Source organism: Lepidochelys olivacea (assembly GCF_965140295.1).
Source record: "Lepidochelys olivacea isolate rLepOli2 genome assembly, chromosome: 1".
In the NCBI taxonomy this organism is placed as follows: domain Eukaryota; kingdom Metazoa; phylum Chordata; order Testudines; family Cheloniidae; genus Lepidochelys; species Lepidochelys olivacea.
Window position 1 is genome coordinate 154,214,606 of NC_140411.1, and position 144,179 is coordinate 154,358,784.

The 144,179-nt window shown below is 45.8% G+C and overlaps 1 long non-coding RNA gene across 1 annotated transcript; it reads left to right on the plus strand.

Annotated features, from left to right (window-relative positions):
* The first annotated feature begins 1,714 nt into the window (after window positions 1–1,714).
* LOC311514685 lies at window positions 1,715–116,121 on the plus strand. The gene is made up of 3 exons (XR_014709913.1): window positions 1,715–1,776; window positions 45,640–45,791; window positions 113,870–116,121. It is a non-coding gene; the product is annotated as an uncharacterized lncRNA (long non-coding RNA).
* The last annotated feature ends 28,058 nt before the right edge of the window (window positions 116,122–144,179 follow it).

Below are 144,179 nucleotides of genomic sequence, written 5' to 3' on the forward strand. Positions count from 1 at the left end.
CTCCAGCTTTGAAAGTATCTTGTCTCCTCATTAGTCATTTTGGTCAGGTGCCAGCGAGGTTATCCTAGCTTCTTAACCCTTTACAGGTGAAAGGGTTTTTCCTCTGGCCAGGAGGGATTTTGAAGGTGTTTACCATTCCCTTTATATTTATGACAAGGGTAAAGCGGTGGGAGGTTGAAAGACATCCAACTTCCATTCAGGTTAATGGAAAGGTTCTTGTTGACTTCACTGGGAATTGGGTCAGACCCATGGGGAGAAGAGAACAAGGAGAAATAGGACATGGGGAGGAGAAAACAAGGAGCAGTTGAACTGGGACATGGGAAGGAAAGGGAGAAACTGAAAAAGGACACAGGGAAAAGGAAAAGAAAAAAAAAGGGGAGGAGGAAGACATTGAAAGTGGATATGGAGAAGAGAGAGTGAGACAGAGAGAAGAAAATTAACCTGGGGGAACAGGGAAGAAAGAGTTCTTATAGAGCAGAGTCAGCCTTGAAAAAGGGAAGGGAGATTACAATCAGAGCAAAGTAATATCCAACAGGAGAGAGAAAATGACAGAAAAATAGAGAGCTAGATAGAAAGCGGGACTGAAAGAGAAAAAAAATCTCCTGGAGGAAGGAGATGAATGGAGTATGGTGGGAGAGAAAAAGCACAATATTAAAAAAAATCATTAAACACTGAAAAATTAGGTTTCAGAGTAACAGCCGTGTTAGTCTGTATTCGCAAAAAGAAAAGGAGTACTTGTGGCACTTAGAGACTAACCAATTTATTTGAGCGTAAGCTTTCGTGAGCTCATGAAAGCTTATGCTCAAATAAATTGGTTAGTCTCTAAGGTGCCACAAGTACTCCTTTTCTTTTTACTGAAAAATTAGACTCAGGCAATGCCAACAATGACAGAGCCAGAGCACAAGGGGCACCAAGGTATACAGAAGAAGGAGAGAAAAACTGGAGGGAAGGAAGGGAAAAGGAAAGGAGAAAAAGTTTTAAAAAGTGTATTACTTTATGGGAAGGTTGAGGCCTTTATAATGCTGTAAAATACCACACATTTATGATCTCATCTTATATGATACATAAGGTGCCTGACTGTGGAGAAGGGGTTTTGGAAAACCCAGTGGTGTATGGGAGAAGGCCACATAAGATTATTGTTCTTATGCATGGGAGAAGAAAATAAGTTTCTTTTCCAAGGCACAGAATAAGATGTTTTTACCTATGTTTCTCTTGTGGTGTTGCTGGAATTTTGCATGCTTTTCTATGTAATTTTGCAACATTAGTACTGGGAGATTTGATTGTTTTTAAATACTTTTTCCATGTTGTGTCCAGCTTCCATGGCACCGGGGATGGTTCTTGTAGCTTCTCACTCCAAGATCTTTTTGTTCAACACAGAGTTTAAACAGAACACTAACATCCCCAATAGGGAAAAGGAGGCTGTCACAAAAGCACAGTGCAAACCTTTAACAGGTTTAGTAAGTGTGTGACTAGATTCTGAAGAAAAAAATACAAGCAGATGACATATTCCATAATATGTGCTTCCTAAGAACTTGGTATACTGCTGAAATCATCTCTGAGCACACTCTGTGACTACAGAACTTTCTGTTCCTTCGTTTGCAAACTTCCCTCAGCAGAGTCTCTCTCCTTTTTTCTTTTTTTTTTTTTTAACATACAGTTCCACCCCTATCAGGGTGCACACCTGGGCTTTCCAAGTGCATCCCACAAGAGGCAGCAAACAGCCATTCTGGCTTTTAGAGACTCAATCCCAGTCATGGAGGGTGAATACAACCTGAGGTAAGATTTCTGGAAAAGTTCCTAAAATGTCTAAAGTAGAGTGTGTATCATGTAATTGCTTGTTAGGAAGTGTGTGAGTATTTGCGGTCTTGTGATTCTGGTGAACTAATTGAGTTCAGCCCCCTGCCTTTGTGGATACACCACAAATTGTACTGGTTCCTCCTCCCCTTTTTGTTTGCTGTCCTTCAGTCTCTTTACTGAAGTCATAGTTGGTCCATGACACTGAATGTCTCACGTTTTGGACTATATCCCTGGTGCACTAGCTTGCATTTGCCTCTCATTTTATTCCCTGCCTATATTTCTAACTTCTAGGAACAAAACTTTTCCAGGCGGCGCCCTGCTGATTTAGTGGCTTGCATCCATTTCAGCATGAAGATAGTCGCTTCCAGTCCCTAGCAAGGGATTTGCTCTCTCTTCTTACTACAGCTGGTACTGGTCTGGGCACATAGGGTGGAGTCCATGAAGCTACTTAAGCACCTAAACCTAGATTTAGGTGCCTAAATTTCCCACTTTGAGCCACTGAACTCCTGCCAAACGCTGTAGGTGCCAATCAGTGAGTGCCTATGTGTTTTTTTTTTTTCTTCTTCTTGTAAAGGGGCTAGGCCGGGGCTCGACCCTCTCCGAGGCAGCGCGGAGCCACACCAGCTCGCTACAGCCAGCTGACTTTAGGGAACTTGTTCGGCCACCGGAGTCTCCCTCGGCAGTCCTTGCGGTAACTGGAACGAGCACCGTAGGCCCGGGCCCTGAGTCAGGGAGGGGCCCCAAATAGTCAGTAGCTCAGGCCCTCGGGCGGGGCTGAGCAACACAGCATGTGTGAATTAGCCCAGACCTACAAGGACCTGGAAGAGGGGGAGACTACCACCCACAAGCTGGGTGGCAGGGACGAAGCAGGCCCACCCACTTCACTGCGTCCCAGCCCGGGGCCCTCGCAGCAGCAAACAACCACTGCTGGGTCAGTGGGAATCCTGACCGCAACACACTGACATGGGTTCTGGCAGAGTTACAGCCAGACTAGGGTCGGCTGCCCCCGGCCTGCTTCCTACCTCCCCTCCTTCTGGTACCTGGGTCACGGTGGTGTTCCCCGGGTGGCCCAGCACCATGGGCTCCTCGGGGCAGCGGACAAGTGGCAGGCCTGGTAACTCCCCCGGATAGCTGGCGCAGGGCAGGTCCGACCAGTCTTGGCATGGACCTGGGGCCGCAGGGTTTTCCCAGTCGCAGGTTAGGCTGAATACATCTGGACCCCCCTGCGGCAGGTCCTCTAGTGAGCTCTGAGCGCCTGCCTTTCTACTTCTGGGTCACCGCCTGTCCCTCTGGTGCCTGGAGGCTCCGCCCACTCTGGTGTCCCTCCGAGGCGGCGGGGAGCCACACCGCCTCGCTACACTTCTTCGAAGTAAAAGTTTCTCAGGAGCCTACGTTTTTTAGAACCTAGGGCATGTGTGCTGCTGCCTGACTCTAGGCATCTGGGTGCCTGTCTCCTGCCTAAGCCCCAGGGTGATGCGTGAACCAAGGGACGATAAGTGTTCTGCTGCCTAACTCTCTCAAGGGGCCTGCTGAGCATGCTTACCAGGTTGGGCTACTTTCAAATGCCAGCTGGTGGTAGTAGTGCCTATCTCTTAGCCCAGTGGTTAGCGCACTTGCCAAGGATGTAGGAGACCCAGCTTCAAGCCCTCCTAGCACAGGGGGAGAAAGGAGAGAACAGGGGGCTCGGAAGCAACTACAGAGCACTGAAGAATGTTGTGAATTGCTAGCAGAGTAAAGTGCTTCTCTAAAGCCTGGCCTATCTCTGAAAAAGGGCAGGGTGGGAGAATTAGCACATCAGCATCTATCTCCCCTGGGCTAGCCTAAGCAGGAGCTACCTGCCATGCTGGCTTCTGTGGATAGCATTCTAAGGCACCTATCTCTTCACATTCATTGTACAGGGAGCCTCGGTTCCCAGTTTGCCTTGTGGTCATAGTGTTGTTCCCTATTTCCAAGTCTCTGTCCCAGGCCATACTGGAATGAATGAAGGTTACATCGTGTACAAAAGATTGGAGATAGGTTTTAATACAAACTTCCCATGTGAACACCCTTCAATTTTGGGAAGGTTCCGATCCAGATTAGAAAGTCATTATTATCTCCTGTCTCTATAATAAGTTAAGTGAAGCCCCCCAGCTGGGTCTGAACACCCCCTCCCACCCCTCCATATTACTGTCCAGCTTCTGGAAGCAGTCAGATAGGGATCCAGGTGCAGTTCTGAAGGTAGATCCCTCCACAGTGGTGGAGTAAATGATATGCAACTCCCCCAGAAGTGAAGTCGTTGTTGGATGGACAAACATATTCCAGTCTTCCAAATTGTCTTTAAAATATAGGTGACCAGGGCATAACATCTACTTGCTTGTCCCTTACCTTGATGATAATGATAAAACTGATGATATTTTATTTGTTCATCAAACAAAAAATATCCACGGCAAGTAGAATTTTGCAGGTCTGGTCTATTCGCACACTTCTGGCATTGGAAAGGTTGAAAAACCAATAACATCTACTGACATTGAACTTCCTTGCCAGACAGGTACCATGAATTCAACACGTACTTATTTTCCTACTTCTAGAGTCATCTGCAAGTCTTACTGACATGCTGTTATCCCTAGATGGCTAATGAAAATGTTACATGGATTGTTCCAGCAGCAATCGCTGTGGTATATACACACACACTCCACCGCCCCATAAACAACTCAGTGCTTTGGTGCTAACCATTAACTATTTATTTATGGTCCTTCAGCCACTTTTAAATCCAGGTAGCAACTCCCAGCTAATCTGAAGTTTTCAAGTACTATGGGCCCAATGCTGTTCCCACTGAAGTCAGGGCAAAACTTGCCATATGGGTGTTTCCTGTGTGAGGGCTCTGGTGGGAGGGGCCTTGTGTGTCCTCTCTCTCACTTGCGCAGACCACCTATCGTTTAGCTTGACCTATGTAATATTAAATGTAGTTAATTTGTTTTACAGTACCTTGTCAGGCACTATTTCCTCCTCACTGCTGTTCACTATCAAAGTATGCATGTATAAATAGAAGCAATTGGAGGGGTGTTCCTCCCTGAGGACATAATTCATTGCCAGAGATAACATAATTCACTGTTTGAGAAGTGATCACACTGGATTAAGATGCCACTATATAAACAAATCAGGAAGAATGAGATGGCTGTAAATGAAGTAGTTTCTATGCACCCAGCAGTATCTTGAGTCAGCTGTGATGGAAAAGAAATATGGAAAAGTTTCATAAGAGTTAGGAGAGGCTCATGGGCGGCGAGTGAAGCTTCCCCTGCGGGAGGCTCGCTCCCTGTCCTGCTTCTTCTGCCTGCAGCCCTACCCACGCTCCACCCATGCTCCTCCCCAGGCCCTGCTCCCTCCCCCGCAACCTTCGCCACCAGCCACATCCCTTCTTTCTTCCACCCTTCCTCCCCCGTGAGTCTGCTCCCTGCTCACCGTGTCTCTCCTCTCCTCCATCAGGCTCCCTGCAAGAACCCCCTGCCTGCCACTCACTGTGTCCCTCCTCGCCGCTCGCCATGCCCTGTCCGCGGGGGTGCGGGTGAGGAGGTGAGCAGCAAGTTTGGGTGGAGGGAGGTCTCGTGGGGAGGGGGCAGGGGGAGAGGAGGGACACGGCGAGCAGCAGGGACCTCAGGATGCGGGGGGTGGAGTGAGGAGAGGAGGCATTCACTCACCAGGCAGCGGTAGGCAGTGGGGTCCTTGGGAAAGGGGTAGAGTGGGGAAGGGAAGAGGCAGAGCGCAGGCAGGGCCACCATGGCCCAGGTGTCTGGCAGCGCGTTGGCTGTGGGCAGCTGTGCAAGGGGAGGCTTAGCCTCCCCTGGCCTCTTATACCTACCACCCATGGAGAAGCTCAAGAAAAAATATACAGTATGTTTTAAAGTTTGCTTGAGTGTGATCAGTGGTCTCAAAAACATGAGAATATGCTGTTTGACCTGGGGTTGCCCATACACCACCTACACAGATTACTCATGTCAGGAGCACCTGCAATCCCTGCAGGTGCAGCTATACAGAGGATTGGGTCTATGTGCTGACATGCGTGGCTCATACTGTTCATTCCCAGACTCTGGGCTGGAATGAGCTGTTTACTGTTCATTCTGCAGGTGACCTGTTTATGGAGGAGATGGTATGATGGGATAACATGATTTTGGTAATTAATTGATCTTTAAATATTAATGGTAAATAGGCCTAATGGCCTGTGATGGGATGTTAGATGGGGTGGGATCTGAGTTACCCAGGAAAGAATTTTCTGTAGTATCTGGCTGGTGAATCTTGCCCATATGCTCAGGGTTTAGCTGATCGCCATATTTGGGGTCGGGAAGGAATTTTCCTCCAGGGCAGATTGGAAGAGGCCCTGGAGGTTTTTCGCCTTCCTCTGTAGCATGGGGCACGGGTCACTTGCTGGAGGATTCTCTGCTCCTTGAAGTCTTAAAACCACGATTTGAGGACTTCAATAGCTCAGACGTAGGTGAGGTTTTTCACAAGAGTGGGTGGGTGAGATTCTATGGCCTGCGTTGTGCAGGACGTCAGACTAGATGATCATAATGGTCCCTCCTGACCTTAGTATCTATGAATATAAGGGTTTAGGGTACCAAAGTTACATCCTATTTGGTGCCCTCCCCTTTTCAGCATATGTGTATACATAAGAGCTGGTTTACTGACCTTTAATGGAATTTATTACACAAAGTTAGCTATTTGTTCCATGCTGATCTAAAATACTGAGATTTCTTAAAGGGTGTCTGGTACCCAAATTTAACTCCACCCAAATGGAATTTAGTGTTTCCAAAATTTAAAAAACTGAATATAAGAATAGCTTAAAAACAGCTATGCAAAGTCACTGCTGGAGTAAGGTGTTGAGGTGGAGATGTTAACTGATTTAGACCAAGCCTTTGGATTGCACATCAAACAAGGATGTGAAATGCTTTTTTCATCTATTGACCTAAGGCACAGTTTAGTCATGAAACAAAATATAGGTGTGTCAACCACTGCAATTCGTTAACTCTTTACTTTAATCAGTCTAAATTATGATGGGGTGATTCAGCGTCCCTTACACTAAATTGTAACTTGCTTCATCTGTAGTTCATGAGTACTACTTGTAAAGAAAGTTTGTATCTCAATGGAAGAGTAATAGAATTGGTCCCCAGAGTATTTTTCTCAGACACCTGAGTTGCTTTTTTTTCTGGCTTTGCCTCTTAAACGAGCTCAACCACTTCATTGAGAACAGCACTGCTAAAAGTGGATGTTCTATCCAAAATCCATAGGCTGAGTGAGAAAACGTTTACAGGCTAAAAGCTTTGGCAATGGTGCTGAAATTGCAACAGCCGAGTTTTCTTCAGCGTGTGCATAAGCTCAAAATGAGAAACTTCTAAGAATACAGTTGGCCAACATGCTTTCTCAGTAGGGAAGTTCTTGTTCGGTATTAGTCTTCTTTGTGACGTTTGTTGGGGGAATTTATGAAGAAAGGAGAACCTTTTGTACTGTAATCTGACTATGTGTGGGCTAGAAAGGAAAATGGCCGTATATTGCTTAGCGACAAGGTGGGTGAGGTAATATCTTTTATTGGTCCAACTTCTAAAATAAAAGATAAAAGACCTCACCAACTTTGTCTCTCTCATATTCTGAGACCTACATGGCTACAACACCACAAACAAGTATATTGTTTCCCAGTTTAAAAAGATAGCCTCGTAAAAGGTCTGTATCAAAACTTCAAAAACTTTTGTTAACCTACCTGTCAAGGGTTGTTAGGGGAAAAACGTGTGGAGCAGGAATTTGGATGGAATTTGTTCCTTGCTGTGTTGCTGTCAACTTTTGAATGACATTAGAAGTAGTGGTGCCATGGGTTTACAGGTTTTTCTGAGTGACCACAGAGTTCTTTTGTTACTACAACCTTGAGTAGCATAGCTACAAATGTATTAGGTATATACAAGAACATGAAAAACATAGCCCTCATGCTCTCAGTGGAGATGGAGAGCGAAAAGTTTTGTATTAGGCAGGTGAGAAAACAGTTAGACCTGTGGGTCCAAATTCAAGCTTGATGTAAACAGATGCAACTCCATAACCAATGCACGTTCGCATACTTATACCAGGTCTGAATTTTGTCCAAGGAAGTGAACTTTGAAAAAACATGAAACAATGGAAAACTTTGAGGAAAAAATCTATTTAGCAACAATTGAACTTATACAGCATGCCAGGTTTTTCTATATTACTCTCCACTTATTAAGTGTTATAAGGAACACTTGCAAAAAACCCCAACCTCTGCTGCTTAATGTGTAGTTCTACCCTGAAAATGTCTATGTAATAATGGCACTTTTGTACTCAATTGGTTGACTCCCTGAGTGTGTTCAGAGTCAGATCAAATGGCTTTAGTGACATAAATAAGTTTTTGTTACTGTTTCATTCTTTTACTAACCAGAACCAACACTGCTTTCTGACTATTGAGCTGGATAGTTTTCTGGCTTTTGCGTCATCAGCAGAATTGTTACCTGAGTTCCAGTTGCAGAACCGTGCTGGGGGGAGGGGTGGAGTTTGCAAGTGCTTTGGAGGATAGGATTAAAATTCAAAATGATCTGGACAAACTGGGGAAATGGTCTGAAGTAAATAGGATGAAATTCAATAAGGACAAGTGGAAAGTACTCCACTTAGGAAGGCACAATCAGTTGCACACACATAAAGTGGGAAATGACTGCCTAGGAAGGAATACTGCGGAAAGGGATCTGGGGGTCATAGTGGGTTACAAGCTAAATATGAGTCAACAGTGTAACGCTGTTGCAAAAAAAGCGAACGTCATTCTGGGATGTGTTAGCAGGAGTGTTGTAAGCAAGACACGAGAAGTAATTCTTCCACTCTACTCCGCGCTGATTAGGCCTCAGCTGGAGTATTGTGTCCAGTTCTGGGTGCCACATTTCAGGAAAGATGTGGACAAATTGGAGAAACTCCAGAGAAGAGCAACAAAAATGATGAAAGGTCTAGAAAACATGACCTATGGGGGAACATTGAAAAAATAGGGTTTGTTTAGTTTGTAGTAGAGAAGACTGAGAGGAGACATGATAACAGTTTTCAAGTACATCAAAGATTGTTACAAGGAGGAGGGAGAAAAATTGTTCTCCTTAACCACTGAGGATAGGACAAGAAGCAATGGGCTTAAATTGCAGAAAGGATGGGTTAGGTTAGACATTAGGAAAAGCTTCTTAACTGTCAGGATGGTTAAACCTGGAATAAATTGCTTAGGGAGGTGCGGAATCTTCATCACTGGAGATTTTGAAGAGCAGGTTAGACAAACACCTGTCAGGGATGGTCTTCTAGATAATACTTAGTCCTGCCATGAGTGCAGGAGACTGGGCAGGATGACCTCTCGAGGACCCTTCCAGTCCTATGATTCTATGAAACTTTTTTATTGGATATATGTTAGACAGAACTAACCCCACTTGACTCTTAGATCCAATAGTAAATTTGCAGGGCTGAGAGATATGGGGGGCGAGGGAAGCCTTTCTTTTTAAATTGAGCTAATTGCTTCTTGAAATCGTTGTTGCAGAATAAACACAGAGCCTCATTGTGTTACTTTCAGAATAAAACTGCACTTTAAACATTCAGCAGCTCCTTCTGCCCACTTTCCACCCAAAGTTGTATGTCTCAGTTTGTGTGTGTGGTATGATCTTTTTCAACAGCAAACAGTTGTACTGCCACAAGTGAAAGATGGTGACTTCAAGGGGAGGCAGATCCATTGCAAAAGGGTACTTTCATTCCTTCAAGCATCTTCCAGAAAAACAGTGTATTGCACTGATTTCTATATATTCCGGCATAAATTGCCAGAAACATGTGCCTTCTCATAAGTTATGCTATAGCATAGTAGGTTGCGCTTATTTTCCTCTAGATGAAGTAGTGCTTTAAAATAGTTTTCACATGGGGGAGGGACTTTTAAATTCATCAGTATCAGAGAAAAATCCATCCTGAATATTTTTGCTTGCAAATCAGTCTTCAGGATGTACAGTGATTTGTTTCTCAGGGCATGTGTGGAAACGAAGCACAAGTAGCTTTTGTAACTTGTGAATCAAATCAGGTTTCTTGACTCTGGTCATGCTGCAGTTAAATAGTCTTGTGAGTTTCTGTATGGCACAGCCCCCACAGGACATCTTTTTGAAAGGACTGGTTCTGTTAACATAAGACTCCTTTTCTCAACGGGAATGTCAGAGTTATTCCCAGCAGTGACATCATGGTCTTCTACATTCCCACACTCACAAGGGCATTTATTGATGGGCATGACATTTTCCTTTTAATGCTTTCATTGTTTCCAGCACTTCATTTGCATCTTTGTTTGAACCCAAAGCTAGAGGCAAACTATATTATGAAAGAGCAAGAGAGAGAGAATGCAAAATATGTAGCAAGAAAGTAGAATCCAAGACCTCTAGTTATTTACAGGGACATAATTTTCTGTGGGAGTTCTCCCAAGTGGTTTATGATGATGTCACCTTCACAAGGCTCTGGTATCTGCTCATTATCATAACCCACTGCACCTTGATGGCTGATTACGTAATGTTACCAGGATCCAGTGCAGGTTTTTATTATATACAACAATGGCTCTTTTTAACAAAGGTAGGGGAGTTGCTATCATGCCTGCCTGTAAGAGCAAACTTGGGGGATACTGGGGCCCACAGAAAATTCTCCCCCTCAGCATTGGGGCTCTGCAGGATTCCAAGGTGTCTGTGTTCGGCATGGAAAAGGGAGGAGCTGGGGAGAAGCTACTGTCTGCAACATGCTCCTTTTAAAAATGGCAGAGACCAAAGTGCTTATCGCTGTTCCTTAACACCACCATCCCTGGGAGGAGTACTGAGCGGCAGGGGTGTGCCTGTGTGAGGAGTGGGGGTGTTTGAGGGCAATGGGGGTCTGGCTCCTAAATGAGCTGTACTGCTATGGGGAGGAGGAGAAATGACCAGAAGAGTAGTGGGAAGTGAGCAGAGGTTCTTCATCCTGTTGAGTGGGAGTGTCCTTGAAAAATAAGATACTCAAGGTTTGGGGACTGTGCCCCCTCCGTGGTGGGATAAATCTTTCCCACACACGAGGAACACAGATCAGGAACTCTGCAGGTGAATGGTGTGGAGATTCCTGAACCCTCTATACGCTTCCTGTTGTTTTATTGCCCTGTATGTGGTATAGCCCTTCCTCTACAGGGGATTGAATTTTTCTGAGGAATACCTATAACTCTGTCAGGGACATGACTTCCAGAAAGCTATGTTATTTACAAAAAAAAATCTCTGTTACACACCTTATTAAATAGATCCTAACGAACACATTGCATTTAATGGAATATGCAGACATTTGTGTCCCCCTCTTAAGACTTCATTTGGCTGGCAGTAGTGGCGGATTAACACATAGGCCCATGAGGCCCGTGAGCAGGGTCCCTGGCCAATTTGGGGGCCCTCAGCAGGAGAGCTGGAACCTGGGTAGAAGGGGTAGGCATGAGGCCCTGCCACTCTCACTGGCCTCGCCCCTGCTTCTCCTCTTTTCCTGAGGCCCCACACCTTGGCAAGGTTGTAAGCTGGATGGGCCCCAAGCTATGCTGGCAAAAATTCGAAGTGCAGACCTGGCTTTACTCTGATGCAACTCCATTGACTTCAGTTGAGTTACTCCTGATTTGCACCTGGGTAAATGAGATCAGATTGAGGCCCATAACTTACAAATAATTTAAGGTGTTACAAAGTTTCTCTTTAAATTTTCCAGGAGTTAAGATACTTAGAACCAAATGTTGTAAGATCCTGGGTGCTGCCTGTTAGGTGCAAAGCACGCCCGCTCCCACTGATGTGAATGAAAAGAAAGGAAGGTGCTGAACATCTTTCAGGATTGGGCTCATAGTCCTCAAAAAAATTGTTGGAATGGGTCCAGAATTTAATGTAGCTAGGGAAAAAGGAATAAATGCAAAATAAACACTGTCAAATATTTTCCTATCATTTTATTTACTTAAAAAAAAAATCTTTCCATTGACGTTAATGATCCAGCTTTGCGGAAGTCTGCAATGATGGCCAGAATATTCCAACCTGGGTACCCAAAGGACACATTTAGGCACCTACATATAAGTGATCTGATTTTTTTCTTTTTCTTTAAGAGCAGCTAAGCATCCACATTTGAGAGCTCTGACTAGTATTTCTTTCCTAATTAGTGTTAACCACGTATGTTTGACCAACATCTTTTCCCCGCTAAAGAGCTGAAATATCAATGGAACTGAAATGAACGTGGCTTTTTTGTTGTTGTTTTTGCTTCTGTTTTGTATACTGCTTTGTATGTAGGTGGCATTGAGAATATCACCAAAAGGTCACCTCAGATCTGTAAATAAGGATTATTAATTAGTTTGAGCTTGCTTTGTGTGGTTGACAGGCTCTGAAGCAGCAGAGATCAAATCACTGTACACAATCCTACACGAACAGTGTGTATTTGTTAATTTTTATTTATTTCTTGGTGGCGGAATGGTAACCTGTTTAAAAGAGAGATTTGTAATGTGAAGGGCATTCCCCATCAGAGTATCAATTTTCAGGTAGGTCTGATTTTGGGGCCTACAGATAGTTATTGTACTTTACATTGACAATTTAATTGATGAGAACTATATTTTTTGTATAAAGGGAATGAATAAAGTGCTTAATTTTACTTTGTCTCTAATAAACATACACAATCCATGTGAATGGTTTGGTATTGGTGTGTATATTACAGCAGACAGATCACAGGCATGCAACAAATCTGCTTGTTTTGGATTTGTCAGGTGGACAGATAACATGGATCAGGATGCATGGATACTGAATACAAGAGCAGGCTGCTGGGAGGAATGGTTGGGAAGAAGATCATGGGAGCACCATGCTTGGAGGAGGGATGATAGTAAGGAAGATGTGGGAGCAAGGCCCTACTTAAATGGCCTCTGTCATGTGACACCAGCCATTTTAAATATTAGTTTTCCATACTTAAAAAAAAGATTGCATTTGTACAAATACGAATCCATTGAAGTGGTCAGATTCTATTACAAATGGATTCTGGTTCAGTGAATTATCACATCCCTAACAAACAATGAAGACAGCAGGTGCTGTTAGACCACACACCCTTTCTCCAACTAGAGGAAGGAAAGAAAGCTTCCCCGTCTTTCCAGAGTATGTCCTCTATGGCAGTGGTTCCCAAACTTGTTCCACTGCTTGTTCAGGGAAAGCCCCTGGTGGGCCGGGTCGGTTTGTTTACCTGCCGCATCCGCAGGTTCGGCCAATCTCGGCTCCCAGTGGCCTCGGTTCGCTGCTCCAGGCCACGTACTGGCCTCCGCTTCCAGCAGCTCCTATTGGCCTGGAGCAGCGAACTGCGGCCACTGGGAGCCACGATCAGCTGAACCTGCAGACGCGGCAGGTAAACAAACCGGCCCGGGCCGCCAGGGGCTTTCCCTACACAAGCGGCAGAACAAGTTTGGGAACCACTGTTCTATGGGCCTTTGTGAGTAAGCATTTCTTGGACTGAGCTCTTTATAAAGCCTTTAGCAGTAGGTTGGGCTTTTAATATTGAAGTTACAGGTGTGTTCTGTCTCTGCTCTGACTCTCTCTCTCTGGCCTTGAGCAAGTCACTTTTTTTTTATTAGCTATCTGTACAATGCCATACATATATAGGTGGTGCACAGTGTGGCATTTAGAGACATGCAGACACAGTTCTTGCAGGACAGGGAGACAGCATGACCTAATGGAAAGAGCACTGGGCTGGGACTCAGGTAATCTAGGTTTGTTCCCAGTTCTACCATTGAATTGCTGGGTGACCTTGGGCAAGTCATGTCACTACTCCGTGCCTCAGTTCCCCATCTTGGGATAATAATATTGACCTCCTACATAAAGCACTTTAAGATCTACTGATTAAAAGTATTATATAAGAGCTGCTTGGTATTATTCAGTATATCAGGAACTTACAATCCAAAGTTACCTCTGCTTCTGTTTCCCTGAATGTGAAAATGAGGCTTTTGGCAATTACCACCTTACAGAAGCTTTGTGAAAATTAGTAATTTTTGAAAAGCACTTTGAAAAGAAAAAAATAAAAGTGCTAAATATTATTTGTTAGTATTTCATGCTCAGAAAGCCAGGCTAGCTATTTATGTTTTCTCCTAACATGCATATTTTACTTTATTTATTTGATCCTGACATCTGGGACAGTATTTTAATTTCTCTGTAAATTCAAGAAAAAGCTGTACAAGGTAATATACAGGACCTGCTTAAACATCATTTTTACTGCACATATCCAGTCTCATTTCATGCTGAACTTGTCAAGACCAAACATCTGGCTTTTGCTTTGCCATGTGATGCCTATAGACTTGCCAACACACTACCGATAGAAATGCTTTCAAAGAAGTGAGCTGGGTGGAGGAAGGGAAAGGAAATCAAATCTGTTTCCTGTCATTTCATTATCAGTAGCAAGAAGGACAAAAGTGTTTCACATTAATAAGCCATTTTTGTATGGGAATGTCCCCATGAAGCTTTCAGAATTAGAACATAAAAGTAGCCTTACTGGGTCAGACCACTGGTCTATCTAGCCCACTATGCTGGTGCCAGATGCTTCAGAGGGAGTGAACAGAATGAGGCAATTATCAAGTGATCCATCACTTGTTGTCTAGTCCCAGATTTTGGCAGTTGAAGGTTTAGGGACGCCTGGAGCAAGAGGATTGTATCCCTGACTATCTTGGCTAATACCCATCAATGGACCCCTCCTCCATGAACTTACCTAAAATCTTTTTTGAACCCAGTTATACCTTTAGCCTTCTCAACATCCCCTAGCAGCAAGTTCTGCCGGTGGACTGTACGTTGTGTGATGAGGTACTCCCTTAATATATGAGAGCCCTCCAAATCATGGAAATTTAGGGCTGGAAGGAATCTCTAAGGGATCCATAGAAGTCATCTAGTCCATTCACTGGCACTGAGGCAGGACCAAGTACCCCTAGACCATTCTTTACAGATGTTTGCTTAACCCATTCTTAAATATCACCAATGACGGGTTCTCTGACCACCCTAGGTACTTGTTCCAGTGCTTTACTATCACTGTAGAGAATATTTTGTAATATCTAACCTAAATCTCCCTTGCTGCAAACTAAGCTGATTACTTCTTGTCCTACCCTCAGTGGACACGGAGAAGAATTTGTCACAGTTCTTTTTATAACTACCTTTTACATATTTGAAGACTTATTGTGCCCCCCCCCTTCTCTTCTCATAACTAAGCCCAAATCTCTCAACCTTCCCTCACAGGTTGTTTTTTGAACCCCTGATCATTTTTGTTCTCCTCTGGACTCTCTCCAATTTGTTTACGTCTTTCTCAAAGTGTGGTGCCCCAAACTGGACCCAGTACTCCAGCTGAGGCTGCACCTGTGCCAAGTAGAATGGAACAGCTACCTCCTCTGTCTTACATATGACTCCTGTAAATTCACACTGTTAATTCACCTCAGAAAGATGCTGGCCTCTTTCATGGCAGCATCACACTGTTGGCTCATTCAGTTTGTGATCCACTGTAACCTCTGGATCCTTTTCAGCAGTACTACTGCCTAGCCAGCTATTCCTCATTTTGTAGTTGTGCGTTTGATTCCCCTCCCGCCTTTCCTAAGTGTAGTACTTTGCGCTTGTCTTTATTGAATTTCGTCTTATTGATCTCAAACCAATTCTCCAGTTTATGTATATGGGGAACACAAATAGGCTAGAGATTTCTGGATAAATTCATTTGTACTGCATGGATTTGCTGATGCTTTAATGGACTGTATGGCTGCTGTTCCTTAATCAGCTGAAATGGTGGGGAAAGGGTCTCTGTGGCTTCAGTGACGCAAGGCACTTCATTCCCCTCCATCCTCGAGAGAACGGATCCTGGGCCTCCCACACAGGAATGAGGAGGATTACCTGTGAGATGGCCCTAGAAATAGCATTACATGGTTGTTTTCACCCCAGAACAATACTGGGTGTATTTATATCTTGATTTACATTCAAGCAAATTGCTGCATGCAGTTTCCAAAAAGTGCTTAGCATTTTTTTATGCTCTAGGTAGATTAAAACACACAATACACATTTTTACCACAGTTGGCAAATTCAAAATAGTTTCCAAAATCTAAATGCTAATTTGGTGACCCCTTCTATATTAGCAAGCCTTATGACATTGCTGTTTCTCCGGAACCACCGAAAGCCTGGCAATTACCAAGAATTTTGAGCAGAAATAGTAGCTGTCACATGAGAGGCAACAATTCCCTGTTGTGTTACTATTGAACTTGGAACAGACTAGCTGCATCTCTCTGCTAGCATTGCAGAAACACTTATTATCAAATGTCTTCAGTAGATCCCAGCCCCGCCTGGCCTAGAGGGCTGCCAGCAGGTCTCAGGCTCCGGCTGTGTCTGTAAATGTAGTTTTGTGTTACCAGGTCACAGTCTAAAATACAGTGCTCAGGCTCATGGAATTAAACTGCTGGTCACACCTTTTTGACTGCCACTCAGTTCAATGCAGGAGCACCACTAGTGCCTGTTGAGGGGGACGGAGCACAAGCTACATGCCAAGCTCTATTTGTTTCTTCTTTTTGCTTCTTTTCTTTGGACTCAGATCAGACAGTAAATGTTTCTTGCATTCTCATGGAACAGAATCCGAGTAAGAGAAATACATTGCTGTGTTCTAGATCTAATTTCTAAGCATCATGGTTTCCCCTAGAGAAGGGACTGTACCAATACCCCAGGCACATCTCTTTTGAAAAGTGTGGATCCAGATCTGGACTCTGTGTCCAGCACCTATTGCCAACACTGCACATAGACTCAAAGCCCAGCTGAGAAAAATTGGGTCTGGTTTTGACTCAGATCCATCTCACATTTCTGTTCAGCTTTTCACTTTATGGGATGTCCAGTTGATAAAGTGGAAAATATTTCATTCATGGCCAGGTTAATGTTTTAACTTGTCAGTGTTGCTTAAGAAAAACAAAATCCCATTTGTGCACACTAAAGTGACCTCTTCCCCCTCCCTCCCCACCCCACCCCCATTCTGATTTTTCGAACTAGGAACCTTTGAGTCCGCTCCTGCCCTGACCCTTGGGAGCCTCTTCAGTAATAGACATTTGCTGGAGCTGTAGAAGGGTCCTCTCTCCTAACTGAAATGATAGGAAAAAGGGGAAAGAATTGATCTCTTGCACTTAAATCCTTTGAGTAAGTTCTCATGACACTCGTAGGAGTAAAATGAAGTGGAAGGGGCAATATCCGTTTTAGGAGGCCAGAGGGGAGATGTTGAGGGTTAGGATGAGAGTTTTGGCAGCTGTGATGGAGGAGAAGAGTACAGATCTTAGAGAGATTGAGGTGGAAGATGTGGCAGGATATGGACATGTGTGAGGTGAGAGGGAGAGAGGAGTTAAAGATAACCCCAAAGTCAGATTTTACAAATGTCCAGGAAGCTTTGTGAGTTCTTCCCCATCGAAGTGCAATAAAGGCCATCTTGGCCAATACACCAAAGATTGGATTGGAGATTTCAGGTGGTAAAAATATGGGTCTCTGCAGTTTGAGCTAAAGAACCAGGCTTTGAAGGTAGTGGCAGTAACAGACTCATGTCCAACATGAACTAGGCAAATAGGGCCCCACATGACACACACACAGTGACCAGTCGGTTATAGAAGCACCTGGCTCATTATCTGCACTTGTTCTCTGTATTTTTATCAATAGTAGAGTTCTTTAATACACAATCGCGTCATAGACTGTTGCTAACCTTGCATGTCTTGTTACAAAAAAAAAGAAGGTGGATTTTTGGACATTGCACCTGATGTGAAATGGTCCTACATGACCTCTCCTGACTTGCCCTGTGTGAGGCAATTTGTCCTAGCTTATTTCTTTCAGAAAAGTGATTCAACAAATATAGGTGAAAGGTTGCTGCTTTGCATGAAGTCAATGAGTGCAGTTCAACACGCTTTCCCTTTTCCCCTAGTTTCTGGTCTTTTGCAAGTGTTGCATCATTCCTCAGCCAGTCATCAGTCTGCCTCTGAAGGGCTATTGGGAAAATTGTCCATTTCTGTCTACGGTGTAGCTTTTCCCCCCAAAACTTTAAACATATTCTCATTAAGGAAAAATCGTAATGAAAAGTAAATCGATTTTACATCTAGACGATCCCAGCTGTTTTAGCTTTGATATTACTGAGGAGATGAACATTTGGCCTGTTTTCTCCAACTCTTTAACAAAATAGTAAAAAATGCACTTAGATTAGAATTTCCAAATTTGGATTGTTGACATTAACCCCCTATCTAGGTCACTAAATATGAATCACCTAATTTTCCAAGGTGCTGTGATGAGCACTTGCAGCTTCCATTAACTTCAAGGGGATTTGTGGGTATATTGCACTTCTGAAATCCAATAAATCAGGCCACTTAGGTCCTAAGTGTGGGGCTAAGGTAGAAGGTGTAACTCATAGTACTTCTATCATAGCCATAACCCCCACCACCACTTGTGATTAAAAATAAGCACCTCTAGATTGGGCTTCTTTTTCTTGCTTTCCTTTCTGAATTGGATAGATAATCTACTATCATCAGTTTTTGCAGAGGAAAGTCTACCCTGATTTGCACCCAGGGAATCCCAATGAATTTGTAAGCTGACCAGTTTGGGAGGAGTGGTTGTAATGAGTCCACGTCACATCCATGTCATAAATGTCTGTCTATGGTACTTCCTTTTTCTACATCAATTTATTTCATGACATTCTCTCTTGGGCTCCTCAAGCCCTTACTCATGACTCCTCATTAAAGTATGCAGAAAAAGAATTCCAAATGCAGCATTTCTAGTAGCTGCAGGAGGAACTGACCACATCCGTTTTGCAGTAATATCTAATATTCTGCTGTAGCTGGCTGTTAGTTTGACCCAAAGAAAAGATGATCTAGAGAGGTTCTGTTACTGGGGGTTGCGAGACTAAAGCTCATTTCCATGCTCCACCACAGACTTTTATGGGAACTTAGACAAGTTGCTTTTAGAGCTTATCTACACTTTAAACACTGCAGCGCTTCAGCGTAGCCACTCCATATGCCAACGGAAAGGGTTCTCCAGTCAGCATAGTTAATCCGCTTCCATCAACCTAGTGTGGTCTACACCAGAGGTTAGGTTGGCTTAACTACGTCACTGAAGGGTGTATATTTTTCACACCACTGAGCGTGTAGCTGTGTCGACCCAACTCTTTAGTGTAGACTAGGCCTTGGTCTCTCTGTGCCTCAATTCCCCATCTGTGAAATGGGGATAATAGCACTTCTCTGCCTTCAGGGGAGTTAGAATAAATACATTCAAAATTGTGAGGTGCTCAGATACTACAGTAGTACGGGTCATATAAGTACCATAGATAGATAATAAAACATTTCTTATTTATCCTGAGTATGGGGAGATCAAGGTGTGAAAAGGACCCCATGTTTCAGGTATTGAAAAATCAGGTTTCTAAATCTTGGTCATTTTTTTTCATGTTGTGTAATTTGGTGTTTGAAATTTTTGCAAGCCCTTATTAGTTGGAGGGAAAATAAAATGAAAAATAGTTCTACAATAGAAATGTTTTTTTCAAGTATTTTTTGTAAACTTTTTTTAAACAAACTATAAATATGTGACTAGACTGGATTAATATTGAGGAATGCTAGAAGTAAATTATTACAATTAGAAAATGAAATATTTTAGCGTCCTTGCTTGTATTACAACTACAAATATTCATACAGCCCAGTCCCAGAACGCAGAGTACTTGCATGATGTGGTGGTTAGCTTTTTATATAAGTAATTGTTCTTCTGTTGTCTTCTCTCACACCAGGGTATTTTGAAACATACATAGAAGTCTAAAGAACTTTTAATTCTAATAAATAGTACTAAATTTTACTTATAAAATGAAGAATACAATAGAATATTAAAATGAAGATTATTCAGATTATAGCTCTAACCTGGTCCAAATATGTAACTACCTCTTTTGTTTTAGTTTTGTACAGAGATGGGAGCAGCCGAGGCTGCCATTTCTCTTTGTCAGGGGTCCTGGATAACTGATGCAAGGATGGAGTTGGATTGTTGCCTCACAAATGCCATGCTGTAAGTTTGAGCTGCTGCTCAGGTCTATTGAAACTGACAAGGCAGACTGCTCTAAATTGCAAGAGATATCTGATTTAAGAACAAAGGAGAAAAGCAATTGCTCAGGCAAAGAATGAAAAGAAGAAAGCAATAGGGAAAAACATATAGAAAGCAGATAAGAAAAAGTATGAGTTTGAACATGTAATCCAAAGACAGAGTTCAAGAACACAAAAGTGAGGATGGTGGGGGAAGCAAATATCTGATTATTAGTAATGCAGCATTGCCAACCACAAACATTCAAAAATCGTGAGTAAGGCCCCCGAATCATGAGATTTAAAAAATAATTAGTTGCGGTGGCAGGTATGTTCCTGTGCCTTCTCACGTTGGAGCCTTTATGGTGCATTTAGATCGTGTTGTCAAGCTTTTCTCTACCACTGAGGGCTTGAAACTTTTTTTGAAAGCTGAACTGCTTCTTCAGTCACATGTCTCCGGGAGCTGGGGCTTTCAGTAAAACACCAAACAGCAAAAGACTTGCGATTTAAAATCATCAGAGTTGACAACAGTGGTAGTAACAAATTGAAAAGTGTATACATTAAGTCAAGGATTGACTTGAAGGTGAAATAAACAGATAAGAACCAAGACCAAAGATTAAAGTTGTGAGCTAGATTGTAACATTGTGCTTCCACTGGGCAAATCCTAATCTTCCCACTGCTCCAGGGAGGGAATGATCTGTGACAGGTCTGACTCCGTACCCAGCATAGTGTATGTTCCCTGGCATATTGATTCAGCTATGCTGGCTGGGATGTTTGGGGGGGGGGTTGGAACTAAAGCTACTCCCACTCCCTTCAGGCCCCTGATGCCCAGCTGCACAAGGGAGTGATATAATTGCTCTGCAGTGTCTGCTTGCTCACCAACACTGCTGTCCAAGATTCAGGCACTGCACTGACCGCCTTGGAGATAGACATTCTCTTATGTAACCTCGTAGCTGGTAGATCAGAAGCAGCAAAGCTTCCCCCACGTTGCTTTGCCATTGTGCCTCAAACCTGCCCTGAGGGGGTTACCTCTAGTGAGTGGGTGTGGGAGTGTAGATTAGTCTCCATTCTCATTAAATCCTTGGCCTATCTATTGAGGCAGTTAGTATCAATTGGGACGCTGACTTCTGTGATGTGGATGCTTGTCCACAGCCAAATCCTCCCCCATAGACGAGTGAACAGCTCTTTGATGGAATAGTTACGTCATTGTACAGTTAGGATGCTGGCGCCACAGGTAAAGTTGCAAAAGATCTTGTTAAAAGCCTCCTTCAGTGGGAGCAGGATCGGACCCTGAGGGGCCGTACTTTGAGAGGAAAGCAACACATTTCACTCAGCTGAGGAACTGACTCCAAGGGCAAGTGTTAAAATAAAAATCTAGGCACTCCATGAACTGTCCTGCAGCCACCGAGAGCATGACCAGAGGCAGCGCTGCATTCCAGAGCTCAATTTTTTATGATGTAGGCCTGTGAGAATTTTCAGTTCTTGGGGGGAATGGGAGGGTGAGTATCCATCCTCCTTTGAAGATTTTTCTGTCTTTTCAGAGAGGGAGGATTATGCATTTAAACAGTACCATCTGCCTGGAGCTATGCTATTTCCTCTTCCTTATATGCCTAGGCACAGAAAAGGCCAGGCAGGCTCAGCAAACACAGGAGACAAGGGAGCAGTCAGGTGAAGACCTTCCCAGAGGCCCCTAAGAAGGAGACTGTGTAATTCACCATGCTAAGCGCTTTCACTAATCTGTATATGGCTGTGTTTATTTTTTTAAAGGGGGGGTGTAATTGTAATGCCCACAATGAACTCACCATTAGTTGGATTGATAAACTGTATGAATGAAGCATTAAACCATTGCCTTGGGCAGGTAAACTACTTCAGCTTTGGGATGAGTAACAGTGTGCATGCTGGATTTCCAGCATTCTGTATGGGACAGTGTGAATTGGGAGTCTTCCTTGAATTTTCTGAAAGGCATATTTGGACTAATGGAGGCTTCCTGGTTTTTATCAATTTATACTTTACCAGATTAAATGCAGTGATTATTGGCTGATTTTAAAAAAAATCTTCCCTGTTGGTAAACAGAACACTAATTTTTGCACCTACAAGTTAAGCAAGTAGCTTTATATCCATGATAGAGATGGTGAAACTGAAGTCCAAAAAGGTCTATTTACTTGACCAAGGCCATCAAGCAAGTCAGTGGTAGACATGAGGATAGAACCCAGGAGCCCTAACTTCCTGTTGTCTCTACTAGCTATTTAACAATAGGGAGTAGAGCAGAGAGTGTCTAATGGTTAGATCCGAGGACAGTGAATCCGATCAAATGGGTTCTGTTCCCAGTTCTATTACTGACTTGCTGCATAGCTTTGGATCAAGTCAGCTAATTCTGGTGCCTCAGTTTTCCAGTCTCTCTATATAATACTACTTATTTAACTACTTCACAAGAGTGATGGGAGAAGTAATTAATGTTCCTAAAGTGGTTTGAGATCTTGGATGACGAATGGTATATAAGTGGAAAACATTTATTTTGTTTGATTATATTAAGACAGGAAAAATGGCTAGGAAAGCTGGCACACTTAAAACGCTGAGAAAATCCAACAGAGTTAATGATCAACATGTTGAGAACCAAAATAAGACAAAACTATTTTTCTTCTTGGGGGAGCTGGATTTGAGTGTGGTGTGTTTTTGTTTGTTTGTGTGAGGAGATTTTTTTGTAATGCTTCCCGAGTTGTTAATATAAATGTATATTTAAAAAAAAAAAACAGAAAGAAACTACCCCATTCACGCATCAGATGATTATAGGATTCTTGATCCTATAGGGTGATATTCACCCCTGAACAGAGGGCCAGTACAAGACCTAACCACCACATAAATCCTACTTAAACCCACTGAAGTCAGAGGCTCTACAGTATTAAGGGACCACATATGTAGATTCAGTTACAAGATTGGGCCTTAGTTTTCATGTTGTTCTCACTCAAACTTTTTTGTTAATATTGACCATTTATTAACCCTTTTTGTATTCTTTCCTGGGAATGTAAAACTCAGGATAACTTGCATTAATGAATGCTTACGCAACCCATTTTTGTCGGACCTTTAACCCATTATCTATATGACTTAATGTGAAAATGCAAAAAAGATTTAAACATACCCTAGGAAGTTTGTGTCTAAGTGTTGTTTACTCCCCCCCTCCCTCATTTAAGGAAAGTTTCTCAAGGTGCAAGATTGTTGATTTCAGGGTTCTCTGGAAGCAGTCAGCAATCAAGCTTCAAACTCTTTTTCTAACATTGTCTTCAGAGCTGAGCAGTGTATTGGACTAACCGAGTGCTGATCTCACATGTCAGACTAAGTCTTAGGCTTTGTCTACACTGGCAATTGAACGACAAAACTTTTAAAAACACCCTCCTGAAAGACAAAAGTTTTGCTGACGACAAGTGCTGGTATGAACTGTGCTTTGTCGGCAGGAGCGTTCTCTTGTGACAAAGCTAGCCCTCCTTGTTGGGGGTGGAAGCTACACTGTGCGACTTTTAGCTGCACGGCTGTAGTGACGCAGCCGTGCATTGAAGCCCATGTCTACTCTCATTCTCTCCTTGGCATTTCACATGTAGGTGGAACATGATGCAGAGGGGAATGGAAGTGAGTCATGTGGGAGCCCACAGGTAACACACATTGAGACAGAGATGCACTTGCCCATCGCATCTCTCTGGGATCCAGCTGAGAGGCAAGATGGAGCCAGCTTAGTGCAGTTCCACCCACTCCTGCTAGGTCACTCGGACAAATCAGCAGCACCTCCTGATCTACAGTGACAAACCTGCTTTCGGGCTGCGTAGAGGAGACTGCCCAGTGGGGCAATTAGCAACATCTCTATGCTGCAACCAGGCCTGAAGCCAGAATGTGAGGAGCCCAGCATTACCTGCTGAGTTTCTTCAAGGTGGCCTGTAATAAAGTCAGTCTTTTTAAGGTCCAAACAGAAAAGAAAAGTACCCATGGAACTTGGCTGAGGAATTGTTCAAGAAAGTGCATTGACCTATATTTAGGTTTCCCACTCATTCCTCTCAAGACTCGATTATTTAATTTCAGAAGATTGGTGGTATTTAGAAAAATATACTTTGTATTTTAGTAATGATTTCTCAGGGACTTCATTTAACAATGGCCTTTCTGTGCACAAAACAGCTGCATTCCAAATTTGCAACACTACTACAGTACGAAGCTGATAATGTAATCTTAATATATTTTCTTTTGCTTCTCTGCTAGGTCCTCCCCACATAGTCAGTGGTCAATGCACTGAATGAGAAAAGTGTTAAAGGATCCCATGAAATAGCTCACGGCTCCAGTGACATTTAGAGAGGCCAAAAGAGAACAAACACAAATCCCCTTAGCAAATTGAAGAAGGTAATGTCAAGGGTTGAAATATTCCCACCAGGAGAGGAGGAGGGAGTCATAGTTGTTGCTGTCATGAGGAAGAGAGACACAAAAGAGGTGGCAGGGGCAGTTGCAAGAGAGATTAGAGCTGAGGGGAGAAACTGAAGCTTCATATGCAGAAAGAGAACCAGAGAGATGACATAAAGTATGAGATCTGCTTACAGTAGATGGACATGGACAGCCCAGCTTAGTTTATCAGGCAGATCATGCATGAGATCTTTCATCCTGCCATTAAAAAATGGATGCCGGGACTTTGACAAGAACAGTGACTTAGCATTACCTTCCATCAGCAACTGACAAGCTCTTTCCAATCTAACAACTAACTGATACTTTTCACACCCTCCTGGCTGTCCTAATCTCCGCAACCGTCCCTTGTACCTTTTTTCCCTCTCCTCTTCCAAGCAGCTATGATACTCTGACAACTAACATCTGACCGATTATGGGGATATCAGAATATGGTAGACTCTTTTCTTCCTGAGTCCCAGTTTGTGTTTTGCATGATTGTTTACTAAATCACTTGTTCTTAAACATGAGCCAATTTATTGATTGATGCTCTAAAGGAAACTGCATCATGTTTTAAATGAATCCAACAGAAGTACAACCCAATAAATTATGATAATTCTAGTGTCATGAAAGCATTCCCACGCCCACACCCCTTCCACAACTAACTATGGAGCAATGATCAAGCATAATCAGGAAGCTGATGACTAAAATAAGTGAATACACTTCATAACTGGCTGCCCACAGCAGCTGTTATAGACAGTTGATGCCAGAAAGTATGCTCTACCCCTTTGGTGGCTACAGGCAGCAGGCACCATTCTTGACACTTCCAGCTGCATTGGACTCTTGGTTTCCAGCTGCTAAAACATAGTATTCCATTCCTCTGGGCAATTTCTCCTCCTTGGAGAGCAAGCACAACAACCAGTGGAGACACTGGCAACATCATTATGACTGAGCTATCAGAGGGCTTCTCCACCTCACCTTTTACCTCCCATAGGTGTAATTTAGCCATCATTGGACCCTGGCTAAAACTGAAGCAGAAGCAATCCCTTTCTCTATTGGTGTAATCTGGATTTGATTTCATTAGCCAATGGATCAAAGAATAGGCAAGATCACCAACGATCGTCATAGCAACAGAGACACGGGTATTATGGTGTATGTTAGGGAAGAGTGTCCTTACTTTTACAGGTCAGAGTTCTGAAAAATCCTATGCATCATGCTCTTAATGTGGCCACTTGATGTAAATAACCAGCAAATGGCCCCTGTGAAGTACCAGGTCTTGCAACACAATCGAGTAGTTGTCTGGTTGGCATGTGCCTGTGTCTCTTGTAATGGGCAAGGGTTTTTCACTCCCATTTGCACTCACATTTTCCTATGACTTAAGGGACACTTTTCATAGCAATCACGTGCTGATAGAGCTTTGTTTTTGTTGTAAATTTCTCTCACACAATGGCCCTGGCTGCAGACTTGCCTATCGCAAATGTGTGCCAGCAAATGGCTCTCTTTGCACCCAGCCTCCACAAAGTAATATCAACTTTCAATAGCTATGGGCACTGAAGAGGTAACCCTGTGACAGAATGGACCCTTGCATTCATTCCTTGCACACTATTATAATAATTGTTGTACAAGTATGCCTTGTGAGGTATCATTTGAAAATTCATAATTCAGTGGGGATTATTGTCCTGGGAAATGTGTATCAACATTGTATGTAAAGTATAAGATTCCACTGAATGGTGTTACTAAAACCTGTTCCATGTCTGGGGCGTGACCAAACCAGTTCCTCAGAGATAAAAGGCAAGCTGATGCCTCTGCCAGGTGTAAACAAGGCCAATGGGCCATCACCTGCTAAATGGCCATTCTTTGGCAGGAAAGGGGCATGGGCAAAACGTCTAGATTTTAGCAAAGAAACAGCACGGAATTCCCATCCACACAGACTTATTGTCTCCTGAATGTCAACTGGAAGTGTTTTGCAAGGGAGGGACTGACACTTTAAAAAGGGGGACAAACACCTCCAAGGTACCCCACTCTACCTCCTCAATCACTCCAGTCGATTCACTGCACCAAAAGGAACAAAGGAAGCAGCCATTGTGTGGAAGAAGAGTTCCTGGCCTAGAAACTTGGCCAGTAAGAATATTGAGAGTGTGTGGTGAGAAAAATTCTGATTTGAATTTAGCATCATTTGTTAAATTAGGCGTCTTATCTTTATTTTGCTTGTAACCATTTCTGACTTTTATGCCTCATTACTTGTATTAAATTAAAATCTATCTCTCTGTAGTTAGTGAAGTTGTTTTATCTAAACCAGTATGTTTGAATTGAAGTGATTGGACAACCCTGTTTGGGATAACAGGATTTGTGCATATCATGTCTGTTAATAAAATTATGGACTTTATATGAGTTTGTATTGTCCAGGAGAGGGCTGGGCAGTACAAAACCTACATTTCTGGCAAAAAATCTGGGATGCGGAGTTTGCTGGGGTCACCCTGCAGTACAATTCAGGCTGGTAAAAGCCTGGGTGAGACTGGCAGGACTGGGAGTGACTTACATGCTGGAGGCTGTTTGTGAGCAGTCCAGGAGTTGAGGCAAGAACAGCAAATCAATGTAAAGAGCACCCCAGGTTACAGGGCAAGGGTAACACAGCTACTCATGAGTCTAGATTGTACCCTGGGTATGTGTCATACCTGCTTCCTGATTAAGCTTGATTATTGGACCCCACTTGGATGTGGAGGGGGTAGAGGCATCAGAATGCCTTTAAGACACTAACATTCATATATACTGCAATGTTGGGCCCACTTCCAGGCAGAGATAATAAAAGGTGTCCTATCCGATTGGGAATTCTTTAGTGGCTTACTGTTGTGTCACCCAGCACTACACCAAGACCAAGTCCACAACTGGCTTTCCACTTGGGCAAGGTTCATGGCCAGAAATCAGTTAAGGTTGACATTAATGTCAAGCAACTTGGCCCACTGCATGTCCTGGGGCAGTGTTTTCGGTAGTGTCCCATATGCAAGTGCTGTCTCAAAGACTTTAGACTTCAACCTGCTGCTGTTTACAACCCTCAGTGGCCAGGTGACTTTCATATTACAGCTATTGTGAGATTGGCTGCTAGCATAAAGAATTGGCTTTGCTCCTTCACACTATAGTGCAGTGGGTCTCAACCAGGGGTAAGCAGAGATCTTCCAGGGGGCACATCAGCTCATCTAGATATTTGTCTAGTTTTACACCAGGCTACATAAAAAGCACTAGTGAAGTCAGTACAAACTAAAATTTCATACAGAGAATGACTTGTTTATACTGGTCTATATACCATACCTTGACATGTAAGTACAATATTTATATTCCAATTGATTTATTTTATAATTATATGGTAAAAATGAGAAAGCAATTTTTCAGTAATAGGGTGCTGGACACTTTTTTTTTTAATTTTTATGTCTGATTTTGTAAGTAGTTTTTAAGTGAGGTGAAACTTGGGGGTACACAGGACAAATCAGCCTCCTGAAAGGGGTACAGCAGTCTGGAAACATTGGGAACCACTGCTGTAGTGCACACTGGCGCTCATGCGATCAATAGCAGCAATACTAGTGGGGCCAGAGCCATTCAGAATGCTACATGAGGCGGGGTAGGCATTTTGTAAACTACCTCTAGTCCCATTCGCAGCAACGGTGCTGGGCGCTCTGGGATCGGTGCTTTGGGAGTCCGAGAAGGCAGTAAGTACTGTTACGGCCAGGAAAAATCTGGGGAGCCCTGAAGCTGCTCTAAACTTCTGCAGAGACAAAGGAGACAACAAAGGATTTCATGCAGTTGAAGAGTCAGGCCAGCTGGAGTCTATGCTGGAAAGTTGGGCCAGTAGAACTATGTTGGTTAGGGGTGTGATGTTTTTTTCTTAACCAATATAGTTATACTAATACAAGCCCTAGTATGGTGTCTTATACCAATAGTTATTTCCCCTTCCATCTGGGAATAGCTATGCCTGCTTAAAGCACCTTTATACCGGCATAACTGCATCCACGCTACGTGGGTTGTACTGTTGTAACTATACTGGTATAGTTAAAGCCGTGCAACTTACTAGTTTTCTTACATAGTGTACATGCACCCTCCTGGTCTGGGGTATGGTGGGGACAGCAAGTCTGCACTGCAGATTTTTGTGGTTCTGTCAAGCTGGTGCATTTCCTGAGCACTGAATTCATTACTAAAGAATAAACAGGTGACGTGAGGCAGCCCACATACGTAAGGAAAATTATCCATGGGAAATGAAAACACACAACCAAGAATCCTCACTTCAGAATCCTCTATTCTGGTCTGGAGTAACCATGAAGCCTTCAGATGCCATAATTCAGCTGGGTTGTAATGTGGTTAGATCAGGACTCCCGAGCCCTGTCAACAATAATTCAAATGAACATACAAATTGTAACAGTTTGCTGCCTTATGGAACGGACTGCAGGTTTCACAGAGACATTCAGGGTATCAATTACATGACCTTCCTAATGCTACACATTATGCAGTGAATCCAAATGACTCAGTGCAGAGCCTTTGTAGCCCAGCTGGGAATGAAGGAGGAGAATTTGTCTGCTTCTTCACACTCTGAGAGATTCTTTTCCTCACCCAGCCCATATAGTCTGTTCTAGCAGTGTGCAGGGGCTGGGAGAAGTGACAGAAGGGGCTGGCGGAGAATGCCTCCTGTGCAGGCACAGTGGAGGGCTGTCACAATCAGACCTCTGTTGCTCCCTCGCGATAGAGGGGACAAGTCTGGAGCAGGATTGACCTCTCTGTAGCAGTAGCTGCTATGGGGATTCTGGGCTGAGGAGCATCTGCGGGCAGGAACTGCTTTTATGCCAGGGTTCACAATGGTTCCATACAGAAAGTGGCTGAAAGCCCTCTTTGACGCCTGCCCCCTGGGCTGTGCTTCCATTTCTGTTCCTTCCAGAGGCAAAGCTTCACTCTTAACCTTAGGGACCACCACCAACCTAATTTACCTTAGTGTGATCTTTTTTAACAGGTTGTCACTAAGATTGCTCAAAGCTCTGCTGTTCTGAGCAGTCTCGATAGTCAGGATGTTGTCGATACATTCCATCAATAAATCTTCATTAGTCTTCTTTGCCTTTGTACAACTTTCACTGAGAATCGAGTGGCTACTCGTACAGAGAGAGGCCATTGTGGTCTGGATTATATCAAGCAATGTATCAAAATCCTGCAGATTATTTTCAAGCGGATCTAACCCTTATTCTAGCCTGGTGTTGCTGATTACTTCCGCTGTTTTATCATGATGCTAATGGCCTACTTTCATCTCACCATTGTGATGATGTATTCTGCCGGAAAGAAAGGTTTGGTTTACTGGCTTATGTAGTGAAAACCTCTTCTTGATTTATGGCTGGTTTGCTGAATGTTTTTCATTGGTTGCCATGTCACCTACTGATAAGGGGAAGAATTGTTCCTCTAGGGATTCCTCTGTTACAGAATAAGGTGAAAACACTGCTTGAAACTGCATGAGGGGACCCTGTGCAGACAGGACTGCTATGATTGGTTGGGACCAAAACCTGTTTATTATTATTTATTTATAATGTGACAGAGCCCCAGAAATGCCATATGCTTTCCACACAGAGGAAGACATAGTCTAAGCTCTGCAGAGCTACTCTCCATTCTTTGGGCATCCAAAAGCCACCCCAGTACGCGTTTAGGATGCTTGAAGAATGAGATCCTAGGTGCTACCGCTGTCAGTGGGAATTGCTAATGAGGAGTTAAACATGACATGGTGAATAATAGCAGATCACTAATTGCGTTTTCCCTATAGTGACTTTGCAATTAGAAATGGAAAAAGAAAATCATAATTAAGCATCAGTGGCATAGCTTTTAACATACCTGCTTTGTTTGTTTGGAATCCTCTCCTTTCCTGGTTAATCCCTTCCGCAATATATTGCTCTCTGGCTCTGCATGCTACTGTATTATATTTGTGATGCTCTGTCGTACACATCATGTCTGCAAGCTGTCTTCTTCAGACATGAACCTATTTAGACAAGTTGTCAGAGTGAATGGGAAAAATCTTAAATCAATGTATTTCAGCATGCAATCAGATAGGCTAATTTATCCACTGCCCTCTTCAGCCTGCCAGTTTAAAATGCAGCTCTTCAGGCATGGTGACTGAAAGTTGTCTGATTAGCAGAGCAGTTTTTATTGGTAGGATGACATCACAATTGTTTTATGGCAATTGTTCTTGTCTGGGCCTGTGTATATGCAAACTGGGAAGATTAAAGCAAAAGTAAGGTAAAGATGATGAATATGCTGCACACAATCAAGATGGCAGAATGACAGAAATGTTTAGGATATTAATGTTCTTGGCTGATGCTAAGGCCAGGAGGTGGTTTTGTACCTTTAAATTCTAGCTCCTTTTGTTACATGGCCTGGACTAAATGTCTATTAGTGAGATAGTGGCTAAGGCCCAAGCATGGGATTCTGTGGAGTTGGGTTCTAGTTCAAACTCTGCCCCTCATTTGCTCTGTAACCCGGGGCAATTCTCCTTTTTTCTGAGACTCATTTTCCCCACCTGTAAAATGGTGATAACAATACTTACCTGTCTTTTTAAAGTGCTTTGTGATCTATGAATGAAGAGCACTATAAGCTTTTGCCTTAATTATTTATCAATGTATGACTTTTTAAGGTAGAATTTTAAAAAAGGGGAGTTAGACACCTACTTGACAGTCAATGGGAGTTTGGCACTTAATCCACCTCCCCTACCTTGGGTGGGCTGTTGTTGTTTTTTTTTTACTCCTCCAAAACTGTCATGGGGCCTTGTATAAAATATTAAAAAACATTAAAATATTCACCTTTGGCAAAAATGCCACTCTTTTTGTTTTTTTGTTTCTCTGTCTTGTCTGGTGTCCTTGTTTAGCACCTCGCCTTCCCCACTCTCTCCTGAGGTGCTGTTGTCAGAGTTAATGATGGCTCTGGAAGAGAGGTTGGACAAGAGGGTGGATGTGACACAACAAAAGAGTGGCGCCATTAGAGAGTATCTGTACAAGTAAGGAAATCTGACATGTTGGGATTTCCAGCTGTTTCTAAAGGCATAGCACCTTTTTAATATATACATTGCTTTAAATGTATTTTAATTATTCTTTAACTTTTAAAAAATTGCATTTCTTCCCTGTTGCCTCGCTCATTGTGCTGCACAAGTAAGAGGGCAGGTAGAGGAGGAAAAGTGGAAGCTTTGATTCCTTGTTCACAACTTCAAATGCTGCCCCTAGTGACCCAGAGATGAAACTTCAGGGGAATAGCTAGCTCCCTTCCTGAAGCTCCACTAATGTGTGACCATGGTCTGAAAATTGAAGGGAGAGTGTAAGGTCCAAATGAGTGCTGCTCTCCTCTCCCTCCAAATCACTCATAAAGAAACATGGGCAGCCTTTATGCTTAATGATATTTAGAGATCACTTCCCCAAGTACATGGGAAATGTGGCTTTGTATTCTCCCTGTCTCTCACTGGAGTTCTGAATATGGAATTTTGCTTCTCATTCTGAATATGTGAGTTACGAGTTAAGAGTTTCCTCAGGTCTCCCTAGAGCCGTGCAAGGTCTCAGGGATAGAAAAACTACCTTGGTGATCCACATAGCCAATACATAGGGGAGTATGGAGAAAGGGGAGAGGATAAACCTTGTGGATGGGGGAAAGTGGTAGATGTGGTATATCTTGACTTTACTAAGGCTTTTGATACTGTCTCTCATGACCTTCTCATAAACAAACTAGGGAAATATAGCCTAGATGGAGCTACTATAAGGTGCGTGCATAACTGGTTGGAAAACCATTCCCAGAGAGTACTTATCGGTGGCTGACAGTCATGCTGGAAGGGCATATCAAATGTGGTCCCACAGGGTCTGGTTCTGTTCAATATCTTAATCAGTGATTTAGGTAATGGCGTAGAGAGCACACTTAAAAAATCTGCAGATAATACTAAGCTTGGAGGGGTTGCAAGTGCTTTGAAAGGCAGGATTAAAATTCAAAATGATCTGGGCAAACTGGAGAAATGATCTGAAGTAAATAGGATGAAATTCAATAAGGACAAATGCAAAGTACTCCACTTAGGAAAGAACAATCAACTGCACACATACAAAATAGGAAATGACTGCCTAGGAAGGAGTACTGCAGAAAGGGATCTGGGAGTCATAGTGGATCACAAGCTAAATATGAGTCAACAGTGTAACACTGTTGCAAAAAAGGTTAACATCATTCTGGGATGTAGTAGCAGAAAAGTGTTGTAAGCAAGACGCAAGAAATAATTCTTCTACTCTACTCCACGCTGATTAGGCCTCAAATGTGGGCACCACATTTCACGAAAAGTGTGAACAAATTGGAGAAAGTCCAGAGAAGAGCGACAAAAATGATTAAAGGTCTAGAAAACATGACCTATGAGGGAAGATTGAGAAAACTGTGTTTGTTTAGTCGGAGAAGAGAAGACTGAGGGGAGACATGACAGTTTTCAAGTACATGAAAGGTTGTTACAAGGAAGAGGGTGAAAAAAATGTTCTTCTTAGTCTCTGAGGATATGACAAGAAGTAATGGGCTTAAATTGCAGCAAGGGCAGTTTAAGTTGGACATTAGGAAAAACTTCCTGTCACGGTGGTTAAGTACTGGAATAAATTGCCTAAGAGTTTGTGGAATCTCTGTCATTGGAGGTTTTTAATAACAGGTTAGACAGACACCTGTCAGGGATGGTCTACATCAGTGGTTCTCAACCAGGGTTCCAGGCACCCTTGGGGGACCGTGAGCAGGTTTCAGGGGGTCCGCCAAGCAGGGCTGGCATTAGACTTGTTGGGGCCAAAGGCAGAAAGCCGAAGCCCCATTGCATGGGGCTTAAGGCCGGTAACCCAAGCCCCTCCACCTGGGGCTGAAGCTGAAGCCTGAGCAACTTAGCTTCTTGGGGTCCCCTGGGGCATGGGGCCCTTGGCAACTGCCCTGCTTGCTACTTCCTGATGCTGGCCCTTACTCTTATAAAGAGAAAAACAGTAGTTGTTGGCTGTGGAGTTATTATAGCATGTTGGTGGGGGTACTCAGAAAGAAAAGGATTGAGAACCCCTGGTCTAGATATTACTTATCCCTGCTTTGAATGCAGGGGACTGGACTAGATCAGCGGTTTTCAAGCTTTTTTTATCGTGCCCCAGTTGAACAAAATTGCTGATGCCCGTGACCCAACGGAGCTGGGGATGAGAAATTTGGGGTGCAGGAGGGGTCAGGGCTGGGGCACAGGGTTGGGGTGCAGGGGTGAGCGCTGCAGGGTGGGGCTGAGGATAAGGGGTTCAGGGTGTGGGAGGGGGCTCTAGGCTGGGGCAGGAAGTTGAGGTGCAGGAGGGGGTCAGGGCTCTGGGCTGGGCGTGCAGGTTCTAGGGTGGGGCAGGGGATGAAGGGTTTGGGCTGCAGGAGCGGGCTCCGGGTTTGGGGGGGCTCAGGGCTGGGGCGGAGGATTGGGGCATGGGGTTGGGGCACAGGCTTACTTTGGGTGGCTCCCGGTCAGCGTCACAGCTGGGGTGCAGAGGCAGGCTTCCTGCCTGTCCTGGCACTGTGGACTACTCTGTGCCCCAGAAGCAGCCAGCAGTAGGTCCGGCTCCTAGGCGGAGGTGCACAAGCAGCTCCGTGCGGCTCTTGCCTGCAGCCACCGCCCACCTTCAGTTCCCAGCCAATGGGAGTGCGGAGCCGGTGCTTGGGGCGGGGGCAGCATGTGGAGCCCCATGGCCCCCTATCCCACCCCCCGGCTTAGGAGCCAGACCTGCCGGTGGTGTTGGAACAGGTGGGGACTAACCTGCCTTAGCCAGGCAGCACCGCTGATGGGCCTTTAAATGGCCCGGTCGGCTGTGCTGACCAGAGCTGCTGCAACCCAGTGCTGTATTAAAACATCTTTCTTTTCTTTTTAATGGGCCCAGCTTATCAAGAGATCCAGACAGCTCTGTCCTGACCTCATAATTATTTATATGTATAAAGCTGGTCTTCTCCTTGAAACTTTGGGACTGAGGCAAGAGCTAATTTTGTGTCTGATGCTTGTAAACCTGGGAGAAACCTGTTCAGACTTGCTCACTGCTATCACAGCACATCCATTCTTGTTCTTTGCTCTAAAAATGAAAAAATAAAAACATTAATTTGAGTACAAAATTGCCTTTGACTTTATTTTGTTTCCAGAACTATTGACATTTCCACATTACTTCCCCTGACAAATAGCCATGATAAAAACATAGGTGTATTCATACAATCAATTCCTTTTTAAAGAATGTTAACTGAATTTGTGTGGGTTCTGAAGGGGAACAGATACTGTGGACTGCAAGAGACATTTCATCCTATAAAACAGATGCTGAAACCGCAACAGCAGAGCAAGCTGCCCCATGCCATGCATCAGCTGCAGGGATCACTGATAGCAGTGAGGTGGCAGTTCAGTTCATCTCCATTCAATCAGTGGCCTCTCAGATGAGTCTACAGACAACATGAAAAAAATGACTACAAAAAACAAAGACCCCTAGCATCAGAACCGGGAAAACCTGTTTGTTAGGAACTACGCTGAGAAAGAGAGTGATCACGTCTCATTCTGCATCAGAACTGCCATCAGATAGGTAATGACTTTCCATGACTAATAATCTGGGTCATATTTGAATTGTTGACCTAGAGATGAGCGGTTTCCTATTCCATTTCCAAATCCCTGAGCCATCCGGTCCCTAATAACGTCTTTCAAAACAAATAGAATGGAACTTCCGAATTGCGCAATGACACCCTGACACCCTCCCCTTAGATGGAAAATAAATGTTGCTTCACCGTGGCAAACGTGATCAATGCCACGTGTCACGCACCCACATACCCCTCCTGCATATTTCTCAGAATGCACTGGGGAGAAAAAAGGTCTCCATGTACGCGCAAGTGGGTGTTGCCTCTTATAGGGGCATCGAGACACGAACGTATAAAATAATGTCACTGTGAACTAATTATTAATTGCTATTAGTAGCAGTAACAATATTGCGGCAGTGCTGTATCCACTGTGCTAGGTACTGTCTGTAGGCCCACAACAAAACTATGGTCTCGCCTCAAAGAGCTTACAATTTAGGAAAACTAATAACCAAACTTTATTTTAAAATGCGTTTTTTATTCAAAACCTTCTGCCTGGGTTTTTTTCCTCTCACATGTATTTCAGGTTGTCCTGACTTAGGTCTATAGTACTTTCCATCAATGTTTTAGGTGTCTTTGGTTTCTGAGTAGTTTTCTCCCTAGACAGATCATTCTCTGCCACGGCAAGAGGTAGCACAGATGCAAAAGGAGACGTATGTATTCATGCCATGTCCTTTTCAATTAGTTCTCACTGTCTCTGTAATATTGGGGGGGGGGAGAAACAAAGGAGAGAACATAAAATAGGAATGTTTATTGTAATTGAACAGGCTTATATGATACACCTGAATTAGTGTATCATAATATTCATTAATGAGACACTACCTGGAGTTACGTACGCTTATTATAAGATGCAGTATTTATTGGATAGTGTAGCATTCTTTCATGATGTGTTTACCTATGACTAAATACATAGCTATGTCCTTTACAGTATGCGTTGTTTACACACCTTACTTCTGTTACATGTGTGATTAGTCTTATGTGTTGCATACTGTATTATTCACTTATGATATGCTACCTGTAATTGTATATGCTTATGGGATATGCCTTATTCATTGCATACTGCAATATTAATGGTGCCACTATGAAGATGGATCCTGGCGTTACGCTTTCTCATTTTTACTTATTTAATTTCTTTTTATTATTTAACCATCCCTTTTATGCTTTGGGTGCTCTGCCACAGATTTCTTCAAACACAGAGCTTTATTACAGACCTGATTCATATCATATGTGAAATTCTGGCCCCACTGAAGTCAATGGCAAAGCTCCCATTGACTTCAATGGACATTGACTTCAATGGACACAGGATTTTGTCCAATGTGGTTTGCATTATGTGATATCTTGTATTTATATGTGCTTATCTGACATGGTTTATTTACAAATTCCTCACATCCACATAGAGACCCATTATTTGGGATCTGTGCAGTTGGGAGTGCAGGGCAGCTGAAGTGAACCCCACCCCAAATGCAGAGCTAGGGCGAGGGGCTGCCAGGAAATCCATGGACTGTACACAGCCCCTCTGTGTCACTTGTACAGGGTATTGGGACTTGCGAATCTGCAAAAAACATGGATCTACTGCCCCTCCATTGGTCCATTCCCAAATGTCTATCAAAATGTTGATCTCTTTGTAATCTGTAATTTAGATCTGATTGAATGCAGAATTTATTCAATTTAAAAATACATCTGTAGACGCCCACCTGTGCTCTGGGTGCCTATCCCATAAATTAAAAACACATCAGAAATGCAGACAAAAGACTTTCCCTAAATACCTTCCCCTCCATTCATACCCTGCTCAACATCCTAAACAAAGATGTGTTTTGCAGTGTGCTGAGACACTTATAAAATCTCTGCTCTGGTGGACCAAGAGGGGGAGTGAGTTTCAAAATTGAGATCTGCTCACAGAGACCACCTTGCTAGCAGTTCCCTCCTGTTAACACTGAGGGAGATCCAGCTCCAGCGCCTCTGCTGATCTCACCTGTGACCGTATGTTATGGGGAGTGAGATGATTATCTCAGGTAACTAGGTCGCAAACCATGTAGGGCTTCCCAGCTTAAAGCCAAGGTCTTGAATTCCACCTCAAAGCTTATTGGGGGCCCGTGCAGGTCCCAGAATACTGATCTAATGCACTCCTAATGTGTAACTCCACTTGACAAGTGGGCTGCAGCATTCCGCACTAGCTGCAGCTTTCAAACTGTCCCAAGGTGTAGAGAGCATGACTGCAATCTAGGCACAGATCATTGTGGTAAGGTTTGCATTGGAGAGAAAAGCTTGTGCTTCTCTTGTCGGGCACAGATGGAAAAGTGCTTTTGGCGACAGCCCCCACCTGGGTGTGCAGAAGCAGCCCAGGATTTAACACCTGTGGAAAGCATACCTGTTTTCGAAAAGATAGTCACCCTCCATCAGAAGGACACTGATATGAGTTCTTCCAACTCTTCCAGCTCCTTCCCTAAGCCCACTAACATTATCTGTGTTGTCTGGATTGAGTCACCCACAGCTAGCTCTCATGAAAGACCCAGGTTCAGCTCGGGGTTGAGTGGTTTGCTCTGACTGAGCCAAATGTGAAGAAGAGATGGAGCTGAGTGTCATCAGCATACTCAGCGCACTGCAGGCCATACCGCCTCACCAAACTCTTCTAGCAGCTTCAGACACACATCGAACAAAAAAGACACAACAGTATTGACCCCGGCAGCGCCCCCCCCAAAGAGAGCCATTGGGGCAGAGGAACAGTTCTTCACAGCTGCTCTTCAAGTTCTCTCCGAAACATAAGAATGAAGCTAGACGAGAGCAGTTCCAGCCACCCCTGCTAGTCCTCAAGTGAACCAACAAAATCCCACGGCTAGCTGTATGGAAGACTGCTGGAAAAGCAGTGGGAACAAAGAACTATTGTTTCTAGCTTTTGCAAATGTTTCAGAGAGTTTTAGATCTAGCTGAAAGGATAATGTCATTCCTGCTTCCAATTGGCTGGAGCATGTGTAAGGTCCATCCTTTGCGATACACTTTCACTCTTGAGCAATCACAGCTCATAGAGCTCTCAGTGGAAGACTAGAACCTTCTAGCAATACTCCCTTTAGAGTCCATAAGACTAAAACCTTCAATTTGCAAGGATGTTTTGCTTTAATATAAAGCAGAACACTAAATGACTGATTAATGTTATATGCATTTCATCACAGTGTAAGAATATTTAAGAACTTTTGACCTAAATGTTCCAAAGTGACTCATGATTTAATTTGGCTTAATTCTGGGTTCCCAACTTGAGACAACTTAAAGGGCCTGATTGTTAGGCTCCTTTAAGATGCTTCAAGTTGTGCATCCAGAATCACTCGTCACTTCTGAAAAATGTCAGCCTTTGTGTTTAAGAGTAAAAGGGAATGGCAGGTAGGGGGAAAGAGCCCCTTCAGAAAGAATCTGGAGCAAAACAAGTTTTTGGCCTTAAATTCCATTAAGGTAATTGTTAGCTCTTTAGGGCAAGGACAGTCTTTTTGTTCTGTTTGTACAGTGTCTAGCATGGCAGGGTCCCTGGTACATGACTGGAGTGCGTAGGTGCTATGATAATTCAAATAATCTTACTTTAGTAGTAAGAGGCATCTGATGTTGTTGTTTTGTAGTGATTTCCTTCGGAATAGAACAAATGAGTCACACTGCCAGTCAGTAATAAAGGGCAAGCTTGTACATTTTGCACCATGCCCTGTGGGGCAGTGGGGAGTCACACAGCCCCAGGAGAAGAAACACAGCATGACCCTGCTCTGACTGCAGTCAATGGCAAAATCCCCATTGACTTCAGTGGTGCAGGATCAATGCTGAGGGGTCCCTTAGAAGGCACTTTCTCTCCTGGGGCTGGTCAGTGCACACAGGTGGTAGCAATCTGCCCTACCCATTAGGAAAAAAACCCAGTATAGAGCTCTGGCCTCATGGCTCCTGTTTTAATCATTTAGATGGAATAAATGGGCCAAAGGTATTAATGTAACCCAGTCAATGTCTAACATTAAACAGTATTAAATAAGATCTGGGACTTGGCATACAGAGACCTCAGCCTGCTTAGTACCATGTAAAAAACACCATTAACAATCCTTTTAACCTTTTCTTAAAGATGCAGAAAAGAAGGAAAACCAGTTAACGCACTGGAAATGTAAAGTAAGGCTTTTGTTTTAACAACATTTCTTATTGTCTTTCCTTTAGCTGGAGAGAGTCTTACAAGGGGGAAAAAAACAACCCCTTGTCTGACAGTACCTTAGCTGGTGTTAGGGAGATGGTAATAACTGTCCTTTTGGGAAAGAGAAAGTTAGCTGAGACAAGCTGGAGCTGTTGTTGTTGAAGTCTGATTCATCTCAGGTGGAGTGTGGGATTCCTCTGGAGCTGGGAGGGGTGATGATGTCATCTGGATCCCTCTCTCTGGCCTGAGTTGGTCAGAATACCCCTCAGGATTAGGACAAAGAAGATCTGGGTCCCAGGAGATGGTGGGGTTGGCAGTCATGATGAAGCTCACTCCAGTAGCCTTCCTCTGTTCTTCTTCCTTTGTTCTTTCCCCTCCAAAGTCTCTTTCTTCAGGTACCCAAAAGGGGAGTGATGAGTGGAATTGCCCATCCCCTCATTATTTGTTCACCGATTAGGTCTGATATCTGACTATGACATACCAGGGCACAATCCAGACTAATGAGTAGCTGGGTCACCACAGCCCTCTAGCCTGGGCTGCCCTTTACAATGCTTTGCTGCTGTAGCCTCCAGCCTGGACTGCTCACAAACATCCTCCACTATGTAAATCACTCCCAGCTATGTCTGTGTGTGTGCTGCAGCCAGTCAACCACACCTTGGCCCTTACCAGCCTCGGTTATACTGCAGGATGACCCCAGCACACTCCCAGTCTTAGATTTCCCCCCAAAAATGTATGTAGTGTGCTGCCCAGCCCTCTCCTGGACAATACAAGTTTATACAAAGTCCATTATTGCTTTAATAGAAATAATATGCACATAATTTGCCATCCCAAGTGGAGTTTCCCAGACACTTCACACTGGATTAGATAAAACAAGGTGATTAACTATAAAGAGGGAGATTTTAAGTAAGTACAAGTAATGAGGCATAAAAGTCAGAAATGGTTACGGAAAAAAAAAGATAAAACACAACTGGTGTCTAACTTAACAAACTGTGTTAAATTCAAGCAAAGTTTTCTTACCACATGCTTTCAGCAGTTTTACTGACCAGACTTCTTTGATCAGGACCCCTTCTCAGTCCAACAAACACTTCCTTTGTTGCTTCTGGTGCCATGAATGCGATGGGCAGGGAGAGAGATGGGGTGTGTCTTGGGGTGTTTGTCCTTCCTTTTTATAGTGTCAGTCCCCCTCTTGAAAAACATTTCCAGCTGAGATTCAGGGTACAAAGAGTCTATGGGGAAGGCTGCTCCCTGCTGCTTTTTTCTCACCTGTTTGAGCACCCTTTGTTTCCCTTCCTGCTAGATTACTCTGTTTACTGCTTAAATGCAAATTAAGCTGTTTACACATTCCTTTGTTTGAGACAGATCAGTTTACCAACCTCAGTTTGGAACATGTGTTAATAACACCATACAGTTGAATCGTATAACTTCACATACGATGTTGCCACACACATTTTATCAGGACAATACTGACCAGCAAATTATGAGTTTTCAAATGACACCTCACAAGGCATACTTTGTACAAAGATTATTACAACAGCCATTATTACAATAGTGAACACAGGGGCACATACTGTCACACTGACAGACCAATTTTAGTTCATTAATTTCCCATTCCACATCTTCTGTTTTACCAAGCATAATTTTAACAGTCCTTAAATTATATCAGTGTAGCCAAGTATGTCTGGACTAATTTAGTCCCTTTGGCTGGTGCTCTTGCACCGGTTTATAACATTCTTTATTGAAAGTAACTTGACCTACTTTCCATGCTAAATTCCTAAGCAGGCAAAAGTTACAGGCTCATCTTCACAACACTCCCCATCCCTTTTCAGGTGATTTGTTCCCTGGGGTGGGCATGGGAGCAGAAGGCAAGCAGTTCTTGACCACAGGGTTTGCTGGTATGCTCAGCTCCTTGCATACCTCTCCCCTGTGCAACAACACTTCACAGTATAGCCCACTGCATATAGGCTAGAATCCACAATGGCATGTAGGCTCCTAACTTCCACTGAAATCAGTGAATGTAAGGAGTCTAAATACCTTTGAGGATCTGGGCCATAGGATCTGGGCCTTTTGAAGTCAATGAGAAAACTCTCTCTGATTTCACTGTACTTAGAATTCTATTCATAGTGCCTTTCAACGAAGGATCTCCAAGCTGTTTACATCATTGGGCCTATCACTTTATGGGAGCTTTGCCCAGGTATGGGCTGCAGGATGTGCTGATTTATTCATTAAGACTTACTACACCATTGTCAAACTTCCACTGATTTCAGGGAGTGCAGGCTTGGGCCCTAACAGAGATTCATTAAAACTCCATCAAACTCATTGGAGAATGCTGTTTTCTCTGGCGTTAAGAATATTTTCAAACTGGTGGATGGGGAGCTATGTGTCATTGGAATTAATCTGAGTTTATATATAAGGCCCGATCCGAACCCCACTGAAGTCAGAAGAAAGACTCCCACTGACTTCAATGAACACTCACTTTCACCTATAAATCCCTGCAAAACATTGGTTTGGATTGGTCAATAAATAAGACCAGATGCTGGAGAAGTTAGTCGGAAACTACAATGGCAGGTGATTCTATAGATAGATAAATGCTATGATATATGCGGTGTCCCTAGGGCTAAGATGTCTTCAACACATTGTGGTATAGCCTCTCTCACTGCACACGCATGAATGTAAATGAAAATTACACGTGTTCATCAGCAGAACAATAGGCCCCTTGGAATGAACAATTCATATTAAAAATAGTTCCTTTCAGAGTAGAAAGCGCTTTTTGTCTAGTTTTTAGAAGTACAGCAGGAAAACTCGATTTATTTATGCTTGCTTTCTTTTAACAATGGTTTCTTTGTTCCCCTCTTCCTTTTCCTTCTCTGTGCTAGTTAGCAGCAATGTCTGATGATGGCAGGCTAGGGAGAGAAAAAAGAGACAGAATAATTGTCAGGCGGAAGAAATAATTATGCACCCTTCAGAAAATATAATTCAAGCAACATTTTTTAAACAAACAAGCCAAGGAAATGTGTTTCAGCCAGACATTCAGGACTTTCCCTTAAATACACATTTACATTCCCCAATCATTCTGAGTTGCTGTTTCCCATTACTGCTCTCATTTCTCCCTCCCAGCAGTGCCCACAAAGCCAGGGGGATCATCAGTATGTTAACTCATCCCGGTCAGGCAGGTGCCTTCCAAAAGTATGATTATTGCTGCTTTATAGATGTTGCATGGTCAGGGATGACAAGGATAGTCGAATAACTCCTAACTTTACATTTAACATCTTTGTAAAACTGTGATGCTTTAGGATTCAACCTAGACCAGTTAGGGGTTGTGTCACTGTCTACCTGTAACCCCAGGTGATCTGTGCTGTGTAGCCTTGGTTCAGAGCCCTGACAGTAGTATCATGCTCAGACCACAACAGCCTCCCACTGGCTTCCATCAGCCTTGGTTACTCCTTGCAGGGTGAGCCTAACACCCGCCACGTCCTGAATTGCCCCCAAACTGTCTGCGGTGTAGTATCCAGCCCCCTGGCTGAACTCTTGCAGAAGTTAAGTTTGCTGCTCCTTTAAAGAAACAGTACCCAGCAGCTTATTACCCTAACTGGGGTTAGCAAACCCTCTATTTTAATCAAAGTATTGAATTGGTTTATAATAAAAATAAAAGAAGTTTATTAAACAAAAAGCCATAGGTCTAAGAGATACCATGTATAAGGACTAAAGATGGAAAGGGTTACAAGGAAACAAAAGTAAAAATAGGTTTCTAAGACTAAAACCTGATTTAACAAACTAGAGCCTTTTGTTGAAAAGAAGCGTTTCTCATCTAGTCTCTTTTCTAGCATGGATGACCAGACTCATCCATCATAGAACTCAGAGCGCTCAGTTTCTCTGTCTCTTTATGTGAAGGATGCCAAAATGGCTTTTTCTCTCTCCTTATATCTTCCCAAAGTTCATTAACTCCACTTCAAGAGGCAGGAAGGCTTCCTTGAGTGAAGTCTCCCTCCTCTGTTGAGATTGTTAAGTGGCCATCCTCCCCCACTTGCTTGCCTGATGGCTCTCTGTACCTTGCTTTCTTTGTCTTTGGTCTCACCTTCCTTAATTTACGTTGGAGACACAGTCAAGCAGGCGGAATCACATTCTTTGTGGCTTAGGCACAGCTTGCCAAATACATTTTCTGAACTCATTTCCAGCACATATCTATATTGTCCTTTGTGGGTTTGTTGTACGTACAGCATGCAAGAATATTCATGATCAGTGAGTTATTAGGTTTCTAGTGATATCACGTCACCTTTTGGGTATCTATCATAACGACAGCGTACCAGCTGGCATTGGGGTGCTCTTCAGGCCACAATAACATATAGCCATAACCCGCTAATCTCCATCAACTTCTGTCTTAATGTTGCTCTTCGCCTGCCTCCTGCTCCTCCATGAAAACACATTGTGCACCTATCACCTGTAATTAAACTCTGTTTTCCACCACTTTATGCCTTGTGATACATAGGAGTGTGAGTGTAAAACACTTGAGCCCTGTCTACACCAGTCCTTATGCCACTGCTACAGCTGCCATTTGCAAGTGGATGCACTAGGGATGCTAATTTTTCTTGTGTAAGACAAGGCCTGTCTGCGTTCACTAGAAGAGGGGTCCGATTTATACTGTATACTGGGCATACACTTGTTCACGCTGATCTTTTGGGTGGTGGTCTTTTATACCTAATACATAGCACAGGTTTTCTTTTAGCTAGGAAAAAGGGGGGTGTTTTATAAGTTACAAGGAAAGAAGGCTAACTGAGACTAGCCCAAAAGTAGTCTGCATGGCTTGTTGCAATCCCTTGAACTCCATAGGTTCATCTGTCCTTTTGGGGCATATGTATGCATTGCACACGTTCCATTTGTTTGTTCAACTGGTAAATTTCAGATTAACTTTTTATTCATTTTCAACACATAGCATGTGTCCCTTTCTGTATGTGGTCTGTGAGGAAAATCTAATAATGTCAGAATCACTTGTATTCAAAAATTATCTACCTTCCCTCCAGCAAGCTATTTATCCCAGGAGCTTTATTTTTAAACATTCAAACAGATAAGTTGCCTGTTTCTAAGCATTACTTTCAGACTTTAGATGTGTCTAGGATATTGGCTGAGCAAGAGCTGTGGGAGAGAGCTGAAACTACTGGACAGGCAGAATGGGGCAGGGAGTGTGTCTGTGTATTGAATGCTTTGTACAAGAAATCCACAAAAGGGCAGGGAGAATCATCTTAAGTAGATGGATGGGCTAGGATGAAGGCATCTGTAGCAATGGAATACATTACAGAAGGCATCAGAGAAAAATGGACAAACATTGACTTGTTAAATAACGTTTCAGTGAGGAAGTTTCTAAGGTGGCTTTATGCAAATAAAAAGAGCATTGTATTGCAAAGAAAAGATAGGAAGAAGAATAGGCACATGGAAGGGATCAGACATGCTATAGTTTTCAAATATGTAATTCACTGATGATTCAAAGGGACAATAGGCATAAATAAAGAATGATGGTGATGCAAAAATCAATTTGGGTAAATATTGAAGGATAGAGACTGTTTAGAAGAGATCAGAGAGGAAAGAAGGTAATTGCCATTTTATACAACAGGCAAAGGCATATTTACAGGTAATTGAGATAAGAGACTTTAGAGGAATTGCAGGCTGTGTTGAATCCTGCTGCCTCAAATTAAAGGCAGATGCCTACTCTCAGATCCTTGTGGTGGATCTCTCTTGTGAATTTTGAAACTGAACCCACTGTGGAGCTTCCTTTGACATCAGTGGGAGTTTTGTGTGGCAATTAGGCCTATCTCTCATTTGCTACTGCAAAACTCTGTTTTTATGCCTCTGTAATTCCACTAAAGTCAATGGAATTACACCGATGTAAAACTGAAGTTGAATCTAGGCTCTTAATAAGCCATAAAGTTCTATAGCCTCACTAAGGGCTTGTCCTCACTGCCCCACCTTTTGGACGATGTGGGGAGTGAATAGCAGTATGCACAAAGTGCTGCAGTGTAACTCCCCTGTGTGGATGCTGTTGGTGTGAACTGAAAGGTTCCTAGTGCTTACTAACGTAGTCCTCTTCAAACAGGTCTACCTTCATGCAAGCTAGGAACCTTTTGTTCGTGCCAACAGGGTCCACCTGGGCGAGTTACAGCACGGCGCTTTGGTGCACACTAATATTCACATCCCTGTAGTCGGACAGCAGGGCAGTGCAGATGTGCCCTAAGATCTGAAGTGTGGATCTAAGCGTAGGATTTTGGCCCTAAATCAAGAAACTGATCTGAATAACTTAAATTGTTGTTCAGCTTATTTCATCTATGTAACTCAAATGTCATTACCATGAACTGGTTCTTTTTAGCACACATTTTTATTTCAATGAACTTTCTGTGATACTGATCTGACTCCACAGTATCTCATAACACCCCTAGTGTGGTAGGGCAGTGTTATCATCCCCATTTTACAGGTAGGGAACTGATGCAAAGAGCATGTGATACAGTAGAGACTGGAACCCCCATCTTTGAAGTCTCAGGCTAGCACCATAGCCACTGGGAAATCCTTCCTCTCCTTTAACTCTGCTTCATTTTGGTCCTTCCCATCAGTTAACCTTCAGTTAACTTCTACTTTCATCTGACATCTCCAGGAAAGGACTTCATGATTTGTATTTTGTGGAAGGAAAGAAGCTGCATACTATCCTTGACTTCAGCGGGAGTTGGCACAGGTTCAAATGGATGCCCAGAGGTGTTCTGCATTTGGAGCAAGGGAACACTGTGGTCCAGGTCTGGAGACGAAGAGGTGAGTAGTCCCGGTTTTGCTAAGCCCTGAGTTAAGAGGAACACAATTCCCAAATGTTGAGAAATAAAGATGTTGAATTCCTAGTGCCACAGTTTAGAAGAATGAAACAAGTGTTGGGTGAATTTGAATGACATAAAGCAGGGGGAGAAAAGACATGAGGTGGGCTGGGAGGAGATGGGAAGTGTTGACAGATAAATCACTGTCTATCCAAGGGTTATATATGCCACCTAGCAATAAATACCCTACTAGTTAAAGTAGGGCAGTGTGGATGAGCATGGAAAAGCAGAAAGTAATCAAGGACAAGGCAGAGACATATGCAAGGTATAAAATGTCAGGCACTGTGAAGGACTGGGGAGATTACAGAATGGAGTTAAAGGAATGTAAAAAAAAAAGCAAAAGTAAAGAATGAAAGAAATATTGTGCAAGAGGTTAAGGTAAATTATAAGAAATTCTTCAGATATGCAAGGGACAAGAGATCAGTGGAGGAGACAGTAAGAGTTCTAAAGAGATGCAAGGATAATTTATTGACAGAAGGGTTGGACATTGCTAAAAGAAAATGTAATTAATTATTTGCTTTAGTGCTCACAAAGGAGGGTAACAGAAGAAAGGCTAGGAGACAGAAGACATAAATTTAGGAAGAAAAATATTGAAGGAAACCAGGGGAAAGTGTGATCAGAATAGAGAACATTTAAATAACGACAAAACTGCAGGCCCCATGAGGTCCGAGAGGAGAGCCCAGTATTCTGAGGAAAGTAACAGGAAAAGGAGGGAGTGAGGAATGGAAGGGGAGTGGGGAGACAGAGTGACTCCTTTAGCCGAACTATTAAAAACCTTCTTGGGCAATGGGAGAGGTACATGCCAGAAAGAAGCTCGAGAGGGATCTGAGAAAGATTAAGGAAGTCACAGAATTGTACATAAACAAGAACATAAAACAAGCCACTGTACTAGAAAACCAATGGGAAAAAACTCTTAGAGAGTGGGAATACTTAGATAAGTACAACGGATTAAAAATAGTTTAGATGAACCCACGTTTTGGTGAAGCTAGCCCATCAAATTTGGTATAACTTTTGCAGACAAGGTAAAATGTTGCCAGCAGGAAGTTTCAGACTTAATGTAACTGGCATTCAGGTGAGTTTTTGATTCAATACTACGTACAAGGGTACAGTGTTATCTACACTATTGAGGCCTTGCCATGACTAGGAAAGGTGATCATTCTTAGTTTGCATGCACCAATAAACCCAATTTAAACTCAGCCTTTTTCCTGAGTGCCAAAGCAGGATGACACCTTTAGGTTCCTGCTTAGACTATAACCTGACCAGCTGAAATGGAGCTAAATGTGTTACTCTGAATCAACATTAGGGCATTGGTCAAGTTTACTTTGGGTTTAATAGCATGAGCTAGCTAAATCTGAACGAAACTCAACCACTTTTGCTAGACAAGACAAGACCTAGATGTGAATGAGACATTTGAGACCATAAAGAATTGGCATAAAAACGTAGGAAACCTAGTACATGAGTGAAAGATGTTAGAGCATGAATAGCTGGGCTCATTTACTCTTCATCTATTGCAGGAGGCAGCTGTATTTATTTATTTATTTTTCTTAAACTTTGCTTTTCTCAAGGTGCATTTTAGTGGTTGTGAAAGGTATTGGACTGATAGTGATGGAAATTGAAGCCATCTGCTTGGGCAAGGAATAGGTTCAGCATTGCCAAGGTAGTACAGGCTATCTCACTCTCCTCCAATAACATTCTTCAACCCTATTCTGAAGGGACCACTTTAGGGGCTAGATGGTATTTCAGTCTTTGGCTTCTTGACTGGGTGTGCCAATAAGGTACCAGCTGCTGCGGTGGGTTTTGTGATGCAAATGGAACTGGGCAATTATTTTCAACTGAAACTTTTTTCCAGCAATAAACGAAGAGTCAGGTCAACTGACACATTTCACAAATTCATGTTGATTTTGGCAAATTGTGTTTGGTCCAAAAAACGTGAAGCATTTTGTTCTGATATTTTCAAAACGAAATGTTTTGACCTTTTGATTCAAAATGACTTTGCTTCAAAACTACCTTTAATTTTATTTTAATTTTTTTTTAAGAAGGGCGGAAGCTCAAAATGAATTTTTGTTTGGCTTTTCAGTTGTCCAAAAATTCAAAATAATTTGGGTTTTGGTTGACTGTAGACTTTTTTTTTTTCTGAATTGCTAGAAAACTAACAAATTCATTATACACACATCTGCAAATGCAAATAAGTCCTCGCTAGGGTGTGGACTGGACGGATGGTTACAACTTTTGGTCACTGATTTTCAGACCAGTGACTATCTACCTATCTTAGGAACTCACGTGGCCCTTGGTACTATAGTATCTGAGTACCTCACAATCTTTAATGTATTTATCCACACAACACCCCTGTGAGATAAAAATGTACTGTTATTGGGAACTGAGACACAGAGAGATTAAGGGCCAGATTTTTAAAGGTATTTAGGCAATTAAGTGCTTTTGACAATCCCGCTAGGCATCTATGTGCATCTTTAGGTGCCTAAATACCATTAAAAATCTGGCCCTAACTCACATAGAGAGTCTGTAGCACAGCAGAGCATTGAACCCAAGTCTCCTAACTCTCAGGCTACTACCCCATCCACCGAACAACTCTTGACATGATCTGTGTGGCTTTTATTAGTGACTTACTGGTTTTGGAGCACCTTGAGAGCTCCCTGTAGAATAGATACTACCTTAAAACAACTGGTTAGTTTCATCAGGATTCCCTGGCTCAGCTGGCCTGTTGATGATACCCCTGCACTGGCAATTCCTTAGGTGGCATAGAGCATATGGAACAAATGCTACTTCTACCTACAGCTGGTCCAAACTTGGAAATTTTGACATTCCAAAACTTGTGTTCTGAATTGGAACAAAACCAAAAAAATTCGTACATTTTCCATGAACTGAAATTTTCAAAAAGATTTAATTTTGTGTTCCATTTTGATAAAATTGAAACATTTCATTCCAATGTCAATTTTTTATTTTATTGACTGTTCTATTATGGTTTATAATACAAAATAAAATTTCTAAAGGAAAAGCATTTTGAAATGAAAAATTGAATGTCGAGCTCTGATAAGACTGAAACGCTTTGTTTCAATATTTTTTAAACAATATTTGATGGAAATATCATGTTCCCACAGAAAGTTTTGATTTAGATGAAACAGCATTTTCTGATGGAAAAATGTTCTGTTGGAAATTTTTCAGCTCTACTCCAATCTCTAAAGGTTCCCTGGTATAGGGTATGGGACAAGGGGGCATAGTGGCATCATCCCTGCATCCACATGATCCCCAGCTGCCTTAATGCCCCTTTGGGGCCATAATCAGCCAGCAGAAGTAAGGCTGCTTGAACGAGCACCAGCAAGAAAACCAGCACCAGGTTGGCCCCAGGATTGGGGCAACATAAAAGTTGGTTGAAAACGATCTTTGGCTACTTCCCCAGTCTTGTACCAAATGCAGCTCAGCCAGACTGGAGAAATGTGGGCAAGTGAGAGTATGCACTTATGTGTGCATGTGCATATGCCATTTATAAATTCAAATAATTGGTAGCATTTCTGGTTTTACCAACAAAAGGTTTCATGGAATCCCAGAACAGGAGATCTAGTCAGAGTGACAGGCAGGGTGAGATTACTTAAGTAAATGGAGTCAAGCGGCCAATAGATGGATAGTTGAGACAAGTTTAGCTAAATGAAAGTGTCCCGTGTTTGGATGAATTGATTTGGAATGACAATAACCACATTACGTGCGGGTTTAAGAATTAATGGGATCCAATATATGTGGGCTTCGGGACTGATTTGATGAACCAGTTTGTCAGGCTTACTTAACCTTGTGCTCAAATCAGTGCTATCAGCCTGTCAGCATTGGCATGCTTCTTCCCCTCCCCCTTTTTGCTTGTTTAAGCTCCAAAGTTTTTGTTGCTGCAGAAGAATTATACCCAGGAAACTGTTAAATGTACAGGCTGTAAAAAGCAGACTCTCAGTCAGTTACGAGGAAGAGTTTGAATTTTCAACTGTATTTGTGGCTTGACGCATGGAATGTTTACTTTTAAAAGAAAATATACACCACTAAAACCCGTCACTGAAAGATTGATTCCCTTGCCCAGGCCTCCCAGCCATAGACTCATAGACCAGCGGTTCTCAAACGTTAACAACTTGAGGACTCCCATTTTGATTTAAAATTTTTCACAGAGCCCCAAGCCTCTTGCTCAGCCCCAGGCTCCGCCCCAACTCCACCCTGTCACCCAAGGCTCCACCCCACCTCTTCCTGTTCCTGCTCCACCCCTGCCCCTCCTCTTCCCCGCCTCTTTCTGCCCCCTTCCCTGAGCACACCCTGCCCCTGCTCCTCCCCCCTCCCTCCTATCACCTCCTGCACGCTGCTGAACAGCTGTTCCCTGGGGTACAGGAGGCAGTGCGAGGAGTTGATCAGTGGGGCTGGTGGCTCCGGACATGATTCTGCCCGTCCCCAGAGTGCGCCCCATCCCCGCTCCTCCCCCTCCCTCCCAGTGCCTCCTGTACACTGCGGAATAGTTGTTTCCCAGCATGCAGGAGGCACTGAGAAGGGTGGGAAGAAGTTGAGGGAGGGAGGGGGAGGAGTTGATCAGCAGGGCCCGTGGACCCCCTGGAACCCCAGTTTGAGAGATGCTGTCATAGACTTTAAGGTCAGAAGAGACCACCATGATCATCTAGTCTGACCTCCTGCATGTTGCAGGCCACAGAACCTCGCCCACCCACTCATGTAGTAAACCCATCACCTCTGGCTGAGTTACTGAAGTCCTCAAATCATGGTTCGAAGATTTCAAGTTACAGAGAATCCACCATTTACACTAATTTAAACCTGCAAGTGACTCGTGCCCCATGCTGCAGAGGAAGGTGAAACCCCCTGCAAGGTCTCTGCCAATCTGACCGGAAGTAAAATTCCTTCCCAACCTGAACTATGGCGATCAATTAGTCCCTGGGCACGTGGGCAAGACCCACCAGCTAGATACCTGGGAAAGAATTCTCTAGAACAACTCAGAGGCCTGCCGATATAGTGCCCCATCACCAGCCATTGGAGATATTTGCTGCTAGCAGTCGCAGATTGGCCAAATGCCATTGTAGGCAATCTCATCAAACCATCCCCTCCATAAACTTATCAAGCTCAGTCTTGAAACCAGTTATGCTTTTTCCCCCAGAGCCAAGGGGACGTAGACAGGGGCACCATTTTTTCCCATGTCCCCTAGCACACATCAGCACAATACCACCATGGTATTGCACCCTCTCCAGCCTTGTAGAAGTGGAGCTTCAAAGCTCCCAATTGCTCTGTGGGCAGCGGTGACAGCAATGGTATGGCAGCAGATCCCCTGTTGTTTGTCGGGGGTGGGGGGCCCTCTCACATCCCACCATGGGGGAGAGAAACATTTTTAAAATAAGAAAAGTTTTTGTGAAACTGCACAGTCTGGAAGCGGGCCTCAGGGACAGGTGTGGTACACAAAGCTTCTTTAGCTCTTCACCTACCAGCCCACACTGCAGAGCCTGTCTCTAGTTAGCTGTTCGCACCTCCTGTATAACCTGCCCTGCATTCATGAGTCTCCTGTCTCATCATGAGTCAGCAGAACCCTTTCCCAGCTTTTCAGCGCCTGCTCAGGCAAGTCAGGACATTTCACTCACTGGCATATTTGAAAGGCTAGCATGATGGAAAATTTCCTGTAGAAATAACTAGAGAATGAGATCCTATCAGTTTATTTTTAACCATCGAAACATAATAGAGACTTATATCCCTGCTATAGAATGCCATAGGATAGTTCCAAAATACTGTCATTCTCCAGTAAACCCTGTAGGGTCTCGGAAGTAATTTCTAGAGAACCCTGTTGGTTTCATTCCTGTTAAATTGAATTGAACTTTTCTGTAAGGGTAATTCACTTTTTTCTTATGTATGAAATTATCAGTTTTAACTATGTAGGCTGGGATAGGGTGTGTATTTTTTTGTTTGTTTTGCCTTTCCCCTCAGCTTTGAGTGAGGCTTCACGTTGCTGTGTGTCTCATATAAACATACATTCTGGTGCACCTTTGTGTTGGAGGACAGGACCAAGCTCTCTAGGCCAGTGGTTCTCAACCAATGGATATGCAGAGGTTTTCCTGGGGGTACATCAACTTATCCAGATATTTGCCTAGTTTTACAACAGGCTACATAGAAAGCACTAGTGAAGTCAGTACAAACTAAAATTTCATACACAGAATGGCTTGTTTACACTGCTCTACATACTCTACACTGACATGTAAGTACAATATGTATACTCCAGTTGATGTATTTTATAATTATATGGTTAAAAATGAGAAAGTAAACAATTTTTCAGTAACAGTGCGCTGTGACACTTTTGTGTTTTTATGTCAGATTTTGTAAGCAAGTGAGGTGAAACGTGGGGATACTTGCAAGAGAAAAGGGTACAAAAGACCTGAAAGGGGTACAATAGTCTGGGAAGGTTGAGAGCCACAGCTCTGGGCCACATTCTGCCCTTCAGCCACACACACCACTCCCATTGGTGGTAATGGGTGTTATGCATGTGGACGGAGGGTGGCGTATAGTCCTTTACATGTTTAGTTATGCTGCTAATTAGAACTGATGGCAGTGGAAAGTGCCACAGCTGATTTTATCAATTACCAGTGAACATGGGGGGCTGGTGACCTGGCCATTGTGGGAGGCTATCCCCCAGCCCCTCTCTTTGTGCCAAAGGCACCGCCCCTCCCCATCTGTCTCCCCTCCCCCCGCAGGAGCCCAGAGCACCCCCACCACGGCCAACAGCCCCAGCGCCGGGCAGCCAGGGGGCGAGGCCCCAGCCCCAGTGCTCTGAGCGGTGCGGCCAGCCCTGGTGCGCCAGGTGCTCCGTGCGGCACAGCCAGCCCCAGTGTGCCAGGCAGGCCAGCCAGCCCCAGCCAGCCTGGGCCAGCCAAGGTAGAGCACTGGGAACTGCAGGAAGGGGCCTGGCTTGTGGGCAGGGCCACGGTAGGCTGTTTGGGAAGGCACAGCCTACCCCTGACTGTGATACCCACCACCCATGCCAGTGAACTCTTCGTGTTCACCTCTCTCATGGTAACAGCCTTCCCTTTCCAGGGTCTTAGTGGCCTTCAGGCTTTAGAAGACATAAAACAGGAAACTGCTATCAGTGAAAATATGGTTAGGAACTCACAATCTGCAGACCATTCTGCATGACCATATGGTTAGAAGCATAAGAAACTCTAAGCTAGAAGAAAGTACTTAGAAGAAGGAATGGGACTTGATTTTTTTCCCCTGTATGAGGGTGGAAATATACGTGCACTGAATAATATGCTTCCTCTAAATCAAAAGCAGGGTGACATCGAAGGAATCCAGTTCTGTTTTAGTGTCTTTATCTTAGAAGGATGCAGGGATTTAAGATTATTGTGCCACAGTGGTTTGCTGCTCAGAAAATGACATCAAGTACAAATACTAAAATTGGTTGAAAAGGGTCACTGCAGTAATAAAAGCAGGGATGACTTTCATGTCCCAGATGAAATTAGTGTAATTGTGTCAATTCAGTCCCCTGAGGACTGAGTTGCCACTGGGAGGTCTGTTTTGTTTTTCTTAGACAGATGATGTGGTTTTGGAATAATTCTCCCAGTCCCAGTCATCATTTCCCCTTAATCATATCTTCATTTCTCAGGCAAAAGCAGCTGCAAACAACTGAATTATTGGCAGTCACTTGCATTCATGATCCCGGCAACCAATGAAACTGAGAGTGTAATCACTATTTTCTGACTGCACTGTTCTTTTCCTTCACATTCATTTGTAATGCTTGCATGATAGGATCTTCTTGAGACACAAGGGACTAAGGGGCAGGCTTCAAATATTAACTGCAATTGCAAGGGAGCCACCATGGTATTGCACCCTCTCCAACGCTAAAATATTTTTCAATGGTACAGTGATCAGCAGTGCACACAGAATTTCAGGTGGCACCTTACAAGTGCCCTGTAAAGTAACGGTTCCCCTTTTTATTATCATTTGGCACCTCGACCTTCCATTAATACAATGCATTGCCCTGACTGCCTCAACAGACACAGCTAATAATAGTAATTTAATTTCACAATCACTAAACAAGCACTGTATATGTATAAACTTGGGTGCCGTAGCCTGCAAAGCTATTAGCTATTTGCTTTTGTTGTGCATTCTACTATTTGAGAGATTACTTTAATTTTTGCTGTATTACTAAGTGAGAAATATTTAACGTGTATTTAATTAGTTTAGCTACAATGTAGACATTTAATGAATATAAAGCAAAGTAAGTAAAAGACTGATGTGAATGGTTACTCTTCTGTACATTGAAAATTAAAAATTAGTTACACTATGATTATGGGATGGTTTCTGGATGGTTTCTTTTGAATAATTACATTCAAAAACTATCAAATCTCACTGTATTACTAGTATTCCAACTGCAGGTGCATAGACTGTATAAACCAAATGTCTTATGAAATAATGATTCTTTTGTAAGAATGAAATGCTGATTGTTTATTATCTGATTTTAATTTCTTGTAGTTAAGTCTGAGTGGTTTGATTTAGTGCTGCCTTTTTGAATAAATTTTAAAAATATTTGAAGTTATAAATGTATGTAGTAATTTATGTGCAGAATAACATGTGTCCAAATTCAACTCTCTTAATCCATTTAAGTCATTGAGTTTAATTCACCCCTCCTGGTGAAATGCACCTCCCTGGTCTGCTGTGCACCGCTTACCCAAGGGAAGGCCAGTGATGGTGGTACCACTGTCCATGAGATATTGGTGGCCGAATTAATCTATCCATAATAGCCCTGCCAGTGTGGGCTGGATCAATGCAGCCAAGCCACACCCGCCCCCCTGTCAGTGCCACACACTTTTGGGCTTTGCTGTCTGGTTGTGTGGTGAATGCCTTGCTCCACCACACCCCCCTAGCAGACTTTGCACTGTCTGGGACCCTCCCCTAGAGTCTGAGCTGGCTGAGGCTGGCACAGACTGTGAGTGTATTTAGCCCACAATGGAACTACTCCAGATTTACGTTGGTGCAACAGAAAGCAGAATTAGGCCCATTTGAGGGTGCCTAAAGTCTGAGGTCTTCTGTTCCATTTGATATGCTTTAGGCAGACACTATATTGTGCTTGGCACAATAATTCTAGTTTGAGGTTTATGAATATTACTGCTTTCTAGGCCATGCTTGCATATGGGCATCAAGCAGAACTAACTAACTTTACATATGAAAACCTTTTGTGAAGACCCTGCATCTAAGAGCTGGTTGACATATCCTTGCAATTACAGTATATTGTGGAACCAAATACTTGGGGAAAAGCCATTTGTAAAAGCGACTTTCAAACTGTTGGTTGAACCTGAAAAGTAAAAGCAGTAAAGATGAAATTATGGCCAACCGTTTGCACAGGGAGACTCTCTGTGTAGGAGGCAGATGTCAGATGTGACCTGTGCTCCTTGAGTGCTGGGGTGGAAGAGTATGGAGGGTCACATTACTGCTGCTGAATGGTCCAGAGGGGCGTGGGGGGTGGTAGCCTCTCTCTTGCATATAACACAAAGCCCAGGAAGAGACACGGGGAAGATTGCATACCTGTTTTGAATGTGCTCTCTCTCCCTCTCTCTGCAGCATCCCTAGAGCCATTGGTGCCTGTTCCTGCAGTGAGGTCTTGTGAATAAGGCCCTTGTCTGGGACTCAGAAGACCTGGGATCTTAGCTTTGCCAAAACAAAAAACCTTCCCCCAAACACTTCGCTGAGCAAGTGTCTCCCCCTGGGAGAGCTGAGGGGTGCAATATAATAACAAATATGTGACAGCTGTGAGCACACTGCTTTGTGGAGCATGCTCAGATACAGTGGAGATGAACACAGGTAGCATAAGAACCCATATTGAACAGACTAGCAGGTTATTCTGTGTGATCTTGTGCAAAGTCACTTCACCTTTCTGTCTCCCCTTCTAACCTTTTTCCGTCTTGTCTGTTTAGAGGGTAAGCCCTTCGGAGCACAGACTCACTCTCTTTATGTGTACAGCACCTAGTGCCATGGGTTCCCAGTCTTGATTTAGGTGTGACTGTAATACAAATGATAATAATACAGTCATTATATCACGAGTAGGGCCCTACTAATTTCATGGCCATGAAAAATGTGTCAGAGACCACGAAATAAATCCTTCCCCATGAAATCTGATCTCCCCCTTGCTGCGGGGAGTGCCCCAGCCAGGGGGCTTCCAGCTGCAAGTCCTTCTGGGGCTGGGGAGGGACAGGATTTGTCCTTCCCACGCACAGCTACTCTCAGGGGTAGAGGTCAGACCCACCTCCGGGTGCCTCCCCCTGCTGCAGGAAGCGCTGGGGCTTGGCAGCAGCTCCGGAAGTTTCAGCAGCCAGAGGAAGCTTCCAGAGGTGGAGATGAGTCCGATCTCCCACTGCTGCTAGGAGCAGCCCGGGGCTCCTAGCTGTGACTCCGGCCAGGCTGGGGCGGGACAGGACTTGTCCTTCCCCTGCATGGCTGCTCAGGGGCAATCAAACCCATCTCCAAGTGCCTCCCCCTGCTGCAGGAAGAGCTCTGGGGCTGGGCAGCAGCCCTGGAGGTTGCTGCAGCCGGAGGAGGCTTGTGGAGGTGGGTCCAATCTCTCCCGTGCTGCTGGGAGCGCCCCAACCCAGGGCTCCTAGCTGTGAGTCTGGCCAGGCTGGGGGAGGTACAGGACTTGTCCTTCCCCTGCATGGCGGCTCGGTCGGGGGTAGATCAGACCCACCTCCAAGTACCTTTTGGGTTGGGACCCCCACGGTTACAACATTGTGAAAGTTCAGATGTAAACATCTTAAAACATGAAATTGATCAATATAAAAACCCTCTTGCTGTGAAATTGATCAAAATGGACTGTGAATTTGGTAGGGCCCTACTCATGAGCTAGCACTGCTCGGGTGGTGAACCTCTTTCACACCACCAGCTCTGCCTCTAGGAGTCTTTATTTGGGGTCTTAGTTTTTAATTTGTGGCCACCTGCTTACTCTGTGTTTTTTCCAAGAATATGATCTGCTGCTTAAACATTCTTTGGGGGAATTGACTTGAAGGAAGAGCAGCTGTGTGTCTTTGGTATAGATTCTTAAAACTGATATAAGATCACTTCTTTACATATCATACAACTACAGGGCCCAGTATAGATTTTAAAGTAAAGACGTTGGGTTACTGGTGTAAAATTTTGGAATGAGCTTAGCTGAATATTATTTTATTATAGCACTTGTATGCCCAAATTGTATTTATCAAGATATTGCTGGGCGTTCAATGTCACAAAAGCATCTTTAAATCATCTGCCCTACCAATATAGACAAACCCAATTCTGCTGTCTGATACCTGGAGGCAATTCCCAATGGAGTCAATGAAAGCTGTTCCTATTGAGCTGAAGATAGAATTGGGCCTGTCATTTGCATTATTTCAAAGTTCTCCACATTCAGTTGCAATTTATGGGCAGTCATAGGGGCCTTTTTTCTGTTGCAAAATGACCCCTTCACAGTGCTGTGGTGGCCATAAAGGGGGTGAACACAGCCCAAATGGAGCACCCTCAATATTAAGGAAATAACCTGGGTGGCCAAAAAGCTACCATAGTGGCCTGACACCTCCTCCCCACTGCAGCCCCTGTGCTGGAGTATGCTGGAGTAGGAAGGCACCGTGGCCAGAGCATGTTGCAATGGAACAATTCTGGGCTGGTGGATGGCCTAGAGAGGGCCATTGCAATCAGAGTATAAATTAGAGCAGCCATAAGGCTGCTCTAAGTTATACCAGGAACCAAGTAGGTGCCCAGACAGTGCTAAGGTGTTTTAAGCCACCTTTGATTCCCCACCTCCTTCTCAGGAGAAAGTGATGCAATGGAGAATTGGCCCTCTCTTCCCCAAGCGTTGTTACAATAGCAGCTGTAACATTCAGGGGGTCTATGGCCCATGCTGAAGAATATAGTCTAGTGGTCAATTCATATCATTATGATTGTGTATGTAGAGCTAAATGGTTAGGAGTTAGGACCCTGAAAGAAAGAAGACCCAGAAAGTGGAGAAAAAGTCTCTTCAGGATTTCTTCGTTGTATGTAGACATGGGTGGCAGGTATCATAGGCCGGCGGAGGCTGTGACTCTCCACCCCCAGACCCTCTCCTGCCACTTCCCCTTTTCCTGTGTTGTGGCCCGAGCTTGAGCTGGGGCTAGGGCTGCACCGCCCACCCGGCGGCAGCAGTGCTCTGAGCAGTACCGGATTTACCATGGCGCCAGGTCCACCGTCCAAAGGGGCCCCAGCCTGGCCTGCTCTTCTCTGCCCCCCGCTCTCTCCTGTGGGGGCAGAAGCTTGATGCTGCCAGCTCCTGCTGCAGCAAGGCAGGCTCTGCTGGCAGCCAAGCTCCTCCCCGGCCTCTTCTCCTAGCGTACTGCATTCCTGCCCCTCCCTCTCTCCCTGCTGCCGATCAGCTGTTTGCCGGCAGGAGGGAGGGGGAAGAGCGGAGTCTCAGTATGCTCACGGCTCCAGGGAGGAGGAGAAGAGGCGGGGGTGGGACCTTGGGGAAGGGGCTGGAATTGGGGCTACCCACTCCAGCCCCTTGCCGTGAGCACCCCCACAACCCCAGCCCACATCCCCAGCCCCCTGCCCCGACTCCTGCATCCCCCCACATACCCAGCCCCCTGCTCTGACCCCTGCACCCCTTCACACCTCCCCAGCTCCCTGTCCTGACTTCTGCACCCCCCACACATACCCAGCCCCCCCACACCCCATGCCCTGACTCCTACACCCCGCCACATCCGCACCCCCACCCCCACCCTGAGCACCAAACGGAAGCTCCTGCACACACCCCCATTCCCACCTGCACCCCTCGCACCAAACAAGAGCTTCCCCAGGTAAGCATCCAGACTCCAACCTCCTGCCCCAACCCTGAGCCCCCTCCCTCAATAGGTCCTGGCCAGACCCCGCACCCCAATGTTTTTTTACATTGTTTTTATCAAGCGCTCTTATCAAAAGCACTTTACAATCGTTAGCAAACGGTACAAACAATATTGGGAAAGATCATTAAGTGATCCATCGAGACCCTCCATGATTTTCAAGTGGTAGGTGGAAAAATAAGTTAGACTACAAGAACAATCGAGGTACCTCACTTTATTTTCATTTACTTCCTATTACTTATAGGAGGAGGATGAAGAAAAAGAGAATGAAAAAAGGGAGCGGGGGGAGATAAGGGAGAATGTTCTTTTTCTTGGCTGGGTCCCTGGGAGGGGCCCCAAAAATGAAGCTGAGCACAGGGCCAGGGGCCCCCACTAACTCTAAATCCATCACTGGCTGTCGCGTCACTTGGGCTGGGGATACTGTGTCGACTGATCCCCCACAGTCTCCAATCTACCTGGGTAGCAGTACAGCAGACATGGCCCTGCCCACTAGCTCCTCTCCACTCGCTAACCCACCCACCACTTGCTTCCCCCTCCTGCTTAAAAATGATTGCTTGCTCCCCCTCCCCCACCCCCGGCTTTTCTGGCAGCCCTGTTGCCACGTGTCCCGTTTTAGACTGGAAACTCCAGTAAAAAACGGGACCTGTGTGTCTGGTTAGCAGTGCTGTCTGGAAACTAAGTCCAGTTATAGGAGTAACCACATTAGCCTCCACTCCTCCCACTCCCAGAGGGCTGGAAGAGAACCTGTCCTGCTGCTGCGGGAGGAGGGGAAGCACAGGGCGGAGAGAGATGAAGAAAATGGGCTAGAACCAGGTAGGTACCTGCTCTTTGTGGACGGGGGGGATCCTGTTAACCCCCCTCCCCAGCCCTGCTGTGCTTGCAGTTTACCCATGGCCCCTCCCTTGCTCCAGGGACCAACCCTAGCTCCCGCCCTACTGGGATTTTGCCCCCGGCCCCTTTTACAATCATTCCCCAGGTTTGGCGCTGGGCCCACAAATACGTTTGGCGCCGGGCCCACAAAAAGTTAATCCGGCCCTGACTCTGAGGCTGGGGTGGCTGGGGCCATGCCGCCCGCCCTCCCGGCACTCTGGGGCCGGGGGCACTAGCATGGGGCTGGGGCCGACTGCCATGGTGGGGGGGGGTGCTGGCGGGGGTGGAGGGTGTGGAAGGGGCGGGGCCTCAGGCAGAAGAGGCAGGGCGGGGGCTAGTCTCCCCCAGCCAGCAGTTCACGCACCGCCCATGTATGTAGACAGAGGGTTACTGTGCTATGCTGCCAGGCTTCATAAATAACCTTGGTCTGCTCTGACCAGTTGACTACTCTGATATCATTTCATCTAAAAATGGTTGTCTCCCATGCAGCTGCTAGCTCAGTCAGTGCTGACATGGCGCAGGCTTCGTAAGGGAGAAGAAACATGGTCTCGCTCTCTTCTGTTGTGGTTGTTTGTATCATTACACGGTATGTGATTAAAGCACAGGACTGAGAGTAAGGTGATCTGGGTTCAGTACTTGGCTCTTCTACAAGCTTGCTATGTGACCTCCAGCCAGTTACTTAACGTCTTTGTGCCTCAGTGTACCCACTGGTAAAATGGGGATGTTGCTTACCTTACAAGAGGGTTGTGTGGCTCAAGTCATTACAATGCTGGAAGGGGCAGTGCCTCAGGATATGATGGAGAGACTGGGACAGAGAAGGAATAAAGGGGATAGGGAAAGAAAAATACGAAAGGTCAAAGTCACTGCTTTGCTCTGGCTCCTTTGTGCTACTCAAAGCAGCCATACACTCCACTTAACGCAGCTGGAGCTCCTTTATGCCCAACCGTGGCGGAGGGAACAGCTCCCTTGGGGCCAATGGCAGCCAGTGTAAATTAGAACAACCTTTCAGCTATTCTAATATATGCTGGGAGACCAGACTGGTGCCTGGAACAGAGAAACACAGAGGTAGCTTAAAGCCACCTATTCACCCTCCATCCTTAGCTACTCTGAGCACTTGTTGGCCACAAGCCCTGTCAATGCAGTGGACCCTGGCAGGCAGCTAGTGCTATTGAAAACCATGCCTAGAGGAGTCCCCTTTGAGTAGAGAGTGCTCTTGAAGATCTTCCATGGAATGGTCTCTGCAAGCTGTCTACAGCCTCTGAAGATGATATGGAGAGAAATTTCTTGTAGAGGAGCCAGTATTGCTCTGTATCATTTACCGTGGGGCAAAACATGTCAGGCAACTAGCTAGTTCATCAATTAGTGTGACCAGCATCACAATTTTTGAGCTTTCCTCATGGCATTTATCATTCATTCTATGTTAAAGAGGAAGCACAGGAATTATGACAGCCTTGTCAACATTCTTGTATTCTGTTAGCCTTTGGTACATTGGATGTTTTGCTCCTCTTGTGTATATCAGACAGTAGCTAGTATGATGTTTATGACAAAGATCTGACTCCTTTCTAGAGTAAAATCCTCTCACATTTCATATCTGGTTTCATTTCACTTCTATTCAGTTTGCTTAGTTCTACAGCATTGCTGTTATAATCAGATCCTTTTATTTTATATGGACAGCCTTTTATTTTATTTTATTTTATTTTAACCTGCTCCTATTGTTTATACTGTAAATCATAAGGAAAATGACCTATAAGACTATTTTAAACATATGTGTAATTTGCAGATATATGTGTAGTTTGCAAGGCCTTGTAGGCCCCAATCTTAAAGTCCTTACTCAGTTAAGAAAATGGCAGATTTGCTTGAGTAATGACTGTTCAAAACTCAGTAAGTATTTCAGGACCCAAGTAAGGACCCTTAATTAATAATAATAAATAATAATAATGTATACTGACTGTCAATTAATCGCAGTTAACTCACACGATTAACTCAAAATAAAGCGATTAACTCAAAATATTAATCATGATTTAAAAAAAATAATTGCGATTAATCACAGTTTTAATCACATTGTTAAACAATAGAATACCAATTGAAATTTATTAACTATTTTTGGATGTTTTTCTACATTTTCAAATATATTGACTTAAATTACAACACAGAATACAAAAGTGTAGTGCTCACTTTATATTATTATTTTTATTACAAATATTTGAACTGCAAAAATGATAAACAAAAGAAATTGTAATTTCCAATTCATCTTATACAAGTACTGTAATGCAATCTCTTTATTGTAAAAGTATACTTACAAATGTAGATTTTTTTTTGTTTCATAACTGCGCCCAAAACCAAAACAATGTAAAATTTTACAGCATACATGTCCACTCAGTCCTACTTCTTATTCAGCCACTCGCTAAGACAAACAAGTTTGTTTATATTTACGGGAGATAATGCTGCCAGCTTCTTATTTACAATGTCACCTGAAAGTGAGAACAGGCATTCGAATGGCACTTTTGTAGCCGGCATTTTAAGGTATTTACGTGCCACATATGCTAAACATTCGTATGCCCCTTCATGCTGCAGCCACCATTCCAGAGGACATGCTTCCATGATGATGATGCTTGTTAAAAAAAATAATGCATTAATTAAATTTGGGACTGAACTCTTTGAGGGAGAATTGTATGTCTCCTGCTCTGTTTTACCCCCATTCTGCCATATATTTCAAGTTATAGCAGTCTTGGATGATGACCTAGCATGTTGTTTGTTTTAAGACCACTTTCGCTGCAGATTTGACGGAATGTAAAGAAGGTATCAATGTGAGCTTTCTAAAGATAGCTACAGCACCTGACCCAAGATTTAAGAAACTGAAGTACCTTCCAAAATTGGAGAGGGACGAGCTGTGGAGCTTACTTTCAGAAGTCTTAAAAAAGCAACACTGTGATGTGGAAACTACAGAACCCAAACTTCCAGAAAGGAAAATCAACCTTCTGCTGGTGGCATCTGACTCAGATAATGAAAAGGAAAATGCGTCGGTCTGCACTGCTTTGGATTGTTATCAAGCAGAATCCATCATAGACACATGTCCCCTGGAATGGTGGTTGAAGCATCAAGGGACATATGAATCTTTAGTGCATCTGGCACGTAAATATCTTGCGATGCCGGCTACAACAGTGCCATACCTATGCCTGTTTTCACTTTCAGGTGATGTTGTAAACAAGAAATGGGCAGCATTATCTTCTGCAAATGTAAACAAACTTGTTTGTGTGTGCAATTGGCTGAGCAAGAAGTACGACTGAGTGGACTTGTGGGCTCTAAAGTTTTACATTGTTTTATTTTTGAATGCAGTTATTTTTTTGTACATAATTCTACATTTGTAAGTTCAACTTTCATGAGAAAGAGATTCCACTACAGTACTTGTATTAGGTGAATTTAAAAATACTATTTCTTTTATTTTTTACAGCACAAATATTTGTAATAAAAATAAATATAAGGTGAGCACTGTACACTTTGTGTTCTGTGTTGTAACTGAAATCAATATATTTGAAAATGTAGAAAACATCCAAAAATATTTAAATAAATGGTATTCTATTATTGTTTAACAGTGTGATTAATCCCGCTTAATTTTTTTAATCGCCTGACAGCCCTACTTATAAGGCATGCAAACCGGAGTCTGTTCCTGGCTCTGCCAGACCTTGGGAAAGTTGCTGAGGGCTCAAATGTGAACCCCTTCCTCACACTACTGAGCAGTTACTCATGCCATTATCTTCCCCACATGAGTAGTGAGAAGTTAAATTAATGAACGAACGTTATAAAGTGCTTTGAGATCCTCAGATGGAAGATGCTACAAAAGTGTGAAACTCCATTATGTGGGTTGCTATTTGGATGTGGGACTGATGTGTATAACGATGAAGAGGAAGAACAGCAGGCTTGATTTAGAAGATAGTAGTAGTGCTGAGACCATAGAGGTGTTGCATGTTTCCCTGTCCGTGGTCCACTGGAACCAAGCAATTCACATGATTTGGTGAAGCAGAAGCTTTCCAGCTGCCTCCTTTTATCCTCCTTATCTTTGGGAGCTTCTATATTGTCTAAAGGTCCTGCTGAATTAGCACCTTTAAAACGCACTCCTGTGTTGTTTACTATAATTGAGAGGGGGGAGGAGGGAGATTGGAGGGAGAGGCACAGAAGGATGTTTTGTAGATTTTTCATGTATCAGAGGCCTAATGGTAGATTGGTTAGGAAATTTCCTACTCTTTTGACTCCATGCATGCCAAAAGCTGAACGCTACTGCCTTCTGCCTCTGGAAGGTCATGCTTTCTGGAGTGGTATTTTAGTATTACAAGTAGCAACTGGACAAATGGCATTGAATTGCCATTTGTCCAGAGTACTTATGGATGTGGTCAGTAATATATTTTGGCCTGTTGTAAGCACTTACACTTGAAATTTCCATTTCAACTATGGAATTAAATTTTGACCTGATCAGCACAATTGACTCAAGGAGCAAAAGACTGAAAAGTACGGCCAAGTTTACTAACCTTTTATTTAATGTACTGCTCTACAGTTTTCTTTCAAGCAATTTCGCAAACCTTTTTCTTCAGTCAGTTCTAGGTGCCTGGTTAAACAAACTTCAGACATTGCTTTGAATTAAGCACACTTCTATCCAGTTTGAATGTGCTAAGTATTTTCAAAGGTTTTCCGTACCACTTCTGGCACCAGTATATGCTGTGCTGATATCAGACCAAATGCATCTTATTGACACTAATCTTGGGGTCCAACAGCACAAAGAGTTCCATTGTAGCTGGCCGCAGAAGTGTTTGACTTTCACATTTCTTTTTACACTCCTAGGTAAGAGCGCTAACTTATCAGCATAAAAAACATCAACCCCAGCTTTTTCTCTTCCTCTTGCATTCTTTCATGCCTCCTTCTGTTTCTTTTTCTCATTGCCATTTCACCAAATATTTCTTAATAGGATTTACAAGTGTCATTGCTGGCTCTGCTGCTTTGCTTCTGAGCACCTCACATCCTGTAATTATTTTATCTTCACAACACCCCTGTGAGCAAGAAAATATTCTTGTGAGGTAGGGAGGTGATAAATGGAGTGACTAAGGGTATGTCTACACTTCAAGCTAGCGGTGTGATTCCCAGCTTGAGGGCACCTACCCGCACTAGTTCAGATTGAGCTTGCATGCTAAAAATAGAACACAGCTGCAGCAGCACGAGTGGCAGAAGGGGCCAGCTGCCCTGAGCCCTAACCACCCAAGCATCTACATACATACTCAGAGTGGCCAGCCCTCCTGTTTTTAGCAAGTTAACTCAATCAGCACTAGTGCAAGCATGTCTCCTTGAGTGGGAATTGCACCCCCAGCTGCAAGTGTAGACATACCCTAAATGACTTGATTGAGCTCACATTGGAAGTCAGTAGCACAGCCAGGAGGTTAGAGCCGAGATCACCTGAGTTCCAGTCCAGTGCCTTAACTGCAAGGCCAACCTTCTCTATAGCTCTCACAGCAGATCTGCCTCACTCCCTTTGGGCTTAAGGCATACTGTGTGGGTAGCAATATGTCACATTGCCTAGTGTTGGGTTATGGAATGAAGGATCAGATTGTGATGCATAAATGCAAAGACGCAGAGTTAAGATTACTCTGAGAACCATAGCTTAGAATCTACTGTTATTTTGTCCACACTTCAGATGCTTGCAGTGGGATTCAGAGGAACACACATATTTTTGAACTGGTGGAGACTGCTGCTAGGCAACAGTTTGACTTGACCAGTAATAATAGAGTAAGCTTTGGCTTGAGCTAGGCCCAGTGTTTACAAACCAGGAGTGGTTTGGCTTGAATTGGGTTTGTGTGTGCAAATTGTCCACAGAAGCTTTTTACAAATGTTTTTGTGGATACCCGCATATGTTTTCAGACTACAGTTTGTGTGTATTTCAACTTTGAACCTGATTCATCACAATATGTCACATCAGGAAAATTGCATGGTATTTCTCCTATATTCCTGACTGGTTGAGCCTACCCCCATATGAAAAAGAGTGTCAGGACAGCTCAGATGAAACCATCTTCAGCTGGTTCCTCAGAGACAGCAGCTGCATTTCAGCTCACCTCTCTGATCCACCTGGAAAGGTAGGGAAAAAAATCCCCTACCTAGCCCCATCTAGTCCTAGCCCCTGGGTCTATGACTTTGGCTAGCATTTATTACCTTCTGTAATGCCTCTGGGAACTGACTTGATTTTATTTTATATTTGAATGGGCACAAGTACCTTCTAATTTCACACAAGGCAATGTATTAGCTTCACCATTCATATCCAAGTTCTTGTATGTCATCAGCCTGAGGCCTACAGTGAATATAGGATTTTTGCAATGGGGGTGGATGGGAGTGGTAAGCAAATAAGCAAACTATGCTCACGAGTGGCATGAAAATTAACTGATTCTTTATGAGCAGCAGTGAACAATATGTAATGCTTTACGCAAATAATAATCCTCCAGGATCTGGCTCTCATAAACCAATCGTATGTTTTGAGTTTGTTGGTGTCTCGGTCCAATTCTCAATGAATAAACAGAAAAATTTGTTCATTGAGATGGTCCTCAAACATTGTGATGCATTGACAGTTTTTCAGGTGTGGCCTCTCCCCTGAGGTGTGGCCCAAGCCTCTTACCTGGTGCTCGCTCCTTGGAGTGACTTCTCCCCTCTCCTCATATGGGTTGGATCTGGGCGCCTCCAACTGAGGTGACTCCTCCCTATGCCCTGGGATACAGGTTGCTGTCCCTTGGGAACCTGATCAAGGCTACCACTGCTGGGAAGGAGCATAAAACCCAGTACCCAGGCAACAAAGTACAACAGCATGCAGAAACCCCAGCAAAGAAATGACACCCCCCAAAATACCAATATAGCAAAGGGGGGACTTTCCTGGGAGCAGAAAAATAGGGTCTGAGGAAGGTAAGGGTTAGGGTTAACTAACAAGTACTAAAACATCAGTTCTCCACTTCCCAACACTCCTTACTTTTCCCAAACCAGAGCTCACTCCCTGGCACCTTCCCAGGCGGGCGATACGCTGAGGATGAGTCTGGAGGTGAGGGCTGCAGCAGCACTGTGAATGTTGGCCGCCTTAAACAAACTAAAGGAAAGGGTTCCTCTTTCTGGGCGTTTGTCCCATTTGTCTTGCCGACTGATCACCAGCTGGCAAGAGCAAACGTTACAAATGCCCAGATTTGCTAAAAAGGAGCTGTGCGGGGGTAAGCAGTGGGGCTCGGGCCAGCCCTGCATGTGGGCAGGCATGGGCTTCGTGAGTGGCTCAAGCCAGGCCTGCACAGGGGAGGGGAGAGGACCAGCTCTGCAAGGGGGGAAGGGAGAAGGGCTGGGACCAGCTCCACACCTGGGAGGGGAGGGAGAGAGAGGAGCTCATGAGCGAGCTCTGTGCTGTGCGGGAGTGAGGGCAAGTGCGGGGCTTGGCCCAGCGTGGGGGGCGAGTGCTCGGGCCAGCTCCATGCTGCGTGTGGTAGTGGGACCCTCTTGGTCTGGTGAGGTGCAGGGCGGGGGGGTTGGGTGAGCCGGCAGCTCAGCCAGCTCTGCCTGGGTGTGGGGGGAATATTGCTGCTCATCTGGTGCTTCCACAGACCTCAGGGGGAAGAGGAAGAGGTGAGGGAGAGGAGGCGCAGGGTGGCATGGCCAGAGTTCCAACTGCTTCTGCACGGGCCCTCAAATTGGTTGGGACCTTTGGGCACAGCCCCCGTCGGCCTATGTGGTAATCTGCCCCTGGTCTTGACTGGCTCTCAGTAGTTGGTGCCAGGTCAGATCTCTACTAGTCTCTACCAGATCTCTCCTGAGGGCTGGAACTGCCTGACCCAGGCACTAGATCCCACAGCGGTTCAAAAACACCCTTTGTGGGAAAGGGAGTTAATCAGAGACCTCCCTGAGCTGTTCTGCTTCCCCCTCAGCTCCCAAACTCAAAGCTCAAAACTGAAACTAACCCTAGTCTCCCTTTGGCTCTGATTCAGGCTGACCCTCAGCAGCACTGGCTCATCCTTGGCCCAGCAAACTGCTTGTCTATATCAGACCCTATTGGCTTCAGCAGGGAATTCTAATCCATTATGTCCCCACGTCTGACACCAAGCGTGCTGGGAAATGGTGTTAAGAAGTTCTGGTAGCCTTTTTTATTGTAGTCCATAGGGAAGGGCCCTTAGAGGCTCAGTCCTAAGTTCCAGGAGCTGGCAAACTCCAAATAGGGGTTGTACAAGTAACCAAGAGTGGGGAAGAACAAGAATGTTCCCCTGTAGCCACAGTCACAGAGAAAAGAGCAAATAACTTTTGCAATGTGACATATTGCAAAAGAATTTGGGTCACATTGAGCATGAATTTCAGTATAGTATTGGATACAGCCTCTTTTTCTCTTCAGTAACTCAACAGAGGTGGGTCTTCGGAATGGTCTGACACAGCACTGGAGGTAGCCTCACAGATAGGTCTGGGGAAAGCATTCCTTCTTCATTGCTGGTTCCACTTACAGTAGTTTACTTTGGAATTTAGGTTCCACATGGTAGTAAAAAAAATGGGAAGGACTAAGAAAAAATATGGGATTCACAGTTAACGTATTCTCTGTCATCCAAACTGGAGTAGCTTGCAGTGAAGGTGGCCACCAAGAGCGAAAAACCACAGACCTCTGTTGGGATATCTTGTGGGGGGGAAATACACTGCTATTTACATGGCTGCATATGTAGCAGGGAGGAGTGGTGCTCACATCCATGGAGTGAGCTTTCCCGAGCCCTTTGAAGACTGAGCTGAAGTCTGCTCATGCAACCTCACCACCATTTGCACATGGCTGTCTGTAAATGCAGGCATTGACTGCTATGCTTACAGGCTCCCACACTGCCAATAGTAAGCTATTGCTGCTTACAGTTATGACAGCTTAGTATTTCTGGGCCAGATCCTCCGCTGGTGTAAATCAACATACCTCTATTGAAGACAACACAAACGCATGAGAGTCCTGTTGAAATCGATTGAGCTATGCTGATTACATCAGCTGAGAGGTTGGTCCAGTGTCTTTACTGGAGTTGTTTTTCCAAGGCTTTGTGCGATGTAATTTGACTGTTTCCTGACTCTTCCCACTTTATAAGTGGTCATCCCCCACATCCACACTTTGGATCAAATCATGACATTGATATTTAAAACATCTCCCTATTAGCATTAATGAAGAATTCTGTTTAAAGGTCAGTGGCCTGATATGACTCATTATAAGGATCTTGCGGATGAGAACCTTTTTGTATTACAAGTCTGAATGACATTAGATCTAGTCAGAGATTTTTTGGCTTGTACTCAGGACTGGAGGAAGTTTCAGCAGGATGTTGCTATGTTTGTCAGTGCATAAGCCCTGGGAATATATTGCACTTTGTTTCTTCCAATTTTCCTTCTGCATTTCAATTCCACTGACCAGCTGCCAATTACTACTGTACCTCTGGCCTGCTGGTTGGAAAGGCCAGCAATAGATGCCTCCAGTTTTCCTCTCAGAGACTGAGCTGCCCACTACCTCCCTGACTTACTGTGCTTCTTTTAGCTCCAGGCCTGGGAATCTGAGTCTGTTGCTAAAGTTGTGCTTTGATTCTAGAAGTGTACGATCATGCCTGTGTAATCAAGCAACTGCAGAAAACAGGAGCTAAGTAGAGATTAGAGATCAATATTTTAGTCCGCAGACATCTTAAAAACTTCACCTGAATGGCTAGGCTTAAAATAAATAACCAGATTTAAACTGTGTTTTTTTTTGTGACATATAAACCACTGGCAATAAGGGGGCTAGTTAGCAAATCTTTCACAAAGTCATGAGTTGCAATGAAATTATACTGTGGTGCAGAAACTGCCATTTAAAACTCTTTCTGTTAACAAAGTGACCTTTTTTCATTTACATGGCACACAAGCAGCTGGTTTTGTTTTGCTGGTGATAGTCCAGATGGCTATGAAACTGTTTCCACAAGATGAGGAAAAACAGCCCAATTCTAGCCCCATTGAAATCAGTGAAGCCTTTTCATTGACTTTAGTGGACTTTGGATCAGGCCAGAAACACAGCTGGTGATAAAATTGTCCATGGGCTTAAATAACTTGCTAAAATCCCTTTTGACAAATGACATTAATTCTAATGCTGGAATTATGCCAGGCCATGATGATCCCTCCTGGCTAAGCCTCAGTAGTTCAAGAAGGCATCCTTGTAGATCTCCTGTCTCAGGAAAAGTGGGTCTCTTTTAATTTTAGCATCTAAATCTCAGCAGTATTTAGTTCAAAGCTAATACTCTTTTTTTTTCCTTTCATGTGATGCTACATTCCACTGCTCTCTTACTCTCTGCAGAGTGTCTCTTTACTGTTCAGCTGTGATTTTTGTTGCTTACTCTTAAACCACATTAAAAACAATGAGGAGTCGTTGTGGCACCTTAGAGACTAACAAATTTACTTGGGCATAAGCTTTCGTGGGCTAAAACCCACTTCATCAGATGCATGGAGTGAAAAATACAGTAAGTAGTATATATATACCGCACTTTAGTCTCTAAGGTGCCACAAGAACTCCTCGTTGTTTTTGCTGATACAGACTAACGCGGCTCCCACTCTGAAACCTTAAACCACACTGGTTCACAAGGTGTAGGATTTTAAAGCATTCAAGAACATCTTGACATCTTGATTGTCAACAGAAATCCATTTGCAATGTGATGAAGTCTCACTTATTATTGTGCATTATCACAATGCATGACAAATTCAGCCACATCTTTGGAGTTCTGAAAAGAGCAACCTGTGCTGAAAATCTTCCACATCAATGTTACTGAGAGGAAATTTCCAGAGCTGTTGTGACTTGTAGGCTCTCTCTTCAGATAAAACTCACCCAATGAAGATTAGGGGGCAGTCTATTTTTTGTTCATGTTATGTAGCATCTGAGTTTTGGGAAAGTGCCTTCTGAAGGCTTTTTTATGTCAATGATGGTTGCTGTAAATCTGAAAAAAACATTCTCTCAAATTCAGCCCTTATGTTGCGTCAACATCTTTTCCTTTGTTCTATCAGTCTCATATTTTATGAGTCAGCATTCCCTCCTTGCATGTGCTTTTTGATTTGTAGGTGAGAGCTCAGATAGTTTCTGTATATATTCAGCAAAAAGAACAAGGAGTCCTTGTGGCACCTTAGAGACTAACAAATTTATTTGAGCATAAGCTTTTGTGGGCTAGAACCCATTTCATCGGATGCATGCAGTGGAAAATACAGTAGGAAGATATATATAGATACACAGAGAACATGAAAAAATGGGTGTTGCTATACACACTATAATGAAAGTGATCAGTTAAGGTGAGCTATTATCAGCAGGAGAAAAAAACTTTTGTAGTGGTAATCAGGATGGCCCATTTCCAACAGTTGACAAGAAGGCGAGAGTAACAGTGGGGGGGGGGGGAGGAGGAGGCAAAATAAGTATGGGGAAATAGTTTTACTTTGTGTAATGACCCATCCACTCCCAGTCTTTATTCAAGCCTTATTTAATGGTGTCCAGTTTGCAAATTAATTCCAATTCAGCAGTCTCTCCTTGGAGTCTGTTTTTGAAGTTTTTTTGTTGTAATATTGCAACTTTTAGGTCTATATTCAGTATGTGTGCCCAGACTCCAATAGATTTTTTTTAAATGTAACTTGTGGATAACCTCTTAAAAAATCCAGCAAGTCCACCCTTTGGTTGATTTCTATATCACCTTTGTTGTATGGAGGTAATGGAAAGCTTTGGCTGATCCTTGTCGAGGTATTTATATAGCCTCCATCACTCTAGTATCTGAACATATCACAAACATTGCTGTGTTTATCCTCACAACACCCTTGTGAGATAGTGGAAGTAGTATCATCCTGAATTTAACCATGCTTCTGCTCCTACTGAAGTCAATAGGATGTTTTCCATTGGCTTCAATGGGAACAGAATCAAACTCTAAGGCCTTGTTTACACTGGCAAGTTTCTGTGCAGTAAAGCAGCTTTCTGTGCTGTAACTCCCGAGGTGTACATGCTGCCAAGCCACATAGTGTGCAGAAACGGTGCAGTTGCAGTGCTATAAAAAAAGCCCCTGACAAGAGGCGTACAGCTTTCTGTGCCAGGGGTACAATGCCGAGGTGCCAGTGTAGACACCTTGGTTGATTACAGCACTGTGATTGGCCTCCAGGAGGTGTCCTACAGTGTCTGTTCTCGCCTCTCTGGTCATCAGTTTGAACTCTACTGCCCTGCCCTCAGGTGACCAACCGTGAGCCCCACCCTTAAATTCCTGGGAATTTTGAGCTTCTGGACCTCATCAGAATTTGGGGAGAGGAGGCTGTCCAGCCTCAGCTGCGCTCCAGCTGTAGGAATTATGATACCTACGGACAGATTTCACGATGCATGACAGAAAGGACCATGACCGGGACACACTGCAGTGCAGGGTCAAAGTGAAGGAGCTGTGGAACGTCTACCACAAGTCGCGGGAGGCAAACCGCCGCTCTGGTGCTGCGCCCACGAGCTGCCGGTTCTACAAAGAGCTGGACGTGATTCTCGGTGGTGACCCCACCTCCACTGCGAAGGCCACTGTGGATACTTCAGTAGCTCACGTGCCAGTCGAGAGTGGACCAAGCCAGGAGGAGAGAATCTTGGACGAGGATGTGGAAAGGGAGGGGGACCCAGAGGCAGAGGATGGCTCGGAGGCCAGACATTCATGCAGCCAGTAGCTCTTTTCCACCCCAGAGGAGGCTAGCCAGTCACAATGTTGGAGCCTGGCGATACGCAAACAGGAGAGGAGGCCCCTGGTAAGTGGCTTTGATTTTGGGAATCGCTGAAGTGAGTTGCTGGGGGCAGGAGGGTTGCAGAAAGGAGGCTTGTGTCTCTATGGTGTGCTACCACCACATGCCTAGTCTGAGCGGCAGAACAGGGTGTTGATTGACTCCCTCACTTCACGGGAATCTGCCTCAGAGATCTCCAGGAAATTCTCATGGAGATAAGGGCAATCCACTGCTGCAGGTTCTCTGGTAGAGCTGCTTTGTTTCTTGCCCCATTAAGGGTAGCTTTTCCGCACCACACTGCTGCCACTGGGGGGGGGAGCCATTGCTGCACACAGGTGAGCTGCATAAGGGCCAGGGCGGAAGCCACAGTCTTGGAGAAGACCCTCCCTTGATTCCCTGCTCACCCTCAGTAGCAAGATATCTTCCATAATGAACACAGCCTGTGGAAAATGTGGGGACATGAATGATTATAAGGCCCCCCTATAGTGCTGGCTCTCCCCAAGAGCCATGTGCCCAGTGTACAGTATGGTCCTGGAAACTGATTTCCCCTGCCCTGCGGTTACTCACCACTTTGGGGGTCTTGCGGCTCATGTGTGCTTGCCTGGGGTCAGCCAGTTAGTGACAGGTATGTGAAGAGTGGCTGTGTGTTAAATCACTGAATCAGTGGTCTGTGTGTTGCAAACAATACTGCTTCTGTAAAATGTTGCATTTTGGCTTCACGGATGTGACCTTGGGAGCCCAGCCTCCCTCTTCGTTATCGCCGGCTGAACGGCTGCACAGAATTAGAAAGCGACCAGGAAGAACTAAAGAAGACTTTCTGTGTGATGTCATGATGCACGTCGCAGCTGAAAAACAAGAACTGAAGGAGTGGCGGGACAGTGAGAAGAGAGACCGAAAGGAGAACACGGCGCTCCAGGGTGAAACCACGGAGTGGCTCTTAAACACTATGGAGCACCAAAGACACATTCCAGGCGCTACTAGCACTGTAAGTGAGCAGCTCTGCGCCCGCCCTCCCCTGCAGCCGCTGTCGCAAAACTCTTTCCCATGCGCCCCCCAGACCCTGGCAACACACTCTTATCAACCTCCTGGCTCCAGTCTGTACCTGCTGCATTCCACTCCTCCCCCATCACAGGCCAGCCCTGCCGACTCCCAGTACCCACTGCACTCAACACCCATCCCCCTGCTGAAGTACAGTACCCGCTGCCCTGTACTCTAAAGGAGAAGGTTGTATATGATACCTGGACATACACAAATCTTTAATTGTCCCTGGACCCCACCTCCTCCTGGACCCTCCCTTCTCCCATCCCCCACAGTGTTGATGTGTTTTTTTGTTTGCCTCTCTCCTCCGGTTGTTGTTTTTTTATAAAAGAATTGTGTTGGTTCCAAAGCACTCTTTATTCTATTCATTGAAAGCAAACAGAGCCCAGCAAAGCAACAGGCAATTTTCTTAAACCTTCACAGTGCATCGTCTGCACCAATCACAATCACCTCCCAGCATTACAAGCACTGCACTCCCAAGCATAGCAACAAATAGTAGTGGCTTTCAGCTTCAAATTGCTGCCTGAAGGCATCCATGATCCTTATGGCTCCATGTTGCACTCCTTAAATAGCCCTGGTCTCTGGCTGTTCAAATTCAGCCTCCAGGCACTGAGCCTCAGCGGTCCAGCCCTGAGTGAAGCTTTCACCCTTCCCTTCCCAAATATTTTGGAGTGTAGAGCACACGGCTATAAGCATAGGAATATTGTCAGTGGCCAGGTTCAGCCTCCCATATAGGCAGCGCCAGCAGGCCTTTAAACGGCTAAAAGCACACTCAACAGTCATTCTGCACTTGCTCAGCCTGTTGTGGAACTACTCCTTGCTGTTGTCAAGGTGCCCTGTGTATGGCATCATAAGCAACAGCATTAAGGGATAGGCAGGATCTCCCAGGCTCACCGTGGGCATTTCCATTCCCCCTATGGTGATCTTCTGGTCTGGGAAGAAAGTCCCTGCTTGCAATTTCCTGAACCAGGCCAGTGTTCTGAAAGATGCGAGTGTCATGCACCTTTCCGGACCAGCCCACGTTAATGTCTGTGAAACGCCCACGGTGATCCATAAGTTTCCCACTCCGAACTGGTTAGCAACTTATCAGTAGCAGTCTGGAGTAGCCAGCTTCTACAGTGCAATCGCCATGCGCTTCTCCAACGGCAGGGCAGCTCTCATTCTCGTGTCCTTGCACTGCAGGGCTGGGCCGAGCTCATCACACAGTCCCATGAATGTGGCTTTCCTCATCCGAAAGTTCTGCAGCCACTGCTCATCATCCCAGATGTGCATGACTTTGTGATCACACCACTCAGTGCTTGTTTCCTGAGCCCAAAAGTGGCGTTCCACTGTGGTCAGCACCTCCGTGAATGCCACAAGCAATCTCATGTCGTAGCTACTACGCGTGGTGAGACCAATGTCGAACTGCTCTTGCCTTTGTAGTTTAAGGAATAATTCCACTGCCACTCGTGATGTGTTGGTCAGAGTGAGCTTTTTTCCACAGTATGCATCCGATGAAGTGAGCTGTAGCTCACGAAAGCTTATGCTCAAATAAATTGGTTAGTCTCTAAGGTGCCACAAGTACTCCTTTTCTTTTTCCAAAGTACTTTGAAAGACAATGAGAATATATTTATATATTGTGTGTAAACAGACCCATCAAACTAACAAGGGGTGGAAGCAAATCTCATACTAACAATTGGGGGAGGAGACAACTTGGGTCTACACTGTGCAGGAGAGAGAAGCTTTTGGTCTGGGTTTTACTTTTCAAAGAATACATTGCAGAGGTTTGCTGGGCTATAAAGACAAGGGCATCTGAACCTAGAATGATAAGCAATTAAATCAACTGATTGTATTACAAAAGTGTATAGAGTGAAGTCTGAAAGCTGTTGATTTGTATCATTGTGAAATGTATGCTAGGAATTATGGATATTCATTGATATTAGGCTGTATGGTCTGCCAAGATGGGAGGGAATGTCACAGCCATCTATCGAGCCTTGCACAGATAAATTTATACCCGCGGATGCAGATATCCACATATATAAATCCATATCTGTGGAACTGCAGGGCTCTCCCGGGAACCACAGTGGCAAAAGGAGCAGAACGTGGGGCTGCTGCTCCCAGGAGCCAGCACCCCGCACCGGCAGCTCCTCGCGACTGTACCGCCCCTGGCCTCGCCCACTGACAAGAGATGCAGACAGCTGTATGGAAGGGAAGGGGGCAGGACTGGGGCAGGCTGGGGGCAGTACAGCCACGCCAGAGGAGCTGCCGGCGTGGGGCGCTGGCTCCTGGGAGCAGCAGCCCCATGTTCTGCTCCTTTTGCTGCTGCGGTTCCCGGAAGAGCCCTGCAGTTCTGCGGATATGGATTTATATCTGTGGATATCCGCATCTGCTGGTATAAATTTGTATCCACTCAGGGCTCTAGCCATCTACCTGTCTCCTATGTAAATTAAGCATGGTGGAATCAGAAACAATGGAAGCCCCATTTACAGAGAAATCATACACGGGGGTGGGAAGCCCACAGGATTAGTTTTCACTAATTCTTCCACAGAAAGATGGCAGTTGGCAATTAAGCCAGCTCTCTTAAGAGAATGTATGTGATGAAGCCGTTCTTCATTTTGCCGAGATGTACAAGACAGCACAGCAAGCAGTCTAGTGGTTAGCGCACTGGAGTGGGACGCAGGATACCTAGAGTCTATTCCTGAGTCTGTGACTGGTTTTCTGGGTGATCCTGGGCAAATCACTTTACCTCCTACTGCCTCAGTTTCCCCACATGCAAAATTAGATAATGATAGTGACCTCCTTTGTAAAGCCCTTTCAGCTCTACAGATGATGAGTGCTGTATAAAAGCTAGGTATTAGTGTTATTATTAGAAAGGTTACTTCAGATTCTTGATATTGTGAGCTTATGTTTGAGATAACATGTCCCAAGCCACAGACAAAAGGGCAGAGCTCCACTGTTTAGTAAATATAGATATGGGAGGAGAAAAATAAATGATTTCAACACAACGAATCCATTGAAAAACTCAGACTCTTTATTCCCTCAGAGGATTCTTGACTAGGTAAGTCCATTTTTAAGCACAGCTTGACATATTTGGTGAAACAAATTTGGGAAGGAGGGGATTTTGTTTTGTGGGGACTATTGATTTATTTTGTTTTTCCTTCCATTTCAGAAAGGAAGAAGTTTTGGAATAGTGGAATTCCCCATTAAATGGAAAATCCAGTTCCATCCCATTTCTACCTAAAGGAGCTCTTTTCCTCCCTCTGCCCATAAGGCTGCCATTCCATGGCTACAATGAGCTGTGAAAAAAAGAAAGGGAGAAGTTTTGCCTTGAAATTCATAAGCCAGTTTGATGGCATTTAGATAAAATCAAAACATTTCACTCCAATTTTGACCTTTTCTAACTTTTTCAAGTGTTTTTATATTTTAAAAAAAGTGTTTTGTTTGAAAAGTCAAAACAATTTCAAAACAAAATTTCAAAACAAAAAATCAAACTGTTCCTGTCAAAAAATGTCTAAACAGGATGCTTCCATGTTAAAATGCTTCATTTCATTTTTTTCCAAAATAACATTTCACTGAAATCAAGACATTTCAATTTTGATGAAAATGGCATTTTTCATCAAAAAATTGTTTTGATAAAACATTTCCAACCAGGTCTTCTTCGGGTCATTTATAATGCTGCATTTTGGGATTGCTGTAGCACACTGAGAGTTGTCTACATGGGAAGATTAATACAAATTAACTAAAGGTGTGAATTTGAAATGGATTAGTTAAATTGTAATAAAATCTTGAACCCCCTCATTCAGAATTACAGAGGTCTTAATTCAATTGAGCTTAATTCACTTCCAAAGTGACACCTGTGCAAACTGAGTGTAAAACACTAATCACCTGATATGCACTCCTTTTGCACAAATGACAATGATTAACAGTACAAAGATGGAAGGCAGTGAAGAATCAGGCCCGACTTATTTTAAAGGAAAATTAAATTTTCTTGCGGAGGCCTTGATTCAATATATCTATTCAGGATTCAAGTCTATGGGTCTTAAACATATGCTTAAAATTAAACATGTACTTAAGTACTTTGCTGAATTGGGGCCTTATGTTAAAAATAACACCTTAGATAATTTAACAGAATTTTAAACAACTCATTTTCTTTCCAGTGTATTAATTCTGTTTGCCCCCACTCCCCTCTCTTAGTTTGGACAAGGAAAGTAGATTAGCCGGTTTCACTTTTGTAGTCCTGAATCTTGTCAATTTCACCTTAGAGTCCTGATGTACTGGGATAAGGCCACATGTAGCAGGGGAAATATTCATTTGTTAATTATTTAAAAAAACAAACAAACAAAAAACTATTTTACTGGATTTTTAAAAAGGCAAAATGCTTTAAATGGAAAAATTTCTTGTCATTTTAGATTCCGTAAAATCTTATTTTTACACAAACTGAAGGTGGTAATAAATTTGACAAGAATTAGGAATAGTCATCTGTCCAAAGCTGTGGAAGAGTTCTAGTCCATCTTCTTCTCCCCCACCCTCCCCGCATGGAGAAAGTGCAGCATTTCCTCTGCTCCTTTTAAAAATCACTCTCCAAAGAACCAAGGGATGAGAGGATGGGTGGTTGGGGGGGGGACAAAGTTGTCAATGGAGAGTGCATAAAGTTTGGATAGCTTGTAAGGGTCCAGACACTTGTCAATACAGCATTTCTCTCCCTGTTTGCTTCCCTGGGAGAGTTACAAGACACTTTCTTAGCCAACCAAAGAGTGGGAAAGACCATCTCTCTCATGCTCCCCTTCATCAAGTGGAGAGTGCTGCTGGGATTCCTGCTCTGCAGAGCAGAGAGGGGAGTGCAGTACAGTACAAACATTTGGCAATGTTTGGGCTGCTGATTTCTCTGGGCCCTTAGGCAGCAAAATGGAATTTTTGCAGGGAAACATCAGGAGCCACATGTAAAGTGTACATCATGCTGCCTTGAGAGTGTGTACGGCAGGAGTGCATGCACTTGGGTCTGCTATAAGCCAGAGGTAGAGAGGCTACTGATTTTTCTCCAGTAATCAGGAACTGCCACTCGCATTGTGCTGAAGGGAGAAAAAAGTGCCTTCTCTGGGGTAAGGAACTTGACCGTTTCAGGCAGCATAAATTGAACAACCTGCACTGGCAGGGAGAGTGTCTGAATGACCACATGGTTCATTTCCATCTCTTTTCTGATTCAGTGATAGTGAACTTTCTTACGTGTTGTTACCAGGCTTAATTCGCCCCTCCAAGCCGTGTATTATTAATTGATAAAGAAAACAAGACCTGCCACGCTGCTGTTTGCTAGCTCCCTCTCTCCTGATCACCGTCTCTCCCTGAACGCTGTATTTGTTCTTTTTTTTCAAGGAGCCTGAATTGTTGTGTGTTCAACATTTTAGACGGTAAGCTCCTCAGGGCAGGGACATTGTCTGCTCTGGGTTCTGTATAGCACCAAGCACATTATCCATGATCATAAATCATCATTGTAATCACTAGCAATTAATGATTTAATAGAGAGTCTCTGGGGACTAAACCATCAAGGAAATTCCAGTGGCATCTATGATCTGTTGTTCCTGAACTCTTTTCATGTGTCTGTTATTTGTGTTCCTCTCCCTTGCTCCTCACCCCTGACGTCAGAGTGCCACTGCTCCAGGAAGAGCTGTGAAAGGAGTGATTTTCCTCTGAGTCGATGGCTACACTACAGCTTAAGTTGACATACGTTATGTCGCTCGGGGGGTGTGAATGAGCCACCCCCGGAGTGACATAACTTACGCTGATTTAAGCGCTGGTGTGGTCAGCACCATGTTGGCAGGAGAGCTTCCCCGCCAACATAGCTACTGCTGCTCACAGGGGCTGGAGTAATTAAGCCGATGGAGAGCTCTTTCCCGTCGGCTTAGAGCACCTCCACTAGACAGCTTACAGGGGCACAGCTGCATCATAATCCCACCATTCAGGAGGTAGAGAGAGAAGGAAGGGAGGGAAACCAGAGAAGAGGAAGCAAAGGGGTGGATGGAGGAGAAATGAAGAGTGGAATTTGGGAGAAGAGAATCACATCGGGAGTGTTAGTACATTTTGTAATAGCCGAAGTAGAGCTGCATCGTGCAATCGCTATTGCCACTACTTGAGCCTGTCGACTCATGGCTTTATCCTCCAGAGTGCAGGGGCTGAGTGCATAAGCACAAGGCAAAAAGTAATGAGCAGGACGGGGAGCACTGGAACTCAATTCTGCATTACTGAGCGCTCTCTTGTGTAGCCACCTAGTTACTTCTGCTTTGAAGAAGGAGGAAAGTCTAAGAGGAACACGTAGCTAAGTGTCGCATTTACATGCTGAGGATCTCAAACATCCCCATTCTCCATCCATGCTTACCAGTAAGCACGTGCTTAAAATTAAGCATGTGCTTAAGTGCTTTGCTGGGTCAGGGCAGTAGTGTTTATGTCTATGGGTAGCCTCTGCTCGTACTTGCGTGGGAACACAACAGCCTTGCTCTCCTCCACACTGCCCAAGGACTTGCAAGATCAAGGCCTCAGTAGGTGAAGACCTCTTCCAAAGGAGCTGCCTTATTTAATGTTTCATCCTGGAGACCAGAAAGAGTTCATCGAGAGACTCATGAATCTTTGTGGATGTCACCGTGGGCACTGGATGAAATATTTTGGCAAGTCTATTAGGCCTGGGTCCATAAAGGGACTGAGGCACCCTGAAAATCACTGGAATCCACAAAGCCTGGATTAGACACCTACGCTCCCTGTACAAAGCATGGGGGGAGGGAGGCACCAAAAAATGGGGAGCTGCCTAAGTCAGCCAGTGGGAGATGCTGAGGAGCGGGGTTTGTGTCCTATGTCCCCTCCTCACATGGTCTTAGGTATGTATTTCTGCTAGGAACCATTTCCTGAAGGCAGGGGCCTTAGGGGCTTATTTTTGTAAGAAACACCAGAAGAGGAGGTGGTGGGTGGCATTGTTCCAGTGTGGATCAATAAAGTCCATTTCTGCACTGTGAGCTCAGGGGGTGATTCCCTGGCCTGCGCTATCTCTCACTGAGCTAGAGGGAGTTTAAATAGCTGAGTAGTCACAGTAGCATGGGTAGCAGCAGTGAGCTTAACTATGCCGAGCACTGATTTGCCTGAAACCAGAGGGTACCATCGCTGTAACAAGCGGCCTCATAACATGTTGTCTGCAATTTAAAATCCACAAACTGATCAAAGCACCCTTGAGATCTATTACTAAGAGAGAAAAGAGCTCTTTCACTTTATTGGCTGATTCAGCTTCTGTAGGTTCCCTGTAGTTGTATCGACCTGTGTATTGACCTGACTGTACCATCTTTAGTCCATATTCCAGATCACTATATGATGGGGATAAATTGCATCAGGGCAGCCAGAAAGTGCAACCTTCCTCCATGAACAATAATTCTTGTAAACCAGTGGCAGAGGCAGGAATAGAATCCAAGTCTTTTGAGACCTAGGCCAGCGCTCTGTCCATTGGGCAACACTACCTCTCTCATGAACAATGTAAGTTGTTAGGTTGTCAGAAAATAAGAATCTATTCTACCTCCAAAGTAAGGTAAGACTTGAAGAGGAAAAATAAAAATGATGACAGTTTATGTATTTAGGATTTTTTGATCAAGGCAATAGCACTTGACTAAGGACTAGGTTTGCAGTGGTCACATAAGCTGATGAACTTTAGGCAGAATAGACAAAAAAAGTTTTGACCTTTTCTTTAAAATTCTTTTGGGGCTTTAGCTCAGCCTTCAGCTAACACAAGCACAACCTGACTGCAAAACCCAGCATGTTTGTTTCAGGCAAACATCAACATGCTTTTCTGCTAGTTGTCGACAGGTATGTGTAGCGAGTCACGCCAGTACTGTCTCAGGTACAGATTCAGTTTGTCACCTCCACAATGCATGAAGTTGTCATTAGAGTAGGGTCACACTAAGGATCTCAGTTCATAATCTGGCTCGAGTCTTCAATCTTTACCACAATACAGTAAGTGTTATCAGATCCCTCCTTCACTTTGCACTCCACCCACCCACGAGCTCGGGATGTGTCCATTTTACAGCTTTTCAAAGGGAGGCATATTGGGTACAGTGATCTAGAATTCCAGATTCCGTGGATTGTTTTTCAAACTGTAATCACCTCTCTGGTGTTTTAAAATACTGAGCACACTGCCGTCCCCTGGGATCAACCAAATTTTAACCAGGCAACAGTAATTGTAGCTGACCATTTATGAGCACAGTTTTGAAGAGGAAAACCAACTATTAACAATATTGTCTGATAATGAAGAGGAACGGTTTCAGTTGTTCACAATGTAGGTCTGTTGTATGGCTAGAAATGCATCATTTGTACATTTTCCCCTATTTATTCCCTGAACGCTGATTGCTTGTGGCTGTCCCATTCACATGGGCACTATGAGTCCGATTCGCGTCTACTCTAAGGTCCATTTACACCACTCTGGCAATACAAAGGAGCCTTAGGGTTTGTGTACATAGTAAAGGCTGTGCATAGGCTAGCCTATCCAAACCAGCTTGAATCCAGCTAGCATAGTGACGCAGTGAAGAGAGTGTAACACAGCACAGGCTACAAAATGGCCGAGCAAGCCAAGTGTATACCCAGGGCCCATCCTGGGCTTGTCTTCACTGCTATTGCTACCCATGCTAGCTGGACTCAAGCTAGCTTAGGTAGACTAGCTCAAGCATAGCTTTTCCTCTGTAGAGATACCCTAGTAGATGGCTTTAGGACCCCTTAGAGTTCCAGAGAGATGTAAAGGAGCCTTTGTGTTAATGAGTTTCAGGTTCTGTATAGCTATTTTCTAGTAACTATAAATTAGGGATTTGGCAGGCCCCTCTGCATCACTTACTTCCTACTTAGGAACTATGGGAAACATGGGGAGAGGCAGATGATCAGGAATTACAAATGATGGCAATAATCACAGTGAATAGTTTGCAAGGAATACATGTGTTCAGATGAACAATTCAAAACAGCCAAATAAATAAAAATCAGACTATTTGTGGATAATCCATGAACAGAAAACGGGGCTGAATTTGACAGATAAATTGTTTGCTGTGAATATTCTGCTCAACTCTTGTCAGGATTTTGACTTTGCAGAGCCTTGAAGGGCATCTTTCTGAAAGGTAGCACCTCCAGCAGCACAGGGCCTCTTGGTCTCAGACCGGGACATTGGCTGAGTTCTGACGCAGAGAGAAGAGTGCTGTCTGATGTGTCATAAACACCACTTCCTGCTATACCTAGGTGTTTCTTGGAGGTATCCCATCCAAGTATTAATGAGGCCTGATCCCTCTTAACTTCACCCCGGGCGTGGCTACGCTTGCGAGTTAGAGCTCATTAAAGCAGCCCTGGGCGCTCTAACTCATGACGCGTCCACACTGGCAAGGCACGAAGAGCACCCGGACTCCACGGCTGGAGCACTCCTGGTACTCCAGCTCGGCAAGAAACATAATGCTTGCAGCGCCCCTGCTGGAGCACTGCGACGCCGGTGTGGACGCCCTGGTCTATTAATGCGCTGTAATCGGCCTCCAGAGGTGTACCACAATGCCTGTTCTAGCCACTCTGGTCATCACTTTGAACTCTACTGTCCTGCCCTCAGGTGACCAACCATCAGACCCGCCCTTTAAATTCTCTGGGAATTTTGAAAATCCTCTTCCTGTTTGCTCAGCCAGGTGTGGAGTGCTCTCAGCGAATCTTTCCAGGTAACCATGCCTCCACGCGCCAGGCGATCCCCAGTATGGAGCAATGGCGAGGTGCTGGACCTCATCAGTGTTTGGAGGAAGGAAGCTGTCCAGTCCCAGCTGCGCTCCAGCCGTAGGAATTATGATACCTTCGGGCAGATATCAAGGGACGTGATGGAAAGGGGCCATGACCGGGCACTCTGCAGTGCAGGGTTAAAGTGAAGGAGCTGAGGAATGCCTACCACAAAGCCCACAAGGCAAACCGCCGCTCTGGTGCTGCCCCCGCGACCACCCATTTCTACAAAGAGCTGGACGCAATACTTGGAGGTGACCCCACCTCCTCTCTGAGTACCACCATGGACACTTCAGAGCCCAGTTCAACAAGGCAGGAGGAGGAGGAAAGTGGGAGCGAGGGTGCTGAGGAGGAGGGAGGCAGCCTGGCATTCCTAGATGCATGCAACCAGGAGCTGTTCTCAAGCCAGGAGGAAGGTAGTCAGTCGCAGCAGATGGTGCTTGTGGAAGAATAAACACCAGAGGAGGTTCCAGGTAAGCAGCTTTTATTTTGGGAAGGAAGTTGTTCAGTGCGGGCTGTTGGGGCGACGAAGGTTAGGGCTGCATGCATTCTTAGATGCGGAATAGGGCATTGATGTGCTCTCTCACATCACGTTAATCAGCCTCAGTGATCTCTTCAAAGGTCTCATGCAGAAGCTGGGCAATCCACTTGCACAGGTTTCTTGGCAGAGCTACTGTGCTCCTTGTCCCAATCAGGCTAACATGTCCATGCCACTGTGCCATGACGGGCAGGGGGACCATTGCTGCACACAGGCAAGCTGCATATGGGCCAGGGCGGAAGCCGTATTGTAGTAGAAGTCCCTCCCTTGCTTCCCAAGTCACCCTCAGCAGCGAGATATCTTCCAGGACGAACTCCTGTGGAAAATGTGGGGACAGTGTTCAGTACAGGGGCCCCCTGCAGCTGTTGGCTCTCCCCAAGACACAGAACCCCAAAGGACAGTACAGCCGTGAAACAATCAGTCCCCTTGCCTCTGTGCTTACTCACCACTTTGGGGCTCCTGTGGGTTGTGTGCGCTCACTTTGGGATGGGCAATTTCTGCTATTGTGTAGACTGTGCTTGCCCTTAAGTATGGGGGAATCATTGTTCTATCTGGTGTGAACAATGCTGCCTCTGTTAAGTGCTGCATTTTGGCTTTACAAATGCAACCTTGAGATCCCAGCTGTCCTTGTTATCAATGGCTGAAATACTCCAAAGAATCAAGAAGCGGTCACGTAGAAGCATGAAGTAAAGCAGCAGTCCCTTAATGAAAATCAAAAAGTGCAGGAGTGGCAGGAGAGTGAAAGGAGGGTCTGTCAGCAGAATGCGGATCGCCAGCACCAAAGCACGGAGCGGCTGCTAAGCATCATGGAGCACCAAGTGGACTCAATCCAGGTGCTTGTAGCAATGCAGGCAGAGCAGATCTGTGCCTCCCCCCCGCCCCCGCAGCCCTTGTCCCAAAACTCTTTCCTTTGTGCCCCCATGTCACCTCCAACCCACTTTCCCCAACATCCGTGTTCTTATCGCCACCAGCTGTCTCCAACACCTGTAGCTTCACCACCAAGCCCTGAAAACTACGACCCTTACCCACTGCACTCAACCCCCATCACCATGCATTTTAGCCAGCCTGAAGTGCAGCACTCATTGCACCGCACTCCAGACGGGAAGGCTAAGTATGATAACAGGACACGCAAATCTGTGACTGTACCGGTCCCCACCCCACCCCCCCTTGCCCTTTCTGTTTCCCAAGCAGTTGTGTTTCTTTTCAATAAATGAATTTTCTTTCAATAAATGGATTTTTTGGCTTTGAAAACATTCTTTATTATTGAATTAAGTAAAAGATACCTTAGCCCAGGAAAGCAACAGGCACTGCAAGTCAGTGGATCATAAGTAGCAAACACAGTTTCCTACTAACATTGGAACCACTGCACTTCACTCCCGTGCAGGGCACCAGACATTACTGGTGGCTTTCAGCCTCAAATTGCTCCCTCAAGGCATCCCTAATCCTTGCAGCCCCACGCTGGACACCTCTAATCATAAGCGCCAACTTCTCCTTGCGCCGGTAGATGCTCAACCCACCCCACCCCCGGCCCGCCCTGACTCCAGTCCTGCCCCGCCCTCATTCCAACCCCTTCCCCAAAGTCCCCTCCCCAACTCTGCCCCCTCCCTGCCCCCATTGGACCCCTTTCCCAAGTCCCCGCCCCAGCCCTGCCACTTCCCGCCTCCTCCCCTGAGCATGCCACGTTCCTGCTCCTCCCTACTCCCTCCCACAGCTTGTTCTGCCATGAAACAGCTGTTTTGCAGCATCAAGTGCTGGGAGGAGAAGCGGGGAGGCTACAGACTCAGGGGAGGAGGCGGAAGCAGAGGTGAGCTGGGGTGGGGGGGCGGGGCATTGCTGGTGGGTGCAGAGCACCCACCAATTTTTCCCCATGGGTGCTCCAGCCCCGGAGCACCCATGGAGTCGGCACCTATGCCTCTTATAGCTCTGGTCTCTGGCTGTTCAAATTCAGCCTCCAGGTGTTGAACCTCCGAGGTCCATGTCTGAGTGAATCTTTCACCCTTCCCTTCATAAATGTTATGGAGGGTACAGCACGCGGATATAACCATGGGGATGTTGCCATCAGCCAGGTGCAGCTTCCCATACAGACAGCACCAGCGGCCCTTTAAACAGCCAAAAGTACACTCCACAATCATTCTGTACCGACTCAGCCTGTTTTTGAACCGCTCCTTGCTGCTGTCAAGGCTCTCTGTGTAGGGTTTCATGAGCCATGGGGTTAAAGGGTAAGCGGGGTCTCCAAGAATCACAGTGGGCATTTTGACTTCCCTTATGGTGATCTTCTGGTCTGGGAAGAAAGTCCTGGCTTGCAGCTTCCTGAACAGGCCTGTGTTCTGAAAGATGTGTGCATCATGCACCTTTCTGGACCAGCCTGTGTTAATGTCCGTGAAACGCCTACGGTGATCCACAAGCGCCTGGAGAACCATAGAGAAATACCCCTTTGATTTATGTACTTGGAGGCTAAGTGGTCTAGTGCCAGAATTGGAATATGCTTCCTATCTATCGCCCCTCTGCAGTTAGGGAAAGCCATTTGTGGAAAGCCAGTCACAATGTCATGCACGTTACCCAGAGTCACAGTTCTTCTGAGGAAGATGCGATTAATGGCCCTGCAAACTTGCATCAACATGATTCCAACGGTCAACTTTTCCACTCCAAATTTGTTAGTGACCGATCGGTAGCTGTCTGGAGTTGCCAGCTTCCAGATTGCAATAGCCACCCACTTCTCCACCGGCAGCGCAGCTCTCAATCTCGTGTCCTTGCACCACAGGGTGGGGGCAAGCTCTGCACACAGTCCCATGAAAGTGGGTTTTCTCATGTGAAAGTTCTGCAGCCATTGCTCGGCATCCCAGATTTGCATGACGATGTGATCCCACCACTCAGTGCTTGTTCCCCAAGCCCAATAGCGGCGTTCCACGTGGTGAGCATGTCCGTGAATGCCACAAGCAATCTCGTGTCATATGTGTTATGCGAGCTGGCATCATCGTCGGAGCCCTCACTGTCACTTTGTAGCTTAAGGAATAACTCAACTGCCATTCATGATGTGCTGGTGAGACCCACCAGCATATTCCTCAGCAGTTCGGGACCCATTCCTGCAGACCAAAAGGGAAGACGGAGCGAACAGTACACAAAAACATTGAAAGATGGCGCCAAATGTGGATGCAAAGCAATGCATAACAGGGCGTTGGGACAGGACCCAGAATGGCCCGCCCCCTCCCGCCCCCTTCCCACATGCCACAGCACCAAAATGGGAAGAGGTGCTCTGTGGGATAGCTGCCCATAATGCACCGCTCCCAATGCTGCTGCAAGTGTGGCAAATGTGGCCACGGCAGTGCACTTGCAGCTGTCAGTGTGGACAGACGGCAGCGCTTTCCCTACTGCACTCTCCGCGGGCTGGTTTAACTCACAGCGCTCTACATCTGCAAGTGTAGCCATGCCCCAGTCACAGTCCTAAGCTGTATGGCCGGAGGTGTCAATTTCAGAACATTTAGTCCATAAAATGTAAGAAATGCAAGATGGGTGAGGTAATACCTTTTTCTGGACCAGCTTCTGTTGGGTGAAAGGGACAAGCCTTCCAGCATACATGAAATTTAAGTAATTCTAGAGCATGTAGTAGATAATATTCTCACCTATGAAGGAATGACTTGATAAGTCATTGCTAATACCTGCATCTTTTCAGCCCCTCTGTTTGTCTGCATAGTACATATTTTGCTTATAGAATATAAAACAGGGTGGGAATAGAGATGTCATCAAGCTGCATTTACTTGATGTATTTGTTTTTGCAACATTGTTATGCTACCAGTGATCTGGCTCTTTGGAAATCAAAATGCTATAGTTGAGGTATGAACAGGATTTTTGATTTCCCTCCTCCAATCATTTAAGATACAAAAATTGGACCAGTATTGTCAGCGTTGGGAAGGGGAATGAAGTGTACTATGTAAACTATACTACTCCACACTAGTAATTTACTACATAGAAAATGACGTATCTCTGTCCTAATTTTGTGTGTGACTTAGCACTGTACCATGTGTTGTAACATTATATAATATCTCTTGGGTAGCTGCAGAGGCAAATAAGTTGCAATAAGTATAATTAGTAAGTTACATAGTCAAGAAAGTAGTGAGCATTCAAATGTTACCAGATACTATAGTATATACTATCAATGAAAACTTCTTTCTGCTTGTTACATTTTGGCACATAGGATTTACCATTCCAGATAAGACAGCTGGTTCATTCATTCTGGTGTTCCCACCTGGCACTGGACAATACATGATGCTTTAGAGGAAGGCAATCAGTGTTACCTATAATTGATTATGGGATTCTGTGCACATAGATGGGGATGGGATCAGATGAAGGCAAGCCAGGGTCCTAGGAACAGCCTGCTATGGAAGCCTCCATGTTGTGACCCTCCCCACACTTGCTGTGGCAGTGATAGGGGAATCCCTCTTCCCCTCTCAGATGAAGGGGCAGTGATATGGGGCACCCTTCTGCTCCACAAGAGTGGTAGCAGCCTCCTTACCCCAGTACCTACGCTAGCAGCTGGGATGTATTTACTTGAGTGGCTGTGCTGGACTCACTGCATTCTTCTCTTCCTGCCACTGCCCTCTGCTGTGATGGCATGGGTGAGGACTCTCCAGAGCAATGGGTCTTTGAGTTAGCACCCCATTGAGATGAATAGGGCAGTTCCCCCAGTCAGAGATATTGCTTCATGCTGTCAGTACACTCTGGCTTTGTCCACACACAAACTTGCACTGGTTTAGTTAAAACAGTCCACACACCTGTGTGGACACTCTTAATTTGGCTTGAGAAAGACTTACTTTGGTTTAACTTAAACTGGTTCCTAAGGGCTTGGCTACACGTGCAGCTGTAGAGCGCTGTGAGTTAAACCAGCCTTCGGAGACCACAGCTGGGAAAGCGCTGCCGTGTGTTTACACTGTCAGCTGCAAGTGCATTGGCGTGGCCACATTAGCAGCTCTTGCAACGCCACAGAGAGCAGTTCATTGTGGTAGCTATCCCAGCGTGCAAGTGGCTGCAGCGTGCTTTTCAAATGGGGGGGGGAGTTTGACAGGGAGCGTGTTGTGTGTGTGTGTAGGGAGAGACAGTGGGTTTTGGGGGGCAGAGAGTGTGTCAGCTTGCTGTCTTGTAAGTTCAGCCTTGGCAGCAGCGGCATTCTACAGTAATGGTTTGCTTTGTCCCGGAGCAGATAAGCAGCCGGCTGTCAGACATGGAGCTTTGAAAGGGGATCTCTGCATGCCTGCAGCCGAGTTTAAAACAATGACAAGAGTGGCCACTTGACTTCAGGGGATTACGGGATGTTTCCGGAGGCCAATCACAACGCAGTAATGCAACACGTCGTCCACAGTGACACCCAGGCATTTCAGTGGGGGTGCAGCAAGCTTTATGCTTCTCGTGGAGGTGGATTACCAGGGGCGCTCCAGCTGCAGAGTCCAGGTGCTCTAAGTGCCTTGCCAGTGTGGACGCGTCGGGAGTTAGGGCACCCGGGGCTGATTTAATGCACTCTAACTTGCAAGTGTAGCCAAGCCCTAAGGGTATGTCTACACTACGGAATAAGGTCGAATTTATAGAAGTCGGTTTTTTAGAAATCGGTTTTATATATTCGAGTGTGTGTGTCCCCACAGAAAATGCTCTAAGTGCATTAAGTGCATTAACTCGGCGGAGTGCTTCCACAGTACCGAGGCTAGAGTCGACTTCCGGAGCGTTGCACTGTGGGTAGCTATCCCACAGTTCCCGCAGTCTCCGCTGCCCATTGGAATTCTGGGTTGAGATCCCAATGCCTGATGGGGCTAAAACATTGTCGCGGGTGGTTCTGGGTACATATCGTCAGGTCCCCGTTCCCTCCCTCCCTCCGTGAAAGCAAGGGCAGACAATCGTTTCGCACCTTTTTTCCTGAGTCACCTGTGCAGACGCCATACCACTGCAAGCATGGAGCCCGCTCAGGTAACCGTCACCCTATGTCTCCTGGGTGCTGGCAGACGTGGTGCTGCATTGCTACACAGCAGCATCAACCCCTTGCCTTGTGGTAGCAGACGGTACAGTACAACTGGCAGCCGTCCTCGTCATGTCCGAGGTGCTCCTGGCCACATCGGCTGGGAGCGCCTGGGCAGACATGGTCGCAGGGACTAAATTTGGAGTGACTCGACCAGGTCATTCTCTTTAGTCCTGCAGTCAGTCCTATTGAACCGTCTTATGGTGAGCAGGCAGGCGATACGGATTGCTAGCAGTCCTATTGCATCATCTTCTGCCGGGCTGCCATGAGATGTGGATGGCATGCAGTCCTTCTGCACCGTCTGCTGCCAGCCAAAGATGTAAAAGATAGATGGAGTGGATCAAAACAAGAAATAGACCAGATTTGTTTTGTACTCATTTGCTTCCCCTCCCTCCCCCGTCTAGGGGACTCATTCCTCTAGGTCACACTGCAGTCACTCACAGAGAAGGTGCAGCGAGGTAAATCTAGCCATGTATCAATCAGAGGCCAGACTAACCTCATTGTTCCAATAAGAACAATAACTTAGGTGCACCATTTCTTATTGGAACCCTCCGTGAAGTCCTGCCTGAAATACTCCTTGATGTAAAGCCACCCCCTTTGTTGATTTTAACTCCCTGAAGCCAACCCTGTAAGCCATGTCATCAGTTGCCCCTCCCTCCATCAGAGCAACGGCAGACAATTGTTCCGCGCCTTTTTTCTGTGCGGACGCCACACCAAGGCAAGCATGGAGGCCGCTCAGCTCACTTTGGCAATTAGGAGCACATTAAACACCACACGCATTATCCAGCAGTATATGCAGCACCAGAACCTGGCAGAGCGATACCGGGCGAGGAGGCGACGTCAGCGCGGTCACGTGAGTGATCAGGACATGGACACAGATTTCTCTGAAAGCATGGGCCCTGGCAATGCATGCATCTTGGTGCTAATGGGGCAGGTTCATGCTGTGGAATGCCGATTCTGGGCTTGGGAAACAAGCACAGACTGGTGGGACCGCATAGTGTCGCAGGTCTGGGACGATTCCCCGGGGGCTGCGAAACTTTCGCATGCGTGGGGGCACTTTCATGGAACTTTGTGACTTGCTTTCCCCTGCCCTGAAGCGCATGAATACCAAGATGAGAGCAGCCCTCACAGTTGAGAAGCGAGTGGCGATAGCCCTGTGGAAGCTTGCAACGCCAGACAGCTACCGGTCAGTTGGGAATCAATTTGGAGTGGGCAAATCTACTGTGGGGGCTGCTGTGATGCAAGTAGCCCACGCAATCAAAGATCTGCTGATATCAAGGGTAGTGACCCTGGGAAATGTGTAGGTCATAGTGGATGGCTTTGCTGCAATGGGATTCCCTAACTGTGGTGGGGCTATAGACGGAACCCATATCCCTATCTTGGCACCGGAGCACCAAGCCGGCGAGTACATAAACCGCAAGGGGTACTTTTCAATAGTGCTGCAAGCTCTGGTGGATCACAAGGGACGTTTCACCATGGCCGGGAAAGGTACATGACGCTCACATCTTCAGGAACTCTGGTCTGTTTCAAAAGCTGCAGGAAGGGACTTTATTCCCAGACCAGAAAATAACTGTTGGGGATGTTGAAATGCCTATATGTATCCTTGGGGACCCAGCCTACCCCTTAATGCCATGGCTCATGAAGCCGTACACAGGCAGCCTGGACAGTAGTCAGGAGCTGTTCAACTACAGGCTGAGCAAGTGCAGAATGGTGGTAGAATGTGCATTTGGACGTTTAAAGGCGCGCTGGCGCAGTTTACTGACTCGCTTAGACCTCAGCGAAACCAATATTCCCACTGTTATTACTGCTTGCTGTGTGCTCCACAATATCTGTGAGAGTAAGGGGGAGACATTTATGGCAGGGTGGGGGGTTGAGGCAAATCGCCTGGCTGCTGGTTACGCACAGCCAGACACCAGGGCAGTTAGAAGAGCACAGGAGGGTGCGGTACGCATCAGAGAAGCTTTGAAAACCAGTTTCATGACTGGCCAGGCTACGGTGTGAAAGTTCTCTTTGTTTCTCCTTGATGAAACCCCCCGCCCCTTGGTTCACTCTACTTCCCTGCTAGCTAACCTCCTCCCTTTAATCATTGCTTGCAGAGGCAATAAAGTCATTGTTGCTTCACATAAATGCATTCTTTATTCATTCATCACACAAATAGGGGGACGACTACCAAGGTAGCCCAGGAGGGGTGGTGGAGGAGGGAAGGAAAATGCCACACAGCACTTTAAAAGTTTACAACTTTAAAATTTATTGAATGCCAGCCTTCTTTTTTTTGGGCAATCCTCTGTGGCGGAGTGGCTGGTTGGCCGGTGGTCCCCCCCGCACCGCATTCTTGGGCGTCTGGGTGTGGAGGCTATGGAACTTGGGGAGGAGGGTGGTTGTTTACTCAGGGGCTGTAGTGGCAGTCTGTGCTCCAGCTGCCTTTGCTGCAGCTCAACCATACACTGCAGCATACTGGTTTGATCCTCCAGCAGCCTCAGCATTGAATCCTGCCTCCTCTCATCACGCTGCCACCACATTTGAGCTTCAGCCCTGTCTTCAGCCCACCACTTACTCTCTTCAGCCCGCCACCTCTCCTCCCGGTCATTTTGTGCTTTCCTGCACTCTGACATTATTTGGCTCCACGCATTCGTCTGTGCTCTGTCAGTGTGGGAGGACAGCATGAGCTCAGAGAACATTTCATCACGAGTGCGGTTTTTTTTCTTTCTAATCTTCACTAGCCTCTGGGAAGGAGAAGATCCTGTGATCATTGAAACACATGCAGCTGGTGGAGAGAAAAAAAGGGACAGTGGTATTTAAAAAGACACATTTTATAAAACAGTGGCTACACTCTTTCAGGGTAAACCTTGCTGTTAACATTACATACATAGCACATGTGCTTTCGTTACAAGGTTGCATTTTGCCTCCCCCCACCGCGTGGCTACCCCCTCAACCCTCTCCCCTCCCCATGGCTAACAGCGGGGAACATTTCTGTTCAGCCACAGGTAAACAGCCCAGCAGGAACGGGCTCCTCTGAGTGTCCTCTGAAGAAAAGCACCCTATTTCAACCAGGTGACCATGAATGATATCTCACTCTCCTGAGGATAACACAGAGAGATAAAGAATGGATGTTGTTTGAACACCAGCAAACATACACTGCAATGCTTTGTTGTACAATGATTCCCGAGTACGTGTTACTGGCCTGGAGTGGTGAAGTGTCCTACCATGGAGGACGCAATAAGGCTGCCCTCCTCAGAAACCTTTTGCAAAGGCTTTGGGAGCACATCCAGGAGAGCCACGAATGCCAGGGCAAAGTAATCCTTTCACATGCTTGCTTTTAAACCATGTATAGTATTTTAAAAGGTACACTCACCGGACGTCCCTTCTCTGCCTGCCGGGTCCAGGAGGCAGCCTTGGGTGGGTTCAGGGGGTACTGGCTCCAGGTCCAGGGTGAGAAACAGTTCCTGGCTGTCGGGAAAACCGGTTTCTCCGCTTGCTTGCTGTGAGCTATCTACAACCTCATCATCATCACCTTCTTCGTCCCCAAAACCTTCTTCCATGTTGCCTCCATCTCCATTGAAGGAGTCAAACAACACGGCTGGGGTAGTGGTGGCTGAACCCCCTAAAATGGCATGCAGCTCATCATAGAAGCGGCATGTTTGGGGCTCTGACCCGGAGCGGCCGTTCGCCTCTCTGGTTTTCTGGTAGGCTTGCCTCAGCTCCTTAAGTTTCACACGGCACTGCTTCGGGTCCCTGTTATGGCGTCTGTCCTTCATGCCTTGGGAGATTTTGACAAAGGTTTTGGCATTTTGAAAACTGGAACGGAGTTCTGATAGCATGGATTCCTCTCCCCATACAGAGATCTGATCCTGTACCTCCCGTTCAGTCCGTGCTGGAGCTCTTTTGCGATTCTGGGACTCCATCATGGTCACCTCTGCTGATGAGCTCTGCATGGTCACCTGCAGCTTGCCACGCTGGCCAAACAGGAAATGAGATTAAAAAGTTCGCGGTTCTTTTCCTGTTTACCTGGCCAGTGCATCTGAGTTGAGAGTGCTGTCCAGAGTGGTCACAATGAAGCACTCTGGGATAGCTCCCAGAGGCCAATACCGTCGAATTGTGTCCACAGTACCCCAAATTCAACCTGGCAAGGCCGATTTAAGCGCTAATCCACTTGTCAGGGGTGAAGTAAGGAAATCGATTTTAAGAGCCCTTTAAGTCGAAATAAAGGGCTTCATCGTGTGGATGGGTGCAGGTTTACATCGATTTAACGCTGCTAAATTCGACCTAAAGTCCTAGTGTAGACCAGGGCTAAGTGACTTAATCTAAAAGGCAATAAGCCTGATTTAAACCAAAATAAGTGTCCACACAGCCTAAGGCATTGGTTTAACTAAATCCATATAAAATCACGCCTTAGGTTAAATTGGTGCAACTCTACATTTAGACAAACCCTAAGGCAGATGCCACTGAATCTGTTACTCTCAGGACATATTTTCAAGGTTAACTACCTCACTCTCTTTGTTTTAATGAAACCTGGAATTCTGGTGTGATCACAACTCGAGGAACTGGGGCCCTGGGAATACCCCTGTGGTGCCTATGCCTTAATCTGGCCCTGGGTAGGAAATCTCTTCTGGCCCCTGAAGGCAATCATTTTCTATTCTGGAGCATGAAGTTTTATTACCTGTAGGATGGTGAACAAGTATATTCTCCCCTTGATGTGTGTGCTTTGTCCCTATTAGCATTAGAAAAATATACCCACCACTTGTTAAGAAGTGTACAAATTAAGGTCAAAAAGGTTTGTTTTTTTTTAAACCCCTTTTTGTTTGGCTTTTAGAGCAATATGTGAAAATCCACTCCTGGCAGGGCTAAAGCTGTGTGGGTAGCATACGCCAGTGATGGACATTGACAAACAGATAATTGCATGCCCAAAGTACATTTGCATTCACAAATGGGTAGCAGCATATGCAAATATGTCTTTGCATGTCCAAGAAATTAATTGTGTGTGCCAATGGGTATTGTACGTGCAAACAGATGACTGCATGAATAAACAGATGATTTCCCTGTTTTGCAGTTATTACAGACACCAGCAGGTCTTTGCTTGGGTTTTTAAAAATCTTTGTTGTAAATCTATACAGTTCTCTATACGTTTAACATGAATTGCAATGGGGGACAGGGCCCTCAGGAAGAGCTGCTGTCATAGAATCATTGAATCATAGACATGTAGGACTGGAAGGGACCTCAAGAGGTCATGTAGTCCAGTCCCCTGCACTCAAGGCAGGACTACATAATAAATAGGTCACACCAACAGGTGTTTGTCTAACTTGCTCTTTAAAAGTCTCCAATGATGGAGATTCCACCACCTGTCTAAGCAATTTATTCCAGTGCGTAACTACTGTGACCTGGGGCGAAATCTCATGGATTTGGGTTTTTTGTGTGACGGGCTCTCTGAGGCTACTCTGCCACTCCCTCAGGAATTATATAGTCATGGCATCCTTGATTCCAATGATCTAAATCTAGAGCTGGTCAGAAGTTTTGGAACAGAACCTTTTTTACTGGAAAATGCTGATTCATCAAAATGAAAACCTTCTGAGGGAATGTGACGATTTTTGTCAAAATTCCAGTGGAAACCAGGCAGATTTGACAACAGGGCTGTGCCTGCCGCTGGAATCCTGCTTCATTTCCTGCCAGCTCTCTAGCCCAGCTCCTCCTCAGCAGTCCAGCCTGCCAGTCTTGCAGTTCTGGGCCAGCCTGACAGGCAGGCTGCTTCAGACCTAGGACTCCCCCAAGCTGCCCAGCTCCCCGCATGTTGGGCTATCAGGCTTCCCAGGCAGCTCACAGAGCCTCATTGATATTTCTAAAAGGTCAAAACCAAATGCTGGCATTCCTGTTCCGTGGGAAATTTCAAAATTCCATTCTTTGTTTTGTTTTGGAACAAACTTTTTTTTTTGGAATATTTGACCGAACAAGAATTCCATTTTCCAGCCAGCTCTGTTGAAATCCTTCTCCCACAAGGGAGTTTGATGGCAACTTTGCAGATGTATATTAAGTTGGTGCCAGAGGGAAATGACTCCTTTGGGGATGCCAGATGGGCGGGCAGGGGGCGCACAGTAGGAAGGTAGGTGTTTTGATTCTGACACCTCCCTAATTACAAGGACCCATATTTATGCCAAGAGAAGCTTAAAAAAAAGAAATGCAGTATCAGCCATGGTGCTAAATATAACAGCTTAATCGGTTCCATAGCTTTTTTAAAAAGTAACTTGCAACACTTGCAAAAGTGAGGAGCAGTGTTCTCAAACTGTGGGTCATGACCCCAGAGTGGGTCACGACTCCATTTTGATGGGATCACCAGGGCAGAAAGCTGGAGGCGGGAGCTCCGCAGGGGGCTGAAGCCCGAGCTGGGAGCCACATGGACAGCAGGGGCTGAAGCCTGGAGCCCTGCCTGGGGCTGGAGCCCAGTGCCCCACGGGGCTGAAGGTAGGGGTTTGCCATTTTTCTTAGTAGGGGGGGGGGTCATGGTTTGTTTTTTTTTAAAGTCTGAATGGAGTCGCCACCACAAAGAGTTTGAGAATCACTGGAATAGAGAATAACTTGCCACTAGGCCAGAGCGGGAGAGTCCTCAGTAATTCCGTGGATAATACACCACTGACTGATTTAGTCCTGAGGGCCATTGACTTTCTTCTGTCTCCTTGTGACATAATAAACTTATTACATTTTCCCCTCTACAAAAGCCACCTTTAAAATAATAATGATTTATATCATCTGAAGGAGAGAGAGAGACTGTGCTATGGATGTTGGGTGAAAGAGATCTTAGTCCTCATAGGGTTAAGACCACCAGCTGGCAGTATCAGCAATATCAGTCACTAATAGTAACCTTGTGTAGCAGCATGCCTTAAGGTGGTACTGGATGATAAGGCTGGCGAGCAAAGCAATCTATTAGTCAGGCTGCAGCAGAAAATAGTGTGTCAGTGCTACGCAGGGTAAACTTCATTCCCTTCCTGGCTCTTTCTTCGAAAATGGAAATGGGGGGAAGGGAGGTGAAATCTGATTTCCTGCTGCTGGGCGAACGGGTGCCACTTGTGATCAGGCTGGGGGCGGGGAGAGGGGGAGGAGAATTTCAAGGTCATAGTGGTGATGGTGATGGAAAGATTAATAGACAGCAGGTGAATGCATTATTTAGTCGGCCACAGATTGCGGAGCAAGGGATTGTTCTCCTATCTGGCAGGCTGTCTCCTAGGAGGACACCCCCAGTTTTTGTTTCCCACAAGTGTACATAGAAACCTGGTTGTCTAGGTGACAGCTGGGAAGAGGCTGCAGGCTAAGGAATAGAATAGCCTTGGATAGTTACATATGCTATTATGTAACTAGAGGGTTCATGGCAATATTGCTCTTAAGGACACATCCATTCAATTTTTAGGTCCTTCCCCTTTTGCTCCTGAATGTATCTGATATTTGAGATACAGAATAATTCTGGGAAATATTTTGAATTATTTTCTTTAATTGCCCTGCAATACACATTACGTTCAAGAGAATAAAAAAACTGGGACTCTGGTATCCTTGATAAAACTCTTATGACAGTAGGTGGTGTCCAGAGGCAATGTAGTCTTATGGTTAGATTCTCTCAGTCAAAGCCATGGAGCAGAAGTCCAGGCTTTGCGCGGTATTTCCACTTGTCCCAGTGACTCACAGTATAACCTTGGGCATCCCACTGAACTCCATTGTGCCTCAGGTCACTCATCTGTAAAATGGAGATAATAATACCCATCCCATCTCAGAGGAATTGATTAAGTTGTTAATCAATCAGTATTTGCAGTGGTCTTTAAGATTATGGGGTGGAAGGTACTTCAAAAAGGACATTATTAAGGGGCAAAGACACATGGAGTTAATTCAGGGGTAGCAGTAATCGCTCTTGTAAAAGGACTGCTTGAGTGAGTGATTGCTCACTAAGGTGAGCAAGGACTGCACAACCTAGCCCGTAATGAATACTCAAGTGTTTACTCGGTCCTTCTACCATTGAAACTCCCATTGTTGCCAATCAGCTTTTCACCAGGCAAAATTTCCCTTAATCCTCAGGATTTGGTGAGACAAAGCCAGAAACATGTATCCTAACCCCTCCAAACAACAGGGGGTTGGAAACATTGGGACTTGGATCTAATCTATTGCTTATTTTCCCAGCATCTCCTCCTCCTCAGGCAGATTCCCTCTTGCTCTTCAGATGCCTACAAGTGAGGGCATGCAGCCAGGTTTCCCTGATCATGTCCACACCCAGTTATTCAAAGTTCCCCACAATAACTTCAGCTAATCAAGGATCTTTTGTAGTTAGGGCAGGAAGGAGGTGGGTAAAGCCTGGGGCTGGGATGCAGGAGATCTGGGTTTAATTGCTGGCTCTCACACAGACTTCCTGCATGAGGAAACTGCAAATGGTTTCATCTCTCTGAGCTTCTGTTCCCCATCTCTGTTAAAGGGAATAATGACACTGCCCTTCTTCTGCCTTTTGTCCTTTTCCTCTAAATTCTTTCTGATCGTAAGCTCTTTGGGGTAAGGGCTTGTCTCACAGGGTACATCCACGCATGAACTGGAGGTGTAATTGCCAGCTCAGGTTGACATACCCACGCTAGCGTGGTCAAAATAGGAGTGTAGCTGCAGTGCCACAAGCTGCAGGAGGGCCTAGTTACAGGGTTGCCATGATTTTGTTGTGGGTCTCATGATAATTCTTGTTTTCCTTAAAGTCCTGGAGTCAAGTGGAGATGTGATGATTTCAGCCTTCATTCTTAAAGAAAAAGTAAGTTTCTAGCCCTCGTGGCTGTGGAGAAAGCTTCAAAATGTGACCCCAGTGCACCCTAAAGGCTCCAAAAGCAGAAGGCAAATCAAAAGAACACCCAGTCTATTCTTTTTACATCATCTCATGAGTTTAAAGCCAATCTCATGATTTTTGAACATTTGGGGCTGGCTGTACTGTAGTTAGCACCTAGGCAGCCAGCCTATCCTGCACCCTGTGCCGCTGTGCTTATGCTGCTTTTTTCAGGCCCCAGCTCGGGTATGTATACTCAAGCTGGAAATTACACTTTCGCGAGTCAGTGTAAACATACCTCTACTCTCTGTGTGTGTACAGATCCTGGCACAATAGGGGCCTGGTCTTTGGCTGGGGCTTCTACACCCTACAATAGATATAAATATATGTCCATCGTTAAAAGTCTACTAAATGTTTCAAAAGCACCATAATGCATGTGTCTCTTTTGGGGAAATGGGGGTGTCTACTATGTCTCTGTCCTCAGTTTTGTATTGCCCCTTGTTGTGAAATTGACAAGGAATCCTGAGGCCTGCCAAAGCCAGACCTCAAGAGGTTGGGTTGTCTGTTAATCTGTAGCTTTAAAGAAAGGGGAAAGAAACGCATGCTTTGGAGGTCAGCTAATCCCTGGCTATTTTTCAGCAGACTGAAAATTAAATATGAAAGTAAATTGTTTATTCTTCATCAGTAATGTGTGGTGCAGGGTGTTTTAAGAACTGTGGTGGTGACTGTGTCTCATGACTGCACCTCAAAGGCCCAGGGCGTTCTATGTGGTAGGTTTGTCTGGAAGCAGCTGTAGCTGGAGTTGGAAGCAAACTGAACGTCAGAATGAAGCAAGGCTGGATGTGGCTGTAAGCAAAGGCCCCTTTCACTGGGGGTGTGTCTACACAGCAGCTGGGAGCTGTGATTGCCAGTTCATGTAGATATATATGCACTAACTTTGCTCAAGTTAGTGCACTAAAAATAGTGGTGTGGCCATGGCAGCATGGATGACTCAGGCTAGCCACTCAAGTACAAATCCCGCCTGACCCCTTGGCTTCTGGACTTTATAAACATAAACACAGGAGTGTTTACATTTATATCAGTCTCATTAGACACTACCTCAAGGATCCAGCATGCAAACCACATTCTTTGTGTAGCTGGTGTATTGGAGCAAATTTTTTACAACTGTTTTGAACACCCCGTCCTCCACTTCAGGGGAAATCTTTGCTGGAGCACAGGCCAAAGTTTTGTCTTTTCAGGACTTTTTAGGCAGCATTATACAGAGCTAAACCCAGGTCATCACACATAAAGCCTAAAATTTGGACTTAATAGCTGCCGGACACAGCCAAAGAGAAAGAAATACCACACAATTACTTTCAGTGCAAACAATGCATTTTAAATAGATTTTGTAATACTTTTTTAAAAAACTTTTTAACGAAAGCTATCAGATGGAACCCTTCCTGTGCAGAGTTCACCCTCTTTCTGCTCATCAACTGCTAACACCCTCTTGTCTAGGTCAGTGGTTCTCAGCCAGGGGTCCAGGGCCTCCTAGGGGTCCATGGACAAGATTCAGGGGGTCCGCCAAGCATGGCCAGCATTAGACTCGCTAGGCCCAGAGCAAAAAGCCAAAGTCACATTGCACAGGACTGCAGCCTGGGGCTCCAAGCCCCATCACCCATGGCTGAAGCTGAAGCCTGAGCAACTCAGGGTATGTCTACGCTGGCAGAGTTACAACGCTGGCAGCTACATTGCTGATTAGAGAACGCTGAAGGGAAACCGCTGTTGTGTGTTCACACTGTCAGCTGCCTGCACAATAGCGTGTTCACACTTGGGGCACTTGCAGCGGCATTCAGAGCGGTGCACTCTGGCAGCTACCCCATAGAGCATCTCTTCCTCTTCTGCTGCTGCTAAGAATTGTGGGAAGGCAGAAGGGGTCTCGGGGCATCCTGGGTCCTGTCCCAATGCCCCGTGATGCATTGTTTCGCATCCCAGCAATCCCTGTGCTTCCATCTACATTTAGTGCCATCTTTCAATGATTTGTGTACTGCGCGCTCTGCTCTGCCTCTTCAATCTGCAGGAATGCATCCCGCACTGCTGACCAGTATACTGCTTGCTCTGACTAACACATCACCAGTGGCAGTGGAGTTATTCCTTAAACTACAAAGGCAAGAGGAGTTCGACATTGATCTTGCCATGTGTAGTAGCTACGACATGAGATTGCTTGTGGCATTCACGGAGGTGCTGACCACCATGGAACGCTACTTTTGGGCTCGGGAAACAAGCACTGAGTGGTGGGATCGCAGCGTCATGCATGTCAGGGATGACGAGCAGTGGCTGCAGAACATTCGCATGAGGAAAGCCACATTCATGGGACTGTGTGATGAGCTCGCTCCAGCCTTGCAATGCAAGGACAGAAGAATGAGAGCTGCCTTGTCTGTTGGAGAAGCGTGTGGCGATTGCACTGTAGAAGCTGGCTATTCCAGACTGCTACCAATCAGTCGCTAACCAGTTCGGAGTGGAAAAGTCTGCTGGTGGACTCATGTTGATGGAAGCGTGCAGGGCCATTAATTGCATCCTGCTCCGAAAGACCATGACTCTAGGCAACATTTGTGATGTTGTGGATGGCTTTGCACAAATGGGCTTCCCTAACTGCGGAGGGGTGATAGATGGCACGCATATTCCAATTCTGGCACCAGACCATCTAGCCACCGAGAACATGGATCAGAAGGGGTATTTCTCTATGGTTCTCCAGGTGCTTATGGATCACTGTGGGCGTTTCACGGACATTAGCGCAGGCTGGTCCGGAATGGTGCATGATGCATGCATCTTTCGGAACACTGGCCTATTCAGGAAGCTGCAAGCAGGGACTTTCTTCCCAGATCAGAAGATCACTACAAGGGAAGTCGAAATGGCCACTGTGATCCTGGGAGACCCTGCCTACCCCTTAATGCCATGGCTTATGATGCCATACACAGGGCACCTTGACAACAGCAAGGAGAGGTTCCACAACAGGCTGAGCAAGTGCAGAATGACTGTTGAGTGTGCTTTTAGCCGTTTAAAGGCCTGCTGGCGCTGCCTATATGGGAGGCTGAACCTGGCCACTGACAATATTCCGATGCTTATAGCCGCGTGCTCTACACTCCAAAATATTTGGGAAGGGAAGGGTGAAAGCTTCACTCAGGGCTGGACCGCTGAGGCTCAGCGCCTGGAGGCTGAATTTGAACAGCCAGAGACCAGGGCTATTCAAGGGGTGCAACGTGGGGCCATAAGGATCAGGGATGCCCTGAGGCAGCAATTTGAAGCTGAAAGCCACTAATATTTGTTGCTATGCTTGGGAGTGCAGTGCTTGTAATGCTGGGAGGTGATTGTTATTGGTGCAGACGATGCACTATGAAGGTTTAAGAAAATTGCCTGTTGCTTTGCTGGGCTCTGTTTGCTTTCAATGAATAGAATAAAGAGTGCTTTGGAACCAACACAATTCTTTTATTAAAAAACAACAACCGGAGGAGAGAGGCAAACAAAAAAACACATCAACACTGAGGGGGATGGGAGAAGGGAGGGTCCCAGGAGGAGGTGGGGTCCAGGGACAATTAAAGATTTGTGTATGTCCAGGTATCATATACAACCTTCTCCTTTAGAGTACAGGGCAGCGGGTACTGTACTTCAGCAGGGCTAAACTGCAGAGGGACGGGTGTTGAGTGCAGTGGGTACTGGGAGTCGGCAGGGCTGGCCTGTGATGGGGGAGGAGTGGAATGCAGCAGGTACAGACTGGAGCCAGGAGGTTGATAAGAGTGTGTTGCCAGGGTCTGGGGGGCGCATGGGAAAGAGTTTTGCGACAGCGGCTGCAGGGGAGGGCGGGCGCAGAGCTGCTCACTTACAGTGCTAGTAGCGCCTGGAATGTGTCTTTGGTGCTCCATAGTGTTTAAGAGCCACTCCATGGTTTCACCCTGGAGTGCCGGGTTCTCCTTTCGGTCTCTCTTCTCACTGTCCCGCCACTCCTTCAGTTCTTGTTTTTCAGCTGCGACGTGCATCATGACATCACACAGAAAGTCTTCTTTAGTTCTTCGTGGTCACTTTCTAATTCTGTGCAGCCGTTCAGCTGGCGATAACGAAGAGGGAGGCTGGGCTCCCAAGGTCATATCTGTGAAGCCAAAATGCAACATTTTACAGAAGCAGTATTGTTTGCAACACACAGACCACTGATTCAGTGATTTAACACACAGCCACTCTTCACATACCTGTCACTAACTGGCTGACCCCAAGCAAGCACACATGAGCCACAAGACCCCCAGAATGGTGAGTAACCGCAGGGCAGGGGAAAATCAGTTTTCCAGGACTGTACTGTACACTGGGCATGTGGCTGTTGTGGAGAGCCAGCACTATAGGGGGGCCTTATAATCATTCCTGTCCCCACATTTTCCACAGGCTGTGTTCATTATGGAAGATATCTCGCTACTGAGGGTGAGCAGGGAATCAAGGGAGGGTCTTCTCCAAGACTGTGGCTTCCGCTCTGGCCCTTATGTGCCCTGTGTGCAGCAATGGCTCCCCCACCCACCATGACTGCAGAGTGGCATGGGAAAGTTACCCTTAATGGGGCAAGAAACAAAGCAGCTCTGCCAAAGAATCTGCGACAACAGATTGCCCAGTATCTCCACGAGAGTTTCCTGGAGATCTCTGAGGCAGCTTCCTGTGAAGTGAAGGAATCAACCAACACCCCGTTCCACCACTCAGACTAGGCATGTGGTGGTAGCACACCATAGAGACACAAGCCTCCTTTCTGCAACCCTCCTGCCCCCAGCAACTCACTTCCGCGATTCCCAAAATCAAAGCCACTTACCAGGGGCCTCCTCTCCTGTTTGCACATCGCCAAAATCCGACAGCTCATGACTGACCAGCCTCCTCTGGGGTACAGAAGAGCTCCTGGCTGCATGGATCTCTGACCTCTGAGTCATCCTCTGCCTCTTGGTCCCCCTCCCCTTCCTCATCCAAGATTTCTGCCTCCAGGCTCTGCCCACTCTCGACTGGCACACGAGCCACCGAAGTATCCGCAGTGGAGGTGGGGTTGCCACTGAGTATCGTGTCCAGCTCTTTGTAGAACCGGCAGCTCGTGGGCGCAGCACCGGAGCGGCGGTTTGCCTCCCGCACCTTGTGGTAGACGTTCCACAGCTCCTTCACTTTGACCCTGCACTGCAGTGTGTCCCGGTCATGGCCCCTTTCTGTCCTGCATCGTGAAATCTGTCCGTAGGTATCATAATTCCTACAGCTGGAGCACAGCTGGGGCTGGACAGCCTCCTCTCCCCAAGTGCTGATGAGGGCCAGCAGCTCGGCATTGCTCCATACTAGGGATCGCCTGGTGCGTGGAGCAGGCTTGGTCACTTGGAGAGATGCGCTGAGGCCACTGCCCGCGTCACCCAGCAAACAGGAAAAAGGGACTTCCAAAGTTCCAAAGGAAAGTACGGGGTGGGGCTGACAGTTGGTCACCTGAGGGCAGGGCAGTAGAGTTCAAACCAATGGCTAGAGAGGCGAGAACAGGCATTGTGGGACACCTCCTGGAGGCCAATCGCAGCGCTGCAATCACCCAGGGAGTCTACACTGGCACCGCGGCACCGTAGCCTCAGCGCAGACAGCTGTACGTCGCTCGTCGGGGTTTTTCTTTTAAAAGCACTGCAAGTGTGCAGTTTCTGTGCACTGAGTGGCTTGGCAGTGTGTACACCTCAGGAGTTACACCGCAGAAAGCTGCTTCACTGCACAGAAACTTGCCAGTGTAGACAAGGCCTTAGCTTCACCGTGCCCCCTGTGGTGTGTGGCCCTGGACAATTGCCATGCTTGCTACCCTTCAATGCCAGTCCTGGCTTTTACATGCAGAAAAACAGCTGTTGTTGCACAGCTGGGCCATGGAGTTCTTATAGCATGTTGCGGGGACCTCAGAAAGAAAAAGGTCGAGAACTCCTGGTCGAGATTGTTTTAAAACATTGGGCACTTGTAACCATTCCCTGCTCTGTTCTCAGCCACATGCAGAAACGAAATAAGGATAACAGCTAGGGTACTGGACTAGCACTCAGGAGACCTTGGTTTACTTCCTGGCTCAGCCATAAATTTCCTGTGGACCGTAGGCAAGTCACTTAATATATCTAGAGCCTTAATTATTAATTATAATAATTAATCATTGTAATTCTTCCCTACCTCACAGGGGTGTTTTGAAGATAAAATCCATTAATGATTGAGGCACTCAAAGGTGATGACGACTGTACAAGTACCAAGACAGAAACATGGCTCATTCAAACAGCATGTCCTATTCTAAGAATGCAGGATCCCACGGTTGCCCCAAATACCTGTAGTCTGTACAGGATGGTCCCAACCCCTCAGCTACCTGCCTGCATCCTCTTCGGGGTCACCTCCTCTGACATGGCTCCAGCGGGTATTGCTTTTGCCATTTCTTTTACTGCTGCCATTGGCCTCCAGCTGCTGCTGCTGCCAGATGTTTCCCTGGAGCTGGGCTGCTTCATCAGCTCTTGACTGCCCCAAGTGTGAGACCAGCAGCTGACACGCTCAGGGATAGCTCGAGTTTTTGATCCCTGACACAAGGCGTTGGGTAAGATGCAAAGATGTAGAAATGCCTCTTGGAACAGGGCTTCTACACTGCAGCTGGCAGGGTGCTTCCCAGTGTGGGTGGACAGACAAGCACTAGCTCTGCTCAAGCTAGCATGCTAACCATAGCTGTGTGGACACTGTGGCACAGGCAGCACCATGGACTAGCCCCCTAGTACAGACCAGGGAGTTGGGGAGGCTTGCACATGGGTGGCTAACCTGTACCACCAGCTGTGCTGCAGCATCCACACAAAGCTGGTGCGCGTCTGTCCACCCGGGATGTGGGGAGGGGTCAGTCCCAGTTGCAGTGTAGACAGACCTTAACAGTCCCAGCTGCTGACAACTGGGAATGTGAACGAGGCAGGCTGGAAGAGGAAGATGAGTCCCCCATCAGCACCAGATTTGGACTCATCCTATTTCAATTTACACTGTGTTATGTCTTCCAGAATCCAGTTGGAAAATTGCACCTTTAAATTTAACTACAATAGGACAGGGGGAGGGGAGGGAAAATGCCATGAGCAGCCCAGTGTTTATCACCAGAAGGAAAGGAGCCAGGAAAGGGGAAGTGGGAGGAGAAGTGAGGTTCCAGGAATTGTTAGCTGCATTTACAGGAAAAATATAATGACCCTCCATTTCTGGAACAGAGAGACAGGCAGTGTTGCGGTAATGGCGATGTTTTGTTGTAAAACCCGTGCACATCTTTTCCTCCTGCACCTCTGCTAGCACACCTCACTGTGCAGATGTTACTCTTGTATCTCTGGCAAAGGCAGAGGGGCAAGTCTCTGCATTCTGGAACATCTACTGCACAGCGAAGTAGTGCTGTGGTGGAAATGATTAATAAAACAACAACAAAACCCAAACCTTTGTAGAGTCCTGGAGTCTGAGCTGGTTCCAGGTTCTTTAGGAGGGACAGAGAGTGTAAAGAATCCTAGCTCTGAATTAGCAAGTATACTGCAAAGATGAGAGATGGTTCAGTTTCACTGGGATACATCTCATAAATATGGAAAGCTTTTGAGGTGTACTTCCTTTTAAATGTCCAAAAGGAGCAGTTCCTGAGATTTTGAGAGATAGGAAAGTGAAGGCCTCAGACTCCCTGTAGAAGTGAGAAGGCTGTTTTTTGTTTTAGTAATAGGATTTTCTAGGTTGGGAATTAAGAACAGGGGGATTCATTCTTCCCAGGTGATCTTGTCATGTCCTCCTACTGCTTCCTGCCACATCCGTGCACCTGCTAGTGCGCCTGGCTGTGCACATGATCATTGTGCTCTGCCAGGTCACTGGAGGAGCATTCACACTCAAGCAGCTGGCATTGCAGGGAGATGCTTCATATTTTGAGGCTGTCTGCTGCAGCCGCAGGTATTGGGGCCAGTGATGTAGACCCACCTGTTCATTGCATCTCTATACTGACCAACTTCAGTGCAGCGTTGATTCAGGCAATGCTACGTAGTCCAGGGCTGATCAGCAGTGCGTGGTTGGTGCTTGACTGGTAGCAGCTGGAGCTACTCTTCTTTGCCATAACTGAACCCTTGTCTTCCTAGACTAGCTGTGCACAGAATCTAAGGGGTTTCTTGGATCCTTAGTTAACAAACTGATTGTAACCTTCGCCATTGCAGTCCGAGTCATCCTTTATTTATAGCTGTAATATCACTGCAATTTGTGGTTTAAGTTTGCCCAGTTTCAAACTGAAAAGGAAAATGACAATGAGTGTCTAATCTTGCAGCCTTCATGAGGAAGCCATAGGACAGTACTTCTCGACTTGTCATCACTCTTCATCTTATTTTCTCCAGAGTCACTGGAAAGATCTAAAAATGCATCCTACTTATCACACATCTGTTGGCTATCATGGAGCAAATTCAGCCCAGGTGTAATTGAGTGTAACTCGACTTATTGAGGTGGCACCCACCTACATTAGGTCTGAATTTGACCCTATTTGCTAAATAAAGGTGTTATTAATATGAACAAAAGTATTGTCAATGTTAGGCCTCAAACTTCCAGAAGCTTCAAAGAGCAAGTTTTGTAGAATTAAACTGAAACTTGTGGTCAGGATGAGCTGCAACCAGATAACACTTTAGGCTAACTCATATGTACTGAGATAATCTATGCACCTGGGCATAGCTTACTCGATACATATTGACCACATTTGAGACAATTGGCTACATGGAGATAAGCTATGCACCCGTGCATAGCTTATAATATTAAAGTAACCACACTAAGAATTTGGCCCACCCTGATTGGTTGGTCTGTTTTAAAACACGGCTGACAGATAAGATAAAAAGTATGAAGGCACAGGACTCTGTGTGTGTGTGTGTGTGTGTTTCGGTCATAAGGCAAACCTAACCCACACCCCCTGAACCGAAGAGACATCCACTTCTCAACTGTCTGTACCTGGCCAGCGTGGAAGACGACCAACTGAAGGGCAACATATTTTCGGACGAATGCAGGGTAAGATTATGGAGTAAAGAAGTCTGGTTGCTTGAACTAAATTGATCTTAGTTATATCGATACTGTAGTATAAAACTAGTGGTAAGTAGCTGGTGGATAATAGCTTTACATGTACTGGTGCTTGTCTTCAGTATAACTAGCCAGGCCAGGTGCATGTAAGGTTATTGTTCTTTAGCTCCTTGATGAGTGGTAACTTTACATGTACTTGTACTTGTCTTCAGTATAACCTGCCATTTATACTAATTCTTATACAATGCTTGTCTTTACTTTTTCTTTTCTTATTTTGTCTGTGTTGTTTTTATAGCTGAAAAGCATTAAAAACCTTTTTTGAGGAATAATTAGTCGTTTTAATTTGTCTTATACTGGCACTACTCAACCTCATTACATCTGTGTTGGGTGGTGATCACCCAGGGCTGAATTAGGGCCCTGAGGCATGTCTCCTTCTTCCTTCATCTCTGCAAAAGGATAACTGGATTTGTATTGATCTCTATTTCCTGTGAGATATGGAGGATGTGGTGTTCATGTTGTCTTTTAGTGCATATGCAAGAGACCTCTAAGAAACTCAGCAGTTTTGTTTTGCTATGCGGTTCATGGGTCTGACTCAAAGCCCACTGAAATCAATGGGAAGGTTCCCTTGGCTTCAAAGACATTTAGATCAGGAGCCACGTGAACATTTTCTTTGGTTACAGTCTTCATCTGTCACCTCCCATGAGTTTTCGGTCTGAACAAAGCCAAGTTCTCCAAGTGAAACTCCATTTCACCTGGCTGAAATGTCAAAAGCCACAACCATAAATACAGTATAATTCCATATAGTAATTCTGGACCATGGAGACCTGAGAGCAAGTCCCTGCTCTGCCATAGACTCCCTGTGTGACTTGGGCTAGTCACTTAGGTCCAGATCCTGAAAGATATTTAGGTGCCTAATTCCCATTGATTTCAATGGAAGTTTGGAGCCTAAATACCTTTGAGGATCTAGGCTTTAGCCTCTCTGTGCCTCAGTTCCCACTCTGTAAAAGGGGGTAGTTGCTCTTCCCTACCACACGGGGTGGAGTGTGGATAAACATTAAACATTATGAGAGGCTCGGATATAATGGTGAGGGAGTTATATAAGTACCTTAAATGGCTAGTGAGATACATAGATTTCAGTGGGAAACCATAAATCTGATTGTGATGCAGAGTCAAAAACTGACCCAGGATCTCTCAAAACTGGGATCAGGTTTCTTTTACATCTGTGAATGATAGCAAACCGTATGATGTTTGTGCTTTGAGATTCAAGTGTGAGATTAAACCTGAAAAGGTGAGCGTGGGATGATTTTGGAACTCAGTGTGAACAGTTAGCAAAACTCTAGTATTCCATTTCTCTTTGTCTCTTGATGAGATCCTCCACTGCATGATTTGAAAGCTTCAGAGCAGGGAAACAGCTTGGCTGCACTGCATGCTATTGTGATCCTTTGATCATTTTAATTGCCATGTTTAACAGCAGCTTGAGCTATTTAAAAAAATAAATTCATGTTTTTTAAGGTAAGAGAATTATTAGAGTGATGTCTGCTCTGTTAAAATAATACAATATTTAATTTGCTTCATCATATGTTTTATGGTCCAACCATTGTGAGATGCTGCCTAGTTTGGAAAATGCGGGATAAAGACAACTTTTGGGAAGCTGATTAAGCTGTTTACTTAAACGTAAGCTTCGTTTTGTCTTTTGTATACTGCATAGTAGTAAGATTTGGCTTTCTCCTGCACTGGGAGGGCAAGCTGCCTGTGTAGACAATGGTAGTTCATCCACTTATCTATCTGCCTCCTGCACAGGTTGGCTGACTGCTCGCTCCCCATTTGGCTGGGGATTATGACACTGTCTTTAAACTAGGGTCTCTTGCAAAAACGTGCGGCCTTTGCACCTCTAGAACATTTTACATAGTAGGCTTTCCTGCCTTTGCTCCCTAATCTTATCAGAGTAATTTGAATACAAAACAAGGCTGCAGGCCTCTGAGTATTATCTAATCACTAATCTCTCTTTATATGTGTGTGCATGGGTGTTTTTGGGAAAGATCGCATTTGCCCATTGATAGGGAAACCGCTCTCCTCCACTGAAGAGGGCTTGCCAGCTGTGCAATTTTGACAATATTATATTGGGTATTATAAAATGTCATTCATCCAGTGTCTTCTTCCAGTAAATGTGACCATTGTTTAGATAAATAGGTTTTGCTCTTTATCTAAGCTCTGCTGTACAGTAATGAGGAAGAACAAGTGATAAGCAAAACCTTGGGCGTCTATGGTTGTACAAAACATAGTCAAATTTATCTGAAGCTGTGGGCCACCCCAACAAGTCCCACAACCCTTCTCCTGCCAAAACAGGCCCAAACTTCTTGCTGCTTTGGGTGGGTTTTGCTTGAGATGTAGCGTGAGGTCCACTGGCTTGCTAAGCCCTACAGTCTTCACTTTCTTTGTCATGCTGCCGGTGGTGTCTCACTCCCCATCTGAGGGACCTGATTCTCTTGGGCTTGCCCTGGCAGTTTCTTTCCCCTGCAGTCCAATCAGTATTCATCTAAGGGGGATGACTGAATGGCTTGCTCTGATGCTTCAGCACCCCTGGTGGCTCTTGTTGATCTGACATTTTGAATGTAAAAGCCTCACTGCAGCAAGGGGAAAATCTCAAGTGTGTGAGATCCCTCTCTCTCAATTTTCCTCCTACCCTAATTTGAAACCCAACAGCCTTCTACTCAGTAGCTACCCCGCACACTGTAGTGGCGCTGTTGCCAGGTGCTGGTGGAGGAATAGTGTGATACTTTTGCATAAAGATAGCTTAGTGGGTCTACCTGTCATGGTGGGAGGGATTTGGATGCAACTCCCAGAAGTTAATTCTGAAAGTGAGTGAAGGGAACTGGCTACTCAGTCATACTCTGAGGATAAACTGAAGACAAAGTGGTATGGCCGTCCCCTAGACCTACCCCTTCCCCTTTTCGCCCAAGAAGATTTGCCTCTGCAGGTAAGAAGAAGAGCAAAGATATGGTTGGAGGATGTAGGTCTATCTTGAGATCTCTTTGGATGGGGTGACCTTTGCCAAACTTTCCTGAAGGTCTAAATATTGTTTTTGTGTTAAAGGCTAGATAAACATCCCTGTGTGTGTGGGTTCTGTAGTGTCCCTTGCAATAGATGAGAGAAAGGACTCAGATGTGGTTTCTCCACTTGGGACATTGGAGACATGGAAGTTATTATTAATTATTTCTATTACAGTAGAATCTAGAGATCCCAGGCAGGATCCGGGCCCCGCTGTGCTGGGTTTTGTACCAACATAAAATGATAGTCAGTCCTTACCGCAAAGAACATGTGCAGTCTAAGGCTCTGATCCTATGAACTACCCAGGGAGGGATGGGCTGCTTTCAGAGGGACTCTGTGCTGGCTCAGGGAACAACAGAAGAATGGCCATACTGGGTCAGACCAGTGGTCTCTTTAGCCCAGTACCCTGTCTTCCGACAGTGGCTGAGGCCAGATGCTTCAGAAGGAATGAACAGAACAGAGCAATTTATTGAGTGTTCCAACCCCTGTCATCCAGTCCCCAGATCTGGCAGCCAGAGGCTTAGGGACACCCATAGCATGGGAGTTGCATCCCTGACCATCCTGGCTAATAGCCATTGATGGACCTATCCTCCATGAACATATCTAGTTCTTTTTTGAACCCAGTTATACTTTTGGCCATCACAGCATCTCCTGGTATCCATCAGCATGGAGCAGCTTGCAAGATCAGGGTCTAAGCTCCCCGGATCTCTAGCTTGCAGACTGAGAACAAAGTTTGGGTTTTATATTGTCACTACCCAGGATCTACCTAAGGGTATGTCTACACTGCAGTCAGGAGGTGTGATTGCAGCACATGCAGGCACACCTGAGCTGCCTTGTTAAAAATCACTGCATAGCATGGTGGCCTGAACTAGCCCTTCAAGTACGTACCCAGGGCGGGATTGTACTTAGGCAGCCAGCCTGTGCCACTGTGGCTACACTGCTATTTTTAGAGAGCTAGCTAGATCCAAGCTAGCTTGGGTGTGCCTACCTGTGCTGCAGTCATGGCCTCCTGACGCACAGCCTACACCAAGCAGTCACGGAACAGATTGCTGACTACACTGTGGCTTCTTGGTGTACTTTCTTGAACCCAGTTATGAACCTAGTTGTGATTTGTCCATGTGAGAAGAGTTTTCAGCATTGTGACTTGCCTCAGGTTTTTTCACCAATGTGTCAGAAACAAAACAATTAGCCTTTCCATTTGACAGGCAGGAGAGGTGGTTAAGATGGGCCAGTGCTTATGAGGCAGTAGGCGCTCCATTTTAATTCAGAGCTCCTTAGCGGCTGAAACCAAGGAAATTTCTGTCATCAACTTCAACGGTAGCTGTATCCAGCCCATAATTAAGTGGTGGTGGCAGACAGGGGACTCAAACCACCCTATCCAAGAGAGTGGGGCTGGAAGGGAAGGCTAAAACAGTGACACTTTTTACGTACAAAAAGTAACAGTCCGGAGAGAACCCATATTTCTTCATGACAGTGAAATCCTGTGGAGTCTGTATCTTTTTGTTACCACAAAATCCAAGGGCCTGCTCTTGCATTTGCTGTGCACCAAAAATTTTGCGGAGTCAATTGCTCTGCTACTGCAAGATGTTCTTTCTTACACTACCACTGCTTCACAGCCACTCCTCCCGCTCTTCCGGTGGTGTGCTTTATTTCCCCTCTCCTGGATGAAGTGCCAATTTTCTGGGACAGCCACATGCACAGCACCTCTGCACTCAGCTGCTTGTAAAATGCTACCCAAGCAGCATAGGGAAAATCTGTATTTGTTTTTCAGGGGAGGAGTTGGCTCTTTGCTGCAATAAATTGGACAAATCATGTTTTCACACCCAGCCTCCTCCTCACATCACTCTTGTGCTCTTCTGGAGCCTGAAAACAAATCCTCCCCAGCAGCAACTCTGAAAGGAATCATAGAATATCAGGGTTGGAAGAGACCTCAGTAGGTCATCTAGTCCAACCCCCTGCTCAAAGCAGGACCAATCCCCAATTTTTGCCCCAGATCCTTAAATGACCCCTCAAGGATTGAACTCACAACCCAGGGTTTAGCAGGCCAATGGTCAAACCACTGAGCTATGCCTCCCCAGACTGCTTGCCTGATTTGTGTGGATGTCCTAATGCTGTTTCGCACATCTGATCAGGAGTGCGTTTCTGCAGTGTTGTGTTGCAGGCAAGATTAATGCTGAATCAAGTAACCAGTATTCAGTTTGACCCAAGAGGCATCTGAACTCAGGCACTGGTCAGCAACTGAGGGGTAGAAAAAGCCCCAAACCATCATATTCAAACTGGTTGCTTCAAGTAATTATTTAATGGGTCAGATCTTTAGCACCAGGCATACGTCAATGGTCTGCAAAGTTGCTATGCCATTTGGCACCAGCTGATGATCTGGCTCTGTATATTTATTGATAGTAATTGCTTGATGTTTTTTCCCCTCAGCAGCTGCATGCAGTATCACCGGTATGGAACTGTACAGGGGACACACACTTTCTCATAGCCAGTAATTTTTGTCTTCTAGTTGCATGCCAGCCCCCCAGCCACATAGATTCACCATGTTGGCCTTGTCTGTATGTTGCATTATGATTGATTTTATTACTTTTGTGGCTTTTGCTGAAAAATTGAAATCTTATTTCTGAGTGATTAAGCAAACCATAAAATGGAAACCATTCCTTCACCTCTAAGATGTAAACACAGAAGAACCCTTATGTTCACACACACACACCCCCTTTTAAGATATAGGGCTGGAAATCATCTATCATTATCTGTTTATTCTCTGTAGCTCTCTGTGTTCAAATACCATACCATCCCCACGGCAGGTGTGCGTCTGTGAAGATGCTATATTGACAGCCCTGGGAACTGAAATGCTCTCAAATATATCAACAGAGCAGCTTTGCAAGCTTCTGGTTGCAGTTTTGCAAGCTTCTCAGGTTATGTGACTCAAACTTGACCTCTAGGGATTACCGCTAGTGGCGAGAAGGTAGTTCATTCTCTATGCTGATTTTAATTGTCCTTTCTGATGAGATTCTCAATCAGTGCCAACTGGGCCATGGAAACCTGTCCACTAGGAACTAGACACCACCAGATTATTTCAGATATAGTAGGTCACCAGACAGCTGTATCCTACTAGGAATCTGGGCTGGATTTGAACTGGTGCCCCAAAGGCAGAAGCCTCTTCATCCCCTAACATTCCCTCAAGCCATCCGGTCTCCAAAAGGAACTCTGAACCTCTAAATAATGTCATGTTACAGAGACTGCTAAAGAAATTAGATTACATCTAGAAATCGCACAGGGGTAAAACACTCCCCTTGCTTTTAACACTAAATTGCTTCATTATAATTTCCAGCAAGAGAGCATGTGATTCGTCATGTGCATTGTTATCTTTCTCAATTAATACTTTCCACAGGAGTTCAGGTTTAAGCATCTCCCTTTCTCTTCCCAGGTTCTCCACATTTCCCAGACTGTTTTCCAGAACTACAGATCATTCCGTTTGTGAGATGCTGCATTTCTCACCTGCTGATTGCAATTAGCAACTGCCAGCTGGGACCTGGTGTGCTGCTGAAGAGCTAACAAGAAGTGGAGAGCAGCATGAGGCCTAGACAGTATGTCTGCTTTGAATATATAAAAATGCTGCTTTGTGTTTATGAGAACACACCACTGCAAACAAGATTTCCATGCTCCTACATGAATGTAGCTTACTTTCCTTCGTGCCATTGTTTATGTATTACTTTTTCATACAATACAATCATGGGTTTACTAGTAAGGCAACATGTGAGGGAATAAAGAATAGCATAGGTAAAAGCGAAGCCAACAACGACCTTGTTAAGCAAACCTTTCACATAGTACTGTTGGGGTCACTGGGGCATGGCCACTAGGTAACTCGAGGGGATGGAAGACCACGAGTGTCGATGAAGCCCCCTCGCACTAGGCCCAGGTGTCCTTGGCCTCCCCTCCCGCCTGGAGGCACTCGCAGCAGCTCTGCGTACTAGGCCCAAGTGTCCTTGCCCGCCCCCCCTCCGCCTGGAGGCACACACAGCAGTTATGCTGAGAATCTGCAACAATATGCTGCGGAGTCAGACTGCCTGAAACTAAGCAAGGCCACACAGGGCAGATATGGAAGAACAATGCTCAATAAAGCAGCTTTATGTATAGTTTAACAAATGATACAGAGAACCAGGGAACTAGCTGGGCACTGGATTGGCTGGCTATTGTGGATACTTGGGGCAGCTTGCTATTGGATAAGTATGCTGGGAAAAAGGATGTATAAAAGCCTGTGTAACTTCCTGCTCTGTGTACAGGATTTGAGATTCAAATCTCCCTGTACCTTTTTGAAGCTACAAATAAACTTTTCTGCTTTTCCACCCCGTTGTGATTATTGGGTGTAGCACACCGGGTAGCGAACCAACTCAAGCTGTTGTTCAGCCTGTCGGCACTGGGTGCCGGCAACAGTACTATCCTCAGGCAGTGTCAGTCATGATGGGGCCAAGTTACCTCTGTTTGTGTTAAAAGAAGCTCATTAGACTGACAGCTAAAACTCCATAGGCATAGCTGAAATTACAGTGCTGTAGCATTCAGGAGACCTGAGCTTGTGGGTATCATGCTCTCTGGGGTCGGACTGTAACTGCCAACTGCCAGAGGAAAAATAGCTTCCCTGCTTCGTGACACACAGGAGCTGACCATGATTAAAATCCTGGCCCTTATCTGAAAGCAAGCTCTCTGCTAGTGCTTCCATGGGCACTAGCCTCTCCAGAAGGATGGAGGGGCACTTTAAGGGGCAAAGCAATAGCCACGCTGTCCCTGGACTGTGGGAACCCTGGAAGGCATTGGGCTTCCCTGAGGCACAATGCCTGCTGGTCCTCCCAATGGGGCAGAGAGGTCCCTCAGCACTGCCAACGCTAGGAGGGGCTTATAAGGCACAATGAAGGCCCAAGGTGGCACACTCTGGAAGCACACTCAGTACCTAGTGGGGGAGGGTGGGTATCCTATCACAAATTTCCCCAGCAATACGACTGTGCTCATCTGAAATGCTAAACTGAAATGTGCCAGGGGACGTGCACAGACAGGCAGAGTGGGGAATATAAAAATATAATCTCCTTTTGCTCCAGCCACATGTTGCCTGCAGAGGCCTAGTCAGTCTTTGAGTGGGAGAGGCAGCTGGTGCTTTGCAGCTGCTGTCTGTGTTATCAATACTCTGCTTCCTCTGATACGGTATAGCCCTGAAGCATTGCAATGCCCGTGTCGCTCACGTTTGGCACTTCATCATCTCCTTGTGTGGGTCGTGGTGTGTGTGGTATTCTGCATGTACTGCAAGAAACCCAGGACTTTGCAGGACACAGGCTCTCTGGGGCATTGGTCTGAATAATCAGCTCAAGCTCTGCAGGGGGCTCAGTACTGTAATTGCCACTTGCACCTTTGGGGTGAGGACAGAATAAAGGAGAAATGTAGAACTGGAGAAGAAATAAAAAGCTGGAAAGTCTTGGGGAACATGTGGTGTATTGAGAGCTGTTTTGGATTTGCACATTATTACTTTAAGAGTGGTGGGGTTTCCTGATCCTGCTTGCAGGCTAGGGGGCTCTGTAGCAAAGCATGCAATCAGAGTCAGTCTTGAAAAAATCAGCTTTAAGCAACATGGGGTTCAGTGGTGCCTCCCTGTCTTCAGGAACAGCCTGTTTTCTCTCTCTGTGTATTTGGGTTCTTGTGTGTTATTGTTTTGCATTCTAAGAAATAAAGTAGTGTTACGTTACAACCTTCCAGCAAGAGTATGTATGTTTTTATCTACTTTTTGTGTGTATGCTGTGAACATAACAAAAGAAGGAACAGACAAAGAAGGGGGAGACACAGAAATAGCTAACCCAGTGAAAGGGGAGTGGGAGAACCCAGTAGAATGAAAAGAATATGCTAAAAGGAGTGCATGAAAGTAGGAAATCAAAGGGAAAATGAAACAGAGGGATGGAATAAGGGAAAGAAAGAGCAAGAAGAAAGGAACACTTTCCATTTGGATTGAATAACAAGGATGACCCAACACTCTCACAAATCTTGGGAGACAGGCCAGTCCTTGCCTACAGACAGCCCCCCAACCTGAAGCAAATACTCACCAACAACCACATACCACACAACAGAACCACTAACCCAGGAACCTATCCTTGCAACAAAGCCCATTGCCAACTGTGCCCACATATCTATTCAGGGGACACCACCAAAGGGCCTAATAACATCAGCCACACTATCAGAGGCTCGTTCACCTGCACATCCACCAATGTGATATATGCCATCATGTGCCAGCAATGCCCCTCTGCCATGTACATTGGTCAAACTGGACAGTCTCTAAGTAAAAGAATAAATGGACACAAATCAGATGTCAAGAATTATAACATTCATAAACCAGTCGGAGAACACTTCAATCTCTCTGGTCACGCAATCACAGACATGAAGGTCACTATCTTACAACAAAAAAACTTCAAATCCAGACTCCAGCAAGAAACTGCTGAATTGGAATTCATTTGCAAATTGGATACTATTAATTTAGGCTTAAATAGAGACTGGGAGTGGCTAAGTCATTATGCAAGGTAGCCTATTTCCCCTTGTTTTTTTCTACGCCCCCCCCCCCCAACGTTCTGGTTAAACTTGGATTTATGCTGGAAATGGCCCACCTTGATTATCATGCACATTGTAAGGAGAGTGGTCAGTTTGGATGAGCTATTGCCAGCAGGAGAGTGAGTTTGTGTGTGTATGGGGGTGGGGGGGTGAAAAAACCTGTATTTGTGCTGGAAATGACCCACCTTGATTATCATGCACATTGTAGGGAGAGTGGTCGCTTTGGATAGGCTATTACCAGCAGGAAAGTGAGTTTGTGTGTGTGTGTTTTTTTGAAAAAAAGGGGGTGGGAGGGTGAGAAAACCTGTATTTGTGCTGGAAATGGCCCACCTTGATTTTCATACACATTGTAGGGAGAGTAGTCGCTTTGGATAGGCTATTACCAGCAGGAGAGTGAGTTTGTGTGTGTGGTTTTTGGAGGGGGGTCGGGGGGTGAGAAAACCTGGATTTGTGCTGGAAATGGCCCACCTTGATTATCATACACATTTTAAAGAGAGTGGTCACTTTGGATGGGCTATTACCAGCAGGATAGTGAGTTTGTGTGTGGGGGGGAGGAGGGTGAGAAAACCTGGATTTGTGCTGGAAATGGCCCAACTTGATGATCACTTTAGATAAGCTATTACCAGCAGGAGAGTGGGGTGGGAGGAGGTATTGGTTCATGGTCTCTGTGTATATAATGTCTTCTGCAGTTTCCACAGTATGCATCCGATGAAGTGAGCTGTAGCTCACGAAAGCTCATGCTCAAATAAATTGGTTAGTCTCTAAGGTGCCACAAGTACTCCTTTTCTTTTTGCGAATACAGACTAACACGGCTGTTACTCTGAAAATTGTATTTGTGACAGGTTTCAGAGTGGTAGCCGTGTTAGTCTGTATCGGCAAAAACAACGAGGAGTCCTTGTGGCACCTTAGAGACTAAAATGTATTTGGGCATAAGCTTTCATGGGCTAAAACGCACTTCATCAGATGCATGGAGTGGAAAATACAGGAGCAGGTATAAATACATGAAAAGATGGAAGTTGCCTAACCAAGTGTGAGGTCAGTCTAACGAGACAATTCAATTAACAGTAGGATACCAAGGGAGGAAAAATAACTTTTGCAGTTGGTTACTCTCATTACCATTTGTTAGTCTCTAAGGTGCCACAAGGACTCCTAATTGTATTTGTGAAGCCATACACTCGTCCTACACGTCTAATAAGATTTCCAAATCCATAGCAGATTCCTATCCATCTGAGGTAAGCACTGTAATGCATTACTCACTCAGCTTCATGTTTCCACATTTCAGTCAGGTGGTGCCTGCCCCTACGCAAGAGGAAGGAGAGGGGGCAAGGATCCCTTTCCCTCCTGCCCCCTTAGGTACAGTACTGTCACAGTACTTGCTCTCTCTGAATGCAAGGACATTGCAGTCTCTGGGTGGCCCTGGATTCCCTTCAATGGGCAGGGAGCGGTGGGGCCTTGACCCACCCCCATGCACTAGTTAGCAGAGCAGGACTTGCAAGAGGAATCATAGAATCATAGAATATCAGGGTTGGAAGGGACCCCAGAAGGTCATCTAGTCCAACCCCCTGCTCAAAGCAGGACCAATTCCCAGTTAAATCATCACAGCCAGGGCTTTGTCAAGCCTGACCTTAAAAACCTCTAAGGAAGGAGATTCTACCACCTCCCTAGGTAACGCATTCCAGTGTTTCACCACCCTCTTAGTGAAAAAGTTTTTCCTAATATCCAATCTAAACCTCCCCCACTGCAACTTGAGACCATTACTCCTCGTTCTGTCATCTGCTACCATCGAGAACAGTCTAGAGCCATCCTCTTTGGAACCCCCTTTCAGGTAGTTGAAAGCAGCTATCAAATCCCCCCTCATTCTTCTCTTCTGCAGGCTAAATAATCCCAGCTCCCTCAGCCTCTCCTCATAACTCATGTGTTCCAGTCCCCTAATCATTTTTGTTGCCCTTCGCTGGACTCTCTCCAATTTATCCACATCCTTCTTGAAGTGTGGGGCCCAAAACTGGACACAGTACTCCAGATGAGGCCTCACCAATGTCGAATAGAGAGGGACGATCACGTCCCTCGATCTGCTCGCTATGCCCCTATTTATACATCCCAAAATGCCATTGGCCTTCTGAGAACACAGGCAGCACACTCCCCCTGCATGACACGAGGCAACACATCTGCCTTAGGTTCCATGCCTCCAGAGCTTCCGCGGTAGCCAAAGAATTGTGGGGTTTACGGTGAAAGCATGAAATCTGCCCGAGATCTATAGCATGGCCTAATAAAGATCTTCAGTTCTGGGGCTACTGCCAATCCATGCCACGTTGGCTGTGGCAGCTATTTTAAATTCTGTATGCATTTTTTCTACTGTTTATCGTCTTGGACCATCCCAGTGGGTTTTTATTTTTGTACATTAGTATTCCTATTGTCTTGGCTTGAGATTATACAAAAATGTTAAGAATTAACATGCTCTGCAGTGTATCACCAGGGAGCGTTTACTAAAATATTAATTATATAGAAAAACACCACAATATGTTTGCAAGGTTCTGTTCATGACCAGAAAGCTACATTTCTCTTTGCTAATAATGATATTTCAGATTGATCTATGCATACCATGTTATTGTGGTGTCTCAGAAAGATTGAAAAGACAGCTTACAGAAACATGCAGCTTAAAAATGAATTAAGAAACAAAGTCTTTCACAGTCTTCAGTATTTTGAAACATTGCATTCCCCATCATTTTTGAAGGAGGAAAGCTGCAGCTTGGTCTTGGAGATCTCCTTTGCTTGATAGGCTCTGTTAATGGTTTGGTTTTATCTTACAAAATCTTGATTAGGTTATGCTTTAAGGCTGTGGCATATGTCATGCTTTTATCATAAACTCCACAATTCCATCATATTTTTGCACAAATTTGATCAGCTAGTGGGTGACACACCTGCACATCATCCCCAGGGCAACTTTTGCCTTTCCAGCCACATTTGGCTCCTTACTGTTTTCCGCTGGCAGAAAAATTGGATCTGAAAAGAGAATTTTGTTTCCAGTTACTGAAAAGCCATTGTCTGTTTATGACAGACCCAGCACCTATTTCAATCCTCCTTCAAACCCTGCAAGCACCTGTCAGAGCCTATTGGTGTGGTCCTTAAAGGGGCCCCAGCTTCTCCTGGCTACTGGCCCGCTTTACCTTGTCTTCAGTTTGGTCAATACGTGAGCCTAATTAAGGCTAGCAATCCCTTAATTTTAGGGCTTGCAGTCTGCTTTGGTCTCTGGTTGCTGTCTCCCCTTTGCTGTCCCAAGCCTTTTTGCCTCCCTTTCCTTCTCTGTACTCTCCCCTTTATAGAAGGCCTTGTTTCCTCTATTGGCTGTAGCTCTGCGTGCCTGCCTCCATGTTTGGCAGCTCTGGCAGCTGCATGGGGGTGTGGTCAAGCTGCTTGCTTGTAAGCAGGGAAGACTCTCCTCCCTCCTCTGTCTAAACTCAGAATGGGGTTTGTAGGCCCCATTACGGCATCTCCTGGTAGCAGAAGCAGCAGCAAGGTCTTTCAGAAGCCACTACGTTGAAATCCCCTCATTCTCTGGGATAAGTCTCATCCTTATTTTTTTTTTTGCTAGTAAATATTTATACTCTGGAAGCACCCATATGTCCCAATCAAGATTGCAGCCCCATTATGCTCTGGGCTGTGCAAACAGTCTTTTCTCCTTGGCTTCTTTTTGCTTCTCCTAGTAATCTAGGGAAAAGACAAGAAAGGGAAGTCCACCTTCTCACTCAGAAAGTGACACATTTTTCTTCCCCCACATCATTTCTGAAAGAATTCAGCGGATCTTTTGGAAATGTTCATGGCCCCTGTCACAACCTAGAGAACACAATCACGGATGGACATGATCATCAGAGGTCCTGTGCATGTGGTACATCTGGGCAGAATTGAGCTGTAAGTTCTTGTGGCACAATAAAAGGATTTTTCAAGCTTGTTAAGTCCGAAGGAATTCCCTGAAGGATCAAGCTAAGCTATTGTCCGCTAAAGGGCCGATAGGTGAAGGTCAGATGCTTTCATAATACTCTTGCAGTCTCTTCTTGTTGCTGTATGTAGAATGGGCTCAGGTTTTTATTTTTAGGCCTGTTTCTTTTAGCCATTTGGTTTGATCCAGGAGGCTGCCACACGTCTTTACTTTTGTGGTTACAGACTATGTAATCTAGGAAAATGTAGCAATTTATACAGCAATTTAAGGTCTTTACTAATTTCCCATTTTCAGGCCTGGCTCCCAGGAGAGTCACAAATGGGTTTGGATTTGTATCAGTTTCAAACACAGATGAAATAAAGGAAGAAAGAACCCTCTCTCCAAACTACTGAAACAGTCTCCAAGCCCACAGAACTGCTGTCGTATTGTTTGTCCTCAGAAACATTACAATGCTAGAATCTATCTGCCTGGATCAATGTTGAATGGCCTTTGCTCCTGAGGAGCACATTACCAAAGGTGAGTAATAAAGAAATGTATTAATTTTAAATTTGTTTTGAATGGTAATTGTATTTGTAAGATGATATTTCTGCTCCCAGGGGTTCACTCTGATTTCCAAATCTAGAAGAGGTTCCTATTTGTCTGAGTTAAGTACTATAAGGCATTAGTTGATTCTAACACCCATTGCTTCTTGAAAGTGAGATTACGATGAAACGTATGAGTTTACTCCATATAGGTTTTTTAATTGTAGATTGTATTCTAAAAGTACAATTTAATGGTATTACAATTAGAAGGATGGAAGGAACAATCCATTATAACTATTGTATTACTTATTTATTATCTGCAGTGAGGTAACACTTAAATGGCCCCAATCAAGCTGGGATCCCCCTTGTTCTAGGTACTGTACTAACTTATAAAATATGGATCCTGCCCCTAAAGGATTTACAATGTTTAAAATAGCCCAAGACATACCAAAGGGAGGGGAAAGAGCTAGAAGGTCCAATCATTGTGGCCAGGTGGTGATAGACACATGTCTTATTGGTTCCACAGTGATGAAGATTATTGTTGTTTTGATTCAAACACTCTTCAGCTGTACTTGGCCATTGTTAGATTAGAAAAACATAGTAATCTCCACTCCCTTTTCCCAATTAGTGACTGTCCCCTAGGGTGCCCTAAATGAGACTTCCTTCTACCTCCAGGTCCCTTTTGCCCATCCCTCTCTGCGTTCAGCAGAAAAACACTCAGGGGAGAATTCTAAACTCCTGAAGAGAGTCTGTGGGGTCCCAATGGGGTGGGGGCAGGAGCCTTTGTGTCCTTCCTGTACAGCTCCAGTGTCCCAGGCAGCCTGCTGCCACCATGTTCTACAGCTTGGTCCTAATGGGATTCATTGACACGTTGTGTCAAGAGTAGGGAGATCACTCCTTGGCATGGCCTTCTGGAGAAGGGGCAGAAACCTTCATGGCCCTCCTCGACACAGCCTCTCTCAAGGATGCCAGATGGCAGGGTGTTTGTTATTTGATCTGAATGTTATGCGCTGCACAGACATTCTGTTGACATTTTGGTATGGCAAAATATTTTCTTTAATTGCATAATAATTAATACATTTCTCTTTTTGTCTGTAGAGCCTGGTGTTTGATGAAGGCTGGTGTGGTGTATTATCCCTTTATATAGGTGGGAGTTACATGAAGCACAGAGACTTACCAACAGTCACTAATAATTTAGGTCTCTTGCTTGCTAGACCCATGCTCACCCCACTAGAAAACAGAGCTACCCCTAAACCAAATAGTCAATATAATAATATAAATCTCACTGTGCGGTAGTGAAAAGCAGCTAGACTGGAGAGCCTGAAATTCAGAAGTTGTTCCATAAGGGAACCACCAGGGACTATTCTCACTGACTTTTTCAATTATCGTCCTGGCTCCGTGTCTGTCCTTGTTTTTACCATGTCTATTAAGCAGGAGAGCAGTGTCCAACCCACATCTTGCTAAGTTTGAAAAGAAGAAAACGTGGATACAAATTGCTTTTGGGAATTATCATCATGTTGGAATCATTTCACGGTCTCAAAAATAATCCCGGCTGGCAGTGTAGGAGCCCTTAATAGTCTTTAAAATTCATTTTTAAAAAAAATTGAATGAATGATCAAAATAAAAGAAAGTAAGGAAGAATATGCACTCACACCAAGGTGGACCAATCTGTTCCTAGCACAGTAGTCCAGTGTCTCCCAGTAGCGTACTCTGGGTAGTCTACACTTACACTCATATTCAGGAGCAAAGGTTTAACCCCTGCATTTGCATTTGGCGGTGTACTTTTAAGTGTTGGGGTGTTTTAAATGGTACAGATGGTTGGGGACATCAGAGGAGTTTTGTAGTTCTCTACTATCTGTGACATTAAGGTGATTAGAACTCCACAGGGCAGATTCTTTGCTCTGACTGAGCTCTGCATGGAGAGGAACACAATGTGAGATGTGAAAGATGGCTATAACCATATTCGTTCTCTCCTATTCTGGGCTCAGCTGAAGGCCAACCAAGCTCCTCACATAAGAGCAGCCCCATGTCTACTCTGCCTTACACTTGGCTGCCTATGGCCCCAAGGGGCTTTTCTGACTGCTGAGAATAGCTGTCTGGCCATGTCCCCTATATGCCTTTATTGTAGGGACCTGTAGTTCCCATTGACCAGATTTACTGGGTTTGCAGCCCCTTTACTGCAGCAGAGCAGCAAAATTTTCTTGCTTTTGGGGATAAGAGTTATGCCACTAGCATTACAGTGAATGACCAGTGACTGGAGAACTCAGTTGGGAGCCAAGAACTGGTGGGTTTTTCTCTCTCTGTGGCCTTGGGCATGAAACTTAATCACCCTGCCTCAGTTTCCCCATATGTAAAATAGTGATGACAAAACTTCACAGAGGAGTTGCAAATAGAACTGAAGCCAAACCATGAAGTTTAGATCCAGATCCAAAGCAAAACTTCCCCAAACTTCAAGAGGGGCTTGAATCCAACATTCTGGTTTGACTCTACCTTACAGAAAATAGCCAGAATTACAAAGTTTGGGTCCCAATTTTCTTAAAGTTTGAAGGGGTCTGAGCCCAGTATTCTGGCTCAGACTCCCCATGCTAGTTGTGATGATTCATTGGTTAGTGTTTGTGAAGCTCTTCAGATGGAAAGTGCTACACAAGTGTCAATATTGGGAATAAAAAGAGACAGTCCTGTCCTATCCCGCTGTTGGAAGGGTGGGTAAATGTGATTAGTTAAGAAAGATCTTACCCCTGAGAACAGTAATACAGAAATTTAACATCATTCACGATTTCCCCACAAACTACTTAAAAAACACATTCCACCCTGTAAAAAGCCTTTTTTGTATTTAGGGGCATTGCTTCCCTTCCTGGGCACTCAGATACAGTACTATGGTGAGGAGAGTGGTATAAGAACCGGAATAGAGTCTTACATCAATCAGTCACATTCATCCTTTATAAATAGATCATTTTTGATAATTCTGGTTTTATCAGTTTGGGAAGAAATACAGAACTAATCTTATTCGAGAGAAATCCTCCTCCTAGGTCTTTTCACAGCTAGAGTTGTTGTCAGATGCCACCTCACTCCTCTGAATGGAAGCAGTAAGGAAAAGTACCTTACTATACATTTGTGTTCCTCTTGATAGTCAGGTGAAGCCATGCAACGTAAGGGGAATAAAGACCAAGCAGATTCACAGTTAGACTGTACATACAGACTGTATTCTGAACAAACACCAGTGAAAGTTCAGGGAGCAAGAGGTTAATATTTACCTGTGGCGGCCTCTGTAACAAGGTGCTGGAGAAGATTCCAAGCTGCTGTCTTCTGAATGCCAATGTGGCACAACAAAGTAAAGCAATATGAGGTGTAGCTCACTGTCACGGGGGGAGCTGGTCTCTGTGGATAGACTGAGCCCAGCTCCCCTGGACAGAGCAAATGAGCCCAATCCAGCTAATTCAAGAGCGCTGGGCTACAACAAGGCCTATAAAGGGCTGCTAGCAGGCTGAGCCTTGGGGAGGAAAGCCACAGGAGTGCAGTGTGAATGCCTGTGGTGGGTCCCTGGAGCAAGGGGCCAGAGGCTCAGGGAAGCAGCTATGTGGCTGGTGCTCCAGGAAGGGAGCAGAGTTAGCTGAGACTCGGAGGTTGCCTAGAGCTGGAATGCCAGGGATTCCCAGGAGGGGTGGCGCTGAAGCCTGGAGTCCCGATTGAGTTGACTGTGTTCTATTTGTTTGTTAATCTCCATTCTGAAAACAAAACTCCTTGACTGAGACGGGGCATGGCAGGGTGAGCTGGGGAGAAGTGATGCCTGTGGACCCTCCCCTCCTGATGGTTTGTTGCATCTGTTGGCAAAATGACTAACTGCAGGGAATAGCAACAGTGTTGGTAGCCAGCTGTGAGATGTCACAAAAGGGAAAAACAGCTGGTCACTCAGCACTGGCCCACTGAATAGACCAGCAGTTTTTTTTTTTACTGGGACTATTCATTTCACTTTCCCCACCTATACATTTATAGTCAGGAGTATGCAATGAGGCTGAGGGGAGGTGGCTTTGTGTTTGTCCTAGAGGAGTGGTGCCAAATAATTGGTGGCTGGCGGACATGCACAAAGAAACTACTGTAAGTAAGCATATAGGTAGACTGAAGGTGTTCCAGGGATGAGGAGCAGTCAAAAAACTTGGGAAACTTTTGTGTTTTACAAGATTGTAAAGCTCTGTTGAGCATTCTCATTGGCCTAAATAGTTACGTGTCTCCTATTATGTACTTCTCAACCAGGAACAAAGCCCCCTCTCTTCCCCCTTGAGATGGCTAAAATACCCAACACAATAAAGGAGAATGATTCAGTGAGAAAACTGAAACCAGCTAGGAAATGAGTCAAAAGAGCTCTCAGTCTCATTGGTAAAACTGAGAGCTGCAAAGTAGAGTGTTGTTCAGAACATCAAAGCTTTGAGACTGTGGTTATAAAGGCAACACTATTCCCAGCATCCCACACCAGGTAAATACATGCAAGAGACAAAATCAATTTATCTGACAGTCAGTGCTATGCAAACACACCTTGGAGTGAGAGCAAGAATGGGGGGAAAGGTCTGCAGACTTGGCTGCTGGAGAGAGGCCTTAAGGTGTGCTGTGTTTAGTTTCCTGGGAAAGGAGATTGCTCTGTGATTCCTTGCTGGCTGCCAGAGGATCCATTTTGCCCCCACCGTATTGTTCTTCTGCAAAATGAGCTGAAATCACTCTTCCCTAATCTCTGCAGCCCTTTAGTAGGGACATCTGGATTTATTTATTTTTTTAGAACTGGCTGAAATTTTCCAAATTTTGATTTTTTAAACATGAGTTTTTCATAAAAATGTTGATTCCCCCCACCCCAAAATCATAGATAAGTTTGCAATGACCCCTCTGCTGAGTTTCCAATCAGCTAGAGAGATGATTGGATTGTTTTGATTCTGAAAATGTCAACAAACTTTTAAAAGTTTGAAAAAATAGTAAAAAGAAATATGATTTTTTTAACTAAAATTTGTCCTAGTTTTTCCAAACATCTCTAGCTGTTTTAGAACAGTATTTAGTGACAGTCACTTCTACTCTGGACAATATAGCTGACACCTCTTATGATGAATTCATATACAGTATTTTTTCAGTGCTGTACTGCCCAGTGTTTTAACAAGGCGCTCTAACTAAAATGTCCCCAACAGCCTTTAATAAACCCCATTAACCCCATATTTGTGCTGCACAGAAGACCAGCAGTGAGCAAAGAATGTATTCATTTCTTTATTCTTTTAAACAATGGGGGGGAAAAAAACTTTCTGACAGTCATACCCAAGGAGGGAAATGACACCACCAAGGCAAATGCACTGATATTAAATGTTCTTACATTGTTCTTGAAAACTATACTGAGTACATTGATAGTAGAACACAGTGTCCACCTTGTGTAATTTGAATGGAATTGGTAACCTTGTAGGGCCTCCCCTCTGGAAAATTACTGACATCTGTAAGAGAAAGGAAATGTTATTAGCCTTAGCCCATTTTACGGATGAGGAACTGAAGTTCAGAGACACGAAGTGACCCCTCTAGGTCAGAAAGGAAACCTATGCAGAGCTAGGAATTGAACCTCCTGAGTTCTAGTTCTGTGTATTAACCATAAAACCAGTCTTCCTCTTGTCTATCTTGTTGTAAACAGTATCCCTGAGGAAGAATCCTTGCTGACCACAAGTGTATTCTTTTCTGGCCAGTCATTAACTGGCCTGCAGTTATCATGCAACATCATGACATCATGTTGGAAATATCACATCATGATCTCATTGTCATGCTGGATAAACTTTGAAAAGTAGCAAGTCTTCAAGCAGCTCAGCTTTCAGGAAAGCCAGAAGAGGGCAAACTGTGTTGGTGTTTGCTGCGCTATTGAAACCAGGTGAAATGTGGATGAAAATCTGACCTTCACTTTAGAGTGACTTCTGATTTATCTTTGAGATGAATAGTTGTCAATCTACACTGCACTGTTTAAAGAGGTTTGCTCTGATCTGATACAGTTTGCATAGCTGCTGGCTGCACCAACAGGAGAACCTCTTCTCTAAACTGTTTGCATTGGGTGTCTAGTGCTCATAATCCCAGATTTAATGTCAAATATTTTCTGCGAGGGGAATAAAAATGTCAATAGGAAGTGAAATGTGGTCTGATTAACAGTTAGACCTCTGCCTCATTTTTGACTGATGTGGTGTTTTCCAAGAATAATACAGCTGATTCCTCTTTATGGATGGGCTCTGATGGAAATATAAATTAAGCAATTATTACGATTCTCTGAGGCTCATAAAAATAAACCGTGCTGAGAGATAGTCATATTTATTTTTTAATTGCTTTAAAAACAAGAAGTGTACATGGCAGTACCACTTTTTTTTATTTTGAAGGAACGTCAAGATAAATATGACTTCCTTAACATCCAAAATAAAATAGGGAAGCAAAGCAAACAAAAGTCTGTGTGCGGTGGGCAGTTCATGATCGCTGAGGTGCATGATCGCTGAGGGAGTTCTGGAGTCCCTGATTTTCATGTCTTTTGTTAAAAATGAAACAAACAAACAAAAAATACTGTCTATAACCTTTATAGTAGCACTGAGCGGTCTCATTCCATGGCAAGGGGCCTTTGGGCTACCCAAGCACTGCCCAAACACATAAGGAGGCACAGTCCTTGTCATGAATTGCTCACAGTCTGACTCTTGATGTGTTTAAAGTTTTGTCCTGTGGATGGTTGACTGCGATAGCGACACTGGCTCAGTGTTTATTGAGGACCATGAGGCCTTCCAGCTTGAAACCTGGGTTGCATGGGAGGGACAGCAGAAACTCTCAGGATTGGTAGCACCTGTTGAGTGCTATGCAACGGTATTTGCAAACATTTCTTCTAAGCCTGAGCTGCAGTTTTGGATCCCTTGATGTTTGCGTGAATGGATTTTCTGCTCACACAAATGTTTGGAGAATGTCCAGTACTGCCAAGCCCCAGGGGTTCCAAAGTCACGAGTCAAGCCCTAAAAAATAATAATTTTTCAGTGCTTTTTATTCACCTTCTGGTTTTCAACCCTTAAGATTTTACATTTACAAGCTTTCCTCTGCAGCCATGAAGGCTAGAAACTTACTTTTTTTTTTTAATGAAAGCAGAGATTCTCATGTCACAATACGTCCCCAGGAGCTGGGGCTCTAAGAAAAACACCAAATATAACAATGCTCACAATGAAATCGTGAGAGCTGGCAATGCTGAATTTGTTCTTCATACAAAGGCACATAGAATCATAGAATATCAGGGTTGGAAGGGACCTCAGGAGGTCATCTAGTCCAACCCCCTGCTCAAAGCAGGACCAATCCCCAATTAAATCATCCCAGCGAGGGCTTTGTCAAGCCTGACCTTAAAAACTTCTAAGGAAGGAGATTCTACCACCTCCCTAGGTAATGCACTCCAGAGTTTCACCACCCTCCGAGGGAAGAAGTTTTTCCTAATATCCAACCTAAAACTCCCCCACTGCAACTTGAGACCATTACTCCTTGTCCTGTCCTCTTCTACCACTGAGAATAGTCTAGAACCATCCTCTCTGGAACCACCTCTCAGGTAGTTGAAAGCAGCTATCAAATCCCCTCTCATTCTTCTCTTCTGCAGACTAAACAATCCCAGTTCCCTCAGCCTCTCCTCATAAGTCATGTGTTCCAGACCCCTAATCATTTTTGTTACCCTTCGCTGGACTCTCTCCAATTTATTCATATCCTTCTTGTAGTGCGGGGCCCAAAACTGGACACAGTACTCCAGATGAGGCCTCACATACTCATGTGCAAAGAAACAAAGCTATTTTGTGCAAGAGGGTTCGCTGTTTATGCTCATTATACATTGTTCTGTTTCAAAAGTTAGTTATTGAATTGGAGAGCAGAAGTAATGCCTTGACTTAAGGTACCACTCACGTGCCACAGAAAATGAACACTGAATAAGGGTAGTTGTAGCCATGTTGGTCTCAGGATATTTGAGAGACTAGGTGGGTGAGGTAATATCTTTTAACATCTGTTGGTCCAATAAAATAAATTACCTCACCCACCTTGTCTCTCAGATACTGAATAATGCAAGGTTGTAGTTCGTGAAGAACCTCTAGTTTGAGATTTGTTCCCCAAAACTATTCTCTGAATAATTCTACATAGGGAATAGGCCCATGTAAATCTAAGCCTCTTCTTGGATGATTCACAAGCAGAAAAAAGGCTTTAAAATATTTGTAGCAAATGTTCACAACATCTGATTAATTAATCATTAATGAAGGAAGCATGGCCTAGTGGATAGGGCATTAGATTAGGACTTGGGAGGCCTGTATTCAATACCTGGATTTGCCTCAAACTTCTTGTGTGACCTTGGCAAGTCACAAAATCTACCTTGTACCTTGGCTTCCCTTCTTCACAGGGGGCGTTGTGTGGCTAAAATCCATTCATGATTGTGAGGTGCTCAGATACTCTGGTGATGAGGGCTATATGTGTACCTAGACAAACAGAATTGAGCAAACTCTGTTGTCAAGGTTAGTTTGTTGTGGGGGCTGGAGATAGTTTCATGGATTCTCTGGCTTCTGGGAAAAGTCCTGGAGCTTATACAGCTGGTTTGAGACTTCTGCACAGTGGTGCTGCTAAGATCTTTGCAGATACTGGGTCAGGAAAGCATCTCTGAGGAAGTGGTAGCAGTGTCTTTCTTACCTTCCTGCACAATTGTTGCTATGGGGCTGAGCTGGTCCTGGGATAGGAGTTTCAGTTATTATTGTATAGCTTTCAGTTATTATTAATTTATTTTAAATACATTGCTTAAAAATACAGAATCCTTTGATTAAGTAATGTAACTTGTGACCATCTGGCATGTCTATACTTTAAATTGTGACTTTTTTTCCTTTCTCTCTTTTATGGCCAGATCATGATAATTTGCATAATTACTGACAGGTTTCAGAGTAGCAGCCGTGTTAGTCTGTATCCACAAAAAGAAAAGGAGGACTTGTGGCACCTTAGAGACTCCTTTTCTTTTTGCATAATTTATGTGACTACTCTTAGTAATACTAAACCCCAGTTAATACTTACCAACTACTGTAACTAGTCTTGCAAACAGTGGAGATGTCTGCTAAACAGAGTAGGCGTTCATGGAGTCCATGTCTTTAGTTGTTGAAATGCACTGCTCTGCATCTGTTTCCTGGCAGTTGCCCCAGTTAAGTGGGTATGACCTTGAACTGGGTGCAGATGAAGTGGATTCTACCATTCTGAGGTTTCAGGTATGGTGGGAGTGGGAAGCAACATTGTGTTAGCAAAAATTACAGTTATAGCGGGAGTCAGTTGATCTGGGTTCTGCCCTTTGATTTGCCACAGGCTTTCTGGGTGACTTTAATTCAGCTGCATTGTGCATATGCATTATGACGTAGTCTCTAATTACATGATCACATACTATTTATTCCACAGGACACGTGCCTCATTCAGTGCACAGAATGGACAGTGCTCACTTAATGAGCAATTATGCCATTTTTTTTATCCTCATTGTTCAATGGGTGGCCACAAGCCCTATTTATTGGACACTATTCAGCTCCTGCTGGGAAGACAGAATTATTAACTTTCTCATGGGCCTTTCTGTGCTGCTCATCACTATAGTATCTTAGCGCTTCACAAACAGTAATGAATTTAGCTTCACAACACCATGATCAGGTGATGCAGTCCGAGTCTCCTCTCGAGCTCCTCCCTGGCTCCTTATCCCAGTGTCTCTGCCCAGCCAGTCCCAGCTCTTACCCTGTACCCCAGCAGCACCTTGTAAGATCTGTCACCCCCTGTCTGCTACCCCTTTTCCCTCCACTGGTTCCTCATCCCAGTCTGCTTGTCCAGCCAGTCCCAGTCTTCCACCCTCCCTCCAGCTCCTCATTCAATCTCAGTGTTCCAGTTTCTCTCACTGGCTCCCAGTCCCAGCCTCTCTGTCCAGTCAGTCCCAGCCTCCCCTTGTCCTGACCAGTCTTAGTTTCTGTCCCCCCTTTCCAGTCTCCTCACACCAGATTCCTTGCCCCAGTCTACTCCTTTGCCTCCCCCTGCTCTGGATTTTGTCCCCTCTGCATTCAGATCAGATTGTTTCCTTCTCCACGCTGCCTGGTGTGTCAGCTGGGGGGTCAATGGCTATGTTTACTCTGTAAATAAACACTGGGGCTGGCCCAAGCCACTGATTCCGACTCCTGGGGCTCCAGCTAAGGGGCTGTTTAATTGCAGTGTAGACATTTAGGCTCCCGCTGCAGCTCAGACTTTGAGACCCACCAACCTCGCAGGGTCCTAGAGCCCAGGCATCACCCAAGCTCGAATATCTACACCGCAGTTTAACAGCCTCTTAGCCTGAGTCCCGCAAGCCCAAGTTGGCTGGCACAGGCCAGCCAGAGCTTTTAATTGAAGTGTAGATATACCCAATGAGAGCACAGGAGAGACAGGCTCCCTGCTCTCAGTCCCAGTGCCTGGTCCCACCCGAGCTGGGATCAGTTGGGAGCAGCCATTGCAGGGAACTCTGCAGTAGCCCCTGGCTGGAGTAGGCTCAGTCACTCAGTGGTGATGTCTGGTCAGCACTAGGAGCTGTCAGAGGCTCGACTGTACTCAGCCAGGAGGGAATCTTGGGAGATTTTAGCGGCTAAAGTCAAGGTCTCTGCTGAATTGTGCAAACTGTGATTTTTAAAAAGCTTAAAACTCGGCTGCATGTGGACAGATTTTCACAGGGACAGAAAAAGGCACATCCCTGATATAAAGGTGATCCACCTGCCAAATTGCAACTCGCTGCTCCAAAACATGAGGGCACTGGAGCTGTTCAAAGGAAAGATTGCCAGAATTTTTTAACATGGGTGAAACAACGTATTTTCCCCCTATCCTTGGTCTCAGAAACAGCTGACCTATTTTGGCTGAAATTTAAAAACGAAATCAGCCTGAGACAGACTTGTGGAAAACTTCAACCCAAATGGTTTCAGTTTGGCAAAGTTAGAAACAATCAACACCAAGATCATATAATGGGAAGCGTCTTGCAATTTTAAACACAGGTAGTGCTAGAAGCCCTGGCTATAATATGAATTCTGGCTGAGTATGCACCTCATCCTCTGGGGATCTGGCAGGGCTGATCCCACACCTCAAACAGGTAGGAAAAGGGCTTGCCTTTGGAAGTTCTTGAGTTCTTGGAGTTCTGAGAGTGACTGACCTTTCACACACATTTTCTCTCTGTGAAAATATTTCCCCATCACATCTGATTGTGAAACGACAAAAATTCCAAAGTCCCACAGGTTAATTTTAGCTCCTAGTGTGTCCGGAAACATAGGACAGCCCTGTTGGCAGGCTCAGCAGAAAGACACAGGACTAACTGGACACGGGGAGGCTACCTTCTTAGCTCTCCTTCCACGTCACGACTGAGGCACATTGGCAGCACTCACCTGCCTCAGCCATGGCTGCACAGAGGACTGCATTTGCCAGTACTCTCAGTCTGGCCCCAGTCAGCAGCACATCCAGTCGCTTTAAAATGTAGGGAGAGCATCAAAACAGTTTTGAGTGTCCACATGAGACAAGGAAGTTCAAGGCATGATTACTGGTCACAATGATCTGCACAGAAAAAAGGCCTGGGGGAAGGAAGTGGTTTGGTAGCTTTCTTCTCTGGCTGCTTGCTGACTCTGTAATGGGGGGGGATTGTTGAATGATTCTGCACAGCCCTGCCAGTCTCTCATCCGGATTAAATAGAAGTTTTTACACAGTCCAGTGAAGACAGTCCAGTCGGACTCACACTGGCCCAGGCTGTAGCCTCATTGGGCAAATGGATTGGACAGTGGCAGTGACCCAGGGATCATGAGGCATCACAGGCTGTTACTGCTGTTCCAGATGTTGTCTACTGGAATTCTAATGCTGCTGCACTCCAGCACCATTCCTCCTCCTAGGGCTTGGCTACACGTGCAGCTGTAGAGCGCTGTGAGTTAAACCAGCCTTCGGAGACCACAGCTGGGAAAGCGCTGCCGTGTGTTCACACTGTCAGCTGCACGCTCACTGGCGTGGCCACATTAGCAGCTCTTGCAACGCCACAGAGAGCAGTGCATTGTGGTAGCTATCCCAGCGTGCAAGTGGCTGCAGCATGCTTTTCAAATAGGGGGCGTGGAGTGCAACAGGGAGTGTGTTGTGTGTGCGTGCGGGGAGAGACAGTGGGTTTTGGGGTGCTGAGAGTGTGTCAGCATGCTGTCTTGTAAGTTCAGACAGCAGCAGACCCCCTGTCCCCCTTTCCCCCCCCCCCCACCTCTCTCTCACACACACTCACAGGGACAGCATTCCACACTAATGGTTGCTTTGTCCTGGAGCAGATAAGCATGCCGGCTTTGAAAGGGGGATATCCGCATTCCTACAGCCGATTCCAAAACAATGACAAGAGTAGCCACTTGACTTCTGAGGATTATGGGACATTTCTGGAGGCCAATCACAGCACAGTAATGCAACAGCTCGTTCACACTGACGCCCGGGCGTTTCAGCAGGGGCGCAGCAAGCTTTATGCGTCTCGTGGAGGTGGATTACCAGGAGCGCTCCAGCTGCAGAGTCCGGGCCTCTAAGTGCCTTGCCAGCGTGGACCCGTCGGGAGTTAAGGCACCTGGGGCTGCTTTCATGTGCTGTAACTTGCAGGTGTAGTCAAGCCCTTAGACGGCCTGTCGTGGCAGCATTTCACAGAGAGAAGCTTGTCTCTTCCGCTGGGCACACTTGCCTCGTGGTTTTTAAATGTTTGTTTCTAAACAAACCTGAAAACTGAGGTGAGAAGTGCAGCTCTCCTAGCTCCTGGGCTCTTACACTAGGGCTGTGTCTACACTGCGCACCTTGAAGTGGCACAGCTATGCTGCTGCAGCTGTGCTGCTGTAAGGTATGCAGTGTAGCTGCTCTTTGGCAGCCGGAGAGAGCTCTTCAGCCAACAAAATAAAGCCACCCCCAACAAGTGGCGGTAGCTTTGTCGGTGGGAGAGTGTGACAGGTTTCAGTCGGTCCTCCGAGCCCCTAGGGGCGATGGAGAGCTATGATCCCACTGGCAGGCCTCAGTCACACCTTTTGGGCTCTGGGGAATTAGCGGGGAAGGTGTGCCAGCACGAGTCTGCAGCGTGCCCCTCATGCAGGGGGGCGCCGGCACGAGTCTGTAGCGCACAGTCCTGCTACCCAAGGCAGGCTGGCCGGGGTAGGGGAACTCAGGCCCACCCGACTCCACAGCATTCCAGCCCCTGAGCCTGGTCAGTGGCGGGAGGCGAAGGTCCTGCCGCTGGGTCAGCGGGGCCGTCCGCGCCCGCTGACCAAACACACCCACCCCACGGTGCAGTTCTGTCCCTGGGCTACTTCCTACCCGGTCTCTCCGGCGGGTCTCTCCGGTCCCTCCAGCTCGTCCGGGTATTCTGCTGCTGGCAGCTCCAGCTCCCCCTCTGTGTCGGACTCACGCCGGCCCGGGCTACAGCCGGGCCCCTCCAGGTCCTCTGGGTACTCAGCGGCTGGCAGTCCTGGTTGCCACAGGCCTTCCTCCCGGTCTGGTTCCTCCTGGCCCAGTGCCTGCCCTGGATCGGCAGCAGGATCACGAGGGAGCACCCAGCAGCCTGTGTCTGTCTCCCTCCCTGGTGCTCTCCTCACTGGGCAAAGGGCCCCGCCCTTTGTACTTCCTGTCCCACCCCTCCCCTTCTGGGGATTGGCGGAAGCTTGGCCTGGCCCTGCCCACTCAGGCTGAGAGGGTGGCTCTTTACCCTCTGGTTTGGAGGGAAGCCACCCTGGCTCCCTGCATACCCCACCCCTCAAATCCAGCTCCCGATCTTCGGAGCTGGTGTCCTCACCCTCTCCGAGGCGGGATAGGAAATCCTCATTGGCGTTGTCTCATCCTGCCCGATGGTGAATCGTGAAGGCATAGGGCTGCAGAGCGAGATACCACCGCATCAGCCTGGCATTATTGTCCTTCATCTTATTAAGCCACTTCAGGGGTGCGTGGTCCGTAACCAGTATAAAGGGGGCCCCCGAGGAGGTAGTAGCAGAGAGTATCGACTGCCCACTTAACGGCTAGGGCCTCTTTCTCCACGACGGAGTAGTTCCGTCCTCTGTTTACCTCAGTCGGAAGCTGTTCCCCAATCGGGTGTTCCTCCCCATCCATCTCCTGCGAGAGGACCGCCTCAAGCCCGACGCCTGAGGCATCAGTCTGAACAATAAAGTCACGATGAAAGTCAGGGCTGAAGAGTATTGGATCGCTACACAGCTGTTCTTTGATGGTTCAAAAGGCCGTCTCGCACTCGTTGGACTAATGCACCCGGCGGGGACTGTCCTTGGTCAAGAGCTCCGTTAGCGGGGCCGTAATGCTTGCGAAGTGGGGTACAAACCGCCGATAATAACCAGCTAAGCCCAAAAATTGACGCACTTGCCTCTTCGTGGTCGGCACCGGACATTCCTGGAGTGCTTGGACTTTCCCGATGAGGGGGCGGACCTGTCCCCGGCCCAAGGTGTACCCCAGGTAAGTGGTTTCCTCCCGCCCAATTCGGCATTTTTTTGGATTGGCCGTAAGCCCAGCTGGGCGGAGGTCCCGGAGGACTGCCGCTACTTGGTTAAGATGTTCCTCCCAGTTATTGCCATAGATGACCACATCGTCTAGGTAGGCGCAGCGTACTTTGTGTGGGGTTGCAACACCCGGTCCATCAAATGCTGGAATGTTGCCGGGGCCCCATGTAGGTCGAAAGGCATCCGGGTGAAATGGTATAACCCTGAAGGGGTGGCAAACGTGGTCTTTTCCTTGGACCGGGGATCCAAGGGGATCTGTCAGTACCCTTTGGTGAGATCTAAAGTGGTGATGTAACAGGCCTCCCCAAGCCGGTCGAGGAGCTCATTGACGCGGGGCATCAGGTAGGCATCAAATTTTGAGATGGCGTTTACCCTCCGGAAGTCAATGCAAAACCGCTGTCTCCCATCTGGCTTTGGTACGAGGATGATGGGGCTCCGCCACTCGCTCTGGGAGCGCTCAATAACACCCAGCTCCAACATCACCTGGACTTCTTCCTCTACGGCCTCCCACATTCGCCTAGGCAATGGCCGGGTTGTCTCTCAGACCACCACCCCGGGTTCCATCTGGATCACATGGTAGGTGAGCGTAGTCTGCCCGGGTTTCGTGGTGAACGTCTTGGGGAATGCCCTTACTAAGCAGAGTGCCTGTTCTTGCTGCTCGACGGTGAGTGTCTCTGCAAGCTGGGGCTCACCATTATCCGACTCCTTGGGCGGTTGGGGCCCCAGTTCCGGTTCAGGGGGATATGGGGCAACTAGGAGCCCTTCCCGGTCCTGCCAGGGTTTTAAGAGGTTTACATGATAAATCTGTTTTTCCTTACGGTGGCCAGGTTGCCCAATCTCATAGGTTACCGGCCCTACCTGGTGGAGGACCTCATACGGACCCTGCCAGGGGGCAAAAGGCTTTGATTCCTCCAAGGGGAGCAGGAAGAGTACTCGGTCCCCTGGCCCAAATGATTGAGCTTGGGCTCCCCGATTGTAGTGCTGCTCCTGGGCTCTTTGGGTGATGTTTAAGATCTCCCTCGCGAGCTTGCCAGCCTGCGCCAGCCGCCCCTGCAGTTGTAAGACGTATTGCAAGAGACCCTGTGTTGCGGACGGGTTGTGTTCCCAAGTCTCCCTCAAGAGGTCCAACACCCTGCGGGGTCACCGCCCATAGAGGAGCTCAAACGGGGAGAACTTCATGGACGCCTGTGGGACTTCTCGAATTGCCAGTAGTAAAGGAGGGAGCAGCTGGTCCCACTGGTGGAGGTCCTGGGTGGGGAAACGCAGCAACATTCCCTTCAGGGTTCGGTTAAACCGTTCGACCAATCTGTCAGTCTGGGGATGGTAGACCGAGATCTGCAATTTCTTAATCCTCAATAGGGCACATACCTGGCGGAACAGCTTAGATGTGAAGTTGGTCCCTTGATCAGTGAGTATCTCCCGTGGGAGGCCCACCCTTGCGAAGATCTTCATGAGCTCTGCCGCGATAGTGCGGGCGGTGATACTTCTTAAGGGGACGGCCTTGGGGAAGCGGGTGGCGTAGTCCATCAGGACGAGGATGTATTGATGGCCCGCCTAACTTTTTGGAAAAGGCCCGACCAGGTCCATTGCTACCCGCTCAAATGGTACACCTACGACTGGTAACGGGACCAAGGGGGCCTTTCGTACCCCTGCCGGGGCGGCATGCTGGAAGTCCGGGCACGACGCACAGTAATTCTTCACCTCACGGTGGACACCGGGCCAGAAGAACCTGGCCAGGACCCTGACCACAGTTTTTTCCTGCCCTAAATGGCCGGCAGCCGGGGTGTCATGTGCAAGCTTCAGGACAGCCCAACGATGAATGCGGGGGACCACGAGTTGGGTCCGGACCTCTTGGGTCTGGGGGTCTCGGTCAAGGCGGTAGAGCCACTCGTGGTTGAGTTCAAACCGGGGCCATTGGGTGGTGCGCCGCGCCTCCACGACCTCACCATCCACCCGGGTCAGCTGCTCATAGGCAAACCGGAGCGTAGGGTCCTCCCTTTGATCCTGGCTAAAGTCCACCAGGTCAGGAGGGGGACCAACCATTTCCAGGCCATCCGGCGCAGGGGTGGGACCCGGGTCAGCGCTTGAGTCAGGTCCTGTCTTCCTCTCAGGCGGGGCTCCCTCAAACACCTCTTTGGTGGGTAGGGAATGGAGCACTCCAATGAAGTCTGGCCAGTCACAGCCCAGGATCACAGGATAGGCGAGGGATGACGCCACAGCCACATTCATTAACTGGGTTGCTCCGTTCACCGTGATGGGGATCTGAACCGTGGGGTACAATTTTACGTCTCCGTGGATGCACTGTATCCGTACTTCCCCAATGGTCCGCTTGGTGTCCGAGAAGAGCGCCTGGCAGACGAGGGTCTGCCCACAGCCTGAATCAACTAGACCCACCACAGGGAACCCTGCAACTTCCATGGGAGCTGTCAGTTTGGCCACAGAGGGCAGACGGGCCCGTCGCTCCCCGGAGCACACCAGGCCAAAGTTGCAGTCCATTGCAGGACAGCCCTGTTGCAGATGACCATACTCGCCACATAGGAAACAAGGTCCTACCTCTGGGTTCGCCGGCCACGTGGGGGCACCAGTGGGGCTGCAGAGTGGGCTGGGGCCCGGTGGTCGGGTTAAGCGTCCAGGGCCAGAGAGTGGCGTGGACTCGAGGCGTCGGGAAAACTTGGCTGCCGCCATCTGGTCGTCGGGTACGGTGGGGTGCATTGGTTTGGGCAGTGGGCCCCCTCCGTTCAAGTTTCTGTGCGTTGGGTCCAGGGTTTGGGGGGTGGGCGGCTGGTCCTATCGGGGCCTCTGCCTCGAGGAAGTCCTCCATAAGTGCGACGGCCATGCTCAGACTTTGTGGCCGGTGCCGCAACACCCAAGCCCTCCCCTGAGGTGGGAGAATGTGCACGAATTGTTTGAGGATGACCTGTTCAGTCACCTCAGCTGCGGTTCGACGCTCGGGTTGGAGCCATTGGGTACCTGTGTCCTTCAGTTCCTGGGCCATGGCCCGGGGTCTGGCGCCTGGTGGGTAGACCTTTTCCCGAAACCGTCGCCAAAAAGTCTCTGGGGTAATGTCGAAGGGATCCAAAATAGCCCTTTTCACTCGAGCATAAATGCGGGCCTCATCATCTGGGAGCCCACAGTAAACCTTCTGGGCCAGCCCCGTCAGATATGGGGTGAGGAGAGTCGCCCATTGGTCAGGCGCCCAACCAGCCACTGAGGCAACCCACTCGAAGGTCACTAGATAGGCCTCCAGGTCATCCTCCGGCCCCATCTTGGCTAGACGGATCGGTGGGGCGGGAGGGGTCGGGGTGGCTGCCTGCTCTGGTTGAGCACCACCATGGCCCGGCCACAGGGTTGCAAGCTGCTGGAAGCATTGGGTTTGTTGTTCCTGGTGCTGGGCCCCTAGGGTTTGAAGCAACTGCTGCTGGTGAACACCCAGCTGCTGTACGAGTTGATGCTGCTGCTGTTGCTGGCTCTCAGCCAGGAACTTGATAAGCCTCTCCATCTTTCCAGTAGGGGAGCTTCACAGGCCCCCTCGCGCTAACCCCTTTCTGCAGGGATAGGGATCGCCTGCCCGCATTCTCCACCACTTGTGACAGGTTTCAGTCGGTCCTCCGAGCCCCTAGGGGCGATGGAGAGCTATGATCCCACTGGCAGGCCTCAGTCACACCTTTTGGGCGCTGGGGAATTAGCGGGGAAGGTGTGCCAGCACGAGTCTGCAGCGCGCCCCTCAGGCAGGGGGGCGCCGGCACGAGTCTGTAGCGCACAGTCCTGCTACCCAAGGCAGGCTGGCCGGGGTAGGGGAACTCAGGCCCACCCGACTCCACTGCGTTCCAGCCCCTGGGCCCGGTCAGTGGCGGGAGGCGAAGGTCCTGCCGCTGGGTCAGCGGGGCCGTCCGCGCCCGCTGACCAAACACACCCACCCCACGGTGCAGTTCTGCCCCTGGGCTACTTCCTACCCGGTCTCTCCGGCGGGTCTCTCCGGTCCCTCCAGCTCGTCCGGGTATTCTGCTGCTGGCAGCTCCAGCTCCCCCTCTGTGTTGGACTCACGCCGGCCCGGGCTGCAGCCGGTCCCTCCAGATCCTCCGGGTATTCAGCGGCTGGCAGTCCTGGTTGCCACCGGCCTTCCTCCCGGTCAGGTTCCTCCTGGCCCAAGGCCTGCACTGGGTCGGCAGCAAGATCGCGAGGGAGCAGTCTGTGTCTGTCTCCCTCCCTGGTGCTCTCCTCACTGGGCAAAGGGCCCCGCCCTTTGTACTTCCTGTCCCACCCCTCCCCTTCTGGGGATTGGCGGAAGCTTGGCCTGGCCCTGCCCACTCAGGCTGAGAGGGTGGCTCTTTACCCTCTGGTTCGGAGGGGAGCCACCCTGGCTCCCTACAGAGAGCATCTCCCGCCGGTATAGCGCTGTCCACACCGGCGCTTTTCGTCAGTAAAACTTTTGTGGGTTTTTTTCACACCCCTGACTGACAAAAGTTTTACCAACAAACGTGCAGTGTAGACATAGCCTAAGGTTATGACTCCCAAAGAATTGCAACCATCCTCCCTTTTTTTGGCTAGAGGGGAGAGCAGATCCTTGAAATTCTTCTTTTGTGCTGTAAAGTGGGGTCAAAGAATAGAAAAGACTGAGAACCACGGTCCCAGCCAGCTGCTGGGTGGTTACCAGCTAATAGCTGGAGCCATAGCACTGCAAACTCTCAGTGGTCAGCATTGCATCAGTGAGGTGCTCAAAGGAGGGCTGGGGTAACTTCCTTGCTACTGGTTGAATTCAGAACCTCTCTGGCTGCTGCTAAATAATCCCTGTCACAGCCTATTCCTAGGGACTATTAAATTTGCTTCCAAATAGGGATGCAAAAGATTAACTGTTAACCTTAACTGTTAACCAGAGCAGCCGCAGCCCCAGCCCCAGCCGTACCGGCCCCAGCCTCACCGGCGGATTGGCCCCAGTCCCAGCAGCACTAGCCAGTGGGATTGGCCTCAGCCGCTTAATTCGTTAACTGTTTAAACGACATATTTTTAATCATTTAAACAGTGACTTTTTAAACAGTATTTACATCCCTACTTCCAAAGAGCACATTGCTCGTTTTGCAACACGTAAGATTGCATCAAACGACATTTAACAAAACAAAGAAATCCCAGGGTAAGATATAACGGGCCTCGCTCTCCAAAGTCTCTAGCCCAGCGTTTCTCAAACTGGGGGTCCTGACCCAAAAACGGGTTGCAAGCATATTGTAAGGGGGTCATGCTATTGCCACCCTAAATCTGCACTGCCTTCAGAGCTGCGCATCCAGCCAGCAGCCGTCGCTCTCTGGCTGCCCAGCTCTGAAGGCAGTGCCACCGCCAGCCGCAGCGCAGAAATAAGGGTGGCATGAGATGGGAAGGAGGTCATCACCGCCTGAAATATTTTCAAAGGGGGTCCCAGCAAAAAAATGTTTGGGAATCCCTGCTCTAGCCCTTCTACCTCCATTTCAAAATTACACATGCTGAACGCTGGGTACCTCTCAATATTCTCAGTATGGGCCTGATCCAAGCCCACTGAAGCCAATAGAAGGTCTCTCATTGAGTTCAGAGGGCTTTGGATCAGGCCCTCTATTCTTCCGGAGCAAAGTGTGCATATTTCCAGGAAAATGCAGATGGAAATTCTTGATAAGTGCTGCTGCCTCCTTCCTTGGTTAGGAAGTAAGAATAGACATGTATATGTGGGAAAACAAATGAAAAAATTCCCTACTTGCTGACCTCTTCTCTGGGTGAATTTGTTGTGTACACACAGTTTGTCACATGGCTACAGGGCAAAATGTTTGTAGGATCCCCTTGTTTAAAATCGTGGCAGAATTTTGCTCCGATGTATTGTGCTTGCTGTGTGAAGAGAGGTTGAATGTGTTTGCTCTCCAGCATGGAGTGGTTTCTGTTTTCATGTGAAATGAACATTTGCTAATTATTCCCACACTATTCAGACTAGCCCTTTTGCAGAGATATGGCTTGCCTTTCCTAGCTATACAGTACTGACCTGAGAACATTGCGCCTCTTCAAAATATTTGCATTTGATGAATGGTGATTTCTTTCCCTCCCGGGTAGGGGTAAAGCAACTGGAAAATCATCTATAGAAATGCCTATGGTAGGTTTTCAAACACTGAACATGAGAAGTCTAATGACAGTCCCGTGAGAACAGAAAACGTGTGTAACATACTGCACCCTTATGGGTTAACCCAGACAACATGCAGTTTGTCTCGCTTGAGCTGGAAATGGCAGGATCCCAATGGGACTTATGGCTCCTCCTTAATGATAACTCATTATAGTGGCAGCAACCAGTACTGCTGAAATTCAGACTCTGTCAAGGTTTCTGCGGTGGAGTAGAGTGCTTGTTTCAGGCACTGGTGATGATGTAGCCAGGACGTTCCAGCCATCTCTGATATTTGGCCAAACTGCTCACAGTTAGGCTAGGAAGGGTTGGGGTTGTAATTTTTTTTTTATTCAGCTGAGAATAAATTGTGGAGGGGTTTTTGTATTAAATGCCAGAGTTGAAAAATAAAATGAATTGAATTTAACGGGCTTATACTGCTTATTTGCTCTTCTGTTGCCATGGAATTCCACTGAGAGCCTGGAATTAACCAATCGGGGGTTAGGGAAGGGGATCTTCTTTTTTCAGGGGGAGGGTAATTATATGGCATACGTTTTCCAAAAGATTGTCTGTTGTATATCTCACAGGGTCTAAAACAATCAACTTAAAAATCCCTCATGATATACTCTGAGCTGCCAGCTACCCCACCTCCCACCGTTCCCCAACAGGCTCCTGTGTGAGTGCTGTGGATAGGCTTTGTGGTGAGATATGCATTGCTAAACGCATCCACTTCTTATCAGAACTGTAAAATTGGAGAAGTACCACAGGAAAGCAATTAGCATCAATGCGTCATGCATTCAAAACCAATGCTGCCAAAATACCCTCTAGGAGGCTGAGTGATGTTAACCAAGAACATGCAAAAAATGTACCACTTGGGTGAAACTAACCCCAAAGCAGTGACCCACACAAATGCTCCAATTAAGCCCAGAATCAAATGGCAAATCCATGCCCCCGTTCCACAGCCACAGGGATCCCCATGGCAGGGGAACCAGTGTGGTTGTACTGCACAAGGAGGTGAGATATGAGCGGGCTGGCTTTGGGGGAGCTGTACAAGCAGTGCACACCCCTTAGATGCCCCTTGCCTGAAAACCATTATGTCCTGTCTACACTAGCAGAGACAGGGCAGTTGTGGGATTGGGAGAGGGAAATAAGAAGGGGGTCCTTTGCTTCCGCAGCAGGGTTGCATTGGAGCAACAGAGAGCTACTTCAGACATGACTCTGAAGTACCCTGTCTGGTTAAGAAGCTAAGATAACCTCGCTGGCACCTGACCAAAATGATCAATGAGGAGACAAGATACTTTCAAAGCTGGGTGGGGGACAGACGAACGGACAAAGGGTCTGTCTGTCTGTGTGGTGCTTTTGCCGGGAACAGATCAGGAATGCTCTTCAGAACTGCTGTAAAAAGTTATTAAGCAATCTAGCTAGAAAATGCGTTAGATTTTCTTTTGTTTAAATGGCTGGTAAAATAAGCTGTGCTGGAGGGAATGTATATTCCTGTTCGTGTGTCTTTTTGTAACTTAAGGTTTTGCCTAGAGGGATTCTCTATGTTTTGAATCTGATTACCCTGTAAGGTATTTACCATCTTGATTTTACAGAGGTGATTTTTTTACTTTTTCTTTAATTAAAATTCTTCTTTTAAGATCCTGATTGCTTTTTCATTGTTCTTAAGATCCAAGGGTTTGGGTCTGTGTTCACCTATGCAAATTGGTGAGGATTTTTATCAAGCCTTCCCTAGGAAAGGGGGTGTAGGGCTTGGGGGGATATTTTGGGGGGAAGACGTCTCCAAGTGGGCTCTTTCCCTGTTCTTTGTTTAACGAGCTTGGTGGTGACAGCATATGGTTCAAGGACAAGGCAAAGTTTGTACTTTGAGGAAGTTTTTAACCTAAGCTGGTAAGAATAAGCTTGGGGGTCTTTCATGTAGGTCCCCACATCTGTACCCTAGAGTTCAGAGTGGGGAAGGAACCTTGACAGGGCAGTTGTGGGATTGGGAGAGGGAAATAAGAATGGGGTCGTTTGCTTCCACAGCAGGGTTGCATTGGAGCAACAGAGAGCTACTTGAGTCATGACCCTGAAGTACCCTGTCTGGCATAGGTACTGAC